The following is a 120486-nucleotide window of genomic DNA, read 5'->3' on the forward strand; positions in this document are numbered from 1 at the left end:
ATTATTAATAAAGGCTTATCTAATAACAGGTGCATAATTAACCAATAATGATTACGGAAAATAATATTTAATTGTTTAAAAAGGGATTTAAAAAAAAACGGCTATTTGGTGTTACAAATACCACTATTGGATAGTAGATAAGAAATAATGAAAGAAATATACATATTTTTTCCGGTATCCATCATAGCCATATATATATATATATATATATATATATATATATATATATATATATATATATATATATATATATATATATATATATATATATATATATATATATATATATATATATATATATATATATATATATATATATATATATATATATATATATATATATATATATATATATATAGTCGTTGCCGAGTGGAAGGATTAAAACAGGTCATAGGTCGGGAAGGAGGGTACAAAATTTATTTATTAATTATTAGACAACAGCAGTCATGAGAGTGAGTATAAGTGCACATGAAAAGTTGCGCTCATTGGTTATATGTTAGGGAAAAATCTTGCGAAGTAAATTCCGTAAAATGTCTTAATTTAGGGAAAGAGGGAAATCTTAGTAGTTGCTATTGGTTTATGAGATAGATCGAATGTTTCCCACACAGAGCAAAGGGGAAAAATGTCCTGCTTTTAATTAAATGCATACTTGAGCCAAAAATAGATTTAAGAACAGGATGTGGCTTTTAAAAGTGTGAGAAAGTATTTCTATTAGAATAGTAATTAGGATGAAGCTTTATAACAAAGAAACTAACATAAAAAGATTAATTAAAGCTTTTTATGTAACATCCTCCCTCGCCAAAATGTTTAGTTACAATCCAAAAATTTTAAAAATTTATCCATTTGCAAAATCTTCCCTATGGTAGAAGTACAATTAAAATGTAATGAATCAAATTTGCAATATTAACAATATATAAAAGTAAAATGAATTGTAAAACATTTACATATGTACTCATGGTAAAAATTTTAACACAAACAAAAATCTGTAGTAGCATCATCAGCAAATTTAAAATTTTCATTTTCAACAGTTTTTTTGACTTAACAATTTTTTCAGTTTCAAAAGTATTTTGTTTAAAGATCACATTACAGTTATTCTGCAAGAAGTATTCCTCATGATACCAATTTATGTTAACTATTCAATCATGATGACAAAAATTTATAAACATTTGTTAGAAATGTGTAATTTAAATTGTAAAACACAAAATGCAAAAAACAGTTTTGCAGGAAAAATTTCAATCTGGAATTAGACTTGAGTATTGTTTACCTTGTTTGAAAACAAAATAAAATAAAAATGACACAGTGGTTGCTTATTTACCAAATGTCCATTTGAATAAATGATTTGAAGTTATTCCATATTTTTGATGTATCCTCTTTCGAAGATGATTTATTTAATTTCAAATGAGATATTAAATATCTTTAATGTACCGTACGTACTGTACCCCTTCCCGACCGTAAAATCCGTAAAATGTCTTAATTTAGGGAAAGAGAGAAATCTTAGTAGTTTCTATTGGTTTATGAAATAGATCGAATGTTTCCCACACAGAGCAAAGGGGAAAAATGTCCTGCTTTTAATTAAATGCATACTTTAGCCAAAAATAGATTTAAGAACAGGATGTGGCTTTTAAAAGTGTGAGAAAGTATTTCTATTAGAATAGTAATTAGGATGAAGTTTTATAACAAAGAAACTAACATAAAAAGATTAATTAAAGCTTTTTATGTCACATATATATATATATTTTAATAACGGCAGGCACTTCGTTTTAGAAGATGCCGGAAGTGTTGCTCATTTATCGTTACCCAGTGGGCACCTGTGAACCAAAGTCACGGAGGCGAGCAACATTACCCACGCCACACTGCCACAAATACCCGTTCATACATTCACATATCAGAAGACAACACAGAGAGAGACAAACATTCATGCCCAGAGCGGGATTCGAGCCAGCAGCCATTGGCTTCGCAGTCAGGCACGCTAACCAATCAAAATTTTATAAACACCCATATGTTTTTGTGGCATAGCAGTCATGGCTGGTATTAAAAATATCAGTCATGATTACCATATTTCGCGATCGGCATTGATTAACAATTATAAATATGAAATACGATAATGTTGCGAGAGTTGCCGATTACGAAAAATATCAAATGCGAGAATATCGTGATTATTCTTCCTATGTTTTTTATTTCTTTTAAAAATCGATAAGAGCCACTTTAGCTCAGGGGATAGAGAGTTCGCCTTCCAATCAGGTGAAATGGGTTCGAATCCCAACGGTGGCTGGAGGAGACGAATCCGCTTCCGGCTTGCACCGACCACAGTGCTGACGTGAAATATCTTCATTGGTAGACGGATCATGGGTTAGAGTCCCTTTACCGTCAGGCTAACCGTAGGAGGTTCTCGTGGTCTTCCTCTCCTTGTAACGCAAATGCGGGTTAGTTTCATCAAGAAGTCCTCCACGAAGGCAAATTTCTCCCAATACTTGATCCAGGAGGTCCCTTGTCTTCTGGACTGGGTTCAAAATTACAAGGCTACGGAGTTGAACATTAGTAGTCGTAAGCCCATAAAATTGGATCGGCTGTTCAACAACAGTTATAAAAAAATAAAAATAATGAAATCGATAACTGGTAGTACGTGCAACATCAATCCCTGTGCAGGTATAAATTGATGGAGAACGTGAAATATAGTATGTGCCACAGCAATGGATAGTATAGTACGCTTCCATGCTTATTCTATTATTTTTATTTATATCTATAATGCTTATATCTATAATGAATAACATTTGTACTCGTTATCGTACACTTTATTTATTTCATAAAATATATCAGTTTTCTGTATCTGTTGTAATAAAGGTAATAAATCTTCCCTTTTTTAATAATGGCAATGAATTTGTTATTCTTCATAACGATAATCAATAAATGTATTAAACATGTGGAATAAATAAATCCTCGCCTGTTATGAAATTGGGAATATTTGATAATCTGAAGAAGAATAAATCTAATTAATCGCAGGCCATTATTAACAGAATGAAGAAAATGATAACCTTTCTCTTCGTTGAAAGAATACACAAGCAAAATTTAAAACAGAAGAAATAACATCTACATGAGAATTAGTATTCATGTATACCAGTCCTTGAAAAGCCCCTAGCAGCTAAATAACTTGGGCCTTGATTGAACCAATATTCACAAATCTTGGCTCAATAAAGGTTTGTCGGATTTACCCGATATTTATATTCATTATTCAGTCATCATAGGCCCTATATTGGCCATTATAGGACCAATATTAAAAAATCTAGTCCCTCGGTGGATGTCATTATAGGACCTATATTGATCCAATTTTGAACCCCACTGGGACTAAGGTAAAATTGTTGCGAAGGGTCACGTGATACAAGAGGGATAATCAAGCTTTTACTTCTGATATCAGATATCATTTATCCAACAGTTAGAACAACGATAAATTCTGTTATGATAATGTCGGTGGTATCGGATTCTATAAAGATCGATAACGATAATTATTGAATACTATGCCATATTATTGAACACGTCACATGGACTCCAACCCAGAAACAAGAAAAAATGCTGATTACCTGGGAAAGAAAGATTCTTAGAGCTATTTTTGGACCTGTCAAAGAGGGTGATCTGTGGAGAAGAAGATACAATTTCGACATTTTAAGACTATTTAAAGAAAAAGTTATAATCAATTACGTAAAAGCAAACAGAATTCAATGGCTAGGATACCTTGAGAGAATGGATGAAAACAGAGGCACTAAGAAAATATTCAAGGGGCAGTGCCAGGGCCAAAAGAAAAGAGAAAGGCCGGCAAAGAGATGGTTTTAGACGAGAGGGAGAAAGACCTTAAGATTCTAAAGGTCCGAAACTGGAAACAAAGAGCTAGAGACAAGCGACTTTGGAGAAAAATTGTTAGTGAGGCCATGGTCTAACATGGACTGTAATGCCAGGGAGTTAGTTAGTTTTTATGCCATTTTATCGCAGATTATAAAAAATTATATGTTTGAGAATTTTTTTTGCTTTTTTTGCATGAAGAAAAAGAAAAAGCTCGTGAAACAGAAATAAAATTTTCTTCAGCATTGGAAAAAACATCATTTAAAGCAACAACAGCAGAAAAAGTCTCGTCAATAATAGAGCGGGCCAGTTGTCCAAAAGAAACGACTTGCATTGGTATTGATCTTCTGATCACTGTTCCGTTGTCACACTGGAAACCAGAACATTTTTTTTTAATCCACACAGGCTTCCCCAAAAGCTGTGTGGATTAAAATGATTTTTTTCGACTATTTTTCAGCGGTTGAAGTGTAGTAATTTTTTACCGACTTCTATCCAACTCACATTCATACAGGACATGGAAATTTCAATTGCTACTCGTTTAGGTTTAATTTAGTGAATCGCAATTTTTGTTCTCGTAGTCAAGACGTTGACACAGTAGAACACGTTATATTTTATTGCAATTTATATTCAAGCTCTTAAAAATAGAAACAGAAACACTCAGGTATTTCCTGTTTTGTCCTTGTTTGTTTAATGCGCTGAAAACCTCAATATTTTACGCCATTTTGTTTACAACTTAAATTTTTAATTTTGTTATGTTTCACTTTAATTTACAATTGTACTCTGCCCACTTACACCTGTTAGTCTCATGCTGTACTTTGTGGAGCATGAGGAGTTTTCAAATAAATTTAAATAAAGAAAAAAGTGGAAAAAATCGCGTAAAAGCATTTAAAAATACATAAACTTTCGAACTAAATGGAGCCTCGAAAAAAAAAATCGTGTTAAATTCATATAAAAAAGGCTTTCTCAGTAAGTCGAATTTCAACTCTGTAGTAGCATTTTAGGTTGTTAAATTCTCGAACTAATTTTAAAAATTTGAAATTTTTTTCATTTCATAATATTCCGTGTATAATTTTTACACACCTTGGTAACTTAAAATTTCGAAACTCTATTGTTTTATCGTAGCAAAACAAACTATAACGGTAAATTGAACATCAAAGACCGTTGCGACGGTTCTTACGATTTTCTAATGTAGAGGGAATTTTAAAGAACTTAAAAATGGTTAAGAGTACAATATTAAAAAATCACCCATCAAAAATTACTGCGTGCATAACATTATTGTTTAATATTTTTGTGAAGAAAAGAAAATCCACACAAATTCGGCAGCAGGCTGCTCCAAAGTACAGCTATAAAGCATTATTTTTTCAACCGCATATGAGAATGAGTAAAATGAGATTCTATCACCTAAAAGCTCTTCACAATTAAAGAACTTTGAGAAAGCAAAAACTAACTACATAAAAGCATGTAAATAAAAATTTACGAAGCACATCACCTTGCAATACTTTTGTTGCAATTATTAGATTTTAGTCTACGATATGTCAAGCTTATTGATTTGATAGGATGACCAGAAATGCTAATTTATTAATTACTATTAATTTAGTTAAATAGGAATGTTCTTTTTCTGAGGAAACAGGCTTTCTTTTTTTCATTTTTTTCCCCAAAAGATTTGTGTTAACCATACAAATAAGAAGGAAAGCTGCAATTTGGAAAGTAGAATTCCCATATTTTAATCAGGAAAGCGATTAAAATTTTAAGTCACTTTAAAAAATAAAAAAACAATTTTTTTTAAATATTAAATTTCACTTTTTGCGCTCTTCGTCCGATTTTCGGAGCTCTATAAGCGAAATGAAAATTTATTGCCCACAATTATAAAATTTCATTGTCCAAAAAAACAATCTCCCCAAAAAGTAATTATTGTTAATTAAATATTATTATTTGATTTAATGGTTGAAAGAGTTTTCAATAACTCTAAAATATGCTCATTTTGCATCATTTTAAACTACACCGAATCCAAAATTTGAAATGAATCGGTTGAATAGTCTTTGAAAATCAAAATCTGAACACAAATTTTTGTAATTTAATAACTTAGACTCTAAATGATAGATTTCGCACAAATTTTTATCATAATTGTTTTTACTTTTTAATTAAAAAATTTCTAGTCACTTAAAATCATATAAAATTTGCGAGTTTTAAAATTTGAAATTTTCTTTCAAGAAATTATTAAATGAAACATTAAAAAAAAAATTATTATTATTAGAATTATATTTCACATGGAATTATCTGTGGAGAAGAAGTTTTGTATATGAGTGAAAAAAATTTGATAACCAGAGATACGACCTAATACACAAAAAATTAAATGAACATTAGTGGTTCAGACTTTTGACTGATTTTCAAGAAAACTATTTAAGTCATATTTTCATAATAAAAACTTTTTTTCCTCACGATACTTTATTTTTCAAATATGTTTTTATACTAATTACTCGTTACTTTTTTAAAACTGTAGTTTTTAAATAAGAAGAAACTCTGAAACAATGCAATGTCTATTCCGAATCTCGCGATACTTTATTTTTCAAATACTTTTTTTATACTAATTGCTCGTTACTTTTTAAAAAAGTGCAGTTTTTAAATAAGAAGAGACTCAAAAACTAGGCGATATTTATTCCGAATCTTACGATACTTTATTTTTCAAATACTTTTTTATACTAATTACTCGTTACTTTTTAAAAGCTCTTGTTTTTAAATAAAAAGAAACTCTAAAACAAGACGATGTCTATTCCGAATCTTACGATACTTTATTTTTCAAATACTTTTTAATACTAATTACTCGTTACTTTTTAAAAACTGTAGTTTTTAAATAAGAAGAAACTCTAAAACAAGACGATGTCAATTCCGAATCTCACGATACTTTGTTTTTCAAATACTTTTTAACACTAATTACTCGTTACTTTTTAAAAACTGTAGTTTTTAAATAAGAAGAAACTCTAAAACAAGACGATGTCTATTCCGAATCTTACGATACTTTATTTTTCATATACTTTTTAATACTAATTACTCGTTACTTTTTAAAAACTGTGGTTTTTAAATAAGAAGAAATTCTAAAACAAGACGATGTCTATTCCGAATCTTACGGTACTTTATTTTTCTACTTTTTAATACTAATTACTCGTTACTTTTTTAAAAACTGTAGTTTTTAAATAAGAAGAAACTCTAAAACAAGACGATGTCTATTCTGAATCTCGCGATACTTTGTTTTTCAAATACTTTTTAATACTAATTACTCGTTACTTTTTAAAAGCTGTAGTTTTTAAATAAGAAGAAACTCTAAAACAAGGCGATGTTTATTATGGTGATGATTTAATATTTTTCATGTTTCGAAATTTTTTTCATGCTGAAATAAAATATTAATATTTTTTTCATCTAGAAAATTCAAATAAAGAAACTAAAGGCACATTAAACATTTTTAACATCTCTTTAAGGCTCAGTTTGATCTACATATTTTTTATTTAAAGAAATCGGACTGTTACTATCGACTTAAAGAAATATTCATTCCTGAAAGTGGATAATGAATGATCAAAAGTATGGGGAGCTCTAATTGAAACACATTTTCGATTAGTAGGGAATTGAAAACGGCCTGCATGTTGAAAAGGATGCTTTTTCATTATCTAACAATTGGATTTTCACATGCGGTTCGATAGGTAGAAATTAAAATGGCCTAATTAATTAGTGCAGGCATTTCTAGAAAAAGGATCATGCAATATCTTCTTTTCCACCCCTCCAAAAAGAAAAAAAAAAAAAAAAACTCTCAGTCTGCTGAAAAAGAAAAAAAAAAAAAAAACTAAATAATAAATGATATTTTTCTCTTAGCGAATGATTTTTATAAGCAATACGCAGATTCGAACTTTTATTCATTTGATTTATTTTTATTTATTTCTCTATTTATTCGTAGTTTTAATTTTGAAGTTTTTGTTTTCGAGTGCCTCGCAGTTTTAAAAAAGAATTACTGTGCAGCGTATCTACGCAGACAATAAAAATAATATAAAGGAATTAATGCAGATAAAAAAAAATATTAACGATAAATAACTTATAACTAATTTAGCATTTGAATAAATAAAGAAAAAAATATTTTTTAGCATATAATTTCATACACAGTGATACAGTTTCGAATCTTTTTTGTTTTTCATAATTTTCAATTTTAAAAAAATTTCTTACTAAGTGCCTATAAAATTTTTGCCATAATACACAAAATCTTCTCAGTAAAAAAAAAAAAAAAAAAAAAAAAAAAAAAATGGAATTGTGAGTTAATTTTAGCTTATTTCTTAGCAAACGTTCCCTATGATTCATTTGCTAAATAATAAAAAATATAGCAAAGGTAATGAAATTTCCCTTGTGAGTTACTCAATTTTTTTTTATTTATTTATCATTTTATTTTACCATAAAGTTAAAATAATTTCTAATGCACATCGCGCAGTTTAATACTTTATTAAATCATAATATTAACCTCATTCATTCAAATTTAAAAACGTTATAATATTTTAAATCTTTAAAATATTTAATTCGACATTATTACTAATAATAAATAAAAGATTCGACTGCTTGGAAAAGTAACCAATTTATATAATCTACGACTAAAATAGAAACAACCGCCCTTTTTTTTTTTAAAAAAAGAAGAAAAAAAAACATAATGATGAAGACTAATTTATTTTGGCTGCTACTATCTCAAAAGATTCCTGATTGCCTGTATTATTTTTAAGCGTCCTCTAAATTCTCAAATAAAACTAACTTAACTAACAGATTCGAAAACATCATTTAAAAAAAAAAAAATTTAAAACCACTTTAACTAGAGAAAATTATCCCCATTAGAAAAATGACAGCTCACTCATGCATAGGATGCAAAACTTCATTTAAATGGAAGCCCCCAGGGGCCTGAAAAACCCACTGGACTTCAACAAAGCGGTGGACTCCCCCATAAAAGCCTGACATAATTGAGGTTGCATGTAGGGACATTGATTACAAAAAGGGGGTGCTGGCCGGCACATGGAGAGAGTCACCCCCCTGCCTCAAAATATGACCGGAGGCAGGTGGTCGAAATGCATGGTGCGTGTATTTGGGGGGGGGGGGATTGAGGGCGGGAAAGATAAAAAGCTGGCCATTCCACCAATGGGGAGTTTGTAATTCCAACAAGGTATTCAGAAGTTTGAAGTTTGACATCTGACTTCCAATTAAAGTAAGGAGTCCTTGGACACGCCTATTTCTGCCTACTTTTTATCCCTTTAAGCTTTCACCAGCTTTTGTGGTCATTTATTATTTTCTTATTAACATTTTTGATACAATTTTGTTTTATGCGAATGAGTTTTCCAGAAATATGACTACCAGTTTTTTTTTTAAATCCATTCCTACCAAGAAAAAAGAACTGGCCAATATTTGTTTATATACAAGACGAACGGGAAAAAAGGCCGCTAACGGCCCCAGGCGCCCAGATATTATTTCGATCATGATGATGTTATTTGTTTATACCAAGTCTTGACTAATAAGTGGGAAAGAGAAAATTCTGTAATTATGTTGTAAATATTATTTTGTTCCTAGCCAACTTTTAAGAATATGATATTATTACACAGCACAATATCTATCAACACGTTGAATGCAATAGGGTTCACCGGCCACCGGCGAAGCCAAGATTATTAAAAACACATAATTTGAGCAAATTTTTAATTTTTTAAAAATGTTATTATCGTTATAAAAGTAGTTTGAGGAAGTTAATGGAATATAGAACATACAAATATAGTTTTATTTATATACTCAGAGATGCCAACTTGCTCCGGACAGCGAATAAATATTTTCAATGGTAGTTTACTAATTGTGATTTTTGGTATAATAAATTCAATTTAGTAGATTTTTATCCACCACTATTTAAAAACAATTCGTAGGCTTATATAATCCAGCACTTTTTTCAGACTTGTCATGCTAAACTCTTTAAAAAGCTAGCAAAATCTGTCTAATACTTGCAAATTTAGTTAGTAGTTATTTACCGTTTGATCACACGGGCAAGTAATGTAAAATTAGCGTGACACAAGTTGTTAAAGAAATCAAGGAAGAAATTCAAGGATCACTTTATTAGTTTGGAAGAAATAGAGCTTGATAATTTTTTAGAATTTCTAAGATATTTTAATCAAAACTTTAGAGAAAAGAAAATCTGCTGGTTATGAAACAGTAATTTAAAACTACTCGTTTGTCATTTTTTTAGATTTTTTAAATTTTATTTAAATTGAAGCTGATGAAAATCGTTTTGGATGATTCTTATAACGAAAATTTCACAAAAACAAAAAATACAATCGGATCTCTATTTTACGAAGTCGCTAAATCCAGATAATAAGTTCGTTATGTAGAAAATTCGTTTAGAATATAGGAATAATAGAAGAATTAGAATAATAGAAAAACACCTTTTGAAATACTTAAACAACACAAAACAGGTTTTAAATTCATAAACACTAGAGATAATTATAATTGTAATTCATCTTATATACTAGCATCTACTATTTGTTTTATAAATCTTAAAAACAATGGAAAACTGCATGGAAAGCAAGACTAATGGAAAATATTATCCAGTGTTACTCTATCATGCTACGTACATTTTCAACTGAAAAAAGCTAAATTTATGTATAAAATTATAGCTGCATTTATTATAAAAGTAATTTTAACCACACATTACCACGTGCGTTCTTAAGTTTAATTGCTACTGAGAAAATCCGTTAATTCTCTCTGAGTTTTATTTCGAAATGCAAACAAAAAAAAAGCAAGGAATTTTACTGCTTTCTCTAAAAGTTAAGTGGCATCGAAAATCAATTCAAGCACATTTCCCCCATAAAATGCATTAACAAGTTTGAAACAATCTGAAATATTTTGGGAAATTGGGAAAGCAGATCTCGAAGTAAAGAGAATCGCAAAATAGAGAAATTCGCAAAATAGAAGTTCGTTAAATAGAAACACGACTGCATTTTTTTAAAAGTTAAATAAAGGGACAAATATATATGCAATTTAATGACTTTTGCGAAACAGTTTTCAATTCAACAGTTTTTGCGAAAACTGTTGATTGCAAAACGGTATAGATATTATTTTGTCAGAAAAAATTAAACGAGAATATTATTTGAAGCACGTACTATATCTCATGTTCCGATCAGTGGTCATGACATTGAATTTACACGTATCGAAAATTATTGAAGAATAAAGTAAATTTCCACCTATTGTTTATATTTAAAAATTAAATGGAAAGAATTAAAGGTATATTTAGAATTTTCTTACCATGTGTCTACCCTATTGACGGTCGAGGGTAGAAAGACCTCCCAAACTTTTAAAAAGCACAGTGCTTTAACGCTTGATCCAAATATTTATGTTACTAAATATGCTAGCCAGTACTATCCTGTATCTAAGAAATTAATCATTAAAATATAATAAGCGTCCTATCATATTTATTCTCTTTTTATTTGAGAAATGGAACAATCATTTTAAGAGGACGATGGATTCCAATGGTTTAAAATTGTAGATTAATGGTATTATATAGATGTATTTTAATTGTGTACTTTTTATTTCATTTCATAATCGTCGTTGAAATGCCAACCCAATTTTGTGGGTTTACGACTACTAATGTCCAACTCTGAGGCCTTGCAATGTTGAACACTATCCAGAAGACAAGAGAACTCCTGGATCAAGTAATGGGAGAAATTTGTTTTCTTGGAAATTTTTTTAATAGAACAAACCCGCCTTTGCGTGACATGGAGAGGAAGACCACGAGAACCTCCCACGGTTAGCCTGATGGCAATTGGATTCTAACCCACTATCCGTCTACCACTGAGAATATTTCACGTCAGTACTGTGGCCGATGCAAGCTGGGTGCGAAGTTCGTATCGACCAACCATCGCTGGGATTCGAACGCAGTTCACCTCATTGGAACGTTGTATTTCTTGATTCATCACGGCTCTTAATTGAGTAATTGTAATTTATAAGAAGTATGAGAGGATATTATAGTAAAGTTTGGTTGTTATATAATTTGAGTAATGCGTGTAGAAGATGTCTCGACGATTTCGTTACATGTAACCGCACTGCTCACTGAGCTTCAAAAACGTTCAAACGTGCTTTATAATCTTGTTTAACAATATTGAATTTAATAAACTATATAAACCATACTCTATACACTTGAAATTTTAAAAAATGTTCGAAGAGAAAAAATTTCTGCGTCGTAAACAAATTTCTTTTGTTGCTGTCTTCTTTTAATTATTCCCATCTATCACTTATTGGCATTTGAGTAGTGCCATACACGTAACGTTATCTTCCGTGGCATTCACGAAACCAAAAAGATAGCAATACATTAAATGTGAAAGAAATTCTTTTGAGGAAGACATCCTTTAAGTATGCTAATCATTCTCTTTCGGTAATAGGAGAGAAACACTATTCAGGTCATCCTTGCCGGGATTCGAACCGGGGACCTTTGGATCAGAAGTCAAACGCGCTATCCACTACCCTACAAGGACGTTCAAACGTGCGCCATTTCTGTATTATGTCTAAAGAGTGTTTCTTAAATAAAAACGGTTTCCTCAAGTTTAAAAATTTAAAATTAGTGTGTTCAATAAGATATGCATATTGTGTCAGAAATACTTTCGAGGATGTTGTTGTTGTTAATTTACGTCGCACTAGAGCTGCACAATGGGCTATTGGCGACGGTCTGGGAAGCATCCCGGAGGATGATCCGAAGACACGCCATCGCAACTTTGATCCTCTGCGGAGGGGATAGCACCCCCGTTTCGGTAGCCCGACGACCTGCGCGCGAAATCGAGCACTTTACGGTAGCACAGTTTAACGAGGACCAATACCGCACAACACCCTCGGTCCCTACACAGGCTGATCCAAGTGGTCACCCACCAGCACACAATAATTTCGAGGAAGTCTTCATTTAAATGTGCAAATCTATTTCTTTCGGCCATAAAAGAGAAATAAACTTCAATTCATCCTTGCCGGGATTCGAACCCGGGACCTTTGGATTAGAAATCCAACGCGCTATCCACTGCGCTACAAGGACGTTCAAACGTACGTAATTTTTGTATTAAGTGTAATGAGTGTTTCTTAAATAAAAACGTATTCTTCAAGTTTAAAAATTCAAATTAGTGTGTTCAATAAGATATGTACATTGTGCCAGAAATACTTTCGAGGATGTTGTTGTTGTTAATTTACGTCGCACTAGAGCTGCACAATGGGCTATTGGCGACGGTCTGGGAAGCATCCCGGAGGATGATCCGAAGACGCGCCATCGCAACTTTGATCCTCTGCGGAGGGGATAGCACCCCCGCTTCGGTAGCCCGACGACCTGCGCGCGAAGTCGAGCACTTTACGGTAGCACAGTTTAACGAGGACCAATACCGCACACCCTCGGTCCCTACACAGACTGATCCAAGTGGTCACCCAAAAGCACACAATACTTTCGAGGAAGTCTTCATTTAAATGTGCAAATCTATTTCATTCGGCCATAAAAGAGAAATACACATCAATTAATCCTTGCCGGGATTCGAACCCGGGACCTTTGGATTAGAAGTCCAACGCGCTATCCACTGAGCTACATGGATGTTCAAACGTACGCAATTTTTGTATTAAGTGTAATGAATGTTTCTTAAATAAAAACGTATTCTTCAAGTTTAAAAATTTAAAATTAGTGTGTTCAATAAGATATGTATATTGTGTCAGAAATACTTTTGAGGAAGTCTTCATTTAAATGTGCAAATCTATTTCATTCGGCCATAAAAGGGAAATACACTTCAATTCATCCTTGCCGGGATTCGAAACGGGACCTTTGGATTAGAAGTCCAACGCGCTATCCACTGCGCTACAAGGACGCTCAAACGTACGTAATTTTTGTATTAAGTGTAATGTGTGTTTCTTAAATAAAAACTTATTCTTCAAGTTTAAAAATTTAAAATTAGTGTGTTCAATAAGATATGTATATTGTGTCAGAAATACTTTTGAGGAAGTCTTCATTTAAATGTGCAAATCTATTTCATTCGGCCATAAAAGGGAAATACACTGCAATTCATCCTTGCCGGGATTCGAAACGGGACCTTCGGATTAGAAGTCCAACGCGCTATCCACTGCGCTACAAGGACGCTCAAACGTACGTAATTTTTGTATTAAGTGTAATGAATATTTCTTAAATAAAAACGTATTCTTCAAGTTTAAAAATTTAAAATTAGTGTGTTCAATAAGATATGTATATTGTGTCAGAAATACTTTTGAGGAAGTCTTCATTTAAATGTGCAAATCTATTTCATTCGGCCATAAAAGGGAAATACACTTCAATTCATCCTTGCCGGGATTCGAAACGGGACCTTTGGATTAGAAGTCCAACGCGCTATCCACTGCGCTACAAGGACGCTCAAACGTACGTAATTTTTGTATTAAGTGTAATGTGTGTTTCTTAAATAAAAACTTATTCTTCAAGTTTAAAAATTTAAAATTAGTGTGTTCAATAAGAAATGTATATTGTGTCAGAAATACTTTCGAGGAAGTCTTCATTTAAATGTGCAAATCTATTTCATTCGGCCATAAAAGAGAAATACACTTCAATTCATCCTTGCCGGGATTCGAACCCGGGACCTTTGGATTAGAAGTCCAACGCGCTATCCACTGCGCTACAAGGAAGTTCAAACGTACGTAATTTTTGTATTAAGTGTAATGAGTGTTTCTTAAATAAAAACGTATTCCTCAAGTTTAAAAATTTAAAATTAGTGTGTTCAATAAGATATGTATATTGAGTCAGAAATACTTTCGAGGAAGTCTTCATTTAAATGTGCAAATCTATTTCATTCGGCCATAAAAGAGAAATACACTTCAATTCATCCTTGCCGGGATTCGAACACGGGACCTTTGGATTAGAAGTCCAACGCGCTATCTACTGCGCTACAAGGACGTTCAAACGTACGTAATTTTTGTATCAAGTGTAATGAGTGTTTCTTAAATAAAAACGTATTCCTCAAGTTTAAAAATTTAAAATTAGTGTGTTCAATAAGATATGTATATTGTGTCAGAAATACTTTCGAGGAAGTCTTCATTTAAATGTGCAAATCTATTTCATTCGGCCATAAAAGAGAAATACACTTCAATTCATCCTTGTTGATGCGTTAGCGGAGTAGCACAGTAGTGAGTGAAAGTGTTAACTCACATAAAGAAACTTAAAGATTTAAACATTTCTTTATTTCATACAGTACCATCTCGATACATCGTACAACTGAAGATATTAAACATAAATACATCTTAACAAAAATGTTGGTACGTCACCGGAAACAACAACACAGTGACGTGACATAGTGAAGAGACAAGACAAGAAGTCGACTGAATCCATGCTTACAACAATGCATGCATTATATACAGATTCCATAATCATATGCAGGGATGACGTCACTTACGTTATCTGAAAAGAAAATGTCTGTTGCCACCACACGACCGAAACTTAATTCTGTTAACTTAATGTATTCAGAGGAGTAACAAACCACTCCAACATACGGCCCCACGGTCGTGTGATCTATATCAGAGAAAAATATATTATCCACAACTTCTTTAAATTTATTTCCCATTAATGGTTTTGTTAGGAAATCTGCTAAGTTATTCTTAGAATGAATAAAAGCTAATTCTACTAGATTTTCTTCAATAAGTTGTCGAATAAATTTATATCGAATATCTATATGTTTTGTCTTAAAGTTTTCACAATTATTTCTAGAGAAATGTATAGCAGCCTGATTATCACAATACACTTTTGGTACAATTTTGTCAGGCAGAATACTAAGTTCATTAATTACTCTAGAAAACCAAACTGTTTCTTTCATACTTTCACATAAGGCAACAAATTCAGATTCCATTGAGCTAAGGGCAATACATTTTTGTTTACTTGAACGCCAACAAAAAACTAGTTCTCCAAATTTTATTAAATATCCACTAGTTGAATGGCGATTACTTAAACTACAGCCCCAATTAGCATCAGTAAAACAAATTAAATTTAAATTCTTAGCTTTACTTAAATTAATTTTGTAATCCTTAGTGTTAAATACATAATTCATTAAATCAACCACGATTTTCCAATGTTCGAACGTATAACCATTTGAAAATTGAGACATCAAATTTACTGAAAAACTAATATCAGGTCTCGTACGATCAGCTAAAAAGGTTAAACAGCCGATTAAAGTTCGATATGGAAATTGTTTCATTAAGTTGTTTTCAACAATATCACTTTCATTTATTTTTTCAGGAAGTTTACATCCGAGTTTTATCGGAAGACTAACATTAGACTTTGGAAGTTCTTTAAACTTTATCCTTAATTTCTCAATATACGTATTTTGATGCATTAATAAGGCACCATTGTTCATATCAAAATTTACACCTAACAAATATTTTACCTGACCTAATTCAGTTAATTCTAATTTACTTTTAATTAGTGAAATAGCATTATTAACATCAATTTGTGTTTTACCAAAAATTACAATATCATCAACATACACAATTAAAATAATATTCTTACGTTTATAAACCCAATTTAACCATTTTAATTTCTCAAATTCTAAATCTTTAAATATACTATCAAGTTCAATGTTCCAATATCGACTACTTTGATGTAGTCCGTATAAGGATTTATGCAATAAATAAACTTTACCTTCATGTCCTTTAACAATATGTCCTGGAGGTTGTTTAACATATACAGGTTCCGATAAATTACCATACAAATATGCAGACTTTACATCGACTTGATAATGACACCAGTTTAACATTGATACTAATAAAATAAATAACAATTTAATAATTGAAAAGTTAACAGGAGAAAATGTTTCTCCATAATCAATACCTGCTCTTTGTTTAAAACCCAAAGCAACAAGTCTAGCTTTGTATTTCTTAGGTTTATTATTTTCATCACGTTTAACAGTGTAAACCCATTTAGTGCCTATCACTTTAGTGTTTTTAGGAAGATCTACTAACTCCCACACTTTGTGTATTTCAATCATTTTGAGTTCTTCACTCATAGCAAAATCCCATTTTTCTCTATCTTTGCAAATTTGTGTATCCTCAAAAGTTTTGGGAAATTCAGAAAAATGACACTCGTATTCGAAATCTTCATTTGAATTTAAATCTTCCTCACTACTTGAACTTTTAGTTACGTTATTAGGAAGTTTACTTTTTGCTTTAAATGAAAATTTCTCAGGTTCAAAAGAGAGTTTGTTTTTCTCACAATACTTTTTAACATCATTTAAAGATCTAAGTCTTAGTTTACTTGAAGGAGGATAATAAAATACATCTATTCTTTTACTTTTAGTTCTTGGACATTCTTTCCTTTCCCACTTTTCGATATCAATAGGACTTAATTTATCTAACGCTTTTTTATCATTACTAGATTCATTATCAAAGTTATCTAGCTCGTTTTTCAAATTTAGGTTGAATTTAACATATTCAAATGATTTATTTTTTCCAAATAAAGTTTCTACACCTTTTTTGGTTTCATCAATACTAACGTGAATTGTTTCAATTACTCTCCTATCGTTCGGAATAAAAATTCTGTACCCTTTGGTTCGTACAGCATATCCTACAACAATTTCAAGTTTAGCTCTAGATTGAAGTTTATTTCGATTAATTTTGGGAATATGTACATAAGCTAGTGATCCAAAAATTTTAAAGTGTCTTACTGAAGGTTTAAAACCTGACCATATTTCAATTGGACTTAAATGATTAGTTAGTTTATGCTCGCATCTGTTTTTGGTATGCACGAAAGCTAACAAAGCTTCCCCCCAAAATTTGGGTTGTAACCCACTATCATGTAACATTGCTCTTACTGCGTTCATTGCACTTCTATTAAACTTTTCTGCTATCCCGTTCATTTCTGGAGTATATACATTAGTCCTTTCTATTCTAATTCCGAGATTGCTTAAGAACTTTTCAAATTCTTTATGGCAGAACTCTAGCCCGTTATCAATTCTAACACATTTTAACTTAAGATTAGTTTCCCTTTCACACTTAGCTAAATATTTCTTAAAACATTCGAAAACTTCGGTTTTACTTTTAATAACATATACATCAACTTTACGAGAAAAATCATCAATACAAGATAAGAAATATTTGTTACCACCTAAAGAGTTTACGGGAGAAGGTCCCCATAAATCACAATGCACTCTTTCTAAACAAGTTTTAGTAGTTCTATGATAAATACGATTTCGTTTTAAAGATACCCTAGTCGATTTTGCAATTTTACAACTAGTACAATTTTCGTTTTTACTTTTACTTAAGTTTTCAATGCCTTTTACTACATTATTTTTACTCATGCTTTGAATTAATGGCATATTCACATGACAGAATCGTCTGTGTACAATATCTAAATTTAAAGTTGAAATTAAAGCTATATTCTTATTATCAATACTTTCGTTATGTTTATCTTTAAATTTTGTTGGATATCCATTCAAAATATACAATTTATCTTTTCTGTTTACAGTGAACATATAATTATCAAATTTATCAAAAATTACCATTTTATTGCGGCCCCATTCAACATAGTTACCAGCAATATCAATTTTCGCTCCACTAATCAAATTACGCCTCATGTTGGGCACATATAGAACATTTTTTAAAGTAATTTCCACCTTACCTTTAGTGTCCAATACAGTAAAGTCAATGTCTCCGACACCAGTGGCAATTGTTGAGCTATTTGTGTCACCAGCTAGAACTTCTGTCGGTGTAATCTCTTTATACCAGGAAAACCATTCTCTTGCTTTACAGATGTGAGATGTTGCTGCAGTATCTACTAGAAATTCTATGAATTGATTAGTATTAGACGATTCCACACACATAGATTCCAATTTTTCATTCAGGCTCAAATAGTCTTTTTCACATAAAAAAGCTTTCTTTCGACGTTGCACATTCACTTTCTTGTAGCATTTATCCTCAGTGTGACCCAATTTTTCACAGAACTTGCATACTACAGAACGACGAGGATTTGTTACTTCGAATTTCTTGTCAGGGTCCAGACTGCTTCCACTGAAGTTTTTCTTATTCTCTGCTTGTCTTTTACAATCACCCTTTCGAACTTTAGTTGAATAAGCATCATTCACAAACGTAATTTTATTTTCGTCCTTTTGTTTCAGTTCAATCCTTCCAGATTCCGTAATTAGTTGCTTAGTAATTGAATCGATCGTAAATTCTTCATCTTTTACTCTGTAAAGAATCTGTACCAAATTATCATATTCAGAAGGCAGATATCTTATCAGCTGAAAACACACTAATATTGAAGGCAATTTAAATCCAGCATCCTCAATTTGTTAATTCTTCTCCAACATTCTTTTGCTATATATTCCGATCGTTTCTTCGTCGGGTGAAAATCTTGTGCTAAAGAAATCTTCGACTAAACCAGCCAGACGAGCTCTCGACGTAAGTTCAAAGTTTACTTTCAGCGTTTCCCAAGCTGTCTTACCGTCTTCGGTATCAGCAATCAGGGATTGGTATTTTCGCTCGATTCCCATATAAATTGTCGTATAGGCTCGTTGTTTTCGTAGAAGATAGGCCAATTTGTCTCTCTCAGTTGCTGTATCATCAAGTGGTATTTCTTTTCCAGTTATAAAGTCCCAACATCCTTTTTCCATTAGTAAAACTTTCATATCAATTTTCCAGCTTCCATAATTAAAATCTCCGAGCTTTGGAAAGGCAAAAACTGTTCCATCAGTAGACTCAGCCATATTGAAAATTGAAGACTTATTTCCACTTTTCACTCCTTATTAGTCTATTTATTCCATATTCCAGACTAAAGGTTTGCGGGTTCGAAGGCCCATAACCAACTGTTGATGCGTTAGCGGAGTAGCACAGTAGTGACTGAAAGTGTTAACTCACATAAAGAAACTTAAAGATTTAAACATTTCTTTATTTCATACAGTACCATCTCGATACATCGTACAACTGAAGATATTAAACATAAATACATCTTAACAAAAATGTTGGTACGTCACCGGAAACAACAACACAGTGACGTGACATAGTGAAGAGACAAGACAAGAAGTCGACTGATTCCATGCTTACAACAATGCATGCATTATATACAGATTCCATAATCATATGCAGGGATGACGTCACTTACGTTATCTGAAAAGAAAATGTCTGTTGCCACCACACGACCGAAACTTAATTCTGTTAACTTAATGTATTCAGAGGAGTAACAAACCACTCCAACAATCCTTGCCGGGATTCGAACCCGGGACCTTTAGATTAGAAGTCCAACGCGCTATCCACTGCGCTACAAGGACGCTCAAACGTACGTAATTTTTGTATTAAGTGTAATGTGTGTTTCTTAAATAAAAACTTATTCTTCAAGTTTAAAAATTTAAAATTAGTGTGTTCAATAAGATATGTATATTGTGTCAGAAATACTTTTGAGGAAGTCTTCATTTAAATGTGCAAATCTATTTCATTCGGCCATAAAAGGGAAATACACTTCAATTCATCCTTGCCGGGATTCGAACCCGGGACCTTTGGATTAGAAGTCCAACGCGCTATCCACTGCGCTACAAGGACGTTCAAACGTACGTAATTTTTGTATTAAGTGTAATGAGTGTTTCTTAAATAAAAACGTATTCCTCAAGTTTAAAAATTTAAAATTAGTGTGTTCAATAAGATATGTATATTGTGTCAGAAATACTTTCGAGGAAGTCTTAATTTAAATGTGCAAATTTATTTCATTCGGCCATAAAAGAGAAATACACTTCAATTAATCCTTGCCGGGATTCGAACCCGGGACCTTTGGATTAGAAGTCCAACGCGCTATACACTGCGCTACAAGGAAGTTCAAACGTACGTAATTTTTGTATTAAGTGCAATGAGTGTTTCTTAAATAAAAACGTATTCCTCAAGTTTAAAAATTTAAAATTAGTGTGTTCAATAAGATATGTATATTGAGTCAGAAATACTTTCGAGGAAGTCTTCATTTAAATGTGCAAATCTATTTCATTCGGCCATAAAAGAGAAATACACTTCAATTCATCCTTGCCGGGATTCGAACCCGGGACCTTTGGATTAGAAGTCCAACGCGCTATCCACTGCGCTACAAGGACGCTCAAACGTACGCAATTTTTGTATTAAGTGTAATGTGTGTTTCTTAAATAAAAACTTACTCTTCAAGTTTAAAAATTTAAAATTAGTGTGTTCAATAAGATATGTATATTGTGTCAGAAATGCTTTTGAGGAAGTCTTCATTTAAATGTGCAAATCTATTTCATTCGGCCATAAAAGGGAAATACACTTCAAATCATCCTTGCCGTGATTCGAACCCGGGAACTTTTCATTAGAAGTCCAACGCGCTATCCACTGCGCTACAAGGACGTTCAAACGTACGTAATTTTTGTATTAAGTGTAATGAGTGTTTCTTAAATAAAAACGTATTCCTCAAGTTTAAAAATTTAAAATTAGTGTGTTCAATAAGATATGTATATTGTGTCAGAAATACTTTTGAGGAAGTCTTCCTTTAAATGTGCAAATCTATATCATTCGGCCATAAAAGAGAAATACACTTCAATTCATCCTTGCCGGGATTCGAACCCGGGACCTTTAGATTAGAAGTCCAACGCGCTATCCACTGCGCTACATGGACGTTCAAACGTACGGAATTTTTGTATTAAGTGTAATGAATGTTTCTTAAATAAAAACGTATTCCTCAAGTTTAAAAATTTAAAATTAGTGTGTTCAATAAGATATGTATATTGTGTCAGAAATACTTTTGAGGAAGTCTTCATTTAAAAGTGCAAATCTATTTCATTCGGCCATAAAAGGGAAATACACTTCAATTCATCCTTGCCGTGATTCGAACCCGGGAACTTTTCATTAGAAGTCCAATGCGCTATCCACTGCGCTACAAGGACGTTCAAACGTACGAAATTTTTGTATTAAGTGTAATGAGTGTTTCTTAAATAAAAACGTATTCCTCAAGTTTAAAAATTTAAAATTAGTGTGTTCAATAAGATATGTATATTGTGTCAGAAATACTTTCGAGGAAGTCTTAATTTAAATGTGCAAATCTATTTCATTCGGCCATAAAAGAGAAATACACTTCAATTCATTCTTGCCGGGATTCGAACCCGGGACCTTTGGATTAGAAGTCCAACGCACTATCCACTGCGCTACATGGACGTTCAAAAATACGCAATTTTTGTATTAAGTGTAATGAGTGTTTCTTAAATAAAAACGTATTCTTCAAGTTTAAAAATTTAAAATTAGTGTGTTCAATAAGATATGTATATTGTGTCAAAAATACTTTTGAGGAAGTCTTCATTTAAATATGCAAATCTATTTCATTCGGCCATAAAGGAGAAATACACTTCAATTCATCCTTGCCGGGATTCGAACCCGGGACCTTTGGATTAGACGTCCAACGCGCTATCCACTGCGCTACATGGACGTTCAAACGTACGTAACTTTTGTATTAAGCGTAATGAGTGTTTCTTAAATAAAAACGTATTCTTCAAGTTTAAAAATTTAAAATTAGTGTGTTCAATAAGATATGTATATTGTGTCCGAAATACTTTTGAGGAAGTCTTCCTTTAAATGTGCAAATCTATTTCATTCGGCCATAAAAGAGAAATACACTTCAATTCATCCTTGCCGGGATTCGAACCCGGGACCTTTGGATTAGAAGTCCAACGCGCTATCCACTGCGCTACATGGACGTTCAAACATACGGAATTTTTGTATTAAGTGTAATGAATGTTTCTTAAATAAAAACGTATTCCTCAAGTTTAAAAATTTAAAATTAGTGTGTTCAATAAGATATGTATATTGTGTCAGAAATACTTTTGAGGAAGTCTTCATTTAAAAGTGCAAATCTATTTCATTCGGCCATAAAAGGGAAATACACTTCAATTCATCCTTGCCGTGATTCGAACCCGGGAACTTTTCATTAGAAGTCCAACGCGCTATCCACTGCGCTACAAGGACGTTCAAACGTACGTAATTTTTGTATTAAGTATAATGAGTGTTTCTTAAATAAAAACGTATTCCTCAAGTTTAAAAATTTAAAATTAGTGTGTTCAATAAGATATGTATATTGTGTCAGAAATACTTTTGATGAAGTCTTCATTTAAATGTGCAAATCTATATCATTCGGCCATAAAAGAGAAATACACTTCAATTCATCCTTGCCGGGATTCGATCCCGGGACCTTTGGATTAGAAGTCCAACGCGCTATCCACTGCGCTACAAGGACGTTCAAACGTACGTAATTTTTGTATTAAGTGTAATGAGTGTTTCTTAAATAAAAACGTATTCCTCAAGTTTAAAAATTTAAAATTAGTGTGTTCAATAAGATATGTATATTGTGTCAGAAATACTTTCGAGGAAGTCTTAATTTAAATGTGCAAATCTATTTCATTCGGCCATAAAAGTGAAATGCACTTCAATTCATCCTTGCCGGGATTCGAACCCGGGACCTTTGGATTAGAAGTCCAACGCGCTATCCACTGCGCTACATGGCCGTTCAAACATACGCAATTTTTGTATTAAGTGTAATGAGTGTTTCTTAAATAAAAACGTATTCCTCAAGTTTAAAAATTTAAAATTAGTGTGTTCAATAAGATATGTATATTGTGTCAGAAATACTTTTGATGAAGTCTTCATTTAAATGTGCAAATCTATATCATTCGGCCATAAAAGAGAAATACACTTCAATTCATCCTTGCCGGGATTCGATCCCGGGACCTTTGGATTAGAAGTCCAACGCGCTATCCACTGCGCTACATGGACGTTCAAACATACGGAATTTTTGTATTAAGTGTAATGAATGTTTCTTAAATAAAAACGTATTCCTCAAGTTTAAAAATTTAAAATTAGTGTGTTCAATAAGATATGTATATTGTGTCAGAAATACTTTTGAGGAAGTCTTCATTTAAAAGTGCAAATCTATTTCATTCGGCCATAAAAGGGAAATACACTTCAATTCATCCTTGCCGTGATTCGAACCCGGGAACTTTTCATTAGAAGTCCAACGCGCTATCCACTGCGCTACAAGGACGTTCAAACGTACGTAATTTTTGTATTAAGTATAATGAGTGTTTCTTAAATAAAAACGTATTCCTCAAGTTTAAAAATTTAAAATTAGTGTGTTCAATAAGATATGTATATTGTGTCAGAAATACTTTTGATGAAGTCTTCATTTAAATGTGCAAATCTATATCATTCGGCCATAAAAGAGAAATACACTTCAATTCATCCTTGCCGGGATTCGATCCCGGGACCTTTGGATTAGAAGTCCAACGCGCTATCCACTGCGCTACAAGGACGTTCAAACGTACGTAATTTTTGTATTAAGTGTAATGAGTGTTTCTTAAATAAAAACGTATTCCTCAAGTTTAAAAATTTAAAATTAGTGTGTTCAATAAGATATGTATATTGTGTCAGAAATACTTTCGAGGAAGTCTTAATTTAAATGTGCAAATCTATTTCATTCGGCCATAAAAGTGAAATGCACTTCAATTCATCCTTGCCGGGATTCGAACCCGGGACCTTTGGATTAGAAGTCCAACGCGCTATCCACTGCGCTACATGGCCGTTCAAACATACGCAATTTTTGTATTAAGTGTAATGAGTGTTTCTTAAATAAAAACGTATTCCTCAAGTTTAAAAATTTAAAATTAGTGTGTTCAATAAGATATGTATATTGTGTCAGAAATACTTTTGATGAAGTCTTCATTTAAATGTGCAAATCTATATCATTCGGCCATAAAAGAGAAATACACTTCAATTCATCCTTGCCGGGATTCGATCCCGGGACCTTTGGATTAGAAGTCCAACGCGCTATCCACTGCGCTACAAGGACGTTCAAACGTACGTAATTTTTGTATTAAGTGTAATGAGTGTTTCTTAAATAAAAACGTATTCCTCAAGTTTAAAAATTTAAAATTAGTGTGTTCAATAAGATATGTATATTGTGTCAGAAATACTTTCGAGGAAGTCTTAATTTAAATGTGCAAATCTATTTCATTCGGCCATAAAAGTGAAATGCACTTCAATTCATCCTTGCCGGGATTCGAACCCGGGACCTTTGGATTAGAAGTCCAACGCGCTATCCACTGCGCTACATGGCCGTTCAAACATACGCAATTTTTGTATTAAGTGTAATGAGTGTTTCTTAAATAAAAACGTATTCCTCAAGTTTAAAAATTTAAAATTAGTGTGTTCAATAAGATATGTATATTGTGTCAGAAATACTTTCGAGGAAGTCTTAATTTAAATGTGCAAATCTATTTCATTCGGCCATAAAAGTGAAATGCACTTCAATTCATCCTTGCCGGGATTCGAACCCGGGACCTTTTCATTAGAAGTACAACGCGCTATCCACTGCGCTACAAGGACGTTCAAACGTACGTAATTTTTGTATTAAGTGTAATGAGTGTTTCTTAAATAAAAACGTATTCTTCAAGTTTAAAAATTTAAAATTAGTGTGTTCAATAAGATATGTATATTGTGTCAAAAATACTTTTGAGGAAGTCTTCATTTAAATGTGCAAATCTATTTCATTCGGCCATAAAAGAGAAATACACTTCAATTCATCCTTGCCGGGATTCGAACCCGGGACCTTTGGATTAGACGTCCAACGCGCTATCCACTGCGCTACAAGGACGTTCAAACGTACGTAACCTTTGTATTAAGTGTAATGAGTGTTTCTTAAATAAAAACGTATTCTTCAAGTTTAAAAATTTAAAATTAGTGTGTTCAATAAGATATGTATATTGTGTCAGAAATACTTTTGAGGAAGTCTTCATTTAAATGTGCAAATCTATTTCATTCGGCCATAAAAGAGAAATACACTTCAATTCATCCTTGCCGGGATTCGAACCCGGGACCTTTGGATTAGAAGTCCAACGCGCTATCCACTGCGCTACATGGACGTTCAAACATACGGAATTTTTGTATTAAGTGTAATGAATGTTTCTTAAATAAAAACGTATTCTTCAAGTTTAAAAATTTAAAATTAGTGTGTTCAATAAGATATGTATATTGTGTCAGAAATACTTTTGAGGAAGTCTTCATTTAAATGTGCAAATCTATTTCATTCGGCCATAAAAGAGAAATACACTTCAATTCATCCTTGCCGGGATTTGAACCCGGGACCTTTGGATTAGAAGTCCAACGCGCTATCCACTGCGCTACAAGGACGATCAAACGTACGTAATTTTTGTATTCAGTGTAGTGAGTGTTTCTTAAATAAAAATGTATTCTTCAAGTTTAAAAATTTAAAATTAGTGTGTTCAATAAGATATGTATATTGTGTCAGAAATACTTTCGAGGAAGTCTTCATTTAAATGTGCAAATCTATTTCATTCGGCCATAAAAGAGAAATACACTTCAATTCATCCTTGCCGGGATTCGAACCCAGGACCTTTGGATTAGAAGTCCAACGCGCTATCCACTGCGCTACAAGGACGTTCAAACATACGTAATTTTTGTATTAAGTGTAATGAGTGTTTCTTAAATAAAAATGTATTCTTCAATTTTAAAATTAGTGTGTTCAATAAGATATATATATTGTGTCAGAAATACTTTTGAGGAAGTCTTCATTTAAATGTGCAAATCTATTTCATTCGGCCATAAAAGAGAAATACACTTCAATTCATCCTTGCCGGGATTCGAACCCGGGACCTTTGGATTAGAAGTCCAACGCGCTATCCACTGCGCTACAAGGACGTTCAAACGTACGAAATTTTTGTATCAAGTGTAATGAGTGTTTCTTAAATAAAAACGTATTCCTCAAGTTTAAAAGTTTAAAATTAGTGTGTTCAATAAGATATGTATATTGTGTCAGAAATACTTTCGAGGAAGTCTTCATTTAAATGTGCAAATCTATTTCATTCGGCCATAAAAGAGAAATACACTTCAATTCATCCTTGCCGGGATTTGAACCCGGGACCTTTGGATTAGAAGTCCAACGCGCTATCCACTGCGCTACAAGGACGTTCAAAAGTACGTAATTTTTGTATTAAGTGTAATGAGTGTTTCTTAAATAAAAATGTATTCTTCAAATTTAAAATTAGTGTGTTCAATAAGATATATATTGTGTCAGAAATACTTTTGAGGAAGTCTTCATTTAAATGTGCAAATCTATTTCATTCGGCCATAAAAGAGAAATACACTTCAAATCATCCTTGCCGCTATTCGAACCCGGGACCTTTGGATTAGAAGTCCAACGCGCTATCCACTGCGCTACAAGGACGTTCAAACGTACGTAATTTTTGTATCAAGTGTAATGAGTGTTTCTTAAATAAAAACGTATTCCTCAAGTATAAAAATTTAAAATTAGTGTGTTCAATAAGATATGTATATTGTGTCAGAAATACTTTCGAGGAAGTCTTCATTTAAATGTGCAAATCTATTTCATTCGGCCATAAAAGGGAAATACACTTCAATTCATCCTTGCCGTGATTCGAACCCGGGAACTTTTCATTAGAAGTCCAACGCGCTATCCACTGCGCTACAAGGACGTTCAAACGTACGTAATTTTTGTATTAAATATAATGAGTGTTTCTTAAATAAAAACGTATTCCTCAAGTTTAAAAATTTAAAATTAGTGTGTTCAATAATATATGTATATTGTTTCAGAAATACTTTTGATGAAGTCTTCATTTAAATGTGCAAATCTATATCATTCGGCCATAAAAGAGAAATACACTTCAATTCATCCTTGCCGGGATTCGAACCCGTGACCTTTGGATTAGAAGTCCAACGCGCTATCCACTGCGCTACATGGACGTTCAAACATACGCAATTTTTGTATTAAGTGTAATGAGTGTTTCTTAAATAAAAACGTATTCTTCAAGTTTAAAAATTTAAAATTAGTGTGTTCAATAAGATATGTATATTGTGTCAAAAATACTTTTGGGGAAGTCTTCATTTAAATGTGCAAATCTATTTCATTCGGCCATAAAAGAGAAATACACTTCAATTCATCCTTGCCGGGAATCGAACCCGGGACCTTTGGATTAGACGTCCAACGCGCTATCCACTGCGCTACAAGGACGTTCAAACGTACGTAACTTTTGTATTAAGTGTAATGAGTGTTTCTTAAATAAAAACGTATTCTTCAAGTTTAAAAATTTAAAATTAGTGTGTTCAATAAGATATGTATATTGTGTCAGAAATACTTTCGAGGAAGTCTTCATTTAAATGTGCAAATCTATTTCATTCCGCCATAAAAGAGAAATACACTTCAATTCATCCTTGCCGGGATTCGAACCCGGGACCTTTGGATTAGAAGTCCAACGCGCTATCCACTGCGCTACAAGGACGCTCAAACGTACGTAATTTTTGTATTAAGTGTAATGTGTGTTTCTTAAATAAAAACTTATTCTTTAAGTTTAAAAATTTAAAATTAGTGTGTTCAATAAGATATGTATATTGTGTCAGAAATACTTTTGAGGAAGTCTTCATTTAAATGTGCAAATCTATTTCATTCGGCCATAAAAGAGAAATACACTTCAATTCATCCTTGCCGGGATTCGAACCCGGGACCTTTGGATTAGAAGTCCAACGCGCTATCCACTGCGCTACATGGACGTTCAAACATACGGAATTTTTGTATTAAGTGTAATGAATGTTTCTTAAATAAAAACGTATTCTTCAAGTTTAAAAATTTAAAATTAGTGTGTTCAATAAGATATGTATATTGTGTCAGAAATACTTTTGAGGAAGTCTTCATTTTAATGTGCAAATCTATTTCATTCGGCCATAAAAGAGAAATACACTTCAAATCATCCTTGCCGGGATTCGAACCCGGGACCTTTGGATTAGAAGTCCAACGCGCTATCCACTGCGCTACAAGGACGTTCAAACGTACGTAATTTTTGTATCAAGTGTAATGAGTGTTTCTTAAATAAAAACGTATTCCTCAAGTTTAAAAATTTAAAATTAGTGTGTTCAATAAGATATGTATATTGTGTCAGAAATACTTTCGAGGAAGTCTTCATTTAAATGTGCAAATCTATTTCATTCGGCCATAAAAGGGATATACACTTCAATTCATCCTTGCCGTGATTCGAACCCGGGAACTTTTCATTAGAAGTCCAACGCGCTATCCACTGCGCTACAAGGACGTTCAAACGTACGTAATTTTTGTATTAAGTGTAATGAGTGTTTCTTAAATAAAAACGTATTCTTCAAGTTTAAAAATTTAAAATTAGTGTGTTCAATAAGATATGTATATTGTGTCAAAAATACTTTTGAGGAAGTCTTCATTTAAATGTGCAAATCTATTTCATTCGGCCATAAAAGAGAAATACACTTCATTTCATCCTTGCCGGGATTCGAACCCGGGACCTTTGGATTAGACGTCCAACGCGCTATCCACTGCTCTACAAGGACGTTCAAACGTACGTAACTTTTGTATTAAGTGTAATGAGTGTTTCTTAAATAAAAACGTATTCTTCAAGTTTAAAAATTTAAAATTAGTGTGTTCAATAAGATATGTATATTGTGTCAGAAATACTTTCGAGGAAGTCTTCATTTAAATGTGCAAATCTATTTCATTCGGCCATAAAAGAGAAATACACTTCAATTCATACTTGCCGGGATTCGAACCCGGGACCTTTGGATTAGAAGTCCAACGCGCTATCCACTGCGCTACAAGGACGCTCAAACGTACGTAATTTTTGTATTAAGTGTAATGTGTGTTTCTTAAATAAAAACTTATTCTTTAAGTTTAAAAATTTAAAATTAGTGTGTTCAATAAGATATGTATATTGTGTCAGAAATACTTTTGAGGAAGTCTTCATTTAAATGTGCAAATCTATTTCATTCGGCCATAAAAGAGAAATACACTTCAATTCATCCTTGCCGGGATTCGAACCCGGGACCTTTGGATTAGAAGTCCAACGCGCTATCCACTGCGCTACATGGACGTTAAAACATACGGAATTTTTGTATTAAGTGTAATGAATGTTTCTTAAATAAAAACGTATTCTTCAAGTTTAAAAATTTAAAATTAGTGTGTTCAATAAGATATGTATATTGTGTCAGAAATACTTTTGAGGAAGTCTTCATTTCAATGTGCAAATCTATTTCATTCGGCCATAAAAGAGAAATACACTTCAATTCATCCTTGCCGGGATTTGAACCCGGGACCTTTGGATTAGAAGTCCAACGCGCTATCCACTGCGCTACAAGGACGATCAAACGTACGTAATTTTTGTATTCAGTGTAGTGAGTGTTTCTTAAATAAAAATCAATTAAATGTGCAAATCTATTTCATTCGGCCATAAAAGAGAAATACACTTCAATTCATCCTTGCCGGGATTTGAACCCGGGACCTTTGGATTAGAAGTCCAACGCGCTATCCACTGCGCTACAAGGACGATCAAACGTACGTAATTTTTGTATTCAGTGTAGTGAGTGTTTCTTAAATAAAAATGTATTCTTCAAGTTTAAAAATTTAAAATTAGTGTGTTCAATAAGATATGTATATTGTGTCAAAAATACTTTTGAGGAAGTCTTCATTTAAATATGCAAATCTATTTCATTCGGCCATAAAGGAGAAATACACTTCAATTCATCCTTGCCGGGATTCGAACCCGGGACCTTTGGATTAGACGTCCAACGCGCTATCCACTGCGCTACAAGGACGTTCAAACGTACGTAACTTTTGTATTAAGTGTAATGAGTGTTTCTTAAATAAAAACGTATTCTTCAAGTTTAAAAATTTAAAATTAGTGTTATCAATAAGATATGTATATTGTGTCAGAAATACTTTCGAGGAAGTCTTCATTTAAATGTGCAAATCTATTTCATTCGGCCATAAAAGAGAAATACACTTCAATTCATCCTTGCCGGGATTCGAACCCGGGACCTTTGGATTAGAAGTCCAACGCGCTATCCACTGCGCTACAAGGACGCTCAAACGTACGTAATTTTTGTATTAAGTGTAATGTGTGTTTCTTAAATAAAAACTTATTCTTTAAGTTTAAAAATTTAAAATTAGTGTGTTCAATAAGATATGTTTATTGTGTCAGAAATACTTTCGAGGAAGTCTTCATTTAAATGTGCAAATCTATTTCATTCGGCCATAAAAGGGAAATACACTTCAATTCATCCTTGCCGTGATTCGAACCCGGGAACTTTTCATTAGAAGTCCAACGCGCTATCCACTGCGCTACAAGGACGTTCAAACGTACGTAATTTTTGTATTAAGTGTAATGAGTGTTTCTTAAATAAAAACGTATTCTTCAAGTTTAAAAATTTAAAATTAGTGTGTTCAATAAGATATGTATATTGTGTCAAAAATACTTTTGAGGAAGTCTTCATTTAAATGTGCAAATCTATTTCATTCGGCCATAAAAGAGAAATACACTTCATTTCATCCTTGCCGGGATTCGAACCCGGGACCTTTGGATTAGACGTCCAACGCGCTATCCACTGCTCTACAAGGACGTTCAAACGTACGTAACTTTTGTATTAAGTGTAATGAGTGTTTCTTAAATAAAAACGTATTCTTCAAGTTTAAAAATTTAAAATTAGTGTGTTCAATAATATATGTATATTGTGTCAGAAATACTTTCGAGGAAGTCTTCATTTAAATGTGCAAATCTATTTCATTCGGCCATAAAAGAGAAATACACTTCAATTCATACTTGCCGGGATTCGAACCCGGGACCTTTGGATTAGAAGTCCAACGCGCTATCCACTGCGCTACAAGGACGCTCAAACGTACGTAATTTTTGTATTAAGTGTAATGTGTGTTTCTTAAATAAAAACTTATTCTTTAAGTTTAAAAATTTAAAATTAGTGTGTTCAATAAGATATGTATATTGTGTCAGAAATACTTTTGAGGAAGTCTTCATTTAAATGTGCAAATCTATTTCATTCGGCCATAAAAGAGAAATACACTTCAATTCATCCTTGCCGGGATTCGAACCCGGGACCTTTGGATTAGAAGTCCAACGCGCTATCCACTGCGCTACATGGACGTTAAAACATACGGAATTTTTGTATTAAGTGTAATGAATGTTTCTTAAATAAAAACGTATTCTTCAAGTTTAAAAATTTAAAATTAGTGTGTTCAATAAGATATGTATATTGTGTCAGAAATACTTTTGAGGAAGTCTTCATTTCAATGTGCAAATCTATTTCATTCGGCCATAAAAGAGAAATACACTTCAATTCATCCTTGCCGGGATTTGAACCCGGGACCTTTGGATTAGAAGTCCAACGCGCTATCCACTGCGCTACAAGGACGATCAAACGTACGTAATTTTTGTATTCAGTGTAGTGAGTGTTTCTTAAATAAAAATCAATTAAATGTGCAAATCTATTTCATTCGGCCATAAAAGAGAAATACACTTCAATTCATCCTTGCCGGGATTTGAACCCGGGACCTTTGGATTAGAAGTCCAACGCGCTATCCACTGCGCTACAAGGACGATCAAACGTACGTAATTTTTGTATTCAGTGTAGTGAGTGTTTCTTAAATAAAAATGTATTCTTCAAGTTTAAAAATTTAAAATTAGTGTGTTCAATAAGATATGTATATTGTGTCAAAAATACTTTTGAGGAAGTCTTCATTTAAATATGCAAATCTATTTCATTCGGCCATAAAGGAGAAATACACTTCAATTCATCCTTGCCGGGATTCGAACCCGGGACCTTTGGATTAGACGTCCAACGCGCTATCCACTGCGCTACAAGGACGTTCAAACGTACGTAATTTTTGTATTAAGTGTAATGAGTGTTTCTTAAATAAAAACGTATTCTTCAAGTTTAAAAATTTAAAATTAGTGTGTTCAATAAGATATGTATATTGTGTCAAAAATACTTTTGAGGAAGTCTTCATTTAAATGTGCAAATCTATTTCATTCGGCCATAAAAGAGAAATACACTTCATTTCATCCTTGCCGGGATTCGAACCCGGGACCTTTGGATTAGACGTCCAACGCGCTATCCACTGCTCTACAAGGACGTTCAAACGTACGTAACTTTTGTATTAAGTGTAATGAGTGTTTCTTAAATAAAAACGTATTCTTCAAGTTTAAAAATTTAAAATTAGTGTGTTCAATAATATATGTATATTGTGTCAGAAATACTTTCGAGGAAGTCTTCATTTAAATGTGCAAATCTATTTCATTCGGCCATAAAAGAGAAATACACTTCAATTCATACTTGCCGGGATTCGAACCCGGGACCTTTGGATTAGAAGTCCAACGCGCTATCCACTGCGCTACAAGGACGCTCAAACGTACGTAATTTTTGTATTAAGTGTAATGTGTGTTTCTTAAATAAAAACTTATTCTTTAAGTTTAAAAATTTAAAATTAGTGTGTTCAATAAGATATGTATATTGTGTCAGAAATACTTTTGAGGAAGTCTTCATTTAAATGTGCAAATCTATTTCATTCGGCCATAAAAGAGAAATACACTTCAATTCATCCTTGCCGGGATTCGAACCCGGGACCTTTGGATTAGAAGTCCAACGCGCTATCCACTGCGCTACATGGACGTTAAAACATACGGAATTTTTGTATTAAGTGTAATGAATGTTTCTTAAATAAAAACGTATTCTTCAAGTTTAAAAATTTAAAATTAGTGTGTTCAATAAGATATGTATATTGTGTCAGAAATACTTTTGAGGAAGTCTTCATTTCAATGTGCAAATCTATTTCATTCGGCCATAAAAGAGAAATACACTTCAATTCATCCTTGCCGGGATTTGAACCCGGGACCTTTGGATTAGAAGTCCAACGCGCTATCCACTGCGCTACAAGGACGATCAAACGTACGTAATTTTTGTATTCAGTGTAGTGAGTGTTTCTTAAATAAAAATCAATTAAATGTGCAAATCTATTTCATTCGGCCATAAAAGAGAAATACACTTCAATTCATCCTTGCCGGGATTTGAACCCGGGACCTTTGGATTAGAAGTCCAACGCGCTATCCACTGCGCTACAAGGACGATCAAACGTACGTAATTTTTGTATTCAGTGTAGTGAGTGTTTCTTAAATAAAAATGTATTCTTCAAGTTTAAAAATTTAAAATTAGTGTGTTCAATAAGATATGTATATTGTGTCAAAAATACTTTTGAGGAAGTCTTCATTTAAATATGCAAATCTATTTCATTCGGCCATAAAGGAGAAATACACTTCAATTCATCCTTGCCGGGATTCGAACCCGGGACCTTTGGATTAGACGTCCAACGCGCTATCCACTGCGCTACAAGGACGTTCAAACGTACGTAACTTTTGTATTAAGTGTAATGAGTGTTTCTTAAATAAAAACGTATTCTTCAAGTTTAAAAATTTAAAATTAGTGTTATCAATAAGATATGTATATTGTGTCAGAAATACTTTCGAGGAAGTCTTCATTTAAATGTGCAAATCTATTTCATTCGGCCATAAAAGAGAAATACACTTCAATTCATCCTTGCCGGGATTCGAACCCGGGACCTTTGGATTAGAAGTCCAACGCGCTATCCACTGCGCTACAAGGACGCTCAAACGTACGTAATTTTTGTATTAAGTGTAATGTGTGTTTCTTAAATAAAAACTTATTCTTTAAGTTTAAAAATTTAAAATTAGTGTGTTCAATAAGATATGTATATTGTGTCAGAAATACTTTTGAGGAAGTCTTCATTTAAATGTGCAAATCTATTTCATTCGGCCATAAAAGAGAAATACACTTCAATTCATCCTTGCCGGGATTCGAACCCGGGACCTTTGGATTAGAAGTCCAACGCGCTATCCACTGCGCTACAAGGACGATCAAACGTACGTAATTGTTGTATTCAGTGTAGTGAGTGTTTATTAAATAAAAATGTATTCTTCAAGTTTAAAAATTTAAAATTAGTGTGTTCAATAAGATATGTATATTGTGTCAAAAATACTTTTGAGGAAGTCTTCATTTAAATATGCAAATCTATTTCATTCGGCCATAAAGGAGAAATACACTTCAATTCATCCTTGCCGGGATTCGAACCCGGGACCTTTGGATTAGACGTCCAACGCGCTATCCACTGCGCTACAAGGACGTTCAAACATACGTAACTTTGGTATTAAGCGTAATGAGTGTTTCTTAAATAAAAACGTATTCCTCAAGTTTAAAAATTTAAAATTAGTGTGTTCAATAAGATATGTATATTGTGTCAGAAATACTTTCGAGGAAGTCTTCATTTAAATGTGCAAATCTATTTCATTCGGCCATAAAAGAGAAATACACTTCAATTCATCCTTGCCGGGATTCGAACCCGGGACCTTTGGACTAAAAGTCCAACGCGCTATCCATTGCGCTACAAGGACGTTCAAACGTGCGTAATTTTTGTATTAAGTGTAATGAGTGTTTCTTAAACAAAAACGTATTCTTCAAGTTTAAAAGTTTAAAATTAGTGTGTTCAATAAGATATGTATATTGTGTCAGAAATACTTTTGAGGAAGTCTTCATTTGAAGGTGCAAATCTATTTCATTCGGCCATAAAAGAGAAATTCACTTCAATTCATCCTTGCCGGGATTCGAACCCGGGACCTTTGGATTAGAAATCCAACGCGCTATCCACTGCGCTACAAGGACTTTCAAACGTACGTAATTTTTGTATTAAGTGTAATGAGTGTTTCTTAAATAAAAACGTATTCTTCAAGTTTAAAAATTTAAAATTAGTGTGTTCAATAAGATATGTATATTGTGTCAGAAATACTTTTGGGGAAGTCTTCATTTAAATGTGCAAATCTATTTCATTCGGCCATAAAAGAGGAATACACTTCAATTCATCCTTGCCGGGATTCGAACCCGGGACCTTTGGATTAGAAGTCCAACGCGCTATCCACTGCGCTACAAGGACGTTCAAACGTACGTAATTTTTGTACTAAGTGTAATGAGTGTTTCTTAAATAAAAATATATTCTTCAAATTTAAAATTAGTGTGTTCAATAAGATATATATATTGTGTCAGAAATACTTTTGAGGAAGTCTTCATTTAAATGTGCAAATCTATTTCATTCGGCCATAAAAGAGAAATACATTTAAATTCATCCTTGCCGGGATTCGAACCCGGGACCTTTGGATTAGAAGTCCAACGCGCTATCCACTGCGCTACAAGGACGTTCAAACGTACGTAATTTTTGTATTGAGTGTAATGAGTGTTTCTTAAATAAAAATGTATTCTTCAAATTTAAAATTAGTGTGTTCAATAAGATATATATATTGTGTCAGAAATACTTTCGAGGAAGTCTTCATTTAAATGTGCAAATCTATTTCATTCGGCCATAAAAGAGAAATACACTTCAATTCATCCTTGCCGGGATTCGAACCCGGGACCTTTAGATTAGAAGTCCAACGCGCTATCCACTGCGCTACATGGACGTTAAATATACGGAAATTTTGTATTAAGTGTCATGAATGTTTCTTAAATAAAAACGTATTCCTCAAGTTTAAAAATTTAAAATTAGTGTGTTCAATAAGATATGTATATTGTGTCAGAAATACTTTCGAGGAAGTCTTCATTTAAATGTGCAAATCTGTTTCATTCGGCCATAAAAGAGAAATACACTTCAATTCATCCTTGCCGGGATTCGAACCCGGGACCTTTGGACTAAAAGTCCAACGCGCTATCCATTGCGCTACATGGACGTTCAAACGTGCGTAATTTTTGTATTAAGTGTAATGAGTGTTTCTTAAACAAAAACGTATTCTTCAAGTTTAAAAGTTTAAAATTAGTGTGTTCAATAAGATATGTATATTGTGTCAGAAATACTTTTGAGGAAGTCTTCATTTGAAGGTGCAAATCTATTTCATTCGGCCATAAAAGAGAAATTCACTTCAATTCATCCTTGCCGGGATTCGAACCCGGGACCTTTGGATTAGAAATCCAACGCGCTATCCACTGCGCTACAAGGACTTTCAAACGTACGTAATTTTTGTATTAAGTGTAATGAGTGTTTCTTAAATAAAAACGTATTCTTCAAGTTTAAAAATTTAAAATTAGTGTGTTCAATAAGATATGTATATTGTGTCAGAAATACTTTTGGGGAAGTCTTCATTTAAATGTGCAAATCTATTTCATTCGGCCATAAAAGAGGAATACACTTCAATTCATCCTTGCCGGGATTCGAACCCGGGACCTTTGGATTAGAAGTCCAACGCGCTATCCACTGCGCTACAAGGACGTTCAAACGTACGTAATTTTTGTACTAAGTGTAATGAGTGTTTCTTAAATAAAAATATATTCTTCAAATTTAAAATTAGTGTGTTCAATAAGATATATATATTGTGTCAGAAATACTTTTGAGGAAGTCTTCATTTAAATGTGCAAATCTATTTCATTCGGCCATAAAAGAGAAATACATTTAAATTCATCCTTGCCGGGATTCGAACCCGGGACCTTCGGATTAGAAGTCCAACGCGCTATCCACTGCGCTACAAGGACGTTCAAACGTACGTAATTTTTGTATTGAGTGTAATGAGTGTTTCTTAAATAAAAATGTATTCTTCAAATTTAAAATTAGTGTGTTCAATAAGATATATATATTGTGTCAGAAATACTTTCGAGGAAGTCTTCATTTAAATGTGCAAATCTATTTCATTCGGCCATAAAAGAGAAATACACTTCAATTCATCCTTGCCGGGATTCGAACCCGGGACCTTTAGATTAGAAGTCCAACGCGCTATCCACTGCGCTACATGGACGTTAAATATACGGAAATTTTGTATTAAGTGTCATGAATGTTTCTTAAATAAAAACGTATTCCTCAAGTTTAAAAATTTAAAATTAGTGTGTTCAATAAGATATGTATATTGTGTCAGAAATACTTTTGAGGAAGTCTTCATTTAAATGTGCAAATCTATTTCATTCGGCCATAAAAGAGGAATACACTTCAATTCATCCTTGCCGGGATTCGAACCCGGGACCTTTGGATTAGAAGTCCAACGCGCTATCCACTGCGCTACAAGGACGTTCAAACGTACGTAATTATTGTACTAAGTGTAATGAGTGTTTCTTAAATAAAAATGTATTCTTCAAATTTAAAATTAGTGTGTTCAATAAGATATATATATTGTGTCAGAAATACTTTTGAGGAAGTCTTCATTTAAATGTGCAAATATATTTCATTCGGCCATAAAAGAGAAATACATTTAAATTCATCCTTGCCGGGATTCGAACCCGGGACCTTTGGATTAGAAGTCCAACGCGCTATCCACTGCGCTACAAGGACGTTCAAACGTACGTAATTTTTGTATTAAGTGTAATGAGTGTTTCTTAAATAAAAATGTATTCTTCAAATTTAAAATTAGTGTGTTCAATAAGATATATATATTGTGTCAGAAATACTTTCGAGGAAGTCTTCATTTAAATGTGCAAATCTATTTCATTCATCCATAAAAGAGAAATACACTTCAATTCATCCTTGCCGGGATTCGAACCCGGGACCTTTAGATTAGAAGTCCAACGCGCTATCCACTGCACTACATGGACGTTAAATATACGGAAATTTTGTATTAAGTGTCATGAATGTTTCTTAAATAAAAACGTATTCCTCAAGTTTAAAAATTTAAAATTAGTGTGTTCAATAAGATATGTATATTGTGTCAGAAATACTTTTGAGGAAGTCTTCATTTAAATGTGCAAATCCATTTCATTCGGCCATAAAAGAGGAATACACTTCAATTCATCCTTGCCGGGATTCGAACCCGAGACCTTTGGATTAGAAGTCCAACGCGCTATCCACTGCGCTACAAGGACGTTCAAACGTACGTAATTTTTGTATTAAGTGTAATGAGTGTTTCTTAAATAAAAATGTATTCTTCAAATTTAAAATTAGTGTGTTCAATAAGATATATATATTGTGTCAGAAATACTTTCGAGGAAGTCTTCATTTAAATGTGGCAAATCTATTTCATTCGGCCATAAAAGAGAAATACACTTCAATTCATCCTTGCCGGGATTCGAACCCGGGACCTTTAGATTAGAAGTCCAACGCGCTATCCACTGCGCTACATGGACGTTACATATACGGAAATTTTGTATTAAGTGTCATGAATGTTTCTTAAATAAAAACGTATTCCTCAAGTTTAAAAATTTAAAATTAGTGTGTTCAATAAGATATGTATATTGTGTCAGAAATACTTTTGAGGAAGTCTTCAGTTAAATGTGCAAATCTATTTCATTCGGCCATAAAAGAGGAATACACTTCAATTCATCCTTGCCGGGATTCGAACCCGGGACCTTTGGATTAGAAGTCCAACGCGCTATCCACTGCGCTACAAGGACGTTCAAACGTACGTAATTTTTGTATTAAGTGTAATGAGTGTTTCTTAAATAAAAATGTATTCTTCAAATTTAAAATTAGTGTGTTCAATAAGATATATATATTGTGTCAGAAATACTTTCGAGGAAGTCTTCATTTAAAATGTGCAAATCTATTTCATTCGGCCATAAAAGAGAAATACCTTCAATTCATCCTTGCCGGGATTCGAACCCGGGACCTTTGGATTAGAAGTCCAACGCGCTATCCACTGCGCTACATGGACGTTCAAACATACGGAATTTTTGTACTAAGTGTAATGAATGTTTCTTAAATAAAAACGTATTCTTCAAGTTTAAAAATTTAAAATTAGTGTGTTCAATAAGATATGTATATTGTGTCAGAAATACTTTTGAGGAAGTCTTCATTTAAATGTGCAAATCTATTTCATTCGGCCATAAAAGAGAAATACACTTCAATTCATCCTTGCCGGGATTTGAACCCGGGACCTTTGGATTAGAAGTCCAACGCGCTATCCACTGCGCTACAAGGACGATCAAACGTACGTAATTTTTGTATTCAGTGTAATGAGTGTTTCTTAAATAAAAATGTATTCTTCAAGTTTAAAAATTTAAAATTAGTGTGTTCAATAAGATATGTATATTGTGTCAAAAATACTTTTGAGGAAGTCTTCATTTAAATATGCAAATCTATTTCATTCGGCCATAAAGGAGAAATACACTTCAATTCATCCTTGCCGGGATTCGAACCCGGGACCTTTGGATTAGACGTCCAACGCGCTATCCACTGCGCTACAAGGGACGTTCAAACGTACGTAACTTTTGTATTAAGCGTAATGAGTGTTTCTTAAATAAAAACGTATTCCTCAAGTTTAAAAATTTAAAATTAGTGTGTTCAATAAGATATGTATATTGTGTCAGAAATACTTTCGAGGAAGTCTTCATTTAAATGTGCAAATCTATTTCATTCGGCCATAAAAGAGAAATACACTTCAATTCATCCTTGCCGGGATTCGAACCCAGGACCTTTAGATTAGAATTCCAACGCGCTATCCACTGCGCTACATGGACGTTAAATATACGGAAATTTTGTATTAAGTGTCATGAATGTTTCTTAAATAAAAACGTATTCCTCAAGTTTAAAAATTTAAAATTAGTGTGTTCAATAAGATATGTATATTGTGTCAGAAATACTTTTGGGGAAGTCTTCATTTAAATGTGCAAATCTATTTCATTCGGCCATAAAAGAGGAAAAGAGGAATACACTTCAATTCATCCTTGCCGGGATTCGGACCGGGACCTTTGGATTAGAAGTCCAACGCGCAATCCACTGCGCTACAAGGACGTTCAAACGTACGTAATTTTTGTACTAAGTGTAATGAGTGTTTCTTAAATAAAAATATATTCTTCAAATTTAAAATTAGTGTGTTCAATAAGATATATATATTGTGTCAGAAATACTTTTGAGGAAGTCTTCATTTAAATGTGCAAATCTATTTCATTCGGCCATAAAAGAGAAATACATTTAAATTCATCCTTGCCGGGATTCGAACCGGGACCTTTGGATTAGAAGTCCAACGCGCTATCCACTGCGCTACAAGGACGTTCAAACGTACGTAATTTTTGTATTGAGTGTACTGAGTGTTTCTTAAATAAAAATGTATTCTTCAAATTTAAAATTAGTGTGTTCAATAATATATGTATATTGTTTCAGAAATACTTTTGAGGAAGTCTTCATTTAAATGTGCAAATCTATTTCATTCGGCCATAAAAGAGAAATACACTTCAATTCATCCTTGCCGGGATTCGAACCCGGGACCTTTGGATTAGAACTCCAACGCGCTATCCACTGCGCTACAAGGACGTTCAAACGTACGTAATTTTTGTATCAAGTGTAATGAGTGTTTCTTAAATAAAAACGTATTCCTCAAGTTTAAAAATTTAAAATTAGTGTGTTCAATAAGATATGTATATTGTGTCAGAAATACTTTCGAGGAAGTCTTCATTTAAATGTGCAAATCTATTTCATTCTTCCATAAAAGAGAAATACATTTCAATTCATCCTTGCCGGGATTCGAACCCGGGACCTTTGGATTAAAAGTCCAACGTGCTATCCATTGCGCTACAAGGACGTTCAAACGTGCGTAATTTTGTATTAAGTGTAATGAGTGTTTCTTAAACAAAAACGTATTCTTCAAGTTTAAAAGTTTAAAATTATTGTGTTCAATAAGATATGTATATAGTGTCAGAAATACTTTTGAGGAAGTCTTCATTTAAAGGTGCAAATCTATTTCATTCGGCCATAAAAGAGAAATTCACTTCAATTCATCCTTGCCGGGATTTAAACCCGGGACCTTTGGATTAGAAGTCCAACGCGCTATCTACTGCGCTACAAGGACTTTCAAACGTACGTAATTTTTGTATTAAGTGTAATGAGTGTTTCTTAAATAAAAACGTATTCCTCAAGTTTAAAATTAGTGTGTTTAATAAGATATGTATATTGTGTCAGAAATACTTTCGAGGAAGTCTTCATTTAAATGTGCAAATCTATTTCATTCGGCCATAAAAGAGAAATACACTTCAATTCATCCTTGCCGGGATTCGGACCCGGGACCTTTGGATTAGAAGTCCAACGCGCTATCCACTGCGCTACAAGGACTTGCAAACGTACGTAATTTTTGTATTAAGTGTAATGAGTGTTTCTTAAATAAAAACGTATTCTTCAAGTTTAAAAATTTAAAATTAGTGTGTTCAATAAGATATGTATATTGTGTCAGAAATACTTTTGAGGAAGTCTTCATTTAAATGTGCAAATCTATTTCATCCGGCCATAAAAGAGAAATACCCTTCAATTCATCATTGCCGGGATTCGAATCCGGGACCTTTGGATTAGAAGTCCAACGCGCTATACACTGCGCTACAAGCAAGTTCAAACGTACGTAATTTTTGTATTAAGTGTAATGAGTGTTTCTTAAATAAAAACGTATTCTTCAAGTTTTAAAATTAAAAACTAGTGTGTTCAATAAGATATGTATATTGTGTCAAAAATACTTTCGAGGAAGTCTTCATTTAAATGTGCAAATCTATTTCATTCGGCCATAAAAGAGAAATACACTTCAATTCATCCTTGCCGGGATTCGAACCCGGGACCTTTGGATTAGAAGTCCAACGCGCTATTCACTGCGCTACATGGACGTTCAAACATGCGGAATTTTTGTATTAAGTGTAATGAATGTTTCTTAAATAAAAACGTATTCTTCAAGTTTAAAAATTTAAAATTAGTGTGTTCAATAAGATATGTATATTGTGTCAGAAATACTTTTGAGGAAGTCTTCATTTAAATGTGCAAATCTATTTCATTCGGCCATAAAAGAGAAATACACTTCAATTCATCCTTGCCGGGATTCGAACCCGGGACCTTTGGATTAGAAGTCCAACGCGCTATCCACTGCGCTACAAGGACGTTCAAAACGTACGTAATTTTTGTATTAAGTGTAATGAGTGTTTCTTAAATAAAAATGTATTCTTCAAATTTAAAATTAGTGTGTTCAATAAGATATATATATTGTGTCAGAAATACTTTTGAGGAAGTCTTCATTTAAATGTGCAAATCTATTTCATTCGGCCATAAAAGAGAAATACACTTCAATTCATCCTTGCCGGGATTCGAACCCGGGACCTTTGGATTAGAAGTCCAACGCGCTATCCACTGCGCTACAAGGACGTTCAAACGTACGTAATTTTTGTATCAAGTGTAATGAGTGTTTCTTAAATAAAAACGTATTCCTCAAGTTTAAAAATTTAAAATTAGTGTGTTCAATAAGATATGTATATTGTGTCAGAAATACTTTCGAGGAAGTCTTCATTTAAATGTGCAAATCTATTTCATTCGGCCATAAAAGAGAAATACACTTCAATTCATCCTTGCCGGGATTCGAACCCGGGACCTTTGGATTAAAAGTCCAACGTGCTATCCATTGCGCTACAAGGACGTTCAAACGTGCGTAATTTTTGTATTAAGTGTAATGAGTGTTTCTTAAACAAAACCGTATTCTTCAAGTTTAAAAGTTTAAAATTAGTGTGTTATATAAGATATATATATTGTGTCAGAAATACTTTTGAGGAAGTCTTCATTTAAAGGTGCAAATCTATTTCATTCGGCCATAAAAGAGAAATTCACTTCAATTCATCCTTGCCGGGATTCGAACCCGGGACCTTTGGATTAGAAGTGCAACGCGCTATCCACTGCGCTGCAAGGACGTTCAAACGTGCGTAATTTTTGTATTAAGTGTAATGAGTGTTTCTTAAACAAAAACGTATTCTTCAAGTTTAAAAGTTTAAAATTAGTGTGTTCAATAAGCATACCCTCCAACTTATGAGGATTTTGAAAATAATTCTTTCTAGTGGTAGCGAACCAAAGTAGAAATTTTTAAAGCAAATGGATCTCTCATAAAACTTTTATCAGAACTTAAGAATCTAGCCATATGGCCTGCACTTTTATAAGTAATAGTGAACAAGTTACGCTAAAATTAATTCTTTTTAAATATTAAGACATTAATTTTGCTACCGTCTGAAAAGAAGATTTCTGAAACTACGGAAATTCCGTAGCAGTTGGAGGGTATGAATAAGATATGTATATTGTGTCAGAAATACTTTTGAGGAAGTCTTCATTTAAAGGTGCAAATCTATTTCATTCGGCCATAAAAGAGAAATTCACTTCAATTCATCCTTGCCGGGATTCGAACCCGGGACCTTTTGATTAGAAGTCCAACGCGCTATCCACTGCGCTACAAGGACGTTCAAACGTACGTAATTTTTGTTTTAAGTGTAATGAGTGTTTCTTAAATAAAAACGTATTCTTCAAGTTTAAAAATTTGAAATTAGTGTGTTCAATGAGATATGTATATTGTGTCAGAAATACTTTTGAGGAAGTCTTCATTTAAATGTGCAAATCTATTTCATTCGGCCATAAAAGAGAAATACACTTCAATTCATCCTTGCCGGGATTCGAATCCGGGACCTTTGGATTAGAAGTCCAACGCGCTATCCACTGCGCTACAAGGACTTGCAAACGTACGTAATTTTTGTATTAAGTGTAATGAGTGTTTCTTAAATAAAAACGTATTCTTCAAGTTTAAAAATTTAAAATTAGTGTGTTCAATAAGATATGTATATTGTGTCAGAAATACTTTTGAGGAAGTCTTCATTTAAATGTGCAAATCTATTTCATTCGGCCATAAAAGAGAAATACACTTCAATTCAACATTGCCGAGATTCGAATCCGGGACGTTTGGATTAGAAGTCCAACGCGCTATACACTGCGCTACAAGCAAGTTCAAACGTACGTAATTTTTGTATTAAGTGTAATGAGTGTTTCTTAAATAAAAACGTATTCTTCAAGTTTTAAAATTAAAAATTAGTGTGTTCAATAAGATATGTATATTGTGTCAGAAATACTTTTGAGGAAGTCTTCATTTAAATGTGCAAATCTATTTCATTCGGCCATAAAAGAGAAATACACTTCATATCATCCTTGCCGGGATTCGAACCCGGGACCTTTGGATTAGAAGTCCAACGCGCTATCCACTGCGCTACAAGGACGTTCAAACGTACGTAATTTTTGTATTAAGTGTAATGAGTGTTTCTTAAATAAAAATGTATTCTTCAAATTTAAAATTAGTGTGTTCAATAAGATATATATATTGTGTCAGAAATACTTTTGAGGAAGTCTTCATTTAAATGTGCAAATCTATTTCATTCGGCCATAAAAGAGAAATACACTTCAATTCATCCTTGCCGGGATTCGAACCCGGGACATTTGGATTAGAAGTCCAACGCGCTATCCACTGCGCTACAAGGACGTTCAAACGTACGTAATTTTTGTATCAAGTGTAATGAGTGTTTCTTAAATAAAAACGTATTCCTCAAGTTTAAAAATTTAAAATTAGTGTGTTCAATAAGATATGTATATTGTGTCAGAAATACTTTCGAGGAAGTCTTCATTTAAATGTGCAAATCTATTTCATTCGGCCATAAAAGAGCAATACACTTCAATTCATCCTTGCCGGGATTCGAACCCGGGACCTTTGGATTAAAAGTCCAACGTGCTATCCATTGCGCTACAAGGACGTTTAAACGTGCGTAATTTTTGTATTAAGTGTAATGAGTGTTTCTTAAACAAAAACGTATTCTTCAAGTTTAAAAGTTTAAAATTAGTGTGTTCAATAATATATATATATATTGTGTCAGAAATACTTTTGAGGAAGTCTTCATTTAAAGGTGCAAATCTATTTCATTCGGCCATAAAAGAGAAGTACACTTCAATTCATCATTGCCGGGATTCGAATCCGGGACCTTTGGATTAGAAGTCCAACGCGCTATACACTGCGCTACAAGCAAGTTCAAACGTACGTAATTTTTGTATTAAGTGTAATGAGTGTTTCTTAAATAAAAACGTATTCTTCAAGTTTTAAAATTAAAAACTAGTGTGTTCAATAAGATGTGTATATTGTGTCAAAAATACTTTTTAGGAAGTCTTCATTTAAATGTGCAAATCTATTTTTTTCGGCCATAAAAGAGAAATACACTTCAATTCATCCTTGCCGGGATTCGAACCCGGGACCTTTGGAATAGAACTCCAACGCGCTATCCACTGCGCTACATTGACGTTCAAACATACGCAATTTTTGTATTAAGTGTAATGAGTGTTTCTTAAATAAAAACGTATTCTTCAAGTATAAAAATTTAAAATTAGTGTGTTCAATAAGATATGTATATTGTGTCAAAAGTACTTTTGAGGAAGTCTTCATTTAAATGTGCAAATCTATTTCATTCGGCCATAAAAGAGAAATACACTTCAATTTATCCTTGCCGGGATTCGAACCCGGGACCTTTGGATTAGAAGTCCAACGCGCTATCCACTGCGCTACAAGGACGTTCAAACGTACGTAATTTTTGTTTTAAGTGTAATGAGTGTTTCTTAAATAAAAACGTATTCTTCAAGTATAAAAATTTAAAATTAGTGTGTTCAATAAGATATGTATATTGTGTCAAAAGTACATTTGAGGAAGTCTTCATTTAAATGTGCAAATCTATTTCATTCGGCCATAAAAGAGAAATACACTTCAATTCATCCTTGCCGGGATTCGAACCCGGGACCTTTGGATTAGAAGTCCAACGCGCTATCCACTGCGCTACAAGGACGTTCAAACGTACGTAATTTTTGTTTTAAGTGTAATGAGTGTTTCTTAAATAAAAACGTATTCTACAAGTTTAAAAATTTGAAATTAGTGTGTTCAATAAGATATGTATATTGTGTCAGAAATACTTTTGAGGAAGTCTTCATTTAAATGTGCAAATCTATTTCATTCGGCCATAAAAGAGAAGTACACTTCAATTCATCATTGCCGGGATTCGAATCCGGGACCTTTGGATTAGAAGTCCAACGCGCTATCCACTGCGCTACAAGGACGTTCAAACGTACGTAATTTTTGTTTTAAGTGTAATGAGTGTTTCTTAAATAAAAACGTATTCTACAAGTTTAAAAATTTGAAATTAGTGTGTTCAATAAGATATGTATATTGTGTCAGAAATACTTTTGAGGAAGTCTTCATTTAAATGTGCAAATCTATTTCATTCGGCCATAAAAGAGAAGTACACTTCAATTCATCATTGCCGGGATTCGAATCCGGGACCTTTGGATTAGAAGTCCAACGCGCTATCCACTGCGCTACAAGGACGTTCAAACGTACGTAATTTTTGTTTTAAGTGTAATGAGTGTTTCTTAAATAAAAACGTATTCTACAAGTTTAAAAATTTGAAATTAGTGTGTTCAATAAGATATGTATATTGTGTCAGAAATACTTTTGAGGAAGTCTTCATTTAAATGTGCAAATCTATTTCATTCGGCCATAAAAGAGAAGTACACTTCAATTCATCATTGCCGGGATTCGAATCCGGGACCTTTGGATTAGAAGTCCAACGCGCTATACACTGCGCTACAAGCAAGTTCAAACGTACGTAATTTTTGTATTAAGTGTAATGAGTGTTTCTTAAATAAAAACGTATTCTTCAAGTTTTAAAATTAAAAACTAGTGTGTTCAATAAGATAAGTATATTAAGTCTGAAATACTTTCGAGGAAGTCTTCATTTAAATGTGAAAATCTATTTCATTCGGCCATAAAAGAGAAATACTCTTCAATTCATCCTTGCCGGGATTCGAACCCGGGACCTTTGGATTAGAACTCCAACGCGCTATCCACTGCGCTACATGGACGTTCAAACGTACGTAAATTTTGTATTAAGTGTAATGAGTGTTTCTTAAATAAAAACGTATTCTTCAAGTATAAAAATTTAAAATTAGTGTGTTCAATAAGATATGTATATTGTGTCAAAAGTACTTTTGAGGAAGTCTTCATTTAAATGTGCAAATCTATTTCATTCGGCCATAAAAGAGAAATACACTTCAATTCATCCTTGCCGGGATTCGAACCCGGGACCTTTGGATTAGAAGTCCAACGCGCTATCCACTGCGCTACAAGGACGTTCAAACGTACGTAATTTTTGTTTTAAGTGTAATGAGTGTTTCTTAAATAAAAACGTATTCTTCAAGTATAAAAATTTAAAATTAGTGTGTTCAATAAGATATGTATATTGTGTCAAAAGTACATTTGAGGAAGTCTTCATTTTAATGTGCAAATCTATTTCATTCGGCCATAAAAGAGAAATACACTTCAATTCATCCTTGCCGGGATTCGAACCCGGGACCTTTGGATTAGAAGTCCAACGGGCTATCCACTGCGCTACAAGGACGTTCAAACGTACGTAATTTTTGTTTTAAGTGTAATGAGTGTTTCTTATATAAAAACGTATTCTACAAGTTTAAAAATTTGAAATTAGTGTGTTCAATAAGATATGTATATTGTGTCAGAAATACTTTTGAGGAAGTCTTCATTTAAATGTGCAAATCTATTTCATTCGGCCATAAAAGAGAAATGCACTTCAATTCATCCTTGCCTGGATTCGAATCCGGGACCTTTGGATTAGTAGTTCATCGCGCTATACACTGCGCTAAAAGCAAGTTCAAACGTTCGTAATTTTTGTATTAAGTGTAATGAGTGTTTCTTAAATAAAAACGTATTCCTCAAGTTTAAAAATTTAAAATTAGTGTGTTCAATAAGATATGTATATTAAGTCTGAAATACTTTCGAGGAAGTCTTCATTTAAATGTGCAAATCTATTTCATTCGGCCATAAAAGAGAAATACACTTCAATTCATCCTTGCCGGGATTCGAACCCGGGACCTTTGGATTAGAAGTCTAACGCGCTATCCACTGCGCTACATGGACGTTCAAACATACGGAATTTTTGTATTAAGTGTAATGAATGTTTCTTAAATAAAAACGTATTCTTCAAGTTTTAAAATTTAAAATTAGTGTGTTCAATAAGATATGTATATTGTGTCAGAAATACTTTTGAGGAAGTCTTCATTTAAATGTGCAAATCTATTTCATTCGGCCATAAAAGAGAAATACACTTCAAATCATCCTTGCCGGGATTCGAACCCGGGACCTTTGGATTAGAAGTCCAACGCGCTATCCACTGCGCTACAAGGACGTTCAAACGTACGTAATTTTTGTATTAAGTGTAATGAGTGTTTCTTAAATAAAAATGTATTCTTCAAATTTAAAATTAGTGTGTTCAATAAGATATATATATTGTGTCAGAAATACTTTTGAGGAAGTCTTCATTTAAATGTGCAAATCTATTTCATTCGGCCATAAAAGAGAAATACACTTCAATTCATCCTTGCCGGGATTCGAACCCGGGACCTTTGGATTAGAAGTCCAACGCGCTATCCACTGCGCTACAAGGACGTTCAAACGTAAGTAATTTTTGTATCAAGTGTAATGAGTGTTTCTTAAATAAAAACGTATTCCTCAAGTTTAAAAATTTAAAATTAGTGTGTTCAATAAGATATGTATATTGTGTCAGAAATACTTTCGAGGAAGTCTTCATTTAAATGTGCAAATCTATTTCATTCGGCCATAAAAGAGCAATACACTTCAATTCATCCTTGCCGGGATTCGAACCCGGGACCTTCGGATTAAAAGTCCAACGTGCTATCCATTGCGCTACAAGGACGTTCAAACGTGCGTAATTTTTGTATTAAGTGTAATGAGTGTTTCTTAAACAAAAACGTATTCTTCAAGTTTAAAAGTTTAAAATTAGTGTGTTCAATAATATATATATATATTGTGTCAGAAATACTTTTGAGGAAGTCTTCATTTAAAGGTGCAAATCTATTTCATTCGGCCATAAAAGAGAAGTACACTTCAATTCATCATTGCCGGGATTCGAATCCGGGACCTTTGGATTAGAAGTCCAACGCGCTATGCACTGCGCTACAAGCAAGTTCAAACGTACGTAATTTTTGTATTAAGTGTAATGAGTGTTTCTTAAATAAAAACGTATTGTTCAAGTTTTAAAATTAAAAACTAGTGTGTTCAATAAGATATGTATATTGTGTCAAAAATTCTTTTTAGGAAGTCTTCATTTAAATGTGCAAATCTATTTTTTTCGGCCATAAAAGAGAAATACACTTCAATTCATCCTTGCCGGGATTCGAACCCGGGACCTTTGGATTAGAACTCCAACGCGCTATCCACTGCGCTACATGGACGTTCAAACGTACGTAATTTTTGTATTAAGTGTAATGAGTGTTTCTTAAATAAAAACGTATTCTTCAAGTATAAAAATTTAAAATTAGTGTGTTCAATAAGATATGTATATTGTGTCAAAAGTACTTTTGAGGAAGTCTTCATTTAAATGTGCAAATCTATTTCATTCGGCCATAAAAGAGAAATACACTTCAATTCATCCTTGCCGGGATTCGAACCCGGGACCTTTGGATTAGAAGTCCAACGCGCTATCCACTGCGCTACAAGGACGTTCAAACGTACGTAATTTTTGTTTTAAGTGTAATGAGTGTTTCTTAAATAAAAACGTATTCTTCAAGTATAAAAATTTAAAATTAGTGTGTTCAATAAGATATGTATATTGTGTCAAAAGTACATTTGAGGAAGTCTTCATTTAAATGTGCAAATCTATTTCATTCGGAAATAAAAGAGAAATACACTTCAATTCATCCTTGCCGGGATTCGAACCCGGGACCTTTGGATTAGAAGTCCAACGCGCTATCCACTGCGCTACAAGGACGTTCAAACGTACGTAATTTTTGTTTTAAGTGTAATGAGTGTTTCTTATATAAAAACGTATTCTACAAGTTTAAAAATTTGAAATTAGTGTGTTCAATAAGATATGTATATTGTGTCCGAAATACTTTTGAGGAAGTCTTCATTTAAATGTGCAAATCTATTTCATTCGGCCATAAAAGAGAAATGCACTTCAATTCATCCTTGCCGGGATTCGAATCCGGGACCTTTGGATTAGTAGTCCATCGCGCTATACACTGCGCTAAAAGCAAGTTCAAACGTTCGTAATTTTTGTATTAAGTGTAATGAGTGTTTCTTAAATAAAAACGTATTCCTCAAGTTTAAAAATTTAAAATTAGTGTGTTCAATAAGATATGTATATTGTGTAAGAAATACTTTTGAGGAAGTCTTCATTTAAACGTGCAAATCTATTTCATTCGGCCATAAAAGAGAATTACACTTCAATTCATCCTTGCCGGGATTCGAACCCGGGACCTTTGGATTAGAAGTACAACGCGCTATCCACTGCGCTACAAGGACGTTCAAACGTACGTAATTTTTGTATTAAGTGTAAAGAGTGCTTCTTAAATAAAAACGTATTCTTGAAGTTTAAAAATTTAAAATTTGTGTGTTCAATAGGATATGTATATTGTGTAAGAAATACTTTTGAGGAAGTCTTCATTTAAATGTGCAAATCTATTTCATTCGGCCATAAAAGAGAAATACACTTCAATTCATCCTTGCCGGGATTCGAACCCGGGACCTTTGGATTAGAAGTCCAACGCGCTATCCACTGCGCTACAAGGACGTTCAAACGTACGTAATTTTTGTATTAAGTGTAATGAGTGTTTCTTAAATAAAAACGTATTCTTCAAGTTTAAAAATTTAAAATTTGTGTGTTCAATAGGATATGTATATTGTGTAAGAAATACTTTTGAGGAAGTCTTCATTTAAACGTGCAAATCTATTTCATTCGGCCATAAAAGAGAAATACACTTCAATTCATCCTTGCCGGAATTCGAACCCGGGACCTTTGGATTAGAAGTACAACGCGCTATCCACTGCGCTACAAGGACGTTCAAACGTACGTAATTTTTGTATTAAGTGTAAAGAGTGCTTCTTAAATAAAAACGTATTCTTGAAGTTTAAAAATTTAAAATTTGTGTGTTCAATAGGATATGTATATTGTGTAAGAAATACTTTTGAGGAAGTCTTCATTTAAATGTGCAAATCTATTTCATTCGGCCATAAAAGAGAAATACACTTCAATTCATCCTTGCCGGGATTCGAACCCGGGACCTTTGGATTAGAAGTCCAACGCGCTATCCACTGCGCTACAAGGACGTTCAAACGTACGTAATTTTTGTATTAAGTGTAATGAGTGTTTCTTAAATAAAAAAGTGTTCTTCAAATTTAAAAATTTAAAATTAGTGTGTTCAATAAAATATGTATATTTTGTCAGAAATATTTTTGAGGAAGTCTTCATTTAAATGTGCAAATCTATTTCATTCGACCATGAAAGAGAAATACACTTCAATTCATCCTTGCCGGGATTCGATCCCGGGACCTTTGGATTAGAAGTCCAACGCGCTATCCACTGCGCTACAAGGACGTTCAAACGTGCGTAATTTTTGTATGTAATGAGTGTTTCTTAAATAAAAACGTATTCTTCAAGTTTAAAAATTTAAAATTTGTGTGTTCAATAGGATATGTATATTGCGTGAGAAATACTTTTGAGGAAACCTTCATTTAAATGTGCAAATCTATTTCATTCGGCCCTAAAAGAGAAATACACTTCAATTCATCCTTGCCGGGATTCGATCCCGGGACCTTTGGATTAAAAGTCCAACGCGCTATCCACTGCGCTACAAGGACGTTCAAACGTACGTAATGTTTGTAATAAGTGTAATGAGAGTTTCTTAAATAAAAAAGTATTCTTCAAGTTTAAAAATTTAAAATTAGTGTGATCAATAAGATATGTATATTTTGTCAGAAATATTTTTGAGGAAGTCTTCATTTAAATGTGCAAATCTATTTCATTCGGCCATGAAAGAGAAATACACTTCAATTCATCCTTGCCGGGATTCGAACCCGGGACCTTTGGATTAGAAGTCCAACGCGCTATCCACTGCGCTACAAGGACGTTCAAACGTGCGTAATTTTTGTATGTAATGAGTGTTTCTTAAATAAAAACGTATTCTTCAAGTTTAAAAATTTAAAATTTGTGTGTTCAATAGGATATGTATATTGTGTAAGAAATACTTTTGAGGAAGTCTTCATTTAAATGTGCAAATCTATTTCATTCGGCCATAAAAGAGCAATACACATCAATTCATCCTTGCCGGGATTCGAACCCGGGACCTTTGGATTAGAAGTCCAACGCGCTATCCACTGCGCTACAAAGACGTTCAAGCGTACGTAATTTTTGTATTAAGTGTAAGGAGTGTTTCTTAAATAAAAAAGTATTCTTCAAGTTTAAAAATTTAAAATTAGTGTGTTCAATAAGATATGTATATTGCGTGAGAAATACTTTTGAGGAAACCTTCATTTAAATGTGCAAATCTATTTCATTCGGCCATAAAAGAGAAATACACTTCAATTCATCCTTGCCGGGATTCGAACCCGGGATCTTTGCATTAGAAGTCCAACGCGCTATCCACTGCGCTACAAGGACGTTCAAACGTACGTAATCTTTGTATTAAGTCTAATGAGTGTTTCTTAAATAAAAAAGTATTCTTCAAGTTTAAAAATTTAAAATTAGTGTGTTCAATAAGATATGTATATTTTGTCAGAAATATTTTTGAGGAAGTCTTCATTTAAATGTGCAAATCTATTTCATTCGGCCATAAAAGAGAAATACACTTCAATTCATCCTTGCTGGGATTCAAACCCGGGACCTTTGGTTTAGAAGTCCAACGCGCTATCCACTGTGCAACAAGGACGTTCAAACGTGCGTAATTTTTGTATGTAATGAGTGTTTCTTAAATAAAAACGTATTCTTCAAGTTTAAAAATTTAAAATTTGTGTGTTCAATAGGATATGTATATTGCGTGAGAAATACTTTTGAGGAAACCTTCATTTAAATGTGCAAATCTATTTCATTCGGCCATAAAAGAGAAATACACTTCAATTCATCCTTGCCGGGATTCGAACCCGGGGCCTTTGGATTAGAAGTCCAACGCGCTATCCACTGCGCTACAAGGACGTTCAAACGTACGTAATTTTTGTATTAAGTGTAAAGAGTGCTTCTTAAATAAAAACGTATTCTTGAAGTTTAAAAATTTAAAATTTGTGTGTTCAATAGGATATGTATATTGTGTAAGAAATACTTTTGAGGAAGTCTTCATTTAAACGTGCAAATCTATTTCATTCGGCCATAAAAGAGAAATACACTTCAATTCATCCTTGCCGGGATTCGAACCCGGGACCTTTGGATTAGAAGTACAACGCGCTATCCACTGCGCTACAAGGACGTTCAAACGTACGTAATTTTTGTATTAAGTGTAAGAGTGCTTCTTAAATAAAAACGTATTCTTGAAGTTTAAAAATTTAAAATTTGTGTGTTCAATAGGATATGTATATTGTGTAAGAAATACTTTTGAGGAAGTCTTCATTTAAATGTGCAAATCTATTTCATTCGGCCATAAAAGAGAAATACACTTCAATTCATCCTTGCCGGGATTCGAACCCGGGACCTTTGGATTAGAAGTCCAACGCGCTATCCACTGCGCTACAAGGACGTTCAAACGTACGTAATTTTTGTATTAAGTGTAATGAGTGTTTCTTAAATAAAAAAGTGTTCTTCAAATTTAAAAATTTAAAATTAGTGTGTTCAATAAAATATGTATATTTTGTCAGAAATATTTTTGAGGAAGTCTTCATTTAAATGTGCAAATCTATTTCATTCGACCATGAAAGAGAAATACACTTCAATTCATCCTTGCCGGGATTCGATCCCGGGACCTTTGGATTAGAAGTCCAACGCGCTATCCACTGCGCTACAAGGACGTTCAAACGTGCGTAATTTTTGTATGTAATGAGTGTTTCTTAAATAAAAACGTATTCTTCAAGTTTAAAAATTTAAAATTTGTGTGTTCAATAGGATATGTATATTGCGTGAGAAATACTTTTGAGGAAACCTTCATTTAAATGTGCAAATCTATTTCATTCGGCCCTAAAAGAGAAATACACTTCAATTCATCCTTGCCGGGATTCGATCCCGGGACCTTTGGATTAAAAGTCCAACGCGCTATCCACTGCGCTACAAGGACGTTCAAACGTACGTAATGTTTGTAATAAGTGTAATGAGAGTTTCTTAAATAAAAAAGTATTCTTCAAGTTTAAAAATTTAAAATTAGTGTGATCAATAAGATATGTATATTTTGTCAGAAATATTTTTGAGGAAGTCTTCATTTAAATGTGCAAATCTATTTCATTCGGCCATGAAAGAGAAATACACTTCAATTCATCCTTGCCGGGATTCGAACCCGGGACCTTTGGATTAGAAGTCCAACGCGCTATCCACTGCGCTACAAGGACGTTCAAACGTGCGTAATTTTTGTATGTAATGAGTGTTTCTTAAATAAAAACGTATTCTTCAAGTTTAAAAATTTAAAATTTGTGTGTTCAATAGGATATGTATATTGTGTAAGAAATACTTTTGAGGAAGTCTTCATTTAAATGTGCAAATCTATTTCATTCGGCCATAAAAGAGCAATACACATCAATTCATCCTTGCCGGGATTCGAACCCGGGACCTTTGGATTAGAAGTCCAACGCGCTATCCACTGCGCTACAAAGACGTTCAAGCGTACGTAATTTTTGTATTAAGTGTAAGGAGTGTTTCTTAAATAAAAAAGTATTCTTCAAGTTTAAAAATTTAAAATTAGTGTGTTCAATAAGATATGTATATTGCGTGAGAAATACTTTTGAGGAAACCTTCATTTAAATGTGCAAATCTATTTCATTCGGCCATAAAAGAGAAATACACTTCAATTCATCCTTGCCGGGATTCGAACCCGGGATCTTTGCATTAGAAGTCCAACGCGCTATCCACTGCGCTACAAGGACGTTCAAACGTACGTAATCTTTGTATTAAGTCTAATGAGTGTTTCTTAAATAAAAAAGTATTCTTCAAGTTTAAAAATTTAAAATTAGTGTGTTCAATAAGATATGTATATTTTGTCAGAAATATTTTTGAGGAAGTCTTCATTTAAATGTGCAAATCTATTTCATTCGGCCATAAAAGAGAAATACACTTCAATTCATCCTTGCTGGGATTCAAACCCGGGACCTTTGGTTTAGAAGTCCAACGCGCTATCCACTGTGCAACAAGGACGTTCAAACGTGCGTAATTTTTGTATGTAATGAGTGTTTCTTAAATAAAAACGTATTCTTCAAGTTTAAAAATTTAAAATTTGTGTGTTCAATAGGATATGTATATTGCGTGAGAAATACTTTTGAGGAAACCTTCATTTAAATGTGCAAATCTATTTCATTCGGCCATAAAAGAGAAATACACTTCAATTCATCCTTGCCGGGATTCGAACCCGGGGCCTTTGGATTAGAAGTCCAACGCGCTATCCACTGCGCTACAAGGACGTTCAAACGTACGTAATTTTTGTATTAAGTGTAAAGAGTGCTTCTTAAATAAAAACGTATTCTTGAAGTTTAAAAATTTAAAATTTGTGTGTTCAATAGGATATGTATATTGTGTAAGAAATACTTTTGAGGAAGTCTTCATTTAAATGTGCAAATCTATTTCATTCGGCCATAAAAGAGAAATACACTTCAATTCATCCTTGCCGGGATTCGAACCCGGGACCTTTGGATTAGAAGTCCAACGCGCTATCCACTGCGCTACAAGGACGTTCAAACGTATGTAATTTTTGTATTAAGTGTAATGAGTGTTTCTTAAATAAAAACGTATTCTTCAAGTTTAAAAATTTAAAATTTGTGTGTTCAATAGGATATGTATATTGTGTAAGAAATACTTTTGAGGAAGTCTTCATTTAAACGTGCAAATCTATTTCATTCGGCCATAAAAGAGAAATACACTTCAATTCATCCTTGCCGGGATTCGAACCCGGGACCTTTGGATTAGAAGTACAACGCGCTATCCACTGCGCTACAAGGACGTTCAAACGTACGTAATTTTTGTATTAAGTGTAAAGAGTGCTTCTTAAATAAAAACGTATTCTTGAAGTTTAAAAATTTAAAATTTGTGTGTTCAATAGGATATGTATATTGTGTAAGAAATACTTTTGAGGAAGTCTTCATTTAAATGTGCAAATCTATTTCATTCGGCCATAAAAGAGAAATACACTTCAATTCATCCTTGCCGGGATTCGAACCCGGGACCTTTGGATTAGAAGTCCAACGCGCTATCCACTGCGCTACAAGGACGTTCAAACGTACGTAATTTTTGTATTAAGTGTAATGAGTGTTTCTTAAATAAAAAAGTGTTCTTCAAATTTAAAAATTTAAAATTAGTGTGTTCAATAAAATATGTATATTTTGTCAGAAATATTTTTGAGGAAGTCTTCATTTAAATGTGCAAATCTATTTCATTCGACCATGAAAGAGAAATACACTTCAATTCATCCTTGCCGGGATTCGATCCCGGGACCTTTGGATTAGAAGTCCAACGCGCTATCCACTGCGCTACAAGGACGTTCAAACGTGCGTAATTTTTGTATGTAATGAGTGTTTCTTAAATAAAAACGTATTCTTCAAGTTTAAAAATTTAAAATTTGTGTGTTCAATAGGATATGTATATTGCGTGAGAAATACTTTTGAGGAAACCTTCATTTAAATGTGCAAATCTATTTCATTCGGCCCTAAAAGAGAAATACACTTCAATTCATCCTTGCCGGGATTCGATCCCGGGACCTTTGGATTAAAAGTCCAACGCGCTATCCACTGCGCTACAAGGACGTTCAAACGTACGTAATGTTTGTAATAAGTGTAATGAGAGTTTCTTAAATAAAAAAGTATTCTTCAAGTTTAAAAATTTAAAATTAGTGTGATCAATAAGATATGTATATTTTGTCAGAAATATTTTTGAGGAAGTCTTCATTTAAATGTGCAAATCTATTTCATTCGGCCATGAAAGAGAAATACACTTCAATTCATCCTTGCCGGGATTCGAACCCGGGACCTTTGGATTAGAAGTCCAACGCGCTATCCACTGCGCTACAAGGACGTTCAAACGTGCGTAATTTTTGTATGTAATGAGTGTTTCTTAAATAAAAACGTATTCTTCAAGTTTAAAAATTTAAAATTTGTGTGTTCAATAGGATATGTATATTGTGTAAGAAATACTTTTGAGGAAGTCTTCATTTAAATGTGCAAATCTATTTCATTCGGCCATAAAAGAGCAATACACATCAATTCATCCTTGCCGGGATTCGAACCCGGGACCTTTGGATTAGAAGTCCAACGCGCTATCCACTGCGCTACAAAGACGTTCAAGCGTACGTAATTTTTGTATTAAGTGTAAGGAGTGTTTCTTAAATAAAAAAGTATTCTTCAAGTTTAAAAATTTAAAATTAGTGTGTTCAATAAGATATGTATATTGCGTGAGAAATACTTTTGAGGAAACCTTCATTTAAATGTGCAAATCTATTTCATTCGGCCATAAAAGAGAAATACACTTCAATTCATCCTTGCCGGGATTCGAACCCGGGATCTTTGCATTAGAAGTCCAACGCGCTATCCACTGCGCTACAAGGACGTTCAAACGTACGTAATCTTTGTATTAAGTCTAATGAGTGTTTCTTAAATAAAAAAGTATTCTTCAAGTTTAAAAATTTAAAATTAGTGTGTTCAATAAGATATGTATATTTTGTCAGAAATATTTTTGAGGAAGTCTTCATTTAAATGTGCAAATCTATTTCATTCGGCCATAAAAGAGAAATACACTTCAATTCATCCTTGCTGGGATTCAAACCCGGGACCTTTGGTTTAGAAGTCCAACGCGCTATCCACTGTGCAACAAGGACGTTCAAACGTGCGTAATTTTTGTATGTAATGAGTGTTTCTTAAATAAAAACGTATTCTTCAAGTTTAAAAATTTAAAATTTGTGTGTTCAATAGGATATGTATATTGCGTGAGAAATACTTTTGAGGAAACCTTCATTTAAATGTGCAAATCTATTTCATTCGGCCATAAAAGAGAAATACACTTCAATTCATCCTTGCCGGGATTCGAACCCGGGGCCTTTGGATAAGAAGTCCAACGCGCTATCCACTGCGCTACAAGGACGTTCAAACGTACGTAATTTTTGTATTAAGTGTAAAGAGTGCTTCTTAAATAAAAACGTATTCTTGAAGTTTAAAAATTTAAAATTTGTGTGTTCAATAGGATATGTATATTGTGTAAGAAATACTTTTGAGGAAGTCTTCATTTAAATGTGCAAATCTATTTCATTCGGCCATAAAAGAGAAATACACTTCAATTCATCCTTGCCGGGATTCGAACCCGGGACCTTTGGATTAGAAGTCCAACGCGCTATCCACTGCGCTACAAGGACGTTCAAACGTATGTAATTTTTGTATTAAGTGTAATGAGTGTTTCTTAAATAAAAACGTATTCTTCAAGTTTAAAAATTTAAAATTTGTGTGTTCAATAGGATATGTATATTGTGTAAGAAATACTTTTGAGGAAGTCTTCATTTAAACGTGCAAATCTATTTCATTCGGCCATGAAAGAGAAATACACTTCAATTCATCCTTGCCGGGATTCGAACCCGGGACCTTTGGATTAGAAGTCCAACGCGCTATCCACTGCGCAACGAGGACGTTCAAACGTAAGTAATTTTTGTATGTAATGAGTGTTTCTTAAATAAAAACGTATTCTTCCAGTTTAAAAATTTAAAATTTGTGTGTTCAATAGGATATGTATATTGTGTAAGAAATACTTTTGAGGAAACCTTCATTTAAATGTGCAAATCTATTTCATTCGGCCATAAAAGAGAAATACACTTCAATTCATCCTTCCCGGGATTCAATCCCGGGACCTTTGGATTAGAAGTCCAACGCGCTATCCACTGCGCTACAAGGACGTTCAAACGTGCGTAATTTTTGTATGTAATGAGTGTTTCTTAAATAAAAACGTATTCTTCAAGTTTAAAAATTTAAAATTTGTGTGTTCAATAGGATATGTATATTGCGTGAGAAATACTTTTGAGGAAACCTTCATTTAAATGTGCAAATCTATTTCATTCGGCCATAAAAGAGAAATACACTTCAATTCATCCTTGCCGGGATTCGAACCCGGGACCTTTGGATTAGAAGTCCAACGCGCTATCCACTACGCTACAAGGACGTTCAAACGTACGTAATCTTTGTATTAAGTCTAATGAGTGTTTCTTAAATAAAAAAGTATTCTTCAAGTTTAAAAATTTAAAATTAGTGTGTTCAATAAGATATGTATATTTTGTCAGAAATATTTTTGAGGAAATCTTCATTTAAATGTGCAAATCTATTTCATTCGGCCATAAAAGAGAAATACACTTCAATTCATCCTTGCTGGGATTCAAACCCGGGACCTTTGGTTTAGAAGTCCAACGCGCTATCCACTGTGCAACAAGGACGTTCAAACGTGCGTAATTTTTGTATTAAGTGTAATGAGTGTTTCTTAAATAAAAATGTATTCTTCAAATTTAAAATTAGTGTGTTCAATAAGATATATATATTGTGTCAGAAATACTTTTGAGGAAGTCTTCATTTAAATGTGCAAATCTATTTCATTCGGCCATAAAAGAGAAATACACTTCAATTCATCCTTGCCGGCATTCGAACCCGGGACCTTTGGATTAGAAGTCCAACGCGCTATCCACTGCGCTACAAGGACGTTCAAACGTAAGTAATTTTTGTATCAAGTGTAATGAGTGTTTCTTAAATAAAAACGTATTCCTCAAGTTTAAAAATTTAAAATTAGTGTGTTCAATAAGATATGTATATTGTGTCAGAAATACTTTCGAGGAAGTCTTCATTTAAATGTGCAAATCTATTTCATTCGGCCATAAAAGAGCAATACACTTCAATTCATCCTTGCCGGGATTCGAACCCGGGACCTTCGGATTAAAAGTCCAACGTGCTATCCATTGCGCTACAAGGACGTTCAAACGTGCGTAATTTTTGTATTAAGTGTAATGAGTGTTTCTTAACAAAAACGTATTCTTCAAGTTTAAAAGTTTAAAATTAGTGTGTTCAATAATATATATATATATTGTGTCAGAAATACTTTTGAGGAAGTCTTCATTTAAAGGTGCAAATCTATTTCATTCGGCCATAAAGAGAAGTACACTTCAATTCATCATTGCCGGGATTCGAATCCGGGACCTTTGGATTAGAAGTCCAACGCGCTATGCACTGCGCTACAAGCAAGTTCAAACGTACGTAATTTTTGTATTAAGTGTAATGAGTGTTTCTTAAATAAAAACGTATTCTTCAAGTTTTAAAATTAAAAACTAGTGTGTTCAATAAGATATGTATATTGTGTCAAAAATACTTTTTAGGAAGTCTTCATTTAAATGTGCAAATCTATTTTTTTCGGCCATAAAAGAGAAATACACTTCAATTCATCCTTGCCGGGATTCGAACCCGGGACCTTTGGAATAGAACTCCAACGCGCTATCCACTGCGCTACATTGACGTTCAAACATACGCAATTTTTGTATTAAGTGTAATGAGTGTTTCTTAAATAAAAACGTATTCTTCAAGTATAAAAATTTAAAATTAGTGTGTTCAATAAGATATGTATATTGTGTCAAAAGTACTTTTGAGGAAGTCTTCATTTAAATGTGCAAATCTATTTCATTCGGCCATAAAAGAGAAATACACTTCAATTTATCCTTGCCGGGATTCGAACCCGGGACCTTTGGATTAGAAGTCCAACGCGCTATCCACTGCGCTACAAGGACGTTCAAACGTACGTAATTTTTGTTTTAAGTGTAATGAGTGTTTCTTAAATAAAAACGTATTCTTCAAGTATAAAAATTTAAAATTAGTGTGTTCAATAAGATATGTATATTGTGTCAAAAGTACATTTGAGGAAGTCTTCATTTAAATGTGCAAATCTATTTCATTCGGCCATAAAAGAGAAATACACTTCAATTCATCCTTGCCGGGATTCGAACCCGGGACCTTTGGATTAGAAGTCCAACGCGCTATCCACTGCGCTACAAGGACGTTCAAACGTACGTAATTTTTGTTTTAAGTGTAATGAGTGTTTCTTAAATAAAAACGTATTCTACAAGTTTAAAAATTTGAAATTAGTGTGTTCAATAAGATATGTATATTGTGTCAGAAATACTTTTGAGGAAGTCTTCATTTAAATGTGCAAATCTATTTCATTCGGCCATAAAAGAGAAGTACACTTCAATTCATCATTGCCGGGATTCGAATCCGGGACCTTTGGATTAGAAGTCCAACGCGCTATACACTGCGCTACAAGCAAGTTCAAACGTACGTAATTTTTGTATTAAGTGTAATGAGTGTTTCTTAAATAAAAACGTATTCTTCAAGTTTTAAAATTAAAAACTAGTGTGTTCAATAAGATAAGTATATTAAGTCTGAAATACTTTCGAGGAAGTCTTCATTTAAATGTGCAAATCTATTTCATTCGGCCATAAAAGAGAAATACACTTCAATTCATCCTTGCCGGGATTCGAACCCGGGACCTTTGGATTAGAACTCCAACGCGCTATCCACTGCGCTACATGGACGTTCAACCGTACGTAATTTTTGTATTAAGTGTAATGAGTGTTTCTTAAATAAAAACTTATTCTTCAAGTTTAAAAATTTAAAATTAGTGTGTTCAATAAGATATGTATATTGTGTCAGAAATACTTTTGAGGAAGTCTTCATTTAAATGTGCAAATCTATTTCATTCGGCCATAAAAGGGAAATACACTTCAATTCATCCTTGCCGGGATTCGAAACGGGACCTTCGGATTAGAAGTCCAACGCGCTATCCACTGCGCTACAAGGACGCTCAAACGTACGTAATTTTTGTATTAAGTGTAATGAATATTTCTTAAATAAAAACGTATTCTTCAAGTTTAAAAATTTAAAATTAGTGTGTTCAATAAGATATGTATATTGTGTCAGAAATACTTTTGAGGAAGTCTTCATTTAAATGTGCAAATCTATTTCATTCGGAAATAAAAGAGAAATACACTTCAATTCATCCTTGCCGGGATTCGAACCCGGGACCTTTGGATTAGAAGTCCAACGCGCTATCCACTGCGCTACAAGGACGTTCAAACGTACGTAATTTTTGTTTTAAGTGTAATGAGTGTTTCTTATATAAAAACGTATTCTACAAGTTTAAAAATTTGAAATTAGTGTGTTCAATAAGATATGTATATTGTGTCCGAAATACTTTTGAGGAAGTCTTCATTTAAATGTGCAAATCTATTTCATTCGGCCATAAAAGAGAAATGCACTTCAATTCATCCTTGCCGGGATTCGAATCCGGGACCTTTGGATTAGTATTCCATCGCGCTATACACTGCGCTAAAAGCAAGTTCAAACGTTCGTAATTTTTGTATTAAGTGTAATGAGTGTTTCTTAAATAAAAACGTATTCCTCAAGTTTAAAAATTTAAAATTAGTGTGTTCAATAAGATATGTATATTGTGTAAGAAATACTTTTGAGGAAGTCTTCATTTAAACGTGCAAATCTATTTCATTCGGCCATAAAAGAGAATTACACTTCAATTCATCCTTGCCGGGATTCGAACCCGGGACCTTTGGATTAGAAGTACAACGCGCTATCCACTGCGCTACAAGGACGTTCAAACGTACGTAATTTTTGTATTAAGTGTAAAGAGTGCTTCTTAAATAAAAACGTATTCTTGAAGTTTAAAAATTTAAAATTTGTGTGTTCAATAGGATATGTATATTGTGTAAGAAATACTTTTGAGGAAGTCTTCATTTAAATGTGCAAATCTATTTCATTCGGCCATAAAAGAGAAATACACTTCAATTCATCCTTGCCGGGATTCGAACCCGGGACCTTTGGATTAGAAGTCCAACGCGCTATCCACTGCGCTACAAGGACGTTCAAACGTACGTAATTTTTGTATTAAGTGTAATGAGTGTTTCTTAAATAAAAAAGTGTTCTTCAAATTTAAAAATTTAAAATTAGTGTGTTCAATAAAATATGTATATTTTGTCAGAAATATTTTTGAGGAAGTCTTCATTTAAATGTGCAAATCTATTTCATTCGACCATGAAAGAGAAATACACTTCAATTCATCCTTGCCGGGATTCGATCCCGGGACCTTTGGATTAGAAGTCCAACGCGCTATCCACTGCGCTACAAGGACGTTCAAACGTGCGTAATTTTTGTATGTAATGAGTGTTTCTTAAATAAAAACGTATTCTTCAAGTTTAAAAATTTAAAATTTGTGTGTTCAATAGGATATGTATATTGCGTGAGAAATACTTTTGAGGAAACCTTCATTTAAATGTGCAAATCTATTTCATTCGGCCCTAAAAGAGAAATACACTTCAATTCATCCTTGCCGGGATTCGATCCCGGGACCTTTGGATTAAAAGTCCAACGTGCTATCCACTGCGCTACAAGGACGTTCAAACGTACGTAATGTTTGTAATAAGTGTAATGAGAGTTTCTTAAATAAAAAAGTATTCTTCAAGTTTAAAAATTTAAAATTAGTGTGATCAATAAGATATGTATATTTTGTCAGAAATATTTTTGAGGAAGTCTTCATTTAAATGTGCAAATCTATTTCATTCGGCCATGAAAGAGAAATACACTTCAATTCATCCTTGCCGGGATTCGAACACGGGACCTTTGGATTAGAAGTCCAACGCGCTATCCACTGCGCTACAAGGACGTTCAAACGTGCGTAATTTTTGTATGTAATGAGTGTTTCTTAAATAAAAACGTATTCTTAAAGTTTAAAAATTTAAAATTTGTGTGTTCAATAGGATATGTATATTGTGTAAGAAATACTTTTGAGGAAGTCTTCATTTAAATGTGCAAATCTATTTCATTCGGCCATAAAAGAGAAATACACTTCAATTCATCCTTGCCGGGATTCGAACCCGGGACCTTTGGATTAGAAGTACAACGCGCTATCCACTGCGCTACAAGGACGTTCAAACGTACGTAATTTTTGTATTAAGTGTAAAGAGTGCTTCTTAAATAAAAACGTATTCTTGAAGTTTAAAAATTTAAAATTTGTGTGTTCAATAGGATATGTATATTGTGTAAGAAATACTTTTGAGGAAGTCTTCATTTAAATGTGCAAATCTATTTCATTCGGCCATAAAAGAGAAATACACTTCAATTCATCCTTGCCGGGATTCGAACCCGGGACCTTTGGATTAGAAGTCCAACGCGCTATCCACTGCGCTACAAGGACGTTCAAACGTACGTAATTTTTGTATTAAGTGTAATGAGTGTTTCTTAAATAAAAAAGTGTTCTTCAAGTTTAAAAATTTAAAATTAGTGTGATCAATAAGATATGTATATTTTGTCAGAAATATTTTTGAGGAAGTCTTCATTTAAATGTGCAAATCTATTTCATTCGGCCATAAAAGAGAAATACACTTCAATTCATCCTTGCCGGGATTCGAACCCGGGACCTTTGGATTAGAAGTCCAACGCGCTATCCACTGCGCTACAAGGACGTTCAAACGTACGTAATTTTTGTATTAAGTGTAATGAGTGTTTCTTAAATAAAAAAGTATTCTTCAAGTTTAAAAATTTAAAATTAGTGTGTTCAATAAAATATGTATGTTTTGTCAGAAATATTTTTGAGGAAGTCTTCATTTAAATGTGCAAAGCTATTTCATTCGACCATGAAAGAGAAATACACTTCAATTCATCCTTGCCGGGATTCGAACCCGGGACCTTTGGATTAGAAGTCCAACGCGCTATCCACTGCGCTACAAGGACGTTCAAACGTGCGTAATTTTTGTATGTAATGAGTGTTTCTTAAATAAAAACGTATTCTTCAAGTTTAAAAATTTAAAATTTGTGTTTTCAATAGGATATGTATATTGCGTGAGAAATACTTTTGAGGAAACCTTCATTTAAATGTGCAAATCTATTTCATTCGGCCATAAAAGAGAAATACACTTCAATTCATCCTTGCCGGGATTCGAACCCGGGTCCTTTGGATTAGAAGTCCAACGCGCTATCCACTGCGCTACAAGGACGTTCAAACGTACGTAATTTTTGAATTAAGTGTAATGAGTGTTTCTTAAATAAAAACGTATTCTTCAAGTTTAAAAATTTAAAACTTGTGTGTTCAATAGGATATGTATATTGTGTAAGAAATACTTTTGAGGAAGTCTTCATTTAAATGTGCAAAAATATTTCATTCGGCCATCAAAGAGAAATACACTTCAATTCATCCTTTCCGGGATTCGAACCCGGGACCTTTGGATTAGAAGTCCAACGCGCTATCCACTGCGCTACAAGGACGTTCAAACGTACGTAATTTTTGTATTAAGTGTAATGAGTGTTTCTTAAATAAAAACGTATTCTTCAAGTTTAAAAATTTAAAATTTGTGTGTTCAATAGGATATGTATATTGTGTAAGAAATACTTTTGAGGAAGTCTTCATTTAAACGTGCAAATCAATTTCATTCGGCCATAAAAGAGAAATACACTTCAATTCATCCTTGCCGGGATTCGAACCCGGGACCTTTGGATTAGAAGTACAACGCGCTATCCACTGCGCTACAAGGACGTTCAAACGTACGTAATTTTTGTATTAAGTGTAAAGAGTGCTTCTTAAATAAAAACGTATTCTTGAAGTTTAAAAATTTAAAATTTGTGTGTTCAATAGGATATGTATATTGTGTAAGAAATACTTTTGAGGAAGTCTTCATTTAAATGTGCAAATCTATTTCATTCGGCCATAAAAGAGAAATACACTTCAATTCATCCTTGCCGGGATTCGAACCCGGGACCTTTGGATTAGAAGTCCAACGCGCTATCCACTGCGCTACAAGGACGTTCAAACGTGCGTAATTTTTGTATGTAATGAGTGTTTCTTAAATAAAAACGTATTCTTCAAGTTTAAAAATTTAAAATTTGTGTGTTCAATAGGATATAAATATTGCGTGAGAAATACTTTTGAGGAAACCTTCATATAAATGTGCAAATCTATTTCATTCGGCCATAAAAGAGAAATACACTTCAATTCATCCTTGCCGGGATTCGAACCCGGGACCTTTGGATAAGAAGTCCAACGCGCTATCCACTGCGCTACAAGGACGTTCAAACATGCGTAATTTTTGTATGTAATGAGTGTTTCTTAAATAAAAACGTATTCTTCAAGTTTAAAAATTTAAAATTTGTGTGTTCAATAGGATATGTATATTGCGTGAGAAATACTTTTGAGGAAACCTTCATTTAAATGTGCAAATCTATTTCATTCGGCCATAAAAGAGAAATACACTTCAATTCATCCTTGCCGGGATTCGAACCCGGGTCCTTTGGATTAGAAGTCCAACGCGCTATCCACTACGCTACAAGGACGTTCAAACGAACGTAATTTTTGAATTAAGTGTAATGAGTGTTTCTTAAATAAAAACGTATTCTTCAAGTTTAAAAATTTAAAATTTGTGTGTTCAATAGGATATGTATATTGTGTAAGAAATACTTTTGAGGAAGTCTTCATTTAAATGTGCAAAAATATTTCATTCGGCCATCAAAGAGAAATACACTTCAATTCATCCTTGCCGGGATTCGAACCCTGGACCTTTGGATTAGAAGTCCAACGCGCTATCCACTGCGCTACAAGGACGTTCAAACGTGCGTAATTTTTGTATGTAATAAGTGTTTCTTAAATAAAAACGTATTCTTCAAGTTTAAAAATTTAAAATTTGTGTGTTCATTGGGATATGTATATTGCGTGAGAAATACTTTTGAGGAAACCTTCATATAAATGTGCAAATCTATTTCATCTGGCCATAAAAGAGAAATACACTTCAATTCATCCTTGCCGGGATTCGAACCCGGGACCTTTGGATAAGAAGTCCAACGCGCTATCCACTGCGCTACAAAGACGTTCAAACGTACGTAATTTTTGTATTAAGTGTAATGAGTGCTTCTTAAATAAAAACGTATTCTTCAAGTTTAAAAATTTAAAATTTGTGTGTTCAATAGGATATGTATATTGTGTAAGAAATACTTTTGAGGAAGTCTTCATTTAAATGTGCAAATCTATTTCATTCGGCCATAAAAGAGAAATACACTTCAATTCATCCTTGCCGGGATTCGAACCCGGGACCTTTGGATTAGAAGTCCAACGCGCTATCCACTGCGCTACAAGGACGTTCAAACGTACGTAATTTTTGTATTAAGTGTAATGAGTGTTTCTTAAATAAAAAAGTATTCTTCAAGTTTAAAAATTTAAAATTAGTGTGTTCAATAAAATATGTATGTTTTGTCAGAAATATTTTTGAGGAAGTCTTCATTTAAATGTGCAAATCTATTTCATTCGACCATGAAAGAGAAATACACTTCAATTCATCCTTGCCGGGATTCGAACCCGGGACCTTTGGATTAGAAGTCCAACGCGCTATCCACTGCGCTACAAGGACGTTCAAACGTGCGTAATTTTTGTATGTAATGAGTGTTTCTTAAATAAAAACGTATTCTTCAAGTTTAAAAATTTAAAATTTGTGTTTTCAATAGGATATGTATATTGCGTGAGAAATACTTTTGAGGAAACCTTCATTTAAATGTGCAAATCTATTTCATTCGGCCATAAAAGAGAAATACACTTCAATTCATCCTTGCCGGGATTCGAACCCGGGTCCTTTGGATTAGAAGTCCAACGCGCTTTCCACTGCGCTACAAGGACGTTCAAACGTACGTAATTTTTGAATTAAGTGTAATGAGTGTTTCTTAAATAAAAACGTATTCTTCAAGTTTAAAAATTTAAAACTTGTGTGTTCAATAGGATATGTATATTGTGTAAGAAATACTTTTGAGGAAGTCTTCATTTAAATGTGCAAAAATATTTCATTCGGCCATCAAAGAGAAATACACTTCAATTCATCCTTTCCGGGATTCGAACCCGGGACCTTTAAATTAGAAGTCCAACGCGCTATCCACTGCGCTACAAGGACGTTCAAACGTACGTAATTTTTGTATTAAGTGTAATGAGTGTTTCTTAAATAAAAACGTATTCTTCAAGTTTAAAAATTTAAAATTTGTGTGTTCAATAGGATATGTATATTGTGTAAGAAATACTTTTGAGGAAGTCTTCATTTAAACGTGCAAATCAATTTCATTCGGCCATAAAAGAGAAATACACTTCAATTCATCCTTGCCGGGATTCGAACCCGGGACCTTTGGATTAGAAGTACAACGCGCTATCCACTGCGCTACAAGGACGTTCAAACGTACGTAATTTTTGTATTAAGTGTAAAGAGTGCTTCTTAAATAAAAACGTATTCTTGAAGTTTAAAAATTTAAAATTTGTGTGTTCAATAGGATATGTATATTGTGTAAGAAATACTTTTGAGGAAGTCTTCATTTAAATGTGCAAATCTATTTCATTCGGCCATAAAAGAGAAATACACTTCAATTCATCCTTGCCGGGATTCGAACCCGGGACCTTTGGATTAGAAGTCCAACGCGCTATCCACTGCGCTACAAGGACGTTCAAACGTACGTAATTTTTGTATTAAGTGTAATGAGTGTTTCTTAAATAAAAAAGTGTTCTTCAAATTTAAAAATTTAAAATTAGTGTGTTCAATAAAATATGTATATTTTGTCACAAATATTTTTGAGGAAGTCTTCATTTAAATGTGCAAATCTATTTCATTCGACCATGAAAGAGAAATACACTTCAATTCATCCTTGCCGGGATTCGATCCCGGGACCTTTGGATTAGAAGTCCAACGCGCTATCCACTGCGCTACAAGGACGTTCAAACGTACGTAATTTTTGTATTAGGTGTAATGAGTGTTTCTTAAATAAAAACGTATTCTTCAAGTTTAAAAATTTAAAATTTGTGTGTTCAATAGGATATGTATATTGCGTGAGAAATACTTTTGAGGAAACCTTCATTTAAATGTGCAAATCTATTTCATTCGGCCATAAAAGAGAAATACACTTCAATTCATCCTTGCCGGGATTCGAACCCGGGACCTTTGGATTAGAAGTCCAACGCGCTATCCACTGCGCTACAAGGACGTTCAAACGCACGTAATTTTTGTATTAAGTGTAATGAGTGCTTCTTAAATAAAAACGTATTCTTCAAGTTTAAAAATTTAAAATTTGTGTGTTCAATAGGATATGTATATTGCGTGAGAAATACTTTTGAGGAAACCTTCATATAAATGTGCAAATCTATTTCATTCGGCCATAAAAGAGAAATACACTTCAATTCATCCTTGCCGGGATTCGAACCCGGGACCTTTGGATTAGAAGTCCAACGCGCTATCCACTGCGCTACAAGGACGTTCAAACGTACGTAATTTTTGTATTAAGTGTAATGAGTGCTTCTTAAATAAAAACGTATTCTTCAAGTTTAAAAATTTAAAATTTGTGTGTTCAATAGGATATGTATATTGTGTAAGAAATACTTTTGAGGAAGTCTTCATTTAAATGTGCAAATCTATTTCATTCGGCCATAAAAGAGAAATACACTTCAATTCATCCTTGCCGGGATTCGAACCCGGGACCTTTGGATTAGAAGTCCAACGCGCTATCCACTGCGCTACAAGGACGTTCAAACGTACGTAATTTTTGTATGTAATGAGTGTTTCTTAAATAAAAACGTATTCTTCCAGTTTAAAAATTTAAAATTTGTGTGTTGAATAGGATATGTATATTGCGTGAGAAATACTTTTGAGGAAACCTTCATTTAAATGTGCAAATCTATTTCATTCGGCCATAAAAGAGAAATACACTTCAATTCATCCTTGCCGGGATTCGAACCCGGGACCTTTGGATTAGAAGTCCAACGCGCTATCCACTGCGCTACAAGGACGTTCAAACGTACGTAATTTTTGTATTAAGTGTAATGAGTGCTTCTTAAATAAAAACGTATTCTTCAAGTTTAAAAATTTAAAATTTGTGTGTTCAATAGGATATGTATATTGCGTGAGAAATACTTTTGAGGAAACCTTCATATAAATGTGCAAATCTATTTCATTCGGCCATAAAAGAGAAATACACTTCAATTCATCCTTGCCGGGATTCGAACCCGGGACCTTTGGATTAGAAGTCCAACGCGCTATCCACTGCGCTACAAGGACGTTCAAACGTACGTAATTTTTGTATTAAGTGTAATGAGTGCTTCTTAAATAAAAACGTATTCTTCAAGTTTAAAAATTTAAAATTTGTGTGTTCAATAGGATATGTATATTGTGTAAGAAATACTTTTGAGGAAGTCTTCATTTAAATGTGCAAATCTATTTCATTCGGCCATAAAAGAGAAATACACTTCAATTCATCCTTGCCGGGATTCGAACCCGGGACCTTTGGATTAGAAGTCCAACGCGCTATCCACTGCGCTACAAGGACGTTCAAACGTACGTAATTTTTGTATGTAATGAGTGTTTCTTAAATAAAAACGTATTCTTCCAGTTTAAAAATTTAAAATTTGTGTGTTGAATAGGATATGTATATTGCGTGAGAAATACTTTTGAGGAAACCTTCATTTAAATGTGCAAATCTATTTCATTCGGCCATAAAAGAGAAATACACTTCAATTCATCCTTGTCGGGATTCGAACCCGGGATCTTTGGATTAGAAGTCCAACGCGCTATCCACTGCGCTACAAGGACGTTCAAACGTACGTAATTTTTGTATTAAGTGTAATGAGTGCTTCTTAAATAAAAACGTATTCTTCAAGTTTAAAAATTTAAAATTTGTGTGTTCAATAGGATATGTATATTGCGTGAGAAATACTTTTGAGGAAACCTTCATATAAATGTGCAAATCTATTTCATTCGGCCATAAAAGAGAAATACACTTCAATTCATCCTTGCCGGGATTCGAACCCGGGACCTTTGGATTTGAAGTCCAACGCGCTATCCACTGCGCTACAAGGACGTTCAAACGTACGTAATTTTTGTATTAAGTGTAATGAGTGCTTCTTAAATAAAAACGTATTCTTCAAGTTTAAAAATTTAAAATTTGTGTGTTCAATAGGATATGTATATTGTGTAAGAAATACTTTTGAGGAAGTCTTCATTTAAATGTGCAAATCTATTTCATTCGGCCATAAAAGAGAAATACACTTCAATTCATCCTTGCCGGGATTCGATCCCGGGACCTTTGAATTAGAAGTCCAACGCGCTATCCACTGCGCTACAAGGACGTTCAAACGTACGTAATTTTTGTATTAAGTGTAATGAGTGTTTCTTAAATAAAAAAGTATTCTTCAAGTTTAAAAATTTAAAATTAGTGTGTTCAATAAGATATGTATATTTTGTCAGAAATATTTTTGAGGAAGTCTTCATTTAAATGTGCAAACCTATTTCATTCGACCATGAAAGAGAAATACACTTCAATTCATCCTTGCCGGGATTCGAACCCGGGATCTTTGGATTAGAAGTCCAACGCGCTATCCACTGCGCTACAAGGACGTTCAAACGTGCGTAATTTTTGTATGTAATGAGTGTTTCTTAAATAAAAACGTATTCTTCAAGTTTAAAAATTTAAAATTTGTGTGTTCAATAGGATATGTATATTGTGTAAGAAATACTTTTGAGGAAGTCTTCATTTAAATTTGCAAATCTATTTCATTCGGCCATGAAAGAGAAATACACTTCAATTCATCCTTGCCGGGATTCGAACCCGGGACCTTTGGATTAGAAGTCCAACGCGCTATCCACTGCGCTACAAGGACGTTCAAACGTGCGTAATTTTTGTATGTAATGAGTGTTTCTTAAATAAAAACGTATTCTTCCAGTTTAAAAATTTAAAATTTGTGTGTTGAATAGGATATGTATATTGCGTGAGAAATACTTTTGAGGAAACCTTCATTTAAATGTGCAAATCTATTTCATTCGGCCATAAAAGAGAAATACACTTCAATTCATCCTTGCCGGGATTCGAACCCGGGACCTTTGGATTAGAAGTCCAACGCGCTATCCACTACGCTACAAGGACGTTCAAACGTACGTAATTTTTGTATTAAGTGTAATGAGTGCTTCTTAAATAAAAACGTATTCTTCAAGTTTTAAAATTTAAAATTTGTGTGTTCAATAGGATATGTATATTGTGTAAGAAATACTTTTGAGGAAGTCTTCATTTAAATGTGCAAATCTATTTCATTCGGCCATAAAAGAGAAATACACTTCAATTCATCCTTGCCGGGATTCAAACCCGGGACCTTTGGATTAGAAGTCCAACGCGCTATCCTCTGCGCTACAAGGACGTTCAAACGTACGTAATTTTTGTATTAAGTGTAATGAGTGTTTCTTAAATAAAAAAGTATTCTTCAAGTTTAAAAATTTAAAATTAGTGTGTTCAATAAGATATGTATATTTTGTCAGAAATATTTTTGAGGAAGTCTTCATTTAAATGTGCAAATCTATTTCATTCGACCATGAAAGAGAAATACACTTCAATTCATCCTTGCCGGGATTCGAACCCGGGACCTTTGGATTAGAAGTCCAACGCGCTATCCACTGCGCTACAAGGACGTTCAAACGTGCGTAATTTTTGTATGTAATGAGTGTTTCTTAAATAAAAACGTATTCTTCAAGTTTTAAAATTTAAAATTTGTGTGTTCAATAGGATATGTATATTGTGTAAGAAATACTTTTGAGGAAGTCTTCATTTAAATTTGCAAATCTATTTCATTCGGCCATGAAAGAGAAATACACTTCAATTCATCCTTGCCGGGATTCGAACCCGGGACCTTTGGATTAGAAGTCCAACGCGCTATCCACTGCGCTACAAGGACGTTCAAACGTGCGTAATTTTTGTATGTAATGAGTGTTTCTTAAATAAAAACGTATTCTTCCAGTTTAAAAATTTAAAATTTGTGTGTTGAATAGGATATGTATATTGCGTGAGAAATACTTTTGAGGAAACCTTCATTTAAATGTGCAAATCTATTTCATTCGGCCATAAAAGAGAAATACACTTCAATTCATCTTTGCCGGGATTCGAACCCGGGACCTTTGGATTAGAAGTCCAACGCGCTATCCACTACGCTACAAGGACGTTCAAACGTACGTAATTTTTGTATTAAGTGTAATGAGTGCTTCTTAAATAAAAACGTATTCTTCAAGTTTTAAAATTTAAAATTTGTGTGTTCAATAGGATATGTATATTGTGTAAGAAATACTTTTGAGGAAGTCTTCATTTAAATGTGCAAATCTATTTCATTCGGCCATAAAAGAGAAATACACTTCAATTCATCCTTGCCGGGATTCGAACCCGGGACCTTTGGATTAGAAGTCCAACGCGCTATCCTCTGCGCTACAAGGACGTTCAAACGTACGTAATTTTTGTATTAAGTGTAATGAGTGTTTCTTAAATAAAAAAGTATTCTTCAAGTTTAAAAATTTAAAATTAGTGTGTTCAATAAGATATGTATATTTTGTCAGAAATATTTTTGAGGAAGTCTTCATTTAAATTTGCAAATATATTTCATTCGACCATGAAAGAGAAATACACTTCAATTCATCCTTGCCGGGATTCGAACCCGGGACCTTTGGATTAGAAGTCCAACACGCTATCCACTGCGCTACAAGGACGTTCAAACGTGCGTAATTTTTGTATGTAATGAGTGTTTCTTAAATAAAAACGTATTCTTCAAGTTTAAAAATTTAAAATTTTTGTGTTCAATAGGATACGTATATTGCGTGAGAAATACTTTTGAGGAAACCTTCATTTAAATGTGCAAATCTATTTCATTCGGCCATAAAAGAGAAATACACTTCAATTCATCCTTGCCGGGATTCGTACCCGGGACCTTTGGATTAGAAGTCCAACGCGCTATCCACTGCGCTACAAGGACGTTTAATCGTACGTAATTTTTGTACTAAGTGTAATGAGTGTTTCTTAAATAAAAACGTATTCTTCAAGTTTAAAAATTTAAAATTTGTGTGTTCAATAGGATATGTATGTTGTGTAAGAAATACTTTTGAGGAAGTCTTCATTTAAATGTGCAAATCTATTTCATTCGGCCATAAAAGAGAAAGACACTTCAATTCATCCTTGTTGGGATTCGAACCCGGGACCTTTGGATTAGAAGTCCAACGCGCTATCCACTGCGCTACAAGGACGTTCAAACATGCGTAATTTTTGTATTAAGTGTTATGAGTGTTTCTTAAATAAAAACGTATTCTTCAAGTTTAAAAATTTAAAATTAGTGTGTTAAATCAGGGCTAAAGAGAATAGAAGGGCTGGATCACTCCTTTGAAGTATCTCTCGCACCGCCGATCCTCCGACGTCACTCTAGTGACGTCACTTTGGCGCAAAGCCCGCACTTTTACTTCCAGAACGGAGCGTTTGGCCGTACAAGCTCTAATATTGGATCATTTCTTTTTGCGAGATATTCTAAGACATTTGTTATTTTCTATAATGACTTTCCACAGTTTAGCAGTGAATTTACAAGAATTTCAAACTATTATCGAAATGCCAGTTTGCGCGATTGCAGCTTGCAAAAATTCTGATATAAAAACAAGAGGAAAAAGTATAATTTTTCGCGTGTTCCCTAAAGTAAATGAACAACTATGTAAAGAATGGATTCCGAAATGACACAGTTAATATAAAACAGCAATATGTTTATTCTGTCGTAAAGAACTTTTATAAAAATTCATTATCGAAATAGAAACCGCCTCGCTACTTCATAAAGAAAGGCAGGTGAAAATAATTAAAAAATAGATAAAGTCAAAGAAAATTAAAATGTAAGTAAAAAGTATAAATAAAATATATAGTTGAAATTCTCCTAATTTCATAACATATTTTTTAATGTAGTTATTCTAAATATTTATGATTTTTTTCAAAATTATATTCTCTTCAATTTAAATATCTATAAATTATATCATCGTAAATTTAAATGTCTATAAACAATTGTAATACTTCTAATGTCATTATGAACCTAAATTATTATTTTGTTTCAGTAATTAGCGTTTAAGGTTGATGTTTCCTAATGATTAAGTATGAACAAATTGCTATTAACGACATATTTTAAAATCAGGGATTCTAAATTTAACTTATCTTTATAAAAGAATATGTAGATAAAAAAAGTGTCGATATATGCCTTCATTTTTCTTAATAGTTAAAATTAAAACTGAACTTTTTAAAATAAAATATTTATCGTGTCATTTTCACCAACTAGCAAAATATTTTTATAAGTTTAAAATGGTATTTTTTTAATATAATAACCAAGAAAGTTTTTTTTTTTTAACTATGTTTATGAACGGAAATAATGTGCTAATTACGTAAAGTTTGAAGGCTAATAACCAGAAAAAGTCTAACTTATTTTTACAAAGAGAAAGATGCAAAGTTATCATATGTTTGCTTGCGATCTCCGAGATCTGTGGACACAGTGACGTCATGAGGAGGGAAATCGTAGCTTCAGCTTTAAGAGCGGAGTGAACTAGCCCTTGTATTCTCTTTAGCCCTGGTGTTAAATGAGAGATGTATATTGGGTCAGAAATACTTTCGAGGAAGTCTTCATTTAAATGTGCAAATCTATTTCATTCGGCCATAAAAGAGAAATACACTTCAATTCATCCTTGCTGGGATTCGAACCCGGGACCTTTGGATTAGAAGTCCAACGCGCTATCCACTGCGCTACAAGGACGTTCAGAAGAACGTAATTTTTGTATTAAGTGTAATGAGTGTTTCTTTAATAAAAACGTAATCTTCAAGTTTAAAAATTTAAAATTAGAGTGTTCAATAAGATATGTATATTGTGTCAGAAATACTTTTGAGGAAGTCTTCATTTAAATGTGCAAATCCTTTTCATTCGGACATAAAAGAGAAATACACTTCAATTCATCCTTGCCGGGATTCGAACCCGGGACCTTTGGATTAGAAGTCCAACGCGCTATCCACTGCGATACAAGGACGTTCAAACGCACTTAATTGTTGTATTAAGTGTAATGAGTGTTTCTTTAATGAAAACGTATTCCTTAAGTTTAAAAATTTAAAATTAGTGTGTTCAATAAGATATGTATATTGTGTCAGAAGTACTTTCAAGGAAATCTTCATTTAAATGTGCAAATCTATTTCATTCGGCCATAAAAGAGAAATACACTTCAATTCATCCTTGCGGTATTCGAACCCGGGACCTTTGAATTAGAAGTCCAACGCGCTATCCACTGCGCTACAAGGACGTTCAAACGTACGTAATTTTTGTATTAAGTGTAATGAGTGTTTCTTAAATTAAAACGTATTCCTTAAGTTTAAAAATTTAAAATTAGTGTGTTCAATAAGATATGTATATTGTGTCAGAAGTACTTTCGAGGAAGTCTTCATTTAAATGTGCAAATCTATTTCATTCGGCCATAAAAGAAAAATACACTTCAATTCATCCTTGCCGGGATTCGAACCCGGGACCTTTGGATTAGAAGTCCAACGCTCTATCCACTGCGCTACAATGACGTTCAAACGGACGTTATTTTTGTATTAAGTGTAATGAGTGTTTCTTAGATAAAAACGTATAGGAACTTGAAGAAAGTTTAAAAATTTAAAATTAGTGTGTTCAATAAGATATGTATATTGTGTCAGAAATACTTTTGAGGAAGTCTTCATTTAAATGTGCAAATCCATTTCATTCGGACATAAAAGAGAAATACACTTCAATTCATCCTTGCCGGGATTCGAACCCGGGACCTTTGGATTAGAAGTCCAACGCGCTATCCACTGCGCTACAAGAACGTTCAAACGCACTTAATTTTTGTATTAAGTGTAATGAGTGTTTCTTTAATGAAAACGTATTCCTTAAGTTTAAAAATTTAAAATTAGTGTGTTCAATAAGATATGTATATTGTGTCAGAAGTACTTTCAAGGAAGTCTTCATTTAAATGTGCAAATCTATTTCATTCGGCCATAAAAGAGAAATACACTTCAATTCATCCTTGCCGGGATTCGAACCCGGGACCTTTGGATTAGAAGTCCAACGCTCTATCCACTGCGCTACAATGACGTTCAAACGTACGTTATTTTTGTATTAAGTGTAATGAGTGTTTCTTAGATAAAAACGTATAGGAACTTGAAGAAAGTTTAAAAATTTAAAATTAGTGTGTTCAATAAGATATGTATATTGTGTCAGAAGTACTTTCGAGGAAGTCTTCATTTAAATGTGCAAATCTATTTCATTCGGCCATAAAAGAGAAATACACTTCAATTCATCCTTGCCGGAATTCGATCCCGGGACCTTTGGATTAGAAGTCCAACGCGCTATCCACTGCGCTACAAGGACGTTCAAACGTATGTAATTTTTGTATTAAGTTTAATGAGTGTTTCTTAAATAAAAACGTATTTTTCAAGTTCAAAAATTTAAAATTAGTGTGTTCAATAAGATATGTATATTGTGTCAGAAGTACTTTCGAGGAAGTCTTCATTTAAATGTGCAAATCTATTTCATTCGGCCATAAAAGAGAAATACACTTCAATTCATCCTTGCCGGGATTCGAACCCGGGACCTTTGGATTAGAAGTCCAACGCTCTATCCACTGCGCTACAATGACGTTCAAACGTACGTTATTTTTGTATTAAGTGTAATGAGTGTTTCTTAGATAAAAACGTATAGGAACTTGAAGAAAGTTTAAAAATTTAAAATTAGTGTGTTCAATAAGATATGTATATTGTGTCAGAAGTACTTTCAAGGAAATCTTCACTTAAATGTGCAAATCTATTTCATTCGGCCATAAAAGAGAAATACACTTCAATTCATCCTTGCGGTATTCGAACCCGGGACCTTTGAATTAGAAGTCCAACGCGCTATCCACTGCGCTACATGGACGTTCAAACGTACGTAATTTTTGTATTAAGTGTAATGAGTGTTTCTTAAATTAAAACGTATTCCTTAAGTTTAAAAATTTAAAATTAGTGTGTTCAATAAGATATGTATATTGAGTCAGAAGTACTTTCGAGGAAGTCTTCATTTAAATGTGCAAATCTATTTCATTCGGCCATAAAAGAAAAATACACTTCAATTCATCCTTGCCGGGATTCGAACCCGGGACCTTTGGATTAGAAGTCCAACGCTCTATTCACTGCGCTACAATGACGTTCAAACGTACGTTATTTTTGTATTAAGTGTAATGAGTGTTTCTTAGATAAAAACGTATAGGAACTTGAAGAAAGTTTAAAAATTTAAAATTAGTGTGTTCAATAAGATATGTATATTGTGTCAGAAATACTTTTGAGGAAGTCTTCATTTAAATGTGCAAATCCATTTCATTCGGACATAAAAGAGAAATACACTTCAATTCATCCTTGCCGGGATTCGAACCCGGGACCTTTGGATTAGAAGTCCAACGCGCTATCCACTGCGCTACAAGAACGTTCAAACGCACATAATTTTTGTATTAAGTGTAATGAGTGTTTCTTTAATGAAAACGTATTCCTTAAGTTTAAAAATTTAAAATTAGTGTGTTCAATAAGATATGTATATTGTGTCAGAAGTACTTTCAAGGAAGTCTTCATTTAAATGTGCAAATCTATTTCATTCGGCCATAAAAGAGAAATACACTTCAATTCATCCTTGCCGGGATTCGAACCCGGGACCTTTGGATTAGAAGTCCAACGCTCTATCCACTGCGCTACAATGACGTTCAAACGTACGTTATTTTTGTATTAAGTGTAATGAGTGTTTCTTAGATAAAAACGTATAGGAACTTGAAGAAAGTTTAAAAATTTAAAATTAGTGTGTTCAATAAGATATGTATATTGTGTCAGAAGTACTTTCGAGGAAGTCTTCATTTAAATGTGCAAATCTATTTCATTCGGCCATAAAAGAGAAATACACTTCAATTCATCCTTGCCGGAATTCGATCCCGGGACCTTTGGATTAGAAGTCCAACGCGCTATCCACTGCGCTACAAGGGCGTTCAAACGTATGTAATTTTTGTATTAAGTTTAATGAGTGTTTCTTAAATAAAAACGTATTCTTCAAGTTCAAAAATTTAAAATTAGTGTTTTCAATAAGATATGTATATTGTGTCAGAAGTACTTTCGAGGAAGTCTTCATTTAAATGTGCAAATCTATTTCATTCGGCCATAAAAGAGAAATACACTTCAATTCATCCTTGCCGGGATTCGAACCCGGGACCTTTGGATTAGAAGTCCAACGCTCTATCCACTGCGCTACAATGACGTTCAAACGTACGTTATTTTTGTATTAAGTGTAATGAGTGTTTCTTAGATAAAAACGTATAGGAACTTGAAGAAAGTTTAAAAATTTAAAATTAGTGTGTTCAATAAGATATGTATATTGTGTCAGAAGTACTTTCGAGGAAGTCTTCATTTAAATGTGCAAATCTATTTCATTCGGCCATGAAAGAGAAATACACTTCAATTCATCCTTGCCGGGATTCGAACCCGGGACCTTTGGATTAGAAGTCCAACGCGCTATCCACTGCGCTACAAGGACGTTCAAACGTGCGTAATTTTTGTATGTAATGAGTGTTTCTTAAATAAAAACGTATTCTTCAAGTTTAAAAATTTAAAATTTGTGTGTTCAATAGGATATGTATATTGCGTGAGAAATACTTTTGAGGAAAACTTCATTTAAATGTGCAAATCTATTTCATTCGGCCATAAAAGAGAAATACACTTCAATTCATCCTTACCGGGATTCGAACCCGGGTCCTTTGGATTAGAAGTCCAACGCGCTATCCACTGCAATACAAGGACGTTCAAACGTACGTAATTTTTGTATTAAGTGTAATGAGTGTTTCTTAAATAAAAACGTATTCTTCAAGTTTAAAAATTTAAAATTTGTGTGTTCAATAGGATATGTATATTGTGTAAGAAATACTTTTGAGGAAGTCTTCATTTAAATGTGCAAAAATATTTCATTCGGATATAAAAGAGAAATACACTTCAATTCATCCTTGCCGGGATTCGAACCCGGGACCTTTGGATTAGAAGTCCAACGCGCTATCCACTGCGCTACAAGGACGTTCAAACGTACGTAATTTTTGTATTAAGTGTAATGAGTGTTTCTTAAATAAAAACGTATTCTTCAAGTTTAAAAATTTAAAATTTGTGTGTTCAATAGGATATGTATATTGAGTCAGAAGTACTTTCGAGGAAGTCTTCATTTAAATGTGCAAATCTATTTCATTCGGCCATAAAAGAAAAATACACTTCAATTCATCCTTGCCGGGATTCGAACCCGGGACCTTTGGATTAGAAGTCCAACGCTCTATTCACTGCGCTACAATGACGTTCAAACGTACGTTATTTTTGTATTAAGTGTAATGAGTGTTTCTTAGATAAAAACGTATAGGAACTTGAAGAAAGTTTAAAAATTTAAAATTAGTGTGTTCAATAAGATATGTATATTGTGTCAGAAATACTTTTGAGGAAGTCTTCATTTAAATGTGCAAATCCATTTCATTCGGACATAAAAGAGAAATACACTTCAATTCATCCTTGCCGGGATTCGAACCCGGGACCTTTGGATTAGAAGTCCAACGCGCTATCCACTGCGCTACAAGAACGTTCAAACGCACATAATTTTTGTATTAAGTGTAATGAGTGTTTCTTTAATGAAAACGTATTCCTTAAGTTTAAAAATTTAAAATTAGTGTGTTCAATAAGATATGTATATTGTGTCAGAAGTACTTTCAAGGAAGTCTTCATTTAAATGTGCAAATCTATTTCATTCGGCCATAAAAGAGAAATACACTTCAATTCATCCTTGCCGGGATTCGAACCCGGGACCTTTGGATTAGAAGTCCAACGCTCTATCCACTGCGCTACAATGACGTTCAAACGTACGTTATTTTTGTATTAAGTGTAATGAGTGTTTCTTAGATAAAAACGTATAGGAACTTGAAGAAAGTTTAAAAATTTAAAATTAGTGTGTTCAATAAGATATGTATATTGTGTCAGAAGTACTTTCGAGGAAGTCTTCATTTAAATGTGCAAATCTATTTCATTCGGCCATAAAAGAGAAATACACTTCAATTCATCCTTGCCGGAATTCGATCCCGGGACCTTTGGATTAGAAGTCCAACGCGCTATCCACTGCGCTACAAGGGCGTTCAAACGTATGTAATTTTTGTATTAAGTTTAATGAGTGTTTCTTAAATAAAAACGTATTCTTCAAGTTCAAAAATTTAAAATTAGTGTTTTCAATAAGATATGTATATTGTGTCAGAAGTACTTTCGAGGAAGTCTTCATTTAAATGTGCAAATCTATTTCATTCGGCCATAAAAGAGAAATACACTTCAATTCATCCTTGCCGGGATTCGAACCCGGGACCTTTGGATTAGAAGTCCAACGCTCTATCCACTGCGCTACAATGACGTTCAAACGTACGTTATTTTTGTATTAAGTGTAATGAGTGTTTCTTAGATAAAAACGTATAGGAACTTGAAGAAAGTTTAAAAATTTAAAATTAGTGTGTTCAATAAGATATGTATATTGTGTCAGAAGTACTTTCGAGGAAGTCTTCATTTAAATGTGCAAATCTATTTCATTCGGCCATGAAAGAGAAATACACTTCAATTCATCCTTGCCGGGATTCGAACCCGGGACCTTTGGATTAGAAGTCCAACGCGCTATCCACTGCGCTACAAGGACGTTCAAACGTGCGTAATTTTTGTATGTAATGAGTGTTTCTTAAATAAAAACGTATTCTTCAAGTTTAAAAATTTAAAATTTGTGTGTTCAATAGGATATGTATATTGCGTGAGAAATACTTTTGAGGAAAACTTCATTTAAATGTGCAAATCTATTTCATTCGGCCATAAAAGAGAAATACACTTCAATTCATCCTTACCGGGATTCGAACCCGGGTCCTTTGGATTAGAAGTCCAACGCGCTATCCACTGCAATACAAGGACGTTCAAACGTACGTAATTTTTGTATTAAGTGTAATGAGTGTTTCTTAAATAAAAACGTATTCTTCAAGTTTAAAAATTTAAAATTTGTGTGTTCAATAGGATATGTATATTGTGTAAGAAATACTTTTGAGGAAGTCTTCATTTAAATGTGCAAAAATATTTCATTCGGATATAAAAGAGAAATACACTTCAATTCATCCTTGCCGGGATTCGAACCCGGGACCTTTGGATTAGAAGTCCAACGCGCTATCCACTGCGCTACAAGGACGTTCAAACGTACGTAATTTTTGTATTAAGTGTAATGAGTGTTTCTTAAATAAAAACGTATTCTTCAAGTTTAAAAATTTAAAATTTGTGTGTTCAATAGGATATGTATATTGTGTAAGAAATACTTTTGAGGAAGTCTTCATTTAAATGTGCAAATCTATTTCATTCGGCCATAAAAGAGAAATACACTTCAATTCATCCTTGCCGGGATTCGAACCCGGGACCTTTGGATTAGAAGTCCAACGCGCTATCCACTGCGCTACAAGGACGTTCAAACGTACGTAATTTTTGTATTAAGTGTAATGAGTGTTTCTTAAATAAAAACGTATTCTTCAAGTTTAAAAATTTAAAATTTGTGTGTTCAATAGGATATGTATATTGCGTGAGAAATACTTTTGAGGAAACATTCATTTAAATGTGCAAATCTATTTCATTCGGCCATAAAAGAGAAATACACTTCAATTCATCCTTGCCGGGATTCGAACCCGGGACCTTTGGATTAGAAGTCCAACGCGCTATCCACTGCGCTACAAGGACGTTCAAACGTACGTAATTTTTGTATTAAGTGTAATGAGTGTTTCTTAAATAAAAACGTGTTCTTCAAGTTTAAAAATTTAAAATTTGTGTGTTCAATAGGATATGTATATTGTGTAAGAAATACTTTTGAGGAAGTCTTCATTTAAACGTGCAAATCTATTTCATTCGGCCATAAAAGAGAAATACACTTCAATTCATCCTTGCCGGGATTCGAACCCGGGACCTTTGGATTAGAAGTCCAACGCGCTATCCACTGCGCTACAAGGACGTTCAAACGTGCGTAATTTTTGTATGTAATGAGTGTTTCTTAAATAAAAACGTATTCTTCAAGTTTAAAAATTTAAAATTTGTGTGTTCAATAGGATATGTATATTGCGTGAGAAATACTTTTGAGGAAACCTTCATTTAAATGTGCAAATATATTTCATTCGGCCATAAAAGAGAAATACACTTCAATTCATCCTTGCCGGGATTCGAACCCGGGACCTTTGGATTAGAAGTCCAACGCGCTATCCACTGCGCTACAAGGACGTTCAAACGTGTGTAATTTTTGTATGTAATGAGTGTTTCTTAAATAAAAACGTATTCTTCAAGTTTAAAAATTTAAAATTTGTGTGTTCAATAGGATATGTATATTGCGTGAGAAATACTTTTGAGGAAAACTTCATATAAATGTGCAAATCTATTTCATTCGGCCATAAAAGAGAAATACACTTCAATTCATCCTTGCCGGGATTCGAACCCGGGACCTTTGGATTAGAAGTCCAACGCGCTATCCACTGCGCTACAAGGACGTTCAAACGTACGTAATTTTTGTATTAAGTGTAATGAGTGCTTCTTAAATAAAAACGCATTCTTCAAGTTTAAAAATTTAAAATTTGTGTGTTCAATAGGATATGTATATTGTGTAAGAAATACTTTTGAGGAAGTATTCATTTAAATGTACAAATCTATTTCATTCGGCCATAAAAGAGAAAAACACTTCAATTCATCCTTGCCGGGATTCGAACCCGGGACCTTTGGATTAGAAGTCCAACGCGCTATCCACTGCGCTACAAGGACGTTCAAACGTACGTAATTTTTGTATTAAGTGTAATGAGTGTTTCTTAAATAAAAAAGTATTCTTCAAGTTTAAAAATTTAAAATTAGTGTGTTCAATAAAATATGTATGTTTTGTCAGAAATATTTTTGAGGAAGTCTTCATTTAAATGTGCAAATCTATTTCATTCGACCATAAAAGAGAAATACACTTCAATTCATCCTTGCCGGGATTCGAACCCGGGACCTTTGGATTAGAAGTCCAACGCGCTATCCACTGCGCTACAAGGACGTTCAAACGTGCGTAATTTTTGTATGTAATGAGTGTTTCTTAAATAAAAACGTATTCTTCAAGTTTAAAAATTTAAAATTTGTGTGTTCAATAGGATATGTATATTGTGTAAGAAATACTTTCAAGGAAGTCTTCATTTAAATGTGCAAATCTATTTCATTCGGCCATAAAAGAGAAATACACTTCAATTCATCCTTGCCGGGATTCGAACCCGGGACCTTTGGATTAGAAGTCCAACGCGCTATCCACTGCGCTACAAGGACGTTCAAACGTGCGTAATTTTTGTATGTAATGAGTGTTTCTTAAATAAAAACGTATTCTTCAAGTTTAAAAATTTAAAATTTGTGTGTTCAATAGGATATGTATATTGCGTGAGAAATACTTTTGAGGAAACCTTCATTTAAATGTGCAAATATATTTCATTCGGCCATAAAAGAGAAATACACTTCAATTCATCCTTGCCGGGATTCGAACCCGGGACCTTTGGATTAGAAGTCCAACGCGCTATCCACTGCGCTACAAGGACGTTCAAACGTACGTAATTTTTGTATTAAGTGTAATGAGTGCTTCTTAAATAAAAACGCATTCTTCAAGTTTAAAAATTTAAAATTTGTGTGTTCAATAGGATATGTATATTGTGTAAGAAATACTTTTGAGGAAGTCTTCATTTAAATGTACAAATCTATTTCATTCGGCCATAAAAGAGAAAAACACTTCAATTCATCCTTTCCGGGATTCGAACCCGGGACCTTTGGATTAGAAGTCCAACGCGCTATCCACTGCGCTACAAGGACGTTCAAACGTACGTAATTTTTGTATTAAGTGTAATGAGTGTTTCTTAAATAAAAAAGTATTCTTCAAGTTTAAAAATTTAAAATTAGTGTGTTCAATAAAATATGTATGTTTTGTCAGAAATATTTTTGAGGAAGTCTTCATTTAAATGTGCAAATCTATTTCATTCGACCATGAAAGAGAAATACACTTCAATTCATCCTTGCCGGGATTCGAACCCGGGACCTTTGGATTAGAAGTCCAACGCGCTATCCACTGCGCTACAAGGACGTTCACACGTGCGTAATTTTTGTATGTAATGAGTGTTTCTTAAATAAAAACGTATTCTTCAAGTTTAAAAATTTAAAATTTGTGTGTTCAATAGGATATGTATATTGTGTAAGAAATACTTTTGAGGAAGTCTTCATTTAAATTTGCAAATCTATTTCATTCGGCCATGAAAGAGAAATACACTTCAATTCATCCTTGCCGGGATTCGAACCAGGGACCTTTGGATTAGAAGTCCAACGCGCTATCCACTGCGCTACAAGGACGTTCAAACGTGCGTAATTTTTGTATGTAATGAGTGTTTCTTAAATAAAAACGTATTCTTACAGTTTAAAAATTTAAAATTTGTGTGTTGAATAGGATATGTATATTGCGTGAGAAATACTTTTGAGGAAACCTTCATTTAAATGTGCAAATCTATTTCATTCGGCCATAAAAGAGAAATACACTTAAATTCATCCTTGCCGGGATTCGAACCCGAGACCTTTCGATTAGAAGTCCAACGCGCTATCCACTACGCTACAAGGACGTTCAAACGTACGTAATTTTTGTATTAAGTGTAATGAGTGCTTCTTAAATAAAAACGTATTCTTCAAGTTTTAAAATTTAAAATTTGTGTGTTCAATAGGATATGTATATTGTGTAAGAAATACTTTTGAGGAAGTCTTCATTTAAATGTGCAAATCTATTTCATTCGGCCATAAAAGAGAAATACACTTCAATTCATCCTTGCCGGGATTCGAACCCGGGACCTTTGGATTAGAAGTCCAACGCGCTATCCACTGCGCTACAAGGACGTTCAAACGTGCGTAATTTTTGTATGTAATGAGTGTTTCTTAAATAAAAACGTATTCTTCAAGTTTAAAAATTTAAAATTTGTGTGTTCAATAGGATATGTATATTGCGTGAGAAATACTTTTGAGGAAACCTTCATTTAAATGTGCAAATATATTTCATTCGGCCATAAAAGAGAAATACACTTCAATTCATCCTTGCCGGGATTCGAACCCGGGACCTTTGGATTAGAAGTCCAACGCGCTATCCACTGCCCTACAAGGACGTTCAAACGTGCGTAATTTTTGTATGTAATGAGTGTTTCTTAAATAAAAACGTATTCTTCAAGTTTAAAAATTTAAAATTTGTGTGTTCAATAGGATATGTATATTGCGTGAGAAATACTTTTGAGGAAACCTTCATATAAATGTGCAAATCTATTTCATTCGGCCATAAAAGAGAAATACACTTCAATTCATCCTTGCCGGGATTCGAACCCGGGACCGTTGGATTAGAAGTCCAACGCGCTATCCACTGCGCTACAAGAACGTTCAAACGCACATAATTTTTGTATTAAGTGTAATGAGTGTTTCTTTAATGAAAACGTATTCCTTAAGTTTAAAAATTTAAAATTAGTGTGTTCAATAAGATATGTATATTGTGTCAGAAGTACTTTCAAGGAAGTCTTCATTTAAATGTGCAAATCTATTTCATTCGGCCATAAAAGAGAAATACACTTCAATTCATCCTTGCCGGGATTCGAACCCGGGACCTTTGGATTAGAAGTCCAACGCTCTATCCACTGCGCTACAATGACGTTCAAACGTACGTTATTTTTGTATTAAGTGTAATGAGTGTTTCTTAGATAAAAACGTATAGGAACTTGAAGAAAGTTTAAAAATTTAAAATTAGTGTGTTCAATAAGATATGTATATTGTGTTAGAAGTACTTTCGAGGAAGTCTTCATTTAAATGTGCAAATCTATTTCATTCGGCCATGAAAGAGAAATACACTTCAATTCATCCTTGCCGGGATTCGAACCCGGGACCTTTGGATTAGAAGTCCAACGCGCTATCCACTGCGCTACAAGGACGTTCAAACGTGCGTAATTTTTGTATGTAATGAGTGTTTCTTAAATAAAAACGTATTCTTCAAGTTTAAAAATTTAAAATTTGTGTGTTCAATAGGATATGTATATTGCGTGAGAAATACTTTTGAGGAAACCTTCATTTAAATGTGCAAATCTATTTCATTCGGCCATAAAAGAGAAATACACTTCAATTCATCCTTGCCGGGATTCGAACCCGGGTCCTTTGGATTAGAAGTCCAACGCGCTATCCACTGCAATACAAGGACGTTCAAACGTACGTAATTTTTGTATTAAGTGTAATGAGTGTTTCTTAAATAAAAACGTATTCTTCAAGTTTAAAAATTTAAAATTTGTGTGTTCAATAGGATATGTATATTGTGTAAGAAATACTTTTGAGGAAGACTTCATTTAAATGTGCAAAAATATTTCATTCGGATATAAAAGAGAAATACACTTCAATTCATCCTTGCCGGGATTCGAACCCGGGACCTTTGGATTAGAAGTCCAACGCGCTATCCACTGCGCTACAAGGACGTTCAAACGTACGTAATTTTTGTATTAAGTGTAATGAGTGTTTCTTAAATAAAAACGTATTCTTCAAGTTTAAAAATTTAAAATTTGTGTGTTCAATAGGATATGTATATTGTGTAAGAAATACTTTTGAGGAAGTCTTCATTTAAATGTGCAAATCTATTTCATTCGGCCATAAAAGAGAAATACACTTCAATTCATCCTTGCCGGGATTCGAACCCGGGACCTTTGGATTAGAAGTCCAACGCGCTATCCACTGCGCTACAAGGATGTTCAAACGTACGTAATTTTTGTATTAAGTGTAATGAGTGTTTCTTAAATAAAAACGTATTCTTCAAGTTTAAAAATTTAAAATTTGTGTGTTCAATAGGATATGTATATTGCGTGAGAAATACTTTTGAGGAAACCTTCATTTAAATGTGCAAATCTATTTCATTCGGCCATAAAAGAGAAATACACTTCAATTCATCCTTGCCGGGATTCGAACCCGGGACCTTTGGATTAGAAGTCCAACGCGCTATCCACTGCGCTACAAGGACGTTCAAACGTACGTAATTTTTGTATTAAGTGTAATGAGTGTTTCTTAAATAAAAACGTGTTCTTCAAGTTTAAAAATTTAAAATTTGTGTGTTCAATAGGATATGTATATTGTGTAAGAAATACTTTTGAGGAAGTCTTCATTTAAACGTGCAAATCTATTTCATTCGGCCATAAAAGAGAAATACACTTCAATTCATCCTTGCCGGGATTCGAACCCGGGACCTTTGGATTAGAAGTCCAACGCGCTATCCACTGCGCTACAAGGACGTTCAAACGTGCGTAATTTTTGTATGTAATGAGTGTTTCTTAAATAAAAACGTATTCTTCAAGTTTAAAAATTTAAAATTTGTGTGTTCAATAGGATATGTATATTGCGTGAGAAATACTTTTGAGGAAACCTTCATTTAAATGTGCAAATATATTTCATTCGGCCATAAAAGAGAAATACACTTCAATTCATCCTTGCCGGGATTCGAACCCGGGACCTTTGGATTAGAAGTCCAACGCGCTATCCACTGCGCTACAAGGACGTTCAAACGTGCGTAATTTTTGTATGTAATGAGTGTTTCTTAAATAAAAACGTATTCTTCAAGTTTAAAAATTTAAAATTTGTGTGTTCAATAGGATATGTATATTGCGTGAGAAATACTTTTGAGGAAAACTTCATATAAATGTGCAAATCTATTTCATTCGGCCATAAAAGAGAAATACACTTCAATTCATCCTTGCCGGGATTCGAACCCGGGACCTTTGGATTAGAAGTTCAACGCGCTATCCACTGCGCTACAAGGACGTTCACACGTGCGTAATTTTTGTATGTAATGAGTGTTTCTTAAATAAAAACGTATTCTTCAAGTTTAAAAATTTAAAATTTGTGTGTTCAATAGGATATGTATATTGTGTAAGAAATACTTTTGAGGAAGTCTTCATTTAAATTTGCAAATCTATTTCATTCGGCCATGAAAGAGAAATACACTTCAATTCATCCTTGCCGGGATTCGAACCCGGGACCTTTGGATTAGAAGTCCAACGCGCTATCCACTGCGCTACAAGGACGTTCAAACGTACGTAATTTTTGTATTAAGTGTAATGAGTGTTTCTTAAATAAAAAAGTATTCTTCAAGTTTAAAAATTTAAAATTAGTGTGTTCAATAAAATATGTATGTTTTGTCAGAAATATTTTTGAGGAAGTCTTCATTTAAATGTGCAAATCTATTTCATTCGACCATAAAAGAGAAATACACTTCAATTCATCCTTGCCGGGATTCGAACCCGGGACCTTTGGATTAGAAGTCCAACGCGCTATCCATTGCGCTACAAGGACGTTCAAACGTGCGTAATTTTTGTATGTAATGAGTGTTTCTTAAATAAAAACGTATTCTTCAAGTTTAAAAATTTAAAATTTGTGTGTTCAATAGGATATGTATATTGTGTAAGAAATACTTTCAAGGAAGTCTTCATTTAAATGTGCAAATCTATTTCATTCGGCCATAAAAGAGAAATACACTTCAATTCATCCTTGCCGGGATTCGAACCCGGGACCTTTGGATTAGAAGTCCAACGCGCTATCCACTGCGCTACAAGGACGTTCAAACCTGCGTAATTTTTGTATGTAATGAGTGTTTCTTAAATAAAAACGTATTCTTCAAGTTTAAAAATTTAAAATTTGTGTGTTCAATAGGATATGTATATTGCGTGAGAAATACTTTTGAGGAAACCTTCATTTAAATGTGCAAATATATTTCATTCGGCCATAAAAGAGAAATACACTTCAATTCATCCTTGCCGGGATTCGAACCCGGGACCTTTGGATTAGAAGTCCAACGCGCTATCCACTGCGCTACAAGGACGTTCAAACGTACGTAATTTTTGTATTAAGTGTAATGAGTGCTTCTTAAATAAAAACGCATTCTTCAAGTTTAAAAATTTAAAATTTGTGTGTTCAATAGGATATGTATATTGTGTAAGAAATACTTTTGAGGAAGTCTTCATTTAAATGTACAAATCTATTTCATTCGGCCATAAAAGAGAAAAACACTTCAATTCATCCTTGCCGGGATTCGAACCCGGGACCTTTGGATTAGAAGTCCAACGCGCTATCCACTGCGCTACAAGGACGTTCAAACGTACGTAATTTTTGTATTAAGTGTAATGAGTGTTTCTTAAATAAAAAAGTATTCTTCAAGTTTAAAAATTTAAAATTAGTGTGTTCAATAAAATATGTATGTTTTGTCAGAAATATTTTTGAGGAAGTCTTCATTTAAATGTGCAAATCTATTTCATTCGACCATGAAAGAGAAATACACTTCAATTCATCCTTGCCGGGATTCGAACCCGGGACCTTTGGATTAGAAGTCCAACGCGCTATCCACTGCGCTACAAGGACGTTCACACGTGCGTAATTTTTGTATGTAATGAGTGTTTCTTAAATAAAAACGTATTCTTCAAGTTTAAAAATTTAAAATTTGTGTGTTCAATAGGATATGTATATTGTGTAAGAAATACTTTTGAGGAAGTCTTCATTTAAATTTGCAAATCTATTTCATTCGGCCATGAAATAGAAATACACTTCAATTCATCCTTGCCGGGATTCGAACCCGGGACCTTTGGATTAGAAGTCCAACGCGCTATCCACTGCGCTACAAGGACGTTCAAACGTGCGTAATTTTTGTATGTAATGAGTGTTTCTTAAATAAAAACGTATTCTTCCAGTTTAAAAATTTAAAATTTGTGTGTTGAATAGGATATGTATATTGCGTGAGAAATACTTTTGAGGAAACCTTCATTTAAATGTGCAAATCTATTTCATTCGGCCATAAAAGAGAAATACACTTAAATTCATCCTTGCCGGGATTCGAACCCGAGACCTTTCGATTAGAAGTCCAACGCGCTATCCACTACGCTACAAGGACGTTCAAACGTACGTAATTTTTGTATTAAGTGTAATGAGTGCTTCTTAAATAAAAACGTATTCTTCAAGTTTTAAAATTTAAAATTTGTGTGTTCAATAGGATATGTATATTGTGTAAGAAATACTTTTGAGGAAGTCTTCATTTAAATGTGCAAATCTATTTCATTCGGCCATAAAAGAGAAATACACTTCAATTCATCCTTGCCGGGATTCGAACCCGGGACCTTTGGATTAGAAGTCCAACGCGCTATCCACTGCGCTACAAGGACGTTCAAAAAGGCGTAATTTTTGTATGTAATGAGTGTTTCTTAAATAAAAACGTATTCTTCAAGTTTAAAAATTTAAAATTTGTGTGTTCAATAGGATATGTATATTGCGTGAGAAATACTTTTGAGGAAACCTTCATTTAAATGTGCAAATATATTTCATTCGGCCATAAAAGAGAAATACACTTCAATTCATCCTTGCCGGGATTCGAACCCGGGACCTTTGGATTAGAAGTCCAACGCGCTATCCACTGCGCTACAAGGACGTTCAAACGTGCGTAATTTTTGTATGTAATGAGTGTTTCTTAAATAAAAACGTATTCTTCAAGTTTAAAAATTTAAAATTTGTGTGTTCAATAGGATATGTATATTGCGTGAGAAATACTTTTGAGGAAACCTTCATATAAATGTGCAAATCTATTTCATTCGGCCATAAAAGAGAAATACACTTCAATTCATCCTTGCCGGGATTCGAACCCGGGACCTTTGGATTAGAAGTCCAACGCGCTATCCACTGCGCTACAAGGACGTTCAAACGTACGTAATTTTTGTATTAAGTGTAATGAGTGCTTCTTAAATAAAAACGCATTCTTCAAGTTTAAAAATTTAAAATTTGTGTGTTCAATAGGATATGTATATTGTGTAAGAAATACTTTTGAGGAAGTCTTCATTTAAATGTACAAATCTATTTCATTCGGCCATAAAAGAGAAAAACACTTCAATTCATCCTTGCCGGGATTCGAACCCGGGACCTTTGGATTAGAAGTCCAACGCGCTATCCACTGCGCTACAAGGACGTTCAAACGTACGTAATTTTTGTATTAAGTGTAATGAGTGTTTCTTAAATAAAAAAGTATTCTTCAAGTTTAAAAATTTAAAATTAGTGTGTTCAATAAAATATGTATGTTTTGTCAGAAATATTTTTGAGGAAGTCTTCATTTAAATGTGCAAATCTATTTCATTCGACCATAAAAGAGAAATACACTTCAATTCATCCTTGCCGGGATTCGAACCCGGGACCTTTGGATTAGAAGTCCAACGCGCTATCCACTGCGCTACAAGGACGTTCAAACGTGCGTAATTTTTGTATGTAATGAGTGTTTCTTAAATAAAAACGTATTCTTCAAGTTTAAAAATTTAAAATTTGTGTGTTCAATAGGATATGTATATTGTGTAAGAAATACTTTCAAGGAAGTCTTCATTTAAATGTGCAAATCTATTTCATTCGGCCATAAAAGAGAAATACACTTCAATTCATCCTTGCCGGGATTCGAACCCGGGACCTTTGGATTAGAAGTCCAACGCGCTATCCACTGCGCTACAAGGACGTTCAAACGTGCGTAATTTTTGTATGTAATGAGTGTTTCTTAAATAAAAACGTATTCTTCAAGTTTAAAAATTTAAAATTTGTGTGTTCAATAGGATATGTATATTGTGTAAGAAATACTTTCAAGGAAGTCTTCATTTAAATGTGCAAATCTATTTCATTCGGCCATAAAAGAGAAATACACTTCAATTCATCCTTGCCGGGATTCGAACCCGGGACCTTTGGATTAGAAGTCCAACGCGCTATCCACTGCGCTACAAGGACGTTCAAACGTGCGTAATTTTTGTATGTAATGAGTGTTTCTTAAATAAAAACGTATTCTTCAAGTTTAAAAATTTAAAATTTGTGTGTTCAATAGGATATGTATATTGCGTGAGAAATACTTTTGAGGAAACCTTCATTTAAATGTGCAAATATATTTCATTCGGCCATAAAAGAGAAATACACTTCAATTCATCCTTGCCGGGATTCGAACCCGGGACCTTTGGATTAGAAGTCCAACGCGCTATCCACTGCCCTACAAGGACGTTCAAACGTGCGTAATTTTTGTATGTAATGAGTGTTTCTTAAATAAAAACGTATTCTTCAAGTTTAAAAATTTAAAATTTGTGTGTTCAATAGGATATGTATATTGCGTGAGAAATACTTTTGAGGAAACCTTCATATAAATGTGCAAATCTATTTCATTCGGCCATAAAAGAGAAATACACTTCAATTCATCCTTGCCGGGATTCGAACCCGGGACCGTTGGATTAGAAGTCCAACGCGCTATCCACTGCGCTACAAGAACGTTCAAACGCACATAATTTTTGTATTAAGTGTAATGAGTGTTTCTTTAATGAAAACGTATTCCTTAAGTTTAAAAATTTAAAATTAGTGTGTTCAATAAGATATGTATATTGTGTCAGAAGTACTTTCAAGGAAGTCTTCATTTAAATGTGCAAATCTATTTCATTCGGCCATAAAAGAGAAATACACTTCAATTCATCCTTGCCGGGATTCGAACCCGGGACCTTTGGATTAGAAGTCCAACGCTCTATCCACTGCGCTACAATGACGTTCAAACGTACGTTATTTTTGTATTAAGTGTAATGAGTGTTTCTTAGATAAAAACGTATAGGAACTTGAAGAAAGTTTAAAAATTTAAAATTAGTGTGTTCAATAAGATATGTATATTGTGTTAGAAGTACTTTCGAGGAAGTCTTCATTTAAATGTGCAAATCTATTTCATTCGGCCATGAAAGAGAAATACACTTCAATTCATCCTTGCCGGGATTCGAACCCGGGACCTTTGGATTAGAAGTCCAACGCGCTATCCACTGCGCTACAAGGACGTTCAAACGTGCGTAATTTTTGTATGTAATGAGTGTTTCTTAAATAAAAACGTATTCTTCAAGTTTAAAAATTTAAAATTTGTGTGTTCAATAGGATATGTATATTGCGTGAGAAATACTTTTGAGGAAACCTTCATTTAAATGTGCAAATCTATTTCATTCGGCCATAAAAGAGAAATACACTTCAATTCATCCTTGCCGGGATTCGAACCCGGGTCCTTTGGATTAGAAGTCCAACGCGCTATCCACTGCAATACAAGGACGTTCAAACGTACGTAATTTTTGTATTAAGTGTAATGAGTGTTTCTTAAATAAAAACGTATTCTTCAAGTTTAAAAATTTAAAATTTGTGTGTTCAATAGGATATGTATATTGTGTAAGAAATACTTTTGAGGAAGACTTCATTTAAATGTGCAAAAATATTTCATTCGGATATAAAAGAGAAATACACTTCAATTCATCCTTGCCGGGATTCGAACCCGGGACCTTTGGATTAGAAGTCCAACGCGCTATCCACTGCGCTACAAGGACGTTCAAACGTACGTAATTTTTGTATTAAGTGTAATGAGTGTTTCTTAAATAAAAACGTATTCTTCAAGTTTAAAAATTTAAAATTTGTGTGTTCAATAGGATATGTATATTGTGTAAGAAATACTTTTGAGGAAGTCTTCATTTAAATGTGCAAATCTATTTCATTCGGCCATAAAAGAGAAATACACTTCAATTCATCCTTGCCGGGATTCGAACCCGGGACCTTTGGATTAGAAGTCCAACGCGCTATCCACTGCGCTACAAGGATGTTCAAACGTACGTAATTTTTGTATTAAGTGTAATGAGTGTTTCTTAAATAAAAACGTATTCTTCAAGTTTAAAAATTTAAAATTTGTGTGTTCAATAGGATATGTATATTGCGTGAGAAATACTTTTGAGGAAACCTTCATTTAAATGTGCAAATCTATTTCATTCGGCCATAAAAGAGAAATACACTTCAATTCATCCTTGCCGGGATTCGAACCCGGGACCTTTGGATTAGAAGTCCAACGCGCTATCCACTGCGCTACAAGGACGTTCAAACGTACGTAATTTTTGTATTAAGTGTAATGAGTGTTTCTTAAATAAAAACGTGTTCTTCAAGTTTAAAAATTTAAAATTTGTGTGTTCAATAGGATATGTATATTGTGTAAGAAATACTTTTGAGGAAGTCTTCATTTAAACGTGCAAATCTATTTCATTCGGCCATAAAAGAGAAATACACTTCAATTCATCCTTGCCGGGATTCGAACCCGGGACCTTTGGATTAGAAGTCCAACGCGCTATCCACTGCGCTACAAGGACGTTCAAACGTGCGTAATTTTTGTATGTAATGAGTGTTTCTTAAATAAAAACGTATTCTTCAAGTTTAAAAATTTAAAATTTGTGTGTTCAATAGGATATGTATATTGCGTGAGAAATACTTTTGAGGAAAACTTCATATAAATGTGCAAATCTATTTCATTCGGCCATAAAAGAGAAATACACTTCAATTCATCCTAGCCGGGATTCGAACCCGGGACCTTTGGATTAGAAGTCCAACGCGCTATCCACTGCGCTACAAGGACGTTCACACGTGCGTAATTTTTGTATGTAATGAGTGTTTCTTAAATAAAAACGTATTCTTCAAGTTTAAAAATTTAAAATTTGTGTGTTCAATAGGATATGTATATTGTGTAAGAAATACTTTTGAGGAAGTCTTCATTTAAATTTGCAAATCTATTTCATTCGGCCATGAAAGAGAAATACACTTCAATTCATCCTTGCCGGGATTCGAACCCGGGACCTTTGGATTAGAAGTCCAACGCGCTATCCACTGCGCTACAAGGACGTTCAAACGTACGTAATTTTTGTATTAAGTGTAATGAGTGTTTCTTAAATAAAAAAGTATTCTTCAAGTTTAAAAATTTAAAATTAGTGTGTTCAATAAAATATGTATGTTTTGTCAGAAATATTTTTGAGGAAGTCTTCATTTAAATGTGCAAATCTATTTCATTCGACCATAAAAGAGAAATACACTTCAATTCATCCTTGCCGGGATTCGAACCCGGGACCTTTGGATTAGAAGTCCAACGCGCTATCCATTGCGCTACAAGGACGTTCAAACGTGCGTAATTTTTGTATGTAATGAGTGTTTCTTAAATAAAAACGTATTCTTCAAGTTTAAAAATTTAAAATTTGTGTGTTCAATAGGATATGTATATTGTGTAAGAAATACTTTCAAGGAAGTCTTCATTTAAATGTGCAAATCTATTTCATTCGGCCATAAAAGAGAAATACACTTCAATTCATCCTTGCCGGGATTCGAACCCGGGACCTTTGGATTAGAAGTCCAACGCGCTATCCACTGCGCTACAAGGACGTTCAAACCTGCGTAATTTTTGTATGTAATGAGTGTTTCTTAAATAAAAACGTATTCTTCAAGTTTAAAAATTTAAAATTTGTGTGTTCAATAGGATATGTATATTGCGTGAGAAATACTTTTGAGGAAACCTTCATTTAAATGTGCAAATATATTTCATTCGGCCATAAAAGAGAAATACACTTCAATTCATCCTTGCCGGGATTCGAACCCGGGACCTTTGGATTAGAAGTCCAACGCGCTATCCACTGCGCTACAAGGACGTTCAAACGTACGTAATTTTTGTATTAAGTGTAATGAGTGCTTCTTAAATAAAAACGCATTCTTCAAGTTTAAAAATTTAAAATTTGTGTGTTCAATAGGATATGTATATTGTGTAAGAAATACTTTTGAGGAAGTCTTCATTTAAATGTACAAATCTATTTCATTCGGCCATAAAAGAGAAAAACACTTCAATTCATCCTTGCCGGGATTCGAACCCGGGACCTTTGGATTAGAAGTCCAACGCGCTATCCACTGCGCTACAAGGACGTTCAAACGTACGTAATTTTTGTATTAAGTGTAATGAGTGTTTCTTAAATAAAAAAGTATTCTTCAAGTTTAAAAATTTAAAATTAGTGTGTTCAATAAAATATGTATGTTTTGTCAGAAATATTTTTGAGGAAGTCTTCATTTAAATGTGCAAATCTATTTCATTCGACCATGAAAGAGAAATACACTTCAATTCATCCTTGCCGGGATTCGAACCCGGGACCTTTGGATTAGAAGTCCAACGCGCTATCCACTGCGCTACAAGGACGTTCACACGTGCGTAATTTTTGTATGTAATGAGTGTTTCTTAAATAAAAACGTATTCTTCAAGTTTAAAAATTTAAAATTTGTGTGTTCAATAGGATATGTATATTGTGTAAGAAATACTTTTGAGGAAGTCTTCATTTAAATTTGCAAATCTATTTCATTCGGCCATGAAATAGAAATACACTTCAATTCATCCTTGCCGGGATTCGAACCCGGGACCTTTGGATTAGAAGTCCAACGCGCTATCCACTGCGCTACAAGGACGTTCAAACGTGCGTAATTTTTGTATGTAATGAGTGTTTCTTAAATAAAAACGTATTCTTCCAGTTTAAAAATTTAAAATTTGTGTGTTGAATAGGATATGTATATTGCGTGAGAAATACTTTTGAGGAAACCTTCATTTAAATGTGCAAATCTATTTCATTCGGCCATAAAAGAGAAATACACTTAAATTCATCCTTGCCGGGATTCGAACCCGAGACCTTTCGATTAGAAGTCCAACGCGCTATCCACTACGCTACAAGGACGTTCAAACGTACGTAATTTTTGTATTAAGTGTAATGAGTGCTTCTTAAATAAAAACGTATTCTTCAAGTTTTAAAATTTAAAATTTGTGTGTTCAATAGGATATGTATATTGTGTAAGAAATACTTTTGAGGAAGTCTTCATTTAAATGTGCAAATCTATTTCATTCGGCCATAAAAGAGAAATACACTTCAATTCATCCTTGCCGGGATTCGAACCCGGGACCTTTGGATTAGAAGTCCAACGCGCTATCCACTGCGCTACAAGGACGTTCAAAAAGGCGTAATTTTTGTATGTAATGAGTGTTTCTTAAATAAAAACGTATTCTTCAAGTTTAAAAATTTAAAATTTGTGTGTTCAATAGGATATGTATATTGCGTGAGAAATACTTTTGAGGAAACCTTCATTTAAATGTGCAAATATATTTCATTCGGCCATAAAAGAGAAATACACTTCAATTCATCCTTGCCGGGATTCGAACCCGGGACCTTTGGATTAGAAGTCCAACGCGCTATCCACTGCGCTACAAGGACGTTCAAACGTGCGTAATTTTTGTATGTAATGAGTGTTTCTTAAATAAAAACGTATTCTTCAAGTTTAAAAATTTAAAATTTGTGTGTTCAATAGGATATGTATATTGCGTGAGAAATACTTTTGAGGAAACCTTCATATAAATGTGCAAATCTATTTCATTCGGCCATAAAAGAGAAATACACTTCAATTCATCCTTGCCGGGATTCGAACCCGGGACCTTTGGATTAGAAGTCCAACGCGCTATCCACTGCGCTACAAGGACGTTCAAACGTACGTAATTTTTGTATTAAGTGTAATGAGTGCTTCTTAAATAAAAACGCATTCTTCAAGTTTAAAAATTTAAAATTTGTGTGTTCAATAGGATATGTATATTGTGTAAGAAATACTTTTGAGGAAGTCTTCATTTAAATGTACAAATCTATTTCATTCGGCCATAAAAGAGAAAAACACTTCAATTCATCCTTGCCGGGATTCGAACCCGGGACCTTTGGATTAGAAGTCCAACGCGCTATCCACTGCGCTACAAGGACGTTCAAACGTACGTAATTTTTGTATTAAGTGTAATGAGTGTTTCTTAAATAAAAAAGTATTCTTCAAGTTTAAAAATTTAAAATTAGTGTGTTCAATAAAATATGTATGTTTTGTCAGAAATATTTTTGAGGAAGTCTTCATTTAAATGTGCAAATCTATTTCATTCGACCATAAAAGAGAAATACACTTCAATTCATCCTTGCCGGGATTCGAACCCGGGACCTTTGGATTAGAAGTCCAACGCGCTATCCACTGCGCTACAAGGACGTTCAAACGTGCGTAATTTTTGTATGTAATGAGTGTTTCTTAAATAAAAACGTATTCTTCAAGTTTAAAAATTTAAAATTTGTGTGTTCAATAGGATATGTATATTGTGTAAGAAATACTTTCAAGGAAGTCTTCATTTAAATGTGCAAATCTATTTCATTCGGCCATAAAAGAGAAATACACTTCAATTCATCCTTGCCGGGATTCGAACCCGGGACCTTTGGATTAGAAGTCCAACGCGCTATCCACTGCGCTACAAGGACGTTCAAACGTGCGTAATTTTTGTATGTAATGAGTGTTTCTTAAATAAAAACGTATTCTTCAAGTTTAAAAATTTAAAATTTGTGTGTTCAATAGGATATGTATATTGTGTAAGAAATACTTTCAAGGAAGTCTTCATTTAAATGTGCAAATCTATTTCATTCGGCCATAAAAGAGAAATACACTTCAATTCATCCTTGCCGGGATTCGAACCCGGGACCTTTCGATTAGAAGTCCAACGCGCTATCCACTACGCTACAAGGACGTTCAAACGTACGTAATTTTTGTATTAAGTGTAATGAGTGCTTCTTAAATAAAAACGTATTCTTCAAGTTTTAAAATTTAAAATTTGTGTGTTCAATAGGATATGTATATTGTGTAAGAAATACTTTTGAGGAAGTCTTCATTTAAATGTGCAAATCTATTTCATTCGGCCATAAAAGAGAAATACACTTCAATTCATCCTTGCCGGGATTCGAACCCGGGACCTTTGGATTAGAAGTCCAACGCGCTATCCACTGCGCTACAAGGACGTTCAAACGTGCGTAATTTTTGTATGTAATGAGTGTTTCTTAAATAAAAACGTATTCTTCAAGTTTAAAAATTTAAAATTTGTGTGTTCAATAGGATATGTATATTGCGTGAGAAATACTTTTGAGGAAACCTTCATTTAAATGTGCAAATATATTTCATTCGGCCATAAAAGAGAAATACACTTCAATTCATCCTTGCCGGGATTCGAACCCGGGACCTTTGGATTAGAAGTCCAACGCGCTATCCACTGCGCTACAAGGACGTTCAAACGTGCGTAATTTTTGTATGTAATGAGTGTTTCTTAAATAAAAACTTATTCTTCAAGTTTAAAAATTTAAAATTTGTGTGTTCAATAGGATATGTATATTGCGTGAGAAATACTTTTGAGGAAACCTTCATATAAATGTGCAAATCTATTTCATTCGGCCATAAAAGAGAAATACACTTCAATTCATCCTTGCCGGGATTCGAACCCGGGACCTTTGGATTAGAAGTCCAACGCGCTATCCACTGCGCTACAAGGACGTTCAAACGTACGTAATTTTTGTATTAAGTGTAATGAGTGCTTCTTAAATAAAAACGCATTCTTCAAGTTTAAAAATTTAAAATTTGTGTGTTCAATAGGATATGTATATTGTGTAAGAAATACTTTTGAGGAAGTCTTCATTTAAATGTACAAATCTATTTCATTCGGCCATAAAAGAGAAAAACACTTCAATTCATCCTTGCCGGGATTCGAACCCGGGACCTTTGGATTAGAAGTCCAACGCGCTATCCACTGCGCTACAAGGACGTTCAAACGTACGTAATTTTTGTATTAAGTGTAATGAGTGTTTCTTAAATAAAAAAGTATTCTTCAAGTTTAAAAATTTAAAATTAGTGTGTTCAATAAAATATGTATGTTTTGTCAGAAATATTTTTGAGAAAGTCTTCATTTAAATGTGCAAATCTATTTCATTCGACCATAAAAGAGAAATACACTTCAATTCATCCTTGCCGGGATTCGAACCCGGGACCTTTGGATTAGAAGTCCAACGCGCTATCCACTGCGCTACAAGGACGTTCAAACGTGCGTAATTTTTGTATGTAATGAGTGTTTCTTAAATAAAAACGTATTCTTCAAGTTTAAAAATTTAAAATTTGTGTGTTCAATAGGATATGTATATTGTGTAAGAAATACTTTCAAGGAAGTCTTCATTTAAATGTGCAAATCTATTTCATTCGGCCATAAAAGAGAAATACACTTCAATTCATCCTTGCCGGGATTCGAACCCGGGACCTTTGGATTAGAAGTCCAACGCGCTATCCACTGCGCTACAAGGACGTTCAAACGTGCGTAATTTTTGTATGTAATGAGTGTTTCTTAAATAAAAACGTATTCTTCAAGTTTAAAAATTTAAAATTTGTGTGTTCAATAGGATATGTATATTGCGTGAGAAATACTTTTGAGGAAACCTTCATTTAAATGTGCAAATATATTTCATTCGGCCATAAAAGAGAAATACACTTCAATTCATCCTTGCCGGGATTCGAACCCGGGACCTTTGGATTAGAAGTCCAACGCGCTATCCACTGCGCTACAAGGACGTTCAAACGTACGTAATTTTTGTATTAAGTGTAATGAGTGCTTCTTAAATAAAAACGCATTCTTCAAGTTTAAAAATTTAAAATTTGTGTGTTCAATAGGATATGTATATTGTGTAAGAAATACTTTTGAGGAAGTCTTCATTTAAATGTACAAATCTATTTCATTCGGCCATAAAAGAGAAAAACACTTCAATTCATCCTTGCCGGGATTCGAACCCGGGACCTTTGGATTAGAAGTCCAACGCGCTATCCACTGCGCTACAAGGACGTTCAAACGTACGTAATTTTTGTATTAAGTGTAATGAGTGTTTCTTAAATAAAAAAGTATTCTTCAAGTTTAAAAATTTAAAATTAGTGTGTTCAATAAAATATGTATGTTTTGTCAGAAATATTTTTGAGGAAGTCTTCATTTAAATGTGCAAATCTATTTCATTCGACCATGAAAGAGAAATACACTTCAATTCATCCTTGCCGGGATTCGAACCCGGGACCTTTGGATTAGAAGTCCAACGCGCTATCCACTGCGCTACAAGGACGTTCACACGTGCGTAATTTTTGTATGTAATGAGTGTTTCTTAAATAAAAACGTATTCTTCAAGTTTAAAAATTTAAAATTTGTGTGTTCAATAGGATATGTATATTGTGTAAGAAATACTTTTGAGGAAGTCTTCATTTAAATTTGCAAATCTATTTCATTCGGCCATGAAAGAGAAATACACTTCAATTCATCCTTGCCGGGATTCGAACCCGGGACCTTTGGATTAGAAGTCCAACGCGCTATCCACTGCGCTACAAGGACGTTCAAACGTACGTAATTTTTGTATTAAGTGTAATGAGTGTTTCTTAAATAAAAAAGTATTCTTCAAGTTTAAAAATTTAAAATTAGTGTGTTCAATAAAATATGTATGTTTTGTCAGAAATATTTTTGAGGAAGTCTTCATTTAAATGTGCAAATCTATTTCATTCGACCATAAAAGAGAAATACACTTCAATTCATCCTTGCCGGGATTCGAACCCGGGATTAGAAGTCCAACGCGCTATCCACTGCGCTACAAGGACGTTCACACGTGCGTAATTTTTGTATGTAATGAGTGTTTCTTAAATAAAAACGTATTCTTCAAGTTTAAAAATTTAAAATTTGTGTGTTCAATAGGATATGTATATTGTGTAAGAAATACTTTTGAGGAAGTCTTCATTTAAATTTGCAAATCTATTTCATTCGGCCATAAAAGAGAAAAACACTTCAATTCATCCTTGCCGGGATTCGAACCCGGGACCTTTGGATTAGAAGTCCAACGCGCTATCCACTGCGCTACAAGGACGTTCAAACGTACGTAATTTTTGTATTAATGAGTGTTTCTTAAATAAAAACGTATTCTTCCAGTTTAAAAATTTAAAATTTGTGTGTTGAATAGGATATGTATACTGCGTGAGAAATACTTTTGAGGAAACCTTCATTTAAATGTGCAAATCTATTTCATTCGGCCATAAAAGAGAAATACACTTAAATTCATCCTTGCCGGGATTCGAACCCGGGACCTTTCGATTAGAAGTCCAACGCGCTATCCACTACGCTACAAGGACGTTCAAACGTACGTAATTTTTGTATTAAGTGTAATGAGTGCTTCTTAAATAAAAACGTATTCTTCAAGTTTTAAAATTTAAAATTTGTGTGTTCAATAGGATATGTATATTGTGTAAGAAATACTTTTGAGGAAGTCTTCATTTAAATGTGCAAATCTATTTCATTCGGCCATAAAAGAGAAATACACTTCAATTCATCCTTGCCGGGATTCGAACCCGGGACCTTTGGATTAGAAGTCCAACGCGCTATCCACTGCGCTACAAGGATGTTCAAACGTACGTAATTTTTGTATTAAGTGTAATGAGTGTTTCTTAAATAAAAACGTATTCTTCAAGTTTAAAAATTTAAAATTTGTGTGTTCAATAGGATATGTATATTGCGTGAGAAATACTTTTGAGGAAACCTTCATTTAAATGTGCAAATCTATTTCATTCGGCCATAAAAGAGAAATACACTTCAATTCATCCTTGCCGGGATTCGAACCCGGGACCTTTGGATTAGAAGTCCAACGCGCTATCCACTGCGCTACAAGGACGTTCAAACGTACGTAATTTTTGTATTAAGTGTAATGAGTGTTTCTTAAATAAAAACGTGTTCTTCAAGTTTAAAAATTTAAAATTTGTGTGTTCAATAGGATATGTATATTGTGTAAGAAATACTTTTGAGGAAGTCTTCATTTAAATGTGCAAATCTATTTCATTCGGCCATAAAAGAGAAAGACACTTCAATTCATCCTTGCCGGGATTCGAACCCGGGACCTTTGGATTAGAAGTTCAACGCGCTATCCACTGCGCTACAAGAACGTTCAAACGCACTTAATTTTTGTATTAAGTGTAATGAGTGTTTCTTTAATGAAAACGTATTCCTTAAGTTTAAAAATTTAAAATTAGTGTGTTCAATAAGATATGTATATTGTGTCAGAAGTACTTTCAAGGAAGTCTTCATTTAAATGTGCAAATCTATTTCATTCGGCCATAAAAGAGAAATACACTTCAATTCATCCTTGCCGGGATTCGAACCCGGGACCTTTGGATTAGAAGTCCAACGCTCTATCCACTGCGCTACAATGACGTTCAAACGTACGTTAATTTTGTATTAAGTGTAATGAGTGTTTCTTAGATAAAAACGTATAGGAACTTGAAGAAAGTTTAAAAATTTAAAATTAGTGTGTTCAATAAGATATGTATATTGTGTCAGAAGTACTTTCGAGGAAGTCTTCATTTAAATGTGCAAATCTATTTCATTCGGCCATAAAAGAGAAATACACTTCAATTCATCCTTGCCGGAATTCGATCCCGGGACCTTTGGATTAGAAGTCCAACGCGCTATCCACTGCGCTACAAGGGCGTTCAAACGTATGTAATTTTTGTATTAAGTTTAATGAGTGTTTCTTAAATAAAAACGTATTCTTCAAGTTCAAAAATTTAAAATTAGTGTGTTCAATAAGATATGTATATTGTGTCAGAAGTACTTTCGAGGAAGTCTTCATTTAAATGTGCAAATCTATTTCATTCGGCCATAAAAGAAAAATACACTTCAATTCATCCTTGCCGGGATTCGAACCCGGGACCTTTGCATTAGAAGTCCAACGCTCTATCCACTGCGCTACAATGACGTTCAAACGTACGTTATTTTTGTATTAAGTGTAATGAGTGTTTCTTAGATAAAAACGTATAGGAACTTGAAGAAAGTTTAAAAATTTAAAATTAGTGTGTTCAATAAGATATGTATATTGTGTCAGAAATACTTTTGAGGAAGTCTTCATTTAAATGTGCAAATCCATTTCATTCGGACATAAAAGAGAAATACACTTCAATTCATCCTTGCCGGAATTCGATCCCGGGACCTTTGGATTAGAAGTCCAACGCGCTATCCACTGCGCTACAAGGGCGTTCAAACGTATGTAATTTTTGTATTAAGTTTAATGAGTGTTTCTTAAATAAAAACGTATTCTTCAAGTTTAAAAATTTAAAATCAGTGTGTTCAATGAGATATGTATATTGTGTCAGAAATACTTTTGAGGAAGTCTTCATTTAAATGTGCAAATCAATTTCTAAATCGATTTGCACATTAAATGTGCAAATCGGTAACGACTGGCTTCAGCTGGAATTTCAAAATAATAATATAAAATAAAAAATTCCGAAATCGCGAATGTATAAAAGATTGTTCGCTCTAGAAATAATGTTCTTTCTTTCATTTTTTTTTTCTTTAAAGAGCACCATGTTTTACATACACTTAATTGAGTATCTCTTTTTTTATAGAATCCTATTCGCGTGATTTTGTCGTCGATATTTATTTTGGGAGTTACTGCATTGATTTTACGATTTTTAATTTATGTACTGATTTCAATTCATTATCGTTTAATTTATTTACAAATTTTAATTTGTGAAATGATTTACAGAAATCGAAAGAGTCAATAATTAGTAAATTTTTCTGCCGAGAAAATGAGAGAATATCGTATACAGGATTCGAATTAAAAAAATATTACTTTTACTAGTAAATTTTTTTATACATTTTCAATACTGTACTTTCTTCTGTAAACTCAACCTTTCTGTTTTGTTTCTTTCTGTAATTTGTAATTGTTATAATTAAAAGTATCTTAAAGCAAAATATAGATGTATGCATATACTCATACGTTGGAAAAGAAATGAAGAAAATCATGCTCGACAATAAAATTCCTCCTTTTTTCTTATCTTACAGAAAAATGTGCTCAATATTTCTTTTTGATCTTTTTTTTAAAAATTTAAAAAAAAGAAAAAACTGTTAAAAGAATGTATAAAAAGAATCATGGCATTAAATACTCGCTTTCCATAACCCCCTTCCTATTTTTTTTTTTTTTTTTTTTTTGTCTGAATAAGTGGAAATAGAAAAAGATGTTAGAAAAATCCGGAAAAGAATGTGTGAGCTGCAAGCTCACTCAAGTTCTTTCTTAAAAAAAAAGAAGGAATTCAAATGAAATCACCTCCTGGATTTAGTTAATGAATTTGTAGAGAGAAAACGACAGTTTTATGTCCTCTCATTCAGAAAAAGTGTAACGCTTACGTCATGCTGTCGTTTCCTAGGTAACGCTGTGGAAATCGATGCTGAATCCTTCAGTTGGACCAATCGGGAAGCTCCGTTTACGCGTGACGTCAACACCTCTGTGGGCCGCGGAAGTCTGGGGGTTATGGTGGGGTGGTGGAACCGTGAAAAAGAGCCGGATTCTCTGCATGCAGGGTGAGATAAATTTTAACAAAAGTGCAAGAGCCCCTTTTAGCACCGCGAAGGTAAATGCAGGCAGGGGGTGACATCTAGTCGATTTATTTAAATTCGAACTTACAAGAAACTATCAAAGGTGCAGCCAGCGTATAATTTCTGGAAAATTCTAAATTTACTGAACGAAATTTCAATTTTACTGAATCACAATATATTTTTTTGCTTGCATTAACTGTTTAAACATTAACTGTTTAAAATGTCACGCTTTCCAATTATTCGTTCTTGTTTTTATTTATATTTTACAATTTTAAATTTGTCTAATGAATATTTTTGGCAGCAGTGGGAAAATTCGATTTTGATAAGGAGCAGTTTATTTGCTAAAAGCGAATTCTTATTGGAGCCTTCCTGACCGCCAAACTCTCTGTTAAGCGTGGAGTTGGCGGGTTCGAATCTCGCCGTAACCCTGAATGTACTCTTTGGGATATCCTTCTCTATATTGTGCTATCTGTTCTTCTACTTGACAAATGTTTATAAGTCTTAATTGAGCACGCAAGCCTGCAAATGTATGTTGTAGCAATAAACCAAAGCCGAATTCTTATTATTTTCTGATGATTTCACTTAAGGGATCGTTCAAATAGTACGTAAGCACTTAACAAAGGGAGGAGGTTTATGAATTTTTTTTTTTTTAGCGAAAGGGAGGCACTGCTTACGTAAAACATAGAAATATCATTATTTTCAAATTTTTTTAAAAAAACAAATTTTAAAGAATTTCGCAAAAAAATTATGCATGGAACATTTGTTGTTGTTGTCTTGTCCAGTAGTGCAAGGAAAATTAAATTTGTCCAAAAGTATCTAAAACAGCTTTGACCACATCAAAAATCTCTATGGAATAGAGGAGTTGCTGCGGGGGATCCAGATTGATCCTGAAGAGCTTCGCCAATCAAAGACTGGGCAATCAAAGATATGGTCGGGAGAGAGTTCAGTGTCGATGCAGTGAGGACAACTTCTGTAGCTTCGATGGCCATCGGGAGATATTTTCATTCCCTTAAAGTGTTTAGTCCTCAATCTAAGTATGTTTGTGGAAATGGCTCGATCACAGTTTAGGGCAGAGATGGAGTGCTTCAGAGAGGTAGTAGAAAGTAGTCTGCGACTGGCTATCGCATCAGCATCGGTTAGGATCAGGCTGTTGGAAAGTTGGGAGTTATCTCGGGCCTCCTTAGCCAGGATATCAGCTTTCTCATTACCATCGATATTGACGTGTGCTGGTATACATTGAGAGATACAAGTTCTTTGGGCCGTGGTTATTCTGTTTAAGAGCAGGATGATATCTTGGGTGAGTTGGGAGTCTCCTCTTAAAATTACCTGGAGGGAAGAGCGAGAGTCCGAGAATAACAAAAATCCATTAGAATTTTGAATTGCCTTGGAGTAGTAGAGGTTCAAAGCCTCCTTTATGGAAACATTTGAAATGTGAAATAAAAGTTTAATTCCAGGAAGGAAAAAAATTTGGAAAAAATGTCTTCAATGTATTTCAAAGGTCAGCAGTTTTGAACACAAAAGGAAAATACAAAAGTTTTTTAACAAATATTTTACTCAAAATTTTACGAGGTATATTATACGTAAATTTTGTTTAATGCAATCTTTAATTGGAAATCTTAAATCTAGATTACTGCAGTCAAAGTTAAGGAAAAACGCAAAGAGGGGTCCAGCTTATTTACGAAAACATGAGAAGAGTTTTATGAACTGGCAATTGTAATCTATTTATAATCTATACTTTTTTGGTACGTATTCTAGCATCAGAGAGGTGAAGATGAAGGTAGTAAACTTAAAAAATATTTTTACAATATTTATTTATTTTCTGTAAATAAACAAATGCTTGATATTTACTGCAATTCAGTATCTCACAAAACTTGTAAAATACCAAGTTTCTGGTTTCTAGGAAGTTTACAGAAATGTAGCTGGCATAATGAAATATTTTGGGATTTCTTATATTTTTTTTAAAAAATAAATATAATTAACCTATAATTAATAAAACTGTTAATAATGAAACCAACGGTAAAATCATCAAGACTATCAGAAAAATCTCAATCAGCGTTTTCAAAAAATATTTTCATATTATACACGTGCCTCCTTTTTAGTCCCGCAGTGGACTGATCGTAAAGACACGGTTTCCAGATGAATGCCGAAGTCAGCAGCTGCGGTCAGTGTGCAGGTGTGTGACCACTTTGATCAGTCTGCATAGGGACCGAGGGTGTGCGGTAATGGTCCTCGTTAAACTGTTCTATCTTAAAGTACTCGACTTCGCGCTCAGATTTGTCGGGCTACCAAAGCAAGGAAGCTCATTCTCTCTGCAGAGGATCAAAATTGCGATGGTTGTCTTCGAATCATCCTCAGAGATGTTTCCCAGACCGTCGCCAATAGCCTATTGAGCAGCTCTAGTGTGACGAAAATAAAGTTCTTACCTACCTACCCATCTTTTTAGGTTTTCGAAAAATGTATTTATTTTTGTATGAATTGCGTTCAAACTATTTTTTCAGCTTCAATCAAATAGGTTTTTCGTTTGTTCGAACAAAAATAAACATATGTAATAACATTTTGTCGAATACAACGTGCTGTTTTCAAAACTGTTGTGAGTTTGCAACAGTTATTCATAACTGTTAGGTCAAGTTTATTCAGCGCCCTCTATGCTAATTCTGAAAATGGCACAAAATGTCAATGCAAAGAAAAGCCACACATTTGTGAAAATAAAAAAATAACAATAAACGTTTCTGATCCAATTTTTTACATTAAAAAACTTACTTCAAAGCTGTATTATTTGGGCTCGGAACATTTTTCAAAAACTGAAAATTATTTATTTATTTAACTTTAATCTAGGTTGAAAAGTCTCGCTAAATTAGATATGTTTCGGAAAAAAATTATCAACTTTTCAAATATGTAAGTTATTTGTTTGCTCTAAGGTCCAGATTCAAGGTAAGATGTTACTGAACTACAGCTTTGCCTTAAATATTAAACCTTGACTTTTTATTTCCCTTAGGCAAAAAGCTTCAAATACTGTTCATTGTTTACCGCATAATTTCTATGCTTTAAATTTTTAAGTTAAATATTCGAAGTTCTAAAAATTACCAAAGCGAAGACTTTATTATTTTATACACCCCACCTTATTTCTTAAAGGAACCGTAATCAAAGTTTATAGAAGAAAAAAATCGAATATCGAAACTTTCTCCAATAAATAAGATTCTAAAATCCAATATGACAAGGGAAAATACTATTCCTTCATCGGGTAATATTTCTTATAACTCAATATTATCTGGTGATGTTGGACAAACGGACTTACAAGACGTAAGCACGTAAGCCTTAAGAATCTAGTCAGCATGCAAATATTTACAGAACTTCGCATACGATTGACATTGTTGTACTAACTAGTGCTTTCTAATTGTAATTTACAACTAACAATTGTCATGCAGTACTTCTAGCGAGTTCATAGACCCTAAGGCTAGTTTCATAGTTAAGTATCATAAATAAATTTAGCGTAGTCATTTTAATTGTTAAAAATTTATAATAGTTATTAGTATGAATCTGAACATTTAAGAGTAAATTCACTATGTAAGCAGGTTCTTATCAACAAATTTTCTCATTTACTCATTTATTTTAATTTCTTATAAATCCTCCTCAGACCCAAGATTTAAATTTTGGAAAGAAACAAATGCGAATTGTACTTAGAAATATGTAGCTTAGAAGAAAGTAAACTTATAAATGCAATAGAAATTTTTTTTTAAAAATCCATTTATTAAAATTAACTTTTTTTTCGTTTCATTAAAAAGATTAATTTTTTTATACATTGCACAATGGTCTAAAACCCCTATCAACAATATAAAATTTATAAATAAAATTTGTTTTGAAGTGGATAATCACTGTGTAAAGGCATACCAAAAAAAAATCATATTACTTTTAAAATAATAAAACTGTACCAAATGTTGTTCAAAACATTGAACGCTGTGTCTGGAAGATGCATATAGGTCTAAAGCAGGGGTTTCCAACTAGCATGAGGGCGGGGGCCACAATTAAAAACACAAATCAAATGGCGGGCCGCAACTTTATCAAAATTTTATGTAGGACTCTTTTATGTTAGAAGGAACATTAAATATTACTGTCAGATTTTTATCAAGTTGTACAAAACAAAAGTATTGAATTACAAATTAAAGTAAGAAGCAGATTTTTAAAAATATTTAATTGTATATTAAAAAAATCGGGCTACAGTAACTTTAATTGTGCACCTATGTATTAAACAATTAATGTGCAACTGATATCTAATTGTTAAGATATGAAACTGTGAAAAGGTTGGTATTAAAACTTACATAGAAGCACACAAAATGCTCAATGACAAAATTGAGGTTTGTCTGCTGCAATCACCAGAGAATTGATATTTACAGTTTAAATTTAAAACTTACAAATGTGTGTGTAAATATTTTCGTCCAAATAAAGTGGTTTCAAAAAGTTAAATCTAAGAATTTCTTCGAGAAAATTTCTGATACATACATGCTAAATTATATTCACAAAATACAAAAACAATTAAATAAAAAAGCGCAACATACACGATTATTTTTGTATTTGAATAAATATTTTTTTGGATGCAAAACCTGAGAAATAATTTTTTTTGCATCGTTGGTATGATAAATTTCACAGAAACGAAGAAATTAGGTTTTTATTAACGAGAAAAGTATTTTAAACTCATATAGATGTTTTACAAAAATTGTCCGTAAAAAAAATTACAACTAATATATTTCAGTTCGCGGGACCGATGCGGCCCCCGGGCCGCCAGTAGGAAACCGCTGGTCTAAAGTAACCCTGAAATAAATGCTGAATTTGTTTCTCTCTGGTGGCAACGCTAATGAATTAATTGCATTAAGAAACGAAAATTTAAATAACTCATAAAATGAAATTAATATATTACACCACATAGGTTCAACTAATGAAATTCAAAGAATCAGGTCACGAAATGACTGTATAATTAAGTATTATTCGCCTTTATTTCCAATGGATAACGGATAAATGTGGCAAAATAATTAGATAAATTTGTTCATAAAATTGCAATTCCAAAATACACATTATTGAAATGTAGGTGAGTAAGAAGATTAATAAAAGCGAAAATTTACATATCTTTTGTAATATTTATTCAGAAACTTTTGTACTCGATATGAGTTAAAAAATTTAACTAACAAACACGAGGGAAAATTATCGTCTTCTATTCGAAATTTTATGCAAATATTGAACATCACTCAGCAATATCAAATTTTCAGTTTTTATCGATTAAATGGCAAACATACATAAACACAATTTTTTTTAAACGTATTGTGATAAATTTTTATTTCTTATATGCCAGCAGTGCAATTAATGACCATTCTTGATATCATTTGTTATTGAAATAAGCTTTTTTCATCTAAGTTCAATTAAAAATAATAATAAGAAACTGGGATACGTTCTTTTTAATTGACAAGCTCAGTATATTTTTTATGTAAAGAAGAAATGTCGGTGAGTAAGAACATTGAACATCACTCAGCAATATCAAATTTTCAGTTTTTATCGATTAAATGGCAAACATACATAAACACAATTTTTTTTTAAACGTATTGTGATAAATTTTTATTTCTTATATGCCAGCAGTGCAATTAATGACCATTCTTGATATCATTTGTTATTGAAATAAGCTTTTTTCATCTAAGTTCAATTAAAAATAATAAGAAGAAACTGGGATACGTTCTTTTTAATTGACAAGCTCAGTGTATTCTTTATGTAAAGAAGAAATGTCAATAATTTTTTTTAACTACTAAGCTCATTACTTTTGCCAAAACGTATAAATTTGAATACTTTCAAAATGGCAGACAGTTTTGCTCTGTGTACTAGCATATTGTTTAAACAAAAAGACTACCATGCACCTTGTGATCAAGCGAAGCAAATCCGGGTGCTAATTTACAATCTAGTAGCTTTTAACTACTCGTTCTCTATTTTGGAGATTTCTCTCTTGGCTGTAGTTAGTTCCAATTTTAATACAAGGTTTTATTTCTTTTAAAATTTATTACCTCAACTAAACTATATTATAATATTATAATTATTATAGTTGTTGAACAACTGATCCACTTTCGAGTATACAACTACCAATGTTCAACTTAGTAGCCTTATAATTTTAAACCCAAAAGACGAGAAGAATAAAAACAGAAGACAAGGGAACTCCTTTATCTTCCCTTATCACACTTCTTTATCCTTTATCTTTATCTTCACTCCTTTATCTTTTTGACGAAACTAACCTTCATTTGCGCTACACGGAGAGGAAAACTATAAAAACCTTTCACGGTTAGACTGACGACAAGTGGATTTTAAACCATGATCCGTCTATCACTGAGGATATTTTACGTTAGCACTGTGGTCGGTGCTTGCTAGGTGCAGCATTCGTATCGACCAGTCATCGCTGAGATTCAATCCCAGGACCTCTCATTGGGAGGCGAGCACTCTATCTTCTGAGACAAAACTAAACTAAAATAAAGGCAAGAATCAAGTTTTATTTTTATTTTAAAAAAAAAAAGCCAAACAAAGGACAGTCGTTAAAGGTCACTGGATCCGAAAATCGCAGCCCGGGTCATGCAGTAATCCGAAACTGCTAATGCTTTTCATGGGGTAGGCGAGTGATAACCAGCAGTGGGTGGTAGTTTCTTAGTAGTTCCCTAGTCACCTAAAATTCAGTAAATGCGATTAAATCGTAAACCATTCGGGATTTTATAACTTTAACAAAATCATTGATGCTTAAAGTTCCATAGCTAAAAGTTCGCTCTCGTTTTGTTAAATCTCCTTGCATTGAAAGAACCCTTTTAACATGGTTTTTCGACATTCTGTCGCCAATAGAAATAAAAAAAAGGACAGTTTAAGTACCTTACATTTTAAGTAAAGCGATGATTTTAAACAATGCATATTATCATGCCGCACTGTGGAACAAAAATCATTTTTCGTTGTTAAAAAAAAAAATGAAGTTATGAGAAAAAAAAATCTCAATATGGTTTTTTGTAGTAAAATGTCCAAGGAAAATGACGGTGTATTTTGTTTTTTTGGTTTATTAATGGAAATAGCAATTAAATGGAAACAAAATAAAAATAAAAAAAATACATTTTTCAGTTAAATATTCATTAATATGATAAATCCTTATAGTAAATAAAAATATTAAAACTATGCATGATTTATACATAAATGTATTTCTAATATATATATATATATGAATTCATTATTTTATATAAATACTATTAAAACCAGAGCCATTTCCCTATTTCTGCCCTGTACAATGAAATTGTAACTTTAGGGTGCTCTATAAAAAAATCCTTACGTTGCCGAGGTAAAAAAAAAAAATTTGTACATTTGTTTGGTATATATACTCAAGAACTAAAAAAAAAAAATTAGCTGCGAATATTTGCGAATTTGGCTGATATATCGATTTTTATAGTTCGTGTCAATTTTATAATAATGATAAAATTAATGAAAAAAATTATAAAAATAAACTTGAGATTATTATTTTTGTTATAACATTTTCAAAATTTTTTATATATAGAAAAATAGATTCATTATTTTTTTTAAAATTCGATAATCGAATTTGTAATTAACAATCTTAAATATTTTGATTCAATTTATTTAGTTTAAATTTGTTTTGATAAATATTTGCGATTTTACATCCATTACTTTATTTATTAAAATTATTAACCACAAATTTGTAATCAAGTATCTCAAAAACTACTAGTAAATATTTTTTTAATTATTTATTTACAATTTTTTCAATAATCATCCGCCATTTTGGATCCGCCATTTTGTTTTGTTTTTTGAAATTTTGACTTCATATTTGAAATCAGTGACCCAAAAAACCTATAGGTGATCAAATTTTAGAACATTGAAGTCAATTTTCTAATTTTGACCGCATTTTTCTGATTTTGTCCCACTGTGTGCCGTGAAGAATTATCTAGCAAACTTCAGAATGGACAAATAATTTAAATGTTACAAAAATCGCCGATTTGGCGACATTATTTCCACTTAGATGAAAATTATCAAAATTACTGCTTTATTCTTAGTTTTTGCAAATTTTTATGAATCCCTATTATGTACTATTGCAACATTGGAGTAATTTTCTAAATATTAAAAAATTAAACTGCAAACACTTTTCATTATCACAAAACTGTGGCTTTTCTCATTATTTACGTTTTGCGCTATTTTCAGAATATGCCTGGAAAGCGCTGGACTAAACTTGACCTAACTATCATTCGTAACTGTTGCGAACTCACGGCAGTTATGAAAACAGCATATTATTCGAGAAAAAAAAAAGCATCATTCCATATAACTACGGAGCCTTAGATGAGGGCCGCCTTGAAAGTAGGGTTGTGGTGAAGAGTGGGCCTCGGTACTGATAGTGATCTTCAACTCTGACGTCACGCATCACGGATCCATGTTTTATCTGATCTTGTGCTATTTATATGGTGTGTTGATTCTAGCGTGTTATAAATCATACATAAAATAGTTAAAAGTCACTTCATTTTATTACCTGAGAGATATACATGCTACATCGAATATTGAGATCTTTCTAATATTGATTTGTAAAAAAGAAATGTTGTATATTAAAGCAATGGTGGCTTTGTTAATTGGCATTATCTTGGATGATGAGGATAAAGAATTTTGGTTTCAGAATTTTAAAAATTTTCATAAAAATGCTAAGTAATTTTTTCTGAAATTTATTTAAAATATGTTTTATTTTACTAATGGTTATGAAAGTATAATATATAACTGAAGTATGTGCATAAAATGTATATTATGTTTAGTTAGAATAAATTAAATGCTGGTACATTTAATATTAAACTACATTTTGACATGCACATATTAAACTACATATTAAGCTACATTTACATACTATAATTCTGAAGTTAGAAAAAAGCTGAAAACTTCTAATATCAAATAATTTATAGGTAGAAGAAAAATTTTAAAAAAATATTTCGTAAATCATTTGAAGTCAAATTTTGAGGTTAACTGATGTTCTAAATTTAGAAAGAAATTTATTATTTGTTTTGCTTAAAAATATGATTTCTTATAGTTGAAATATTTGAATGTATTAAGATTTCCTTTTTTTTTTTTTTACTCTGCTTACGATCCATATTTTGAATTATAAATATGCAGAGAGATGAAAAAGTTATTTCCTGCATTTCTCTGCACAAAATGATAACTAAATAAATATTCTTTTAAGATTATTACTTAGAAAATTCAACAGTTTTGTTTTCTTTGAAGGAAGATTCCCTTTCTAGCAGAGCTTGAAATTCAATTAATAAAGCAATCTTTTTAGAACAACATTCAAACTACTGCTTGAAATTCAATGAATGAAGCAATCTCTTTCGAACAACATACAAACTACTACTTGAAATTTAAAGAATGAAGCAATCTCTTAAAAAAACACTCAAACTACTGCTTGAAATTTAAAGAATGAAGCAATCTTTTTAGAAAAACATTCAAACTACTTCTTGAAATTTGGAGAATGAAGCAATCACTTTAAAACAACATGCTAACTACTGCTTTAAATTTAATGAATAAAGCGATCTCTTTAGAACAACATTCAAACTACTGCTTGAAATTTAATGAATGAAGCAATCTCTTTAGAACAACATACGAACTACTGCTTGAAATTTAATGAAGCAATCTCCGTAGAGCAGCATGCAAACTACTGCTTTAAATTCAATGAATGAAACGATCTCCTTAGAACAACATTCAAACTACTTCTTGAAATTTAATGAATGAAGCAATCTCTTTGGAACAACATACGAACTACTACTTGAAATTTAATGAATGAAGCAATCTCTTTAGAACAACATACGAACTACTACTTGAAATTCAATGAATGAAGCAATCTCATTAGAAAAACATTCAAACTACTACTTGAAATTCAATGAATGAAGCAATCTCTTTAGAACAGCATACAAACTACTACTTGAAATTTAATGAATGAAGCAATCTCTTTATAACAGCATTCAAAATACTGCTTGAAATTTAATAAGGCAATCTCTTTAGAACAGCATGCAAACTACTGCTTTAAATTCAATGAATGAAACGATCTCCTTAGAACAACATTCAACATACTGCTTGAAATTTAATGAATGAAGCAATATCTTCAGAACTACATTCAAAATACTGCTTGAAATTTAATGAATGGAGCAATTTCTTTATAGCAACATTCAAAATACTGCTTGAAATTTAATGAGGCAATTTCTTTAGAACAGCGTGCAAACTACTGCTTTAAATTCAATGAATGAAACGATCTCCTTAGAGCAACATTCAAACTACTGCTTGAAATTTAATGAATGAAACAATCTCTTCAGAACAACATTCAATCAACTGAAATCTATCGAAAAAGTGAAGAAACGTAGATGGAACGTGATGCGTGACTTCACAAAAAGAGTGCCCCCCCCCCCTCCGAAATAATAAATCCTCCCTGCATACATGCATACGCATACCCCTCTAAAGTGTCAAATATGCATTTTGCTTGATTGTCGTATATTCCTCAGCAGCGGTCATAGATGCTGGGAACATATATTGTTCGAAAAACAGATGGAAAAAGAATTGTACGATTCTACTCTCAGCAGGTGTTGTCTTCAATCCGGACCTCAAGGTCTTGCCAGGTGGAGAACTCTCTGAAATAGGAGAGTAGGTAATGTAGGCAACTATTTCAGGTATCTGGGTTACTTGGTTGCCTTATTTTTTTCGTCTTTCCCTTCCTTCTTATTTCCTTTTTTTTTTTTTTTTTTTAAATCCTTTCCTTTCTGCTGGAGTTCCATGCGAAAAGGGGTATTTTTCTGAATGGTTTCAAAAAATTTCGTTTTCATTCGAATTAGAACGTACTTACCACTTCGGGTGTAAATTAACGTCAGATTACCATTCCGCTTTTATTTAACTCTATTATGTGAAGTATGGTAATGCGTGTAATCGAAATACTAATATATTTTTGACAGCTTAACGCTAAACAATATAAGAAACAGGAAGCAATTTTCTTTAAAAAAAAAATATGCATCTTTTAATAATAGAGTTACATTTTATTTAAACAATGTCTTAGAACAATATTTTTCCTTAAATTTCATTAAAAACAGCATTTAAAAATCACACTAATGGTAAAATCTCAATTAAAACATAATAAAAATTTTACCGCTTGTGATTTTTTAAGCGTTGTTTTCGAATTAATTTTAACATCTCTCTCAATTTTATCATTTTTTTTTCAAACAAAAAATGAAAGTGAGCTGAATCAGTATTAATTATAATTTTAGGATATCGATTAGCAATGTTTCGTTGTTCAACTTCGCAGCCTTGTAATTTTGAACCTAACCCAGAAGATAAGGAAACTCCTGGATCAAGTATTGGGAGAAATTTCGAGGAAAATTTTTTGATGGTACTAATCAGCATTTGCGTTGCTTGGAGAAGAAAACCACGAAAACCTCCACGATAAGCCTGGCAACAAGATGACTCCAACGCATGATCTGTCTACAACTGATGATACTGTGGTCGGTGCGAATTCGTATTGACCAGCCGTTGCTGAAATTCGAACCAGCTGGGTTACCTCTTTGGGAGGAGAGCGCTCTGTAGGGCACTGAGCCCATGTCCAAGAGTTCGTGGGTTCGATACCCGCCGGCCGAAGACTCCCCGTGTAGTAAATGGTGACTGATGCAAATTAAATCTGTCGAGTCGCAAAGTCCTCCATGTTTCCATAACAAATTAATACCTCTGGGGGTACTGATCCAGGAGTTTTCTTGTCTTCTGGATTGGTTCAAAATTACAAGGCTACGGAGTTGAACATTAGTAGTCGTAAACCCAAAAATTGGGTCGGCTTTTCAACGACGGTTATAAAATATAAAATAAAATCAATCATTAATGCGGGTAATATATATATATATATATATATATATATATATATATATATATATATATATATATATATATATATATATATATATATATATATATATATATATATATATATATATATATATATATATATATATATATATATATATACAGAGAGAAAGAGTAACAATACACCTCCACCCACATATCTGTTGTGAAAAAAAGAGGCTTCTTAAAAAACAAGCGTTTTTCCTTCTTCTTTGTAGCAAAGTTTTATTTCAATTAAACTAAACAAATAAAAGTCTGCTTTTTTTCCCTCTTGTTATTCCTGCTATTGCACTTCCGAAAGAACAAAAAAGTAGAATGGACGGAAAAACTTAAGAGGCCTCTTTCCTCCTGACGGAACTCAAATGTCAAAGGGAAGTAAATAACGGGGGGAGGGGAGGGATTTTAATCGTGCTTTTATTTCTTTTCGTGTTATTTTCACAAATAAACTGGTTTACTTTATTTATGGCATGGTTCATAACATGTGGTCACAATGAGAAAATATAGATAGCGTTAGTCAAGAAATTTAACTGGAATTTTTATTAGGGTGCGTAGCCAGACTTTTCGACAAAAATAAGCACCTTTTAAGTACTTTTTAAGCACTCAAAGCATAACTTTTAATCGCTTTCCAAAAAAAAATCATAATTAAGATCTGTGCAGTAATTAAATTTTTTTCCCTATCGTTTAAAGTTAAGGTTCATAAACATTAAATCAATAAAATTTAGAAACATTTTTTCAGAAACTTTACATAATCATAATAAAATAACTGGTTTCTGATAAATATTGCAGAGAAAATTGTGAAAATCATGCATTTTTTTGTAATTTAGATCGACAAAATCGATACGGCAAGGAAAAAATCTCTTTTTATAAGATAGAAAATTAAGTACTTTTTACAAACCCCGAATAAAACATGCACCTTTAAGGACTTTTAAAAAACGTAAATCTAAAATAAGCACCTTTAAGCATTTTTTAAAAACGCTACGCACCCTGTTTATGACGTATACAATTCTGCATTCGGCATTTTTCAAAAGGAAATTTAGTTTTTAACATTTATCACGTTATGAGATTTTGAAAAATATCTCTGTTATTGCATGACTTACGTATGTTTAATGCAATTTTCATCATTTATCCAAATCAGATTTCATTACTTTAAACTAAAATAAAATTAAATTTTTGAAATCTGAAAAACAGACAAATGTGTTGTTTTAAATTACATCGTTAAAACTATAAATTGCGTAATTTTATTGCTTTGCAATTTTTCAAAATAAAATCTACACAAATTATTAAAATTATCAAGCATTTTTTCACCAAATCAATGTTTTGAAAGTTATCAAGAGTTATTCCGCCTAATCTAGTTTAATCCTTTGACGCTAATGGGACATTGGTATCCCTTATATATACATTCCATGATCCATTAGACGCCATGGATCCTTGCACCTATGATCGGATAATAACCTTGCGCCTATGTAATTCATAAACTTAACTATGTATAACTAAACTTTATATTCATGAAAAATGAATTAAGTCATGTTTAAAAATATTTTCATTGTTTTAACGACAAATACGAAATGGTTAATACTTGGATATGTCGTACTATGTAATTCGTAAAAAAAGAAAGTTAAAATATAATTTTATTCTATGTAAGAAAAATATTTTCATGTTTTTTCTACATATACGGAAACTTAAATATTTGATTCCCTATTAAGTAATTTGTAAAAAAAGAAGACTGAAATATATTTTTATTCTAAATTATAAAAATATTTTCATGTGTTCTTACTCTAAATCCAAAAGCATAAATACATAATTCCCTATTGTGTAATTCGTAAAAAAGGTGGTTTAAATATATTTGTGTTTTACAAAATAAAAATATTTTTATGTGTTGCTACTCTATATACGAAAGTATAAATACTTTATTCCCTACTAAGTAATTCATAAAAAAAGAGGGCTAAAATATATTTTCATTCTATATAAGAAAATCTTGTCTTTTTTTACGAATTACATATTAGGGAATTAAGTATTTATGCTTTCGTATATGGAGTAAAAATGCATGAAAATATTTTCTTA

General features: G+C 33.1%; 210 non-coding genes across 210 annotated transcripts; all 210 read right to left on the reverse strand.

Annotated features, from left to right (window-relative positions):
- Window positions 1-12822: 12822 nt before the first annotated feature.
- TRNAR-UCU (transfer RNA arginine (anticodon UCU)) lies at window positions 12823-12895 on the reverse strand. Its single transcript has one exon. It is a non-coding gene; the product is annotated as a tRNA-Arg (tRNA).
- Window positions 12896-14430: 1535 nt separating this feature from the next.
- Window positions 14431-14505, reverse strand: TRNAR-UCU (transfer RNA arginine (anticodon UCU)). The gene has a single exon. It is a non-coding gene; the product is annotated as a tRNA-Arg (tRNA).
- A 5548-nt stretch (window positions 14506-20053) lies between these two features.
- Window positions 20054-20126, reverse strand: TRNAR-UCU (transfer RNA arginine (anticodon UCU)). Its single transcript has one exon. It is a non-coding gene; the product is annotated as a tRNA-Arg (tRNA).
- A 195-nt stretch (window positions 20127-20321) lies between these two features.
- TRNAR-UCU (transfer RNA arginine (anticodon UCU)) lies at window positions 20322-20394 on the reverse strand. The gene has a single exon. It is a non-coding gene; the product is annotated as a tRNA-Arg (tRNA).
- Window positions 20395-20857: 463 nt separating this feature from the next.
- Window positions 20858-20930, reverse strand: TRNAR-UCU (transfer RNA arginine (anticodon UCU)). Its single transcript has one exon. It is a non-coding gene; the product is annotated as a tRNA-Arg (tRNA).
- A 1535-nt stretch (window positions 20931-22465) lies between these two features.
- Window positions 22466-22538, reverse strand: TRNAR-UCU (transfer RNA arginine (anticodon UCU)). The gene has a single exon. It is a non-coding gene; the product is annotated as a tRNA-Arg (tRNA).
- Window positions 22539-23001: 463 nt separating this feature from the next.
- Window positions 23002-23074, reverse strand: TRNAR-UCU (transfer RNA arginine (anticodon UCU)). Its single transcript has one exon. It is a non-coding gene; the product is annotated as a tRNA-Arg (tRNA).
- A 999-nt stretch (window positions 23075-24073) lies between these two features.
- TRNAR-UCU (transfer RNA arginine (anticodon UCU)) lies at window positions 24074-24146 on the reverse strand. The gene has a single exon. It is a non-coding gene; the product is annotated as a tRNA-Arg (tRNA).
- A 463-nt stretch (window positions 24147-24609) lies between these two features.
- On the reverse strand, window positions 24610-24682 carry TRNAR-UCU (transfer RNA arginine (anticodon UCU)). The gene has a single exon. It is a non-coding gene; the product is annotated as a tRNA-Arg (tRNA).
- Window positions 24683-25413: 731 nt separating this feature from the next.
- TRNAR-UCU (transfer RNA arginine (anticodon UCU)) lies at window positions 25414-25486 on the reverse strand. Its single transcript has one exon. It is a non-coding gene; the product is annotated as a tRNA-Arg (tRNA).
- Window positions 25487-25681: 195 nt separating this feature from the next.
- On the reverse strand, window positions 25682-25754 carry TRNAR-UCU (transfer RNA arginine (anticodon UCU)). Its single transcript has one exon. It is a non-coding gene; the product is annotated as a tRNA-Arg (tRNA).
- A 195-nt stretch (window positions 25755-25949) lies between these two features.
- Window positions 25950-26022, reverse strand: TRNAR-UCU (transfer RNA arginine (anticodon UCU)). The gene has a single exon. It is a non-coding gene; the product is annotated as a tRNA-Arg (tRNA).
- A 195-nt stretch (window positions 26023-26217) lies between these two features.
- On the reverse strand, window positions 26218-26290 carry TRNAR-UCU (transfer RNA arginine (anticodon UCU)). Its single transcript has one exon. It is a non-coding gene; the product is annotated as a tRNA-Arg (tRNA).
- A 187-nt stretch (window positions 26291-26477) lies between these two features.
- Window positions 26478-26550, reverse strand: TRNAR-UCU (transfer RNA arginine (anticodon UCU)). The gene has a single exon. It is a non-coding gene; the product is annotated as a tRNA-Arg (tRNA).
- Window positions 26551-26745: 195 nt separating this feature from the next.
- Window positions 26746-26818, reverse strand: TRNAR-UCU (transfer RNA arginine (anticodon UCU)). The gene has a single exon. It is a non-coding gene; the product is annotated as a tRNA-Arg (tRNA).
- Window positions 26819-27807: 989 nt separating this feature from the next.
- Window positions 27808-27880, reverse strand: TRNAR-UCU (transfer RNA arginine (anticodon UCU)). Its single transcript has one exon. It is a non-coding gene; the product is annotated as a tRNA-Arg (tRNA).
- Window positions 27881-28075: 195 nt separating this feature from the next.
- Window positions 28076-28148, reverse strand: TRNAR-UCU (transfer RNA arginine (anticodon UCU)). The gene has a single exon. It is a non-coding gene; the product is annotated as a tRNA-Arg (tRNA).
- A 195-nt stretch (window positions 28149-28343) lies between these two features.
- On the reverse strand, window positions 28344-28416 carry TRNAR-UCU (transfer RNA arginine (anticodon UCU)). The gene has a single exon. It is a non-coding gene; the product is annotated as a tRNA-Arg (tRNA).
- A 195-nt stretch (window positions 28417-28611) lies between these two features.
- TRNAR-UCU (transfer RNA arginine (anticodon UCU)) lies at window positions 28612-28684 on the reverse strand. The gene has a single exon. It is a non-coding gene; the product is annotated as a tRNA-Arg (tRNA).
- A 731-nt stretch (window positions 28685-29415) lies between these two features.
- On the reverse strand, window positions 29416-29488 carry TRNAR-UCU (transfer RNA arginine (anticodon UCU)). The gene has a single exon. It is a non-coding gene; the product is annotated as a tRNA-Arg (tRNA).
- Window positions 29489-29683: 195 nt separating this feature from the next.
- Window positions 29684-29756, reverse strand: TRNAR-UCU (transfer RNA arginine (anticodon UCU)). Its single transcript has one exon. It is a non-coding gene; the product is annotated as a tRNA-Arg (tRNA).
- A 195-nt stretch (window positions 29757-29951) lies between these two features.
- TRNAR-UCU (transfer RNA arginine (anticodon UCU)) lies at window positions 29952-30024 on the reverse strand. The gene has a single exon. It is a non-coding gene; the product is annotated as a tRNA-Arg (tRNA).
- A 112-nt stretch (window positions 30025-30136) lies between these two features.
- On the reverse strand, window positions 30137-30209 carry TRNAR-UCU (transfer RNA arginine (anticodon UCU)). The gene has a single exon. It is a non-coding gene; the product is annotated as a tRNA-Arg (tRNA).
- Window positions 30210-30404: 195 nt separating this feature from the next.
- TRNAR-UCU (transfer RNA arginine (anticodon UCU)) lies at window positions 30405-30477 on the reverse strand. The gene has a single exon. It is a non-coding gene; the product is annotated as a tRNA-Arg (tRNA).
- Window positions 30478-30672: 195 nt separating this feature from the next.
- On the reverse strand, window positions 30673-30745 carry TRNAR-UCU (transfer RNA arginine (anticodon UCU)). Its single transcript has one exon. It is a non-coding gene; the product is annotated as a tRNA-Arg (tRNA).
- Window positions 30746-31476: 731 nt separating this feature from the next.
- TRNAR-UCU (transfer RNA arginine (anticodon UCU)) lies at window positions 31477-31549 on the reverse strand. The gene has a single exon. It is a non-coding gene; the product is annotated as a tRNA-Arg (tRNA).
- A 195-nt stretch (window positions 31550-31744) lies between these two features.
- Window positions 31745-31817, reverse strand: TRNAR-UCU (transfer RNA arginine (anticodon UCU)). The gene has a single exon. It is a non-coding gene; the product is annotated as a tRNA-Arg (tRNA).
- Window positions 31818-32012: 195 nt separating this feature from the next.
- Window positions 32013-32085, reverse strand: TRNAR-UCU (transfer RNA arginine (anticodon UCU)). The gene has a single exon. It is a non-coding gene; the product is annotated as a tRNA-Arg (tRNA).
- A 112-nt stretch (window positions 32086-32197) lies between these two features.
- Window positions 32198-32270, reverse strand: TRNAR-UCU (transfer RNA arginine (anticodon UCU)). Its single transcript has one exon. It is a non-coding gene; the product is annotated as a tRNA-Arg (tRNA).
- A 195-nt stretch (window positions 32271-32465) lies between these two features.
- TRNAR-UCU (transfer RNA arginine (anticodon UCU)) lies at window positions 32466-32538 on the reverse strand. Its single transcript has one exon. It is a non-coding gene; the product is annotated as a tRNA-Arg (tRNA).
- Window positions 32539-33001: 463 nt separating this feature from the next.
- TRNAR-UCU (transfer RNA arginine (anticodon UCU)) lies at window positions 33002-33074 on the reverse strand. The gene has a single exon. It is a non-coding gene; the product is annotated as a tRNA-Arg (tRNA).
- Window positions 33075-33269: 195 nt separating this feature from the next.
- On the reverse strand, window positions 33270-33342 carry TRNAR-UCU (transfer RNA arginine (anticodon UCU)). The gene has a single exon. It is a non-coding gene; the product is annotated as a tRNA-Arg (tRNA).
- Window positions 33343-33537: 195 nt separating this feature from the next.
- TRNAR-UCU (transfer RNA arginine (anticodon UCU)) lies at window positions 33538-33610 on the reverse strand. The gene has a single exon. It is a non-coding gene; the product is annotated as a tRNA-Arg (tRNA).
- Window positions 33611-33722: 112 nt separating this feature from the next.
- On the reverse strand, window positions 33723-33795 carry TRNAR-UCU (transfer RNA arginine (anticodon UCU)). The gene has a single exon. It is a non-coding gene; the product is annotated as a tRNA-Arg (tRNA).
- Window positions 33796-33990: 195 nt separating this feature from the next.
- On the reverse strand, window positions 33991-34063 carry TRNAR-UCU (transfer RNA arginine (anticodon UCU)). Its single transcript has one exon. It is a non-coding gene; the product is annotated as a tRNA-Arg (tRNA).
- A 195-nt stretch (window positions 34064-34258) lies between these two features.
- TRNAR-UCU (transfer RNA arginine (anticodon UCU)) lies at window positions 34259-34331 on the reverse strand. Its single transcript has one exon. It is a non-coding gene; the product is annotated as a tRNA-Arg (tRNA).
- Window positions 34332-34526: 195 nt separating this feature from the next.
- TRNAR-UCU (transfer RNA arginine (anticodon UCU)) lies at window positions 34527-34599 on the reverse strand. Its single transcript has one exon. It is a non-coding gene; the product is annotated as a tRNA-Arg (tRNA).
- A 195-nt stretch (window positions 34600-34794) lies between these two features.
- TRNAR-UCU (transfer RNA arginine (anticodon UCU)) lies at window positions 34795-34867 on the reverse strand. Its single transcript has one exon. It is a non-coding gene; the product is annotated as a tRNA-Arg (tRNA).
- Window positions 34868-35330: 463 nt separating this feature from the next.
- TRNAR-UCU (transfer RNA arginine (anticodon UCU)) lies at window positions 35331-35403 on the reverse strand. Its single transcript has one exon. It is a non-coding gene; the product is annotated as a tRNA-Arg (tRNA).
- Window positions 35404-35598: 195 nt separating this feature from the next.
- TRNAR-UCU (transfer RNA arginine (anticodon UCU)) lies at window positions 35599-35671 on the reverse strand. The gene has a single exon. It is a non-coding gene; the product is annotated as a tRNA-Arg (tRNA).
- A 187-nt stretch (window positions 35672-35858) lies between these two features.
- TRNAR-UCU (transfer RNA arginine (anticodon UCU)) lies at window positions 35859-35931 on the reverse strand. The gene has a single exon. It is a non-coding gene; the product is annotated as a tRNA-Arg (tRNA).
- Window positions 35932-36653: 722 nt separating this feature from the next.
- Window positions 36654-36726, reverse strand: TRNAR-UCU (transfer RNA arginine (anticodon UCU)). Its single transcript has one exon. It is a non-coding gene; the product is annotated as a tRNA-Arg (tRNA).
- Window positions 36727-36921: 195 nt separating this feature from the next.
- TRNAR-UCU (transfer RNA arginine (anticodon UCU)) lies at window positions 36922-36994 on the reverse strand. Its single transcript has one exon. It is a non-coding gene; the product is annotated as a tRNA-Arg (tRNA).
- A 187-nt stretch (window positions 36995-37181) lies between these two features.
- Window positions 37182-37254, reverse strand: TRNAR-UCU (transfer RNA arginine (anticodon UCU)). The gene has a single exon. It is a non-coding gene; the product is annotated as a tRNA-Arg (tRNA).
- A 454-nt stretch (window positions 37255-37708) lies between these two features.
- Window positions 37709-37781, reverse strand: TRNAR-UCU (transfer RNA arginine (anticodon UCU)). Its single transcript has one exon. It is a non-coding gene; the product is annotated as a tRNA-Arg (tRNA).
- Window positions 37782-37968: 187 nt separating this feature from the next.
- Window positions 37969-38041, reverse strand: TRNAR-UCU (transfer RNA arginine (anticodon UCU)). Its single transcript has one exon. It is a non-coding gene; the product is annotated as a tRNA-Arg (tRNA).
- A 454-nt stretch (window positions 38042-38495) lies between these two features.
- TRNAR-UCU (transfer RNA arginine (anticodon UCU)) lies at window positions 38496-38568 on the reverse strand. The gene has a single exon. It is a non-coding gene; the product is annotated as a tRNA-Arg (tRNA).
- Window positions 38569-39023: 455 nt separating this feature from the next.
- TRNAR-UCU (transfer RNA arginine (anticodon UCU)) lies at window positions 39024-39096 on the reverse strand. The gene has a single exon. It is a non-coding gene; the product is annotated as a tRNA-Arg (tRNA).
- A 187-nt stretch (window positions 39097-39283) lies between these two features.
- Window positions 39284-39356, reverse strand: TRNAR-UCU (transfer RNA arginine (anticodon UCU)). Its single transcript has one exon. It is a non-coding gene; the product is annotated as a tRNA-Arg (tRNA).
- Window positions 39357-39551: 195 nt separating this feature from the next.
- On the reverse strand, window positions 39552-39624 carry TRNAR-UCU (transfer RNA arginine (anticodon UCU)). The gene has a single exon. It is a non-coding gene; the product is annotated as a tRNA-Arg (tRNA).
- A 1257-nt stretch (window positions 39625-40881) lies between these two features.
- TRNAR-UCU (transfer RNA arginine (anticodon UCU)) lies at window positions 40882-40954 on the reverse strand. Its single transcript has one exon. It is a non-coding gene; the product is annotated as a tRNA-Arg (tRNA).
- A 722-nt stretch (window positions 40955-41676) lies between these two features.
- Window positions 41677-41749, reverse strand: TRNAR-UCU (transfer RNA arginine (anticodon UCU)). The gene has a single exon. It is a non-coding gene; the product is annotated as a tRNA-Arg (tRNA).
- Window positions 41750-42480: 731 nt separating this feature from the next.
- TRNAR-UCU (transfer RNA arginine (anticodon UCU)) lies at window positions 42481-42553 on the reverse strand. The gene has a single exon. It is a non-coding gene; the product is annotated as a tRNA-Arg (tRNA).
- Window positions 42554-42741: 188 nt separating this feature from the next.
- TRNAR-UCU (transfer RNA arginine (anticodon UCU)) lies at window positions 42742-42814 on the reverse strand. Its single transcript has one exon. It is a non-coding gene; the product is annotated as a tRNA-Arg (tRNA).
- Window positions 42815-43814: 1000 nt separating this feature from the next.
- TRNAR-UCU (transfer RNA arginine (anticodon UCU)) lies at window positions 43815-43887 on the reverse strand. The gene has a single exon. It is a non-coding gene; the product is annotated as a tRNA-Arg (tRNA).
- Window positions 43888-44082: 195 nt separating this feature from the next.
- Window positions 44083-44155, reverse strand: TRNAR-UCU (transfer RNA arginine (anticodon UCU)). Its single transcript has one exon. It is a non-coding gene; the product is annotated as a tRNA-Arg (tRNA).
- A 463-nt stretch (window positions 44156-44618) lies between these two features.
- TRNAR-UCU (transfer RNA arginine (anticodon UCU)) lies at window positions 44619-44691 on the reverse strand. The gene has a single exon. It is a non-coding gene; the product is annotated as a tRNA-Arg (tRNA).
- Window positions 44692-44878: 187 nt separating this feature from the next.
- Window positions 44879-44951, reverse strand: TRNAR-UCU (transfer RNA arginine (anticodon UCU)). Its single transcript has one exon. It is a non-coding gene; the product is annotated as a tRNA-Arg (tRNA).
- A 1001-nt stretch (window positions 44952-45952) lies between these two features.
- On the reverse strand, window positions 45953-46025 carry TRNAR-UCU (transfer RNA arginine (anticodon UCU)). The gene has a single exon. It is a non-coding gene; the product is annotated as a tRNA-Arg (tRNA).
- A 195-nt stretch (window positions 46026-46220) lies between these two features.
- On the reverse strand, window positions 46221-46293 carry TRNAR-UCU (transfer RNA arginine (anticodon UCU)). Its single transcript has one exon. It is a non-coding gene; the product is annotated as a tRNA-Arg (tRNA).
- A 1267-nt stretch (window positions 46294-47560) lies between these two features.
- On the reverse strand, window positions 47561-47633 carry TRNAR-UCU (transfer RNA arginine (anticodon UCU)). Its single transcript has one exon. It is a non-coding gene; the product is annotated as a tRNA-Arg (tRNA).
- Window positions 47634-47828: 195 nt separating this feature from the next.
- Window positions 47829-47901, reverse strand: TRNAR-UCU (transfer RNA arginine (anticodon UCU)). Its single transcript has one exon. It is a non-coding gene; the product is annotated as a tRNA-Arg (tRNA).
- A 731-nt stretch (window positions 47902-48632) lies between these two features.
- Window positions 48633-48705, reverse strand: TRNAR-UCU (transfer RNA arginine (anticodon UCU)). Its single transcript has one exon. It is a non-coding gene; the product is annotated as a tRNA-Arg (tRNA).
- Window positions 48706-48892: 187 nt separating this feature from the next.
- Window positions 48893-48965, reverse strand: TRNAR-UCU (transfer RNA arginine (anticodon UCU)). Its single transcript has one exon. It is a non-coding gene; the product is annotated as a tRNA-Arg (tRNA).
- Window positions 48966-49966: 1001 nt separating this feature from the next.
- Window positions 49967-50039, reverse strand: TRNAR-UCU (transfer RNA arginine (anticodon UCU)). Its single transcript has one exon. It is a non-coding gene; the product is annotated as a tRNA-Arg (tRNA).
- Window positions 50040-50234: 195 nt separating this feature from the next.
- TRNAR-UCU (transfer RNA arginine (anticodon UCU)) lies at window positions 50235-50307 on the reverse strand. The gene has a single exon. It is a non-coding gene; the product is annotated as a tRNA-Arg (tRNA).
- Window positions 50308-50770: 463 nt separating this feature from the next.
- On the reverse strand, window positions 50771-50843 carry TRNAR-UCU (transfer RNA arginine (anticodon UCU)). The gene has a single exon. It is a non-coding gene; the product is annotated as a tRNA-Arg (tRNA).
- A 195-nt stretch (window positions 50844-51038) lies between these two features.
- TRNAR-UCU (transfer RNA arginine (anticodon UCU)) lies at window positions 51039-51111 on the reverse strand. Its single transcript has one exon. It is a non-coding gene; the product is annotated as a tRNA-Arg (tRNA).
- Window positions 51112-51574: 463 nt separating this feature from the next.
- Window positions 51575-51647, reverse strand: TRNAR-UCU (transfer RNA arginine (anticodon UCU)). The gene has a single exon. It is a non-coding gene; the product is annotated as a tRNA-Arg (tRNA).
- A 195-nt stretch (window positions 51648-51842) lies between these two features.
- TRNAR-UCU (transfer RNA arginine (anticodon UCU)) lies at window positions 51843-51915 on the reverse strand. Its single transcript has one exon. It is a non-coding gene; the product is annotated as a tRNA-Arg (tRNA).
- Window positions 51916-52373: 458 nt separating this feature from the next.
- Window positions 52374-52446, reverse strand: TRNAR-UCU (transfer RNA arginine (anticodon UCU)). Its single transcript has one exon. It is a non-coding gene; the product is annotated as a tRNA-Arg (tRNA).
- A 190-nt stretch (window positions 52447-52636) lies between these two features.
- Window positions 52637-52709, reverse strand: TRNAR-UCU (transfer RNA arginine (anticodon UCU)). The gene has a single exon. It is a non-coding gene; the product is annotated as a tRNA-Arg (tRNA).
- Window positions 52710-53435: 726 nt separating this feature from the next.
- TRNAR-UCU (transfer RNA arginine (anticodon UCU)) lies at window positions 53436-53508 on the reverse strand. Its single transcript has one exon. It is a non-coding gene; the product is annotated as a tRNA-Arg (tRNA).
- A 195-nt stretch (window positions 53509-53703) lies between these two features.
- On the reverse strand, window positions 53704-53776 carry TRNAR-UCU (transfer RNA arginine (anticodon UCU)). The gene has a single exon. It is a non-coding gene; the product is annotated as a tRNA-Arg (tRNA).
- A 194-nt stretch (window positions 53777-53970) lies between these two features.
- TRNAR-UCU (transfer RNA arginine (anticodon UCU)) lies at window positions 53971-54043 on the reverse strand. The gene has a single exon. It is a non-coding gene; the product is annotated as a tRNA-Arg (tRNA).
- A 195-nt stretch (window positions 54044-54238) lies between these two features.
- On the reverse strand, window positions 54239-54311 carry TRNAR-UCU (transfer RNA arginine (anticodon UCU)). The gene has a single exon. It is a non-coding gene; the product is annotated as a tRNA-Arg (tRNA).
- Window positions 54312-54769: 458 nt separating this feature from the next.
- Window positions 54770-54842, reverse strand: TRNAR-UCU (transfer RNA arginine (anticodon UCU)). Its single transcript has one exon. It is a non-coding gene; the product is annotated as a tRNA-Arg (tRNA).
- A 190-nt stretch (window positions 54843-55032) lies between these two features.
- TRNAR-UCU (transfer RNA arginine (anticodon UCU)) lies at window positions 55033-55105 on the reverse strand. Its single transcript has one exon. It is a non-coding gene; the product is annotated as a tRNA-Arg (tRNA).
- Window positions 55106-55831: 726 nt separating this feature from the next.
- On the reverse strand, window positions 55832-55904 carry TRNAR-UCU (transfer RNA arginine (anticodon UCU)). Its single transcript has one exon. It is a non-coding gene; the product is annotated as a tRNA-Arg (tRNA).
- A 195-nt stretch (window positions 55905-56099) lies between these two features.
- TRNAR-UCU (transfer RNA arginine (anticodon UCU)) lies at window positions 56100-56172 on the reverse strand. The gene has a single exon. It is a non-coding gene; the product is annotated as a tRNA-Arg (tRNA).
- A 195-nt stretch (window positions 56173-56367) lies between these two features.
- TRNAR-UCU (transfer RNA arginine (anticodon UCU)) lies at window positions 56368-56440 on the reverse strand. The gene has a single exon. It is a non-coding gene; the product is annotated as a tRNA-Arg (tRNA).
- A 195-nt stretch (window positions 56441-56635) lies between these two features.
- TRNAR-UCU (transfer RNA arginine (anticodon UCU)) lies at window positions 56636-56708 on the reverse strand. The gene has a single exon. It is a non-coding gene; the product is annotated as a tRNA-Arg (tRNA).
- A 195-nt stretch (window positions 56709-56903) lies between these two features.
- On the reverse strand, window positions 56904-56976 carry TRNAR-UCU (transfer RNA arginine (anticodon UCU)). Its single transcript has one exon. It is a non-coding gene; the product is annotated as a tRNA-Arg (tRNA).
- A 458-nt stretch (window positions 56977-57434) lies between these two features.
- On the reverse strand, window positions 57435-57507 carry TRNAR-UCU (transfer RNA arginine (anticodon UCU)). Its single transcript has one exon. It is a non-coding gene; the product is annotated as a tRNA-Arg (tRNA).
- Window positions 57508-57697: 190 nt separating this feature from the next.
- Window positions 57698-57770, reverse strand: TRNAR-UCU (transfer RNA arginine (anticodon UCU)). Its single transcript has one exon. It is a non-coding gene; the product is annotated as a tRNA-Arg (tRNA).
- Window positions 57771-58496: 726 nt separating this feature from the next.
- On the reverse strand, window positions 58497-58569 carry TRNAR-UCU (transfer RNA arginine (anticodon UCU)). The gene has a single exon. It is a non-coding gene; the product is annotated as a tRNA-Arg (tRNA).
- Window positions 58570-58764: 195 nt separating this feature from the next.
- TRNAR-UCU (transfer RNA arginine (anticodon UCU)) lies at window positions 58765-58837 on the reverse strand. Its single transcript has one exon. It is a non-coding gene; the product is annotated as a tRNA-Arg (tRNA).
- A 721-nt stretch (window positions 58838-59558) lies between these two features.
- TRNAR-UCU (transfer RNA arginine (anticodon UCU)) lies at window positions 59559-59631 on the reverse strand. The gene has a single exon. It is a non-coding gene; the product is annotated as a tRNA-Arg (tRNA).
- Window positions 59632-60086: 455 nt separating this feature from the next.
- On the reverse strand, window positions 60087-60159 carry TRNAR-UCU (transfer RNA arginine (anticodon UCU)). The gene has a single exon. It is a non-coding gene; the product is annotated as a tRNA-Arg (tRNA).
- Window positions 60160-61158: 999 nt separating this feature from the next.
- Window positions 61159-61231, reverse strand: TRNAR-UCU (transfer RNA arginine (anticodon UCU)). The gene has a single exon. It is a non-coding gene; the product is annotated as a tRNA-Arg (tRNA).
- Window positions 61232-61426: 195 nt separating this feature from the next.
- On the reverse strand, window positions 61427-61499 carry TRNAR-UCU (transfer RNA arginine (anticodon UCU)). The gene has a single exon. It is a non-coding gene; the product is annotated as a tRNA-Arg (tRNA).
- A 998-nt stretch (window positions 61500-62497) lies between these two features.
- On the reverse strand, window positions 62498-62570 carry TRNAR-UCU (transfer RNA arginine (anticodon UCU)). Its single transcript has one exon. It is a non-coding gene; the product is annotated as a tRNA-Arg (tRNA).
- Window positions 62571-63033: 463 nt separating this feature from the next.
- Window positions 63034-63106, reverse strand: TRNAR-UCU (transfer RNA arginine (anticodon UCU)). Its single transcript has one exon. It is a non-coding gene; the product is annotated as a tRNA-Arg (tRNA).
- A 195-nt stretch (window positions 63107-63301) lies between these two features.
- On the reverse strand, window positions 63302-63374 carry TRNAR-UCU (transfer RNA arginine (anticodon UCU)). Its single transcript has one exon. It is a non-coding gene; the product is annotated as a tRNA-Arg (tRNA).
- A 195-nt stretch (window positions 63375-63569) lies between these two features.
- TRNAR-UCU (transfer RNA arginine (anticodon UCU)) lies at window positions 63570-63642 on the reverse strand. The gene has a single exon. It is a non-coding gene; the product is annotated as a tRNA-Arg (tRNA).
- Window positions 63643-64100: 458 nt separating this feature from the next.
- TRNAR-UCU (transfer RNA arginine (anticodon UCU)) lies at window positions 64101-64173 on the reverse strand. Its single transcript has one exon. It is a non-coding gene; the product is annotated as a tRNA-Arg (tRNA).
- A 190-nt stretch (window positions 64174-64363) lies between these two features.
- TRNAR-UCU (transfer RNA arginine (anticodon UCU)) lies at window positions 64364-64436 on the reverse strand. The gene has a single exon. It is a non-coding gene; the product is annotated as a tRNA-Arg (tRNA).
- A 195-nt stretch (window positions 64437-64631) lies between these two features.
- Window positions 64632-64704, reverse strand: TRNAR-UCU (transfer RNA arginine (anticodon UCU)). The gene has a single exon. It is a non-coding gene; the product is annotated as a tRNA-Arg (tRNA).
- Window positions 64705-64899: 195 nt separating this feature from the next.
- On the reverse strand, window positions 64900-64972 carry TRNAR-UCU (transfer RNA arginine (anticodon UCU)). The gene has a single exon. It is a non-coding gene; the product is annotated as a tRNA-Arg (tRNA).
- A 195-nt stretch (window positions 64973-65167) lies between these two features.
- Window positions 65168-65240, reverse strand: TRNAR-UCU (transfer RNA arginine (anticodon UCU)). The gene has a single exon. It is a non-coding gene; the product is annotated as a tRNA-Arg (tRNA).
- Window positions 65241-65430: 190 nt separating this feature from the next.
- On the reverse strand, window positions 65431-65503 carry TRNAR-UCU (transfer RNA arginine (anticodon UCU)). The gene has a single exon. It is a non-coding gene; the product is annotated as a tRNA-Arg (tRNA).
- A 195-nt stretch (window positions 65504-65698) lies between these two features.
- On the reverse strand, window positions 65699-65771 carry TRNAR-UCU (transfer RNA arginine (anticodon UCU)). The gene has a single exon. It is a non-coding gene; the product is annotated as a tRNA-Arg (tRNA).
- A 195-nt stretch (window positions 65772-65966) lies between these two features.
- TRNAR-UCU (transfer RNA arginine (anticodon UCU)) lies at window positions 65967-66039 on the reverse strand. Its single transcript has one exon. It is a non-coding gene; the product is annotated as a tRNA-Arg (tRNA).
- Window positions 66040-66234: 195 nt separating this feature from the next.
- On the reverse strand, window positions 66235-66307 carry TRNAR-UCU (transfer RNA arginine (anticodon UCU)). The gene has a single exon. It is a non-coding gene; the product is annotated as a tRNA-Arg (tRNA).
- A 190-nt stretch (window positions 66308-66497) lies between these two features.
- TRNAR-UCU (transfer RNA arginine (anticodon UCU)) lies at window positions 66498-66570 on the reverse strand. Its single transcript has one exon. It is a non-coding gene; the product is annotated as a tRNA-Arg (tRNA).
- Window positions 66571-66760: 190 nt separating this feature from the next.
- On the reverse strand, window positions 66761-66833 carry TRNAR-UCU (transfer RNA arginine (anticodon UCU)). Its single transcript has one exon. It is a non-coding gene; the product is annotated as a tRNA-Arg (tRNA).
- A 195-nt stretch (window positions 66834-67028) lies between these two features.
- Window positions 67029-67101, reverse strand: TRNAR-UCU (transfer RNA arginine (anticodon UCU)). The gene has a single exon. It is a non-coding gene; the product is annotated as a tRNA-Arg (tRNA).
- Window positions 67102-67291: 190 nt separating this feature from the next.
- Window positions 67292-67364, reverse strand: TRNAR-UCU (transfer RNA arginine (anticodon UCU)). Its single transcript has one exon. It is a non-coding gene; the product is annotated as a tRNA-Arg (tRNA).
- A 195-nt stretch (window positions 67365-67559) lies between these two features.
- TRNAR-UCU (transfer RNA arginine (anticodon UCU)) lies at window positions 67560-67632 on the reverse strand. Its single transcript has one exon. It is a non-coding gene; the product is annotated as a tRNA-Arg (tRNA).
- A 195-nt stretch (window positions 67633-67827) lies between these two features.
- TRNAR-UCU (transfer RNA arginine (anticodon UCU)) lies at window positions 67828-67900 on the reverse strand. The gene has a single exon. It is a non-coding gene; the product is annotated as a tRNA-Arg (tRNA).
- A 190-nt stretch (window positions 67901-68090) lies between these two features.
- On the reverse strand, window positions 68091-68163 carry TRNAR-UCU (transfer RNA arginine (anticodon UCU)). Its single transcript has one exon. It is a non-coding gene; the product is annotated as a tRNA-Arg (tRNA).
- Window positions 68164-68626: 463 nt separating this feature from the next.
- Window positions 68627-68699, reverse strand: TRNAR-UCU (transfer RNA arginine (anticodon UCU)). Its single transcript has one exon. It is a non-coding gene; the product is annotated as a tRNA-Arg (tRNA).
- A 195-nt stretch (window positions 68700-68894) lies between these two features.
- On the reverse strand, window positions 68895-68967 carry TRNAR-UCU (transfer RNA arginine (anticodon UCU)). The gene has a single exon. It is a non-coding gene; the product is annotated as a tRNA-Arg (tRNA).
- A 195-nt stretch (window positions 68968-69162) lies between these two features.
- Window positions 69163-69235, reverse strand: TRNAR-UCU (transfer RNA arginine (anticodon UCU)). The gene has a single exon. It is a non-coding gene; the product is annotated as a tRNA-Arg (tRNA).
- A 195-nt stretch (window positions 69236-69430) lies between these two features.
- On the reverse strand, window positions 69431-69503 carry TRNAR-UCU (transfer RNA arginine (anticodon UCU)). The gene has a single exon. It is a non-coding gene; the product is annotated as a tRNA-Arg (tRNA).
- A 195-nt stretch (window positions 69504-69698) lies between these two features.
- On the reverse strand, window positions 69699-69771 carry TRNAR-UCU (transfer RNA arginine (anticodon UCU)). The gene has a single exon. It is a non-coding gene; the product is annotated as a tRNA-Arg (tRNA).
- Window positions 69772-69966: 195 nt separating this feature from the next.
- TRNAR-UCU (transfer RNA arginine (anticodon UCU)) lies at window positions 69967-70039 on the reverse strand. Its single transcript has one exon. It is a non-coding gene; the product is annotated as a tRNA-Arg (tRNA).
- A 190-nt stretch (window positions 70040-70229) lies between these two features.
- On the reverse strand, window positions 70230-70302 carry TRNAR-UCU (transfer RNA arginine (anticodon UCU)). Its single transcript has one exon. It is a non-coding gene; the product is annotated as a tRNA-Arg (tRNA).
- Window positions 70303-70497: 195 nt separating this feature from the next.
- On the reverse strand, window positions 70498-70570 carry TRNAR-UCU (transfer RNA arginine (anticodon UCU)). Its single transcript has one exon. It is a non-coding gene; the product is annotated as a tRNA-Arg (tRNA).
- A 195-nt stretch (window positions 70571-70765) lies between these two features.
- TRNAR-UCU (transfer RNA arginine (anticodon UCU)) lies at window positions 70766-70838 on the reverse strand. Its single transcript has one exon. It is a non-coding gene; the product is annotated as a tRNA-Arg (tRNA).
- Window positions 70839-71028: 190 nt separating this feature from the next.
- TRNAR-UCU (transfer RNA arginine (anticodon UCU)) lies at window positions 71029-71101 on the reverse strand. The gene has a single exon. It is a non-coding gene; the product is annotated as a tRNA-Arg (tRNA).
- Window positions 71102-71564: 463 nt separating this feature from the next.
- Window positions 71565-71637, reverse strand: TRNAR-UCU (transfer RNA arginine (anticodon UCU)). The gene has a single exon. It is a non-coding gene; the product is annotated as a tRNA-Arg (tRNA).
- A 195-nt stretch (window positions 71638-71832) lies between these two features.
- TRNAR-UCU (transfer RNA arginine (anticodon UCU)) lies at window positions 71833-71905 on the reverse strand. The gene has a single exon. It is a non-coding gene; the product is annotated as a tRNA-Arg (tRNA).
- Window positions 71906-72095: 190 nt separating this feature from the next.
- On the reverse strand, window positions 72096-72168 carry TRNAR-UCU (transfer RNA arginine (anticodon UCU)). The gene has a single exon. It is a non-coding gene; the product is annotated as a tRNA-Arg (tRNA).
- A 190-nt stretch (window positions 72169-72358) lies between these two features.
- TRNAR-UCU (transfer RNA arginine (anticodon UCU)) lies at window positions 72359-72431 on the reverse strand. The gene has a single exon. It is a non-coding gene; the product is annotated as a tRNA-Arg (tRNA).
- Window positions 72432-72894: 463 nt separating this feature from the next.
- TRNAR-UCU (transfer RNA arginine (anticodon UCU)) lies at window positions 72895-72967 on the reverse strand. The gene has a single exon. It is a non-coding gene; the product is annotated as a tRNA-Arg (tRNA).
- Window positions 72968-73157: 190 nt separating this feature from the next.
- Window positions 73158-73230, reverse strand: TRNAR-UCU (transfer RNA arginine (anticodon UCU)). Its single transcript has one exon. It is a non-coding gene; the product is annotated as a tRNA-Arg (tRNA).
- Window positions 73231-73420: 190 nt separating this feature from the next.
- Window positions 73421-73493, reverse strand: TRNAR-UCU (transfer RNA arginine (anticodon UCU)). The gene has a single exon. It is a non-coding gene; the product is annotated as a tRNA-Arg (tRNA).
- Window positions 73494-73688: 195 nt separating this feature from the next.
- On the reverse strand, window positions 73689-73761 carry TRNAR-UCU (transfer RNA arginine (anticodon UCU)). Its single transcript has one exon. It is a non-coding gene; the product is annotated as a tRNA-Arg (tRNA).
- Window positions 73762-73956: 195 nt separating this feature from the next.
- Window positions 73957-74029, reverse strand: TRNAR-UCU (transfer RNA arginine (anticodon UCU)). Its single transcript has one exon. It is a non-coding gene; the product is annotated as a tRNA-Arg (tRNA).
- Window positions 74030-74219: 190 nt separating this feature from the next.
- TRNAR-UCU (transfer RNA arginine (anticodon UCU)) lies at window positions 74220-74292 on the reverse strand. The gene has a single exon. It is a non-coding gene; the product is annotated as a tRNA-Arg (tRNA).
- A 1721-nt stretch (window positions 74293-76013) lies between these two features.
- On the reverse strand, window positions 76014-76086 carry TRNAR-UCU (transfer RNA arginine (anticodon UCU)). Its single transcript has one exon. It is a non-coding gene; the product is annotated as a tRNA-Arg (tRNA).
- A 195-nt stretch (window positions 76087-76281) lies between these two features.
- On the reverse strand, window positions 76282-76354 carry TRNAR-UCU (transfer RNA arginine (anticodon UCU)). Its single transcript has one exon. It is a non-coding gene; the product is annotated as a tRNA-Arg (tRNA).
- A 738-nt stretch (window positions 76355-77092) lies between these two features.
- TRNAR-UCU (transfer RNA arginine (anticodon UCU)) lies at window positions 77093-77165 on the reverse strand. The gene has a single exon. It is a non-coding gene; the product is annotated as a tRNA-Arg (tRNA).
- Window positions 77166-78723: 1558 nt separating this feature from the next.
- Window positions 78724-78796, reverse strand: TRNAR-UCU (transfer RNA arginine (anticodon UCU)). The gene has a single exon. It is a non-coding gene; the product is annotated as a tRNA-Arg (tRNA).
- A 1015-nt stretch (window positions 78797-79811) lies between these two features.
- On the reverse strand, window positions 79812-79884 carry TRNAR-UCU (transfer RNA arginine (anticodon UCU)). The gene has a single exon. It is a non-coding gene; the product is annotated as a tRNA-Arg (tRNA).
- Window positions 79885-80342: 458 nt separating this feature from the next.
- Window positions 80343-80415, reverse strand: TRNAR-UCU (transfer RNA arginine (anticodon UCU)). The gene has a single exon. It is a non-coding gene; the product is annotated as a tRNA-Arg (tRNA).
- A 471-nt stretch (window positions 80416-80886) lies between these two features.
- On the reverse strand, window positions 80887-80959 carry TRNAR-UCU (transfer RNA arginine (anticodon UCU)). Its single transcript has one exon. It is a non-coding gene; the product is annotated as a tRNA-Arg (tRNA).
- Window positions 80960-81974: 1015 nt separating this feature from the next.
- TRNAR-UCU (transfer RNA arginine (anticodon UCU)) lies at window positions 81975-82047 on the reverse strand. Its single transcript has one exon. It is a non-coding gene; the product is annotated as a tRNA-Arg (tRNA).
- Window positions 82048-82505: 458 nt separating this feature from the next.
- TRNAR-UCU (transfer RNA arginine (anticodon UCU)) lies at window positions 82506-82578 on the reverse strand. The gene has a single exon. It is a non-coding gene; the product is annotated as a tRNA-Arg (tRNA).
- A 195-nt stretch (window positions 82579-82773) lies between these two features.
- On the reverse strand, window positions 82774-82846 carry TRNAR-UCU (transfer RNA arginine (anticodon UCU)). The gene has a single exon. It is a non-coding gene; the product is annotated as a tRNA-Arg (tRNA).
- A 195-nt stretch (window positions 82847-83041) lies between these two features.
- TRNAR-UCU (transfer RNA arginine (anticodon UCU)) lies at window positions 83042-83114 on the reverse strand. The gene has a single exon. It is a non-coding gene; the product is annotated as a tRNA-Arg (tRNA).
- A 195-nt stretch (window positions 83115-83309) lies between these two features.
- TRNAR-UCU (transfer RNA arginine (anticodon UCU)) lies at window positions 83310-83382 on the reverse strand. The gene has a single exon. It is a non-coding gene; the product is annotated as a tRNA-Arg (tRNA).
- A 190-nt stretch (window positions 83383-83572) lies between these two features.
- TRNAR-UCU (transfer RNA arginine (anticodon UCU)) lies at window positions 83573-83645 on the reverse strand. Its single transcript has one exon. It is a non-coding gene; the product is annotated as a tRNA-Arg (tRNA).
- Window positions 83646-83835: 190 nt separating this feature from the next.
- On the reverse strand, window positions 83836-83908 carry TRNAR-UCU (transfer RNA arginine (anticodon UCU)). Its single transcript has one exon. It is a non-coding gene; the product is annotated as a tRNA-Arg (tRNA).
- Window positions 83909-84103: 195 nt separating this feature from the next.
- On the reverse strand, window positions 84104-84176 carry TRNAR-UCU (transfer RNA arginine (anticodon UCU)). Its single transcript has one exon. It is a non-coding gene; the product is annotated as a tRNA-Arg (tRNA).
- Window positions 84177-84371: 195 nt separating this feature from the next.
- On the reverse strand, window positions 84372-84444 carry TRNAR-UCU (transfer RNA arginine (anticodon UCU)). Its single transcript has one exon. It is a non-coding gene; the product is annotated as a tRNA-Arg (tRNA).
- A 190-nt stretch (window positions 84445-84634) lies between these two features.
- TRNAR-UCU (transfer RNA arginine (anticodon UCU)) lies at window positions 84635-84707 on the reverse strand. Its single transcript has one exon. It is a non-coding gene; the product is annotated as a tRNA-Arg (tRNA).
- Window positions 84708-84897: 190 nt separating this feature from the next.
- Window positions 84898-84970, reverse strand: TRNAR-UCU (transfer RNA arginine (anticodon UCU)). The gene has a single exon. It is a non-coding gene; the product is annotated as a tRNA-Arg (tRNA).
- Window positions 84971-85165: 195 nt separating this feature from the next.
- On the reverse strand, window positions 85166-85238 carry TRNAR-UCU (transfer RNA arginine (anticodon UCU)). Its single transcript has one exon. It is a non-coding gene; the product is annotated as a tRNA-Arg (tRNA).
- Window positions 85239-85433: 195 nt separating this feature from the next.
- TRNAR-UCU (transfer RNA arginine (anticodon UCU)) lies at window positions 85434-85506 on the reverse strand. Its single transcript has one exon. It is a non-coding gene; the product is annotated as a tRNA-Arg (tRNA).
- A 190-nt stretch (window positions 85507-85696) lies between these two features.
- TRNAR-UCU (transfer RNA arginine (anticodon UCU)) lies at window positions 85697-85769 on the reverse strand. The gene has a single exon. It is a non-coding gene; the product is annotated as a tRNA-Arg (tRNA).
- Window positions 85770-86227: 458 nt separating this feature from the next.
- Window positions 86228-86300, reverse strand: TRNAR-UCU (transfer RNA arginine (anticodon UCU)). Its single transcript has one exon. It is a non-coding gene; the product is annotated as a tRNA-Arg (tRNA).
- A 453-nt stretch (window positions 86301-86753) lies between these two features.
- Window positions 86754-86826, reverse strand: TRNAR-UCU (transfer RNA arginine (anticodon UCU)). Its single transcript has one exon. It is a non-coding gene; the product is annotated as a tRNA-Arg (tRNA).
- Window positions 86827-87297: 471 nt separating this feature from the next.
- TRNAR-UCU (transfer RNA arginine (anticodon UCU)) lies at window positions 87298-87370 on the reverse strand. Its single transcript has one exon. It is a non-coding gene; the product is annotated as a tRNA-Arg (tRNA).
- Window positions 87371-87828: 458 nt separating this feature from the next.
- TRNAR-UCU (transfer RNA arginine (anticodon UCU)) lies at window positions 87829-87901 on the reverse strand. The gene has a single exon. It is a non-coding gene; the product is annotated as a tRNA-Arg (tRNA).
- Window positions 87902-88096: 195 nt separating this feature from the next.
- TRNAR-UCU (transfer RNA arginine (anticodon UCU)) lies at window positions 88097-88169 on the reverse strand. The gene has a single exon. It is a non-coding gene; the product is annotated as a tRNA-Arg (tRNA).
- Window positions 88170-88364: 195 nt separating this feature from the next.
- Window positions 88365-88437, reverse strand: TRNAR-UCU (transfer RNA arginine (anticodon UCU)). Its single transcript has one exon. It is a non-coding gene; the product is annotated as a tRNA-Arg (tRNA).
- A 195-nt stretch (window positions 88438-88632) lies between these two features.
- Window positions 88633-88705, reverse strand: TRNAR-UCU (transfer RNA arginine (anticodon UCU)). The gene has a single exon. It is a non-coding gene; the product is annotated as a tRNA-Arg (tRNA).
- A 190-nt stretch (window positions 88706-88895) lies between these two features.
- On the reverse strand, window positions 88896-88968 carry TRNAR-UCU (transfer RNA arginine (anticodon UCU)). The gene has a single exon. It is a non-coding gene; the product is annotated as a tRNA-Arg (tRNA).
- A 190-nt stretch (window positions 88969-89158) lies between these two features.
- Window positions 89159-89231, reverse strand: TRNAR-UCU (transfer RNA arginine (anticodon UCU)). Its single transcript has one exon. It is a non-coding gene; the product is annotated as a tRNA-Arg (tRNA).
- Window positions 89232-89421: 190 nt separating this feature from the next.
- On the reverse strand, window positions 89422-89494 carry TRNAR-UCU (transfer RNA arginine (anticodon UCU)). The gene has a single exon. It is a non-coding gene; the product is annotated as a tRNA-Arg (tRNA).
- Window positions 89495-89689: 195 nt separating this feature from the next.
- Window positions 89690-89762, reverse strand: TRNAR-UCU (transfer RNA arginine (anticodon UCU)). Its single transcript has one exon. It is a non-coding gene; the product is annotated as a tRNA-Arg (tRNA).
- Window positions 89763-89952: 190 nt separating this feature from the next.
- Window positions 89953-90025, reverse strand: TRNAR-UCU (transfer RNA arginine (anticodon UCU)). Its single transcript has one exon. It is a non-coding gene; the product is annotated as a tRNA-Arg (tRNA).
- Window positions 90026-90215: 190 nt separating this feature from the next.
- On the reverse strand, window positions 90216-90288 carry TRNAR-UCU (transfer RNA arginine (anticodon UCU)). The gene has a single exon. It is a non-coding gene; the product is annotated as a tRNA-Arg (tRNA).
- A 195-nt stretch (window positions 90289-90483) lies between these two features.
- TRNAR-UCU (transfer RNA arginine (anticodon UCU)) lies at window positions 90484-90556 on the reverse strand. Its single transcript has one exon. It is a non-coding gene; the product is annotated as a tRNA-Arg (tRNA).
- A 195-nt stretch (window positions 90557-90751) lies between these two features.
- TRNAR-UCU (transfer RNA arginine (anticodon UCU)) lies at window positions 90752-90824 on the reverse strand. The gene has a single exon. It is a non-coding gene; the product is annotated as a tRNA-Arg (tRNA).
- A 190-nt stretch (window positions 90825-91014) lies between these two features.
- On the reverse strand, window positions 91015-91087 carry TRNAR-UCU (transfer RNA arginine (anticodon UCU)). The gene has a single exon. It is a non-coding gene; the product is annotated as a tRNA-Arg (tRNA).
- A 458-nt stretch (window positions 91088-91545) lies between these two features.
- TRNAR-UCU (transfer RNA arginine (anticodon UCU)) lies at window positions 91546-91618 on the reverse strand. The gene has a single exon. It is a non-coding gene; the product is annotated as a tRNA-Arg (tRNA).
- A 190-nt stretch (window positions 91619-91808) lies between these two features.
- On the reverse strand, window positions 91809-91881 carry TRNAR-UCU (transfer RNA arginine (anticodon UCU)). Its single transcript has one exon. It is a non-coding gene; the product is annotated as a tRNA-Arg (tRNA).
- Window positions 91882-92071: 190 nt separating this feature from the next.
- Window positions 92072-92144, reverse strand: TRNAR-UCU (transfer RNA arginine (anticodon UCU)). Its single transcript has one exon. It is a non-coding gene; the product is annotated as a tRNA-Arg (tRNA).
- A 195-nt stretch (window positions 92145-92339) lies between these two features.
- On the reverse strand, window positions 92340-92412 carry TRNAR-UCU (transfer RNA arginine (anticodon UCU)). Its single transcript has one exon. It is a non-coding gene; the product is annotated as a tRNA-Arg (tRNA).
- A 195-nt stretch (window positions 92413-92607) lies between these two features.
- Window positions 92608-92680, reverse strand: TRNAR-UCU (transfer RNA arginine (anticodon UCU)). The gene has a single exon. It is a non-coding gene; the product is annotated as a tRNA-Arg (tRNA).
- Window positions 92681-92870: 190 nt separating this feature from the next.
- On the reverse strand, window positions 92871-92943 carry TRNAR-UCU (transfer RNA arginine (anticodon UCU)). Its single transcript has one exon. It is a non-coding gene; the product is annotated as a tRNA-Arg (tRNA).
- A 190-nt stretch (window positions 92944-93133) lies between these two features.
- Window positions 93134-93206, reverse strand: TRNAR-UCU (transfer RNA arginine (anticodon UCU)). Its single transcript has one exon. It is a non-coding gene; the product is annotated as a tRNA-Arg (tRNA).
- Window positions 93207-93659: 453 nt separating this feature from the next.
- TRNAR-UCU (transfer RNA arginine (anticodon UCU)) lies at window positions 93660-93732 on the reverse strand. The gene has a single exon. It is a non-coding gene; the product is annotated as a tRNA-Arg (tRNA).
- Window positions 93733-94203: 471 nt separating this feature from the next.
- On the reverse strand, window positions 94204-94276 carry TRNAR-UCU (transfer RNA arginine (anticodon UCU)). The gene has a single exon. It is a non-coding gene; the product is annotated as a tRNA-Arg (tRNA).
- A 458-nt stretch (window positions 94277-94734) lies between these two features.
- TRNAR-UCU (transfer RNA arginine (anticodon UCU)) lies at window positions 94735-94807 on the reverse strand. Its single transcript has one exon. It is a non-coding gene; the product is annotated as a tRNA-Arg (tRNA).
- A 195-nt stretch (window positions 94808-95002) lies between these two features.
- TRNAR-UCU (transfer RNA arginine (anticodon UCU)) lies at window positions 95003-95075 on the reverse strand. Its single transcript has one exon. It is a non-coding gene; the product is annotated as a tRNA-Arg (tRNA).
- Window positions 95076-95270: 195 nt separating this feature from the next.
- On the reverse strand, window positions 95271-95343 carry TRNAR-UCU (transfer RNA arginine (anticodon UCU)). Its single transcript has one exon. It is a non-coding gene; the product is annotated as a tRNA-Arg (tRNA).
- A 195-nt stretch (window positions 95344-95538) lies between these two features.
- On the reverse strand, window positions 95539-95611 carry TRNAR-UCU (transfer RNA arginine (anticodon UCU)). Its single transcript has one exon. It is a non-coding gene; the product is annotated as a tRNA-Arg (tRNA).
- Window positions 95612-95801: 190 nt separating this feature from the next.
- Window positions 95802-95874, reverse strand: TRNAR-UCU (transfer RNA arginine (anticodon UCU)). Its single transcript has one exon. It is a non-coding gene; the product is annotated as a tRNA-Arg (tRNA).
- Window positions 95875-96064: 190 nt separating this feature from the next.
- On the reverse strand, window positions 96065-96137 carry TRNAR-UCU (transfer RNA arginine (anticodon UCU)). The gene has a single exon. It is a non-coding gene; the product is annotated as a tRNA-Arg (tRNA).
- Window positions 96138-96332: 195 nt separating this feature from the next.
- Window positions 96333-96405, reverse strand: TRNAR-UCU (transfer RNA arginine (anticodon UCU)). Its single transcript has one exon. It is a non-coding gene; the product is annotated as a tRNA-Arg (tRNA).
- Window positions 96406-96595: 190 nt separating this feature from the next.
- TRNAR-UCU (transfer RNA arginine (anticodon UCU)) lies at window positions 96596-96668 on the reverse strand. The gene has a single exon. It is a non-coding gene; the product is annotated as a tRNA-Arg (tRNA).
- Window positions 96669-96858: 190 nt separating this feature from the next.
- Window positions 96859-96931, reverse strand: TRNAR-UCU (transfer RNA arginine (anticodon UCU)). The gene has a single exon. It is a non-coding gene; the product is annotated as a tRNA-Arg (tRNA).
- Window positions 96932-97126: 195 nt separating this feature from the next.
- TRNAR-UCU (transfer RNA arginine (anticodon UCU)) lies at window positions 97127-97199 on the reverse strand. Its single transcript has one exon. It is a non-coding gene; the product is annotated as a tRNA-Arg (tRNA).
- A 195-nt stretch (window positions 97200-97394) lies between these two features.
- On the reverse strand, window positions 97395-97467 carry TRNAR-UCU (transfer RNA arginine (anticodon UCU)). Its single transcript has one exon. It is a non-coding gene; the product is annotated as a tRNA-Arg (tRNA).
- Window positions 97468-97657: 190 nt separating this feature from the next.
- Window positions 97658-97730, reverse strand: TRNAR-UCU (transfer RNA arginine (anticodon UCU)). Its single transcript has one exon. It is a non-coding gene; the product is annotated as a tRNA-Arg (tRNA).
- A 458-nt stretch (window positions 97731-98188) lies between these two features.
- Window positions 98189-98261, reverse strand: TRNAR-UCU (transfer RNA arginine (anticodon UCU)). The gene has a single exon. It is a non-coding gene; the product is annotated as a tRNA-Arg (tRNA).
- A 190-nt stretch (window positions 98262-98451) lies between these two features.
- TRNAR-UCU (transfer RNA arginine (anticodon UCU)) lies at window positions 98452-98524 on the reverse strand. The gene has a single exon. It is a non-coding gene; the product is annotated as a tRNA-Arg (tRNA).
- A 190-nt stretch (window positions 98525-98714) lies between these two features.
- TRNAR-UCU (transfer RNA arginine (anticodon UCU)) lies at window positions 98715-98787 on the reverse strand. Its single transcript has one exon. It is a non-coding gene; the product is annotated as a tRNA-Arg (tRNA).
- A 195-nt stretch (window positions 98788-98982) lies between these two features.
- TRNAR-UCU (transfer RNA arginine (anticodon UCU)) lies at window positions 98983-99055 on the reverse strand. Its single transcript has one exon. It is a non-coding gene; the product is annotated as a tRNA-Arg (tRNA).
- Window positions 99056-99250: 195 nt separating this feature from the next.
- Window positions 99251-99323, reverse strand: TRNAR-UCU (transfer RNA arginine (anticodon UCU)). The gene has a single exon. It is a non-coding gene; the product is annotated as a tRNA-Arg (tRNA).
- A 190-nt stretch (window positions 99324-99513) lies between these two features.
- Window positions 99514-99586, reverse strand: TRNAR-UCU (transfer RNA arginine (anticodon UCU)). Its single transcript has one exon. It is a non-coding gene; the product is annotated as a tRNA-Arg (tRNA).
- A 190-nt stretch (window positions 99587-99776) lies between these two features.
- TRNAR-UCU (transfer RNA arginine (anticodon UCU)) lies at window positions 99777-99849 on the reverse strand. The gene has a single exon. It is a non-coding gene; the product is annotated as a tRNA-Arg (tRNA).
- Window positions 99850-100044: 195 nt separating this feature from the next.
- TRNAR-UCU (transfer RNA arginine (anticodon UCU)) lies at window positions 100045-100117 on the reverse strand. The gene has a single exon. It is a non-coding gene; the product is annotated as a tRNA-Arg (tRNA).
- Window positions 100118-100307: 190 nt separating this feature from the next.
- On the reverse strand, window positions 100308-100380 carry TRNAR-UCU (transfer RNA arginine (anticodon UCU)). Its single transcript has one exon. It is a non-coding gene; the product is annotated as a tRNA-Arg (tRNA).
- Window positions 100381-100570: 190 nt separating this feature from the next.
- Window positions 100571-100643, reverse strand: TRNAR-UCU (transfer RNA arginine (anticodon UCU)). The gene has a single exon. It is a non-coding gene; the product is annotated as a tRNA-Arg (tRNA).
- Window positions 100644-100838: 195 nt separating this feature from the next.
- TRNAR-UCU (transfer RNA arginine (anticodon UCU)) lies at window positions 100839-100911 on the reverse strand. The gene has a single exon. It is a non-coding gene; the product is annotated as a tRNA-Arg (tRNA).
- Window positions 100912-101106: 195 nt separating this feature from the next.
- TRNAR-UCU (transfer RNA arginine (anticodon UCU)) lies at window positions 101107-101179 on the reverse strand. The gene has a single exon. It is a non-coding gene; the product is annotated as a tRNA-Arg (tRNA).
- A 190-nt stretch (window positions 101180-101369) lies between these two features.
- On the reverse strand, window positions 101370-101442 carry TRNAR-UCU (transfer RNA arginine (anticodon UCU)). The gene has a single exon. It is a non-coding gene; the product is annotated as a tRNA-Arg (tRNA).
- A 190-nt stretch (window positions 101443-101632) lies between these two features.
- Window positions 101633-101705, reverse strand: TRNAR-UCU (transfer RNA arginine (anticodon UCU)). The gene has a single exon. It is a non-coding gene; the product is annotated as a tRNA-Arg (tRNA).
- Window positions 101706-101900: 195 nt separating this feature from the next.
- On the reverse strand, window positions 101901-101973 carry TRNAR-UCU (transfer RNA arginine (anticodon UCU)). Its single transcript has one exon. It is a non-coding gene; the product is annotated as a tRNA-Arg (tRNA).
- Window positions 101974-102168: 195 nt separating this feature from the next.
- TRNAR-UCU (transfer RNA arginine (anticodon UCU)) lies at window positions 102169-102241 on the reverse strand. The gene has a single exon. It is a non-coding gene; the product is annotated as a tRNA-Arg (tRNA).
- A 190-nt stretch (window positions 102242-102431) lies between these two features.
- TRNAR-UCU (transfer RNA arginine (anticodon UCU)) lies at window positions 102432-102504 on the reverse strand. The gene has a single exon. It is a non-coding gene; the product is annotated as a tRNA-Arg (tRNA).
- A 450-nt stretch (window positions 102505-102954) lies between these two features.
- TRNAR-UCU (transfer RNA arginine (anticodon UCU)) lies at window positions 102955-103027 on the reverse strand. The gene has a single exon. It is a non-coding gene; the product is annotated as a tRNA-Arg (tRNA).
- Window positions 103028-103216: 189 nt separating this feature from the next.
- Window positions 103217-103289, reverse strand: TRNAR-UCU (transfer RNA arginine (anticodon UCU)). Its single transcript has one exon. It is a non-coding gene; the product is annotated as a tRNA-Arg (tRNA).
- A 195-nt stretch (window positions 103290-103484) lies between these two features.
- Window positions 103485-103557, reverse strand: TRNAR-UCU (transfer RNA arginine (anticodon UCU)). The gene has a single exon. It is a non-coding gene; the product is annotated as a tRNA-Arg (tRNA).
- A 195-nt stretch (window positions 103558-103752) lies between these two features.
- TRNAR-UCU (transfer RNA arginine (anticodon UCU)) lies at window positions 103753-103825 on the reverse strand. Its single transcript has one exon. It is a non-coding gene; the product is annotated as a tRNA-Arg (tRNA).
- Between the last annotated feature and the right edge of the window lie 16661 nt (window positions 103826-120486).

The sequence above is a fragment of the Parasteatoda tepidariorum genome, chromosome 3 (genome assembly GCF_982258835.1).
Source record: "Parasteatoda tepidariorum strain Cologne lab strain chromosome 3, Ptep-v5.0, whole genome shotgun sequence".
NCBI lineage: Eukaryota > Metazoa > Arthropoda > Arachnida > Araneae > Theridiidae > Parasteatoda > Parasteatoda tepidariorum.